We start from the raw sequence: 144,179 nt of genomic DNA on the forward strand, positions 1-144,179 counted from the left end.
TTATCGTTCGTGTTTGATCGCTAGGTGGTATTACACGGGCAGATAATTGCTCATTTTCAGTCGTTATAGCGAGTTTTTAAACGATAATTGCTTTTGTGTAATAGGGTCCTTTGGGTGGAATTGCACTAGGTGTTGATTTAATTTTTTTTTGGGCAAAAAAAAAGAATAAAAATGCTCATGACATATTTTTTGTTCAAAAATACTCTACCGGATGTTATCTGAGAATCAATGTTTTTTTTTTATTTTATTATTTTGGTGTTTTTGTGCTCCTTGGCAGTTTTGCAAAATTGCAGCATGTAGTGATGTCAGTTTTTTCCTGGCATAATCCCTGATGTTTTATTGCCTGTGTTTTTTCTTTTTTTTTTAGAACAAGTCATGTGATTCTTTAACTTGTGTTTTTATGATTTCTATTAAAGAAATTGTGGGGCATTTTGACTAGTGTGAGGCCAGCCTTCCGGTCCTATTACACCAACAGATTATCTGACAGATTTTTGCAGCCAAAGCCAGGAATGAATTTGAAAAGGGGAGAAATCTCAGTCTTTCCTTTATGACCTGATCTCTGTTCATAGTCTGTTCCTGGCTTTGGCTTCAATGATCTGTCAGCTATCTGCTGGTGTAACTGTGTCAGGACCAGTTTTATAAAGAATTATTAGTTATTGATCGGGGATCAATGGTCCCCAGCAGCCGCAATCCACAGAAGACCGACCATAGCTGTCAATCAGATGAAGCAACCCGCAGGCAGCACGAGGTCTCTGCACGGAGCTCTATTGACATGGTGACGTCACTAGCCCCGCCCCCTGAGTAGTAGAAGAGCCGCGCGCTCCGCCTCTCCGCTCAGTCGGGTTGCCGGGGACGGGATGGCCACGGTCAGGGAGAAAGCGCTGGCTCTGAACCTATGTACGGCTTACAGCCCGGCACAGAGACCGCCAGGTACGGGGAGAGCCCGGGGATGGAGACCCTGTGTGTGGTGGGGGAATGTCTGTGCCAGGAGACGCCCTATAACTCTTGTATATTGGGCAGCCCAGCAGTTGTATATGATATTAGGTGGCAGTATATATTGCATGGCTTTCTGTGTGCCTGAGCCATTCTACCCATGTTTCCCTATATACACAATGAGAACAGATGGCACCTTTATATACTATTGGTGGCTTTCTACTATTTAGCTGACTTGGCCAATGATAACACCAGGAAAAGTTAGTATCTCTTCCTAATCTCCTTTTCTTTGTAGTATATGACTACCACCTGCAGCTACCTTCCATTTTCTTATATAAGTCTTATTGCAGTGTAGAGACTGAGGACTATGATGTATATGAGATCTATTGCACATGGCTAGTGGCCTCCAGACTGTGAAACTACAAGTCCCAGAATGCCCTGACAGTGCTCTGTATAGCACAGCTCCCAATAGACTGACTCTATGGGTAATAATAGTTGTCTTGCATTGGATACATGGTTTTAGTCTGTGTATCTGCAGCAATGCACACAGTAGTGTCACCCACTGCTTCCACAGCTGCGGAGTGGTTTGTGCTTTTGGGGAATGGATGTCTCCTAGTGTCAGTATACTAAGTTACCTATGGCGGTGAGCTGGCCCTGTGTGCTATCCCAGCTTTAGGTATGTGTATGTATACTGTATATGTGTATGTGATGCCTCAGCGGCTGGAATGTGACTGGGGCAGCTGCAGAGTTTGCTTTATAACTGCTAGTGCTCATTTCCTCTGTGCTGCCTTCCTGCCTATAGGAGAAGTGCACTTCTGTATTTAAACAGTAAATTCCTTGGATCCGTCTGTGTAAACCTTCCTGAACCAGGAATTGTCTTTCCATATGGCACAAATAGCGGCCTGTCATTCATCAGATGTATCCTGTGTCTTTTCTGGCCAGTTCTGAGCAACGTGCTACAACTCTAGTAATCTGCAATTCGGTAATCCACAAATTCTAATAATTCAACACCAAGACTAGGCTCTAGTTCCCTTAAATTTTAAACAAGACCACACAAACTTAATCCGCTATACAAATAGTAGTTCATTTGAATTATCTTTTTCCCTAGGACAGTTCACCAATTAGTTCACCAATATTTTTGTTTTATTTTAAATCAGCTGGTGCCAGAGATTAATTTACTTAGATAAAGAAAAAAAAATGTCTTCCAGTACTTATCAGCTGCTGTATGTCCTGCAGGAAGGGGTATTTTCTCCAGTCTAGAGAACAGTAAATTTGCTGCTTCTCTGGACAGTTCCTGACAAGGATAGAGGTGGCAGCAGAGAGCATGGTGTCAGACTGCATAAAGGAGTTATCCAGCGCTACAGAAACATGGCCACTTTTCCCCCTACTGTTGTCTCCAGTTCAGGTGCAGTTTGCAATTAAGCTCCATTTACTTCAATGGAACTGAGTTTCAAAACCCCACCCAAACTGGAGACAACAGTAGGGGGAAAGTGGCCATGTTCTTGTAGAGCTGGATAACCCCTTTAAACCTTAAAGTCGACATGAGCGTAACTCAAGCATGCTTGCCTCTGATCATTCGGCATTTGTATACCGGTGCCTATGGCGATATTGGTGTTTTCTCAGATTCCCTAGGACAGCATCCATCTTTAGTTACTGATATTCAAATACTGAACGATTAGAGTAGTTTTTTTTTAGTTGTTTTTTTTTTAGGTTTTGTCAGTCTAGTTTGTTGGGCATTGTTAGGTAACCTTTTGATTATCATTGGCTTCCAGGATGTGGATAAGATAGCAGACAATACTGTAGCAATCTGAGGAATGTACCAATAGTTTAATTGCTAAGTGACTGCCCGTTGTGTTACGGGGCTGTATATCGATAAAAGGACTTGGGCAAACCTTAGGTATTTATTGCATAATCTGAATGTGACCTTGCCGCGTGTGGAAGTCCAGCGTTCCAGAGTCCGTCACTTTTTATTATGATTTACCTGCTGTTTACTGTTCTCTTTAGTTCAGACATCCCACTCTGTATTGTGATCTCTGGAGTGTGGATAGAAAATTTAAAAGACTCATTACTGAAAAATTCTGGTTATATCTTATCAGTGCTATGGGGAGGATTCTGATACCGCAAACTTGTTCCTATCTAGGCACACAGCAGACTAGGATACATTTTTACTGTATTTCTAGTCTTTTGCCATTGCTGTATATAGCCAGATGTTCCATATTAGTGACTGGGATAAATATACTATGGAATAGTATGGCCTGTATAGTAGTTGTATGACTTGGGTTGTACAGGATGAGAAATAAGACTTCGCTATACCTCTTCGGGTTGCATATTTATTATTTATATATGTTTATTATTATTCCCTTGATTCCAGTTTTAGTTGCCGGTAACTACTCATTGACTTTTTTTTTTTTTTTTTAAGAAAGCAGCTGTCTTTTTAAGCCTGAACAACTGCAATCCGTTACTGTCAAACTGTGATGAGCTGACTCTGCAATTTAGTATTTTTCTTATGATAAAAGTAACATTTTCAAAAAATTGCTAAATCTTACTGAAACTTAACCAATGACCCCAAGGTTATTCTATGGAGTACTGTTGAAGTTGGGACAGGATTGATGTTATCAAGATTTGCTAACGTCATGTCCCTGTAGCCTTTGCCTAATACTTTGTTACATCCCTCTGATCATCAGTGAGCTCTGGTCATTGACCTTTCACTTTGTTTAGTTGACCCCACTGAATTTCCTGGCATTAGACAATATTATGTGCGTGCGTATGCTGTAAGAGGTCTTCAAATTTGTCCAGGGTCCTACAGGATAGGATTTTTTTCTTCTTTGTTTCTCTTGATGAGCCAGATCTCTAATATACTTATCTTCCCCATGCTGTAAAATAACATCCATATTGCATGTTCATGGAGGGGTCTGTCTGAGCAGGAGAAATCACTTTCCTCACTTCAGATAAGTTCCATGCATTGTCCTCTCTTGCTACTTTCTTACAACTAGTTCATATAATACATCAGTAGCTGTAAAATTAGCATATAATGGGAAGGTGGCCAATGTAAATCTGCCTGTAGTAATGGTAAGGTGTACCCTTTTCTTATCCACATGAATAATCTTAGAAAGGATCTGTCTGCGCTTAAGACAGGTCTGTTTAATGCTAAATACATGAAGATTCTGGTGCTTCTTTTCTTGGAACTGTGTTGTGCCGTTCCTCCTGGAAATCTATCAGCACAGTCTGAATAATGTGTCGGACATACCCATAACAAGCTTTTATGGGACTTGTACGTTTCCAGGAGGAATAACAGGAATGGTGCAACAAAAGTGAAACAAAATTCAGGAGTGAAGTCCATTTTAAGGGTACATTCACATACAGTTTGTAAATCTGCAATCACTTAGCTGGCACCTAAATAGGCACTGTTTCAGCCAACTCTACCTAGATCAGTAGTACAAGAAACTTTGTAATATATCTTATGAGACCAAAATGCTCCCTTCCTCTGTAATCTTCCCTCCACCCACCACCCCTTTCCTACTGCTAAACAGTCAGCCACTTTTAAAATCTGTTTGGAAATTTATTGATTTCAGCTTGTAATTTGCTAGCTACAAGTCTATGGAGGGAGGGGGGAGGTTGCAGAAAGAGTAAGATGGCTAAAGGGCAACTTACAGAGTGGAACACTGATAAAAAATGGCATATGCAAGATTAATAATGTGACATGTATTCATACACGCAGGAAAGCTTATCCTGGAGTCACCTCAAATGATGGGTATACTTTTAATTTGCTGCAGATGTTACACAACAAAAGATGCAGAATGTGTGAATGTACCCCCAAAGCGGTATTCTTATCTCTGACCTTTTATAAGTGGTAGGAGCCCAAGCCCTGGGGCCTCAGTAGAGTCAAGATGGCTCCATTTGAGGGAATAGGGCCAGGTGCCAGAAGAACAGCAAAGAAGCCGCCGCAGCACTGATTCCTTCATAATTCGATTACCCCTATGTCGTGTTTATACCCAGCTGCAATATGGCAGCATTTTTGAACCAATGGTGAAATCGAAGCTCTGTTCCATAGAGCTGTAGAGGATCTGCGTCCTGTGACCATTATACAGACTATAAAATGTAGCTGAATCATGGCTGTATGAATCAAAGTACATCTTCGTGATGTGTCCAGAAGTTGTAGACCGTTAGTTTACAACACTCTGTTGCCTCACGCACTATCCAGTGTATTCACCACTAATAACCCTCTAATATATACCTTGGGGTATTCTCATGTTAAGTAATGAAACAGTTGGGTCCACTGGGACAATGCATGTTTACACTGTTACAGCCCTGGCTGTATGAGTGCACATTTGTCTGTTTTTTATGATTACAGAGGGAGTAAGTGTGGCTGATTGTATAAAGTTTTGACATGTTGCCCAGGACATTTCAAACACTTAGATCGCACCAGGTCCCAGTCATGAGACCCGCTTGTGATTTGAGTTAGTGATACGGTCATCCCTGTTTACGTAGGTGCTGTTCTTGACACCAGTTAGTGTCTGCTGCACGCTGCCAAATTACATTTATCAATGGTGTCCTTCATTTATGTGTGAAATGCTTTTATTCAATGGTGGACAGTGTCACCAAGGCAGGCTTCTCGGCCTCTCCCCTACTCGGTCTGGTGCTGTAATGCAGGTTGTGCCCCCCCCCCCAATTGCTGCAAGGAGAGTCTTGTATCCCCTGACTACCTCCCAAGAATGAGCATTGTTGCCCATAAAAGAAGAAATGGCCACCTTTGATAGGTAATTTGGCAAAGGCAGCAGACTCTCTAACTCATGTAAGCAGGGTGACAGTATCCCTTTAGAGCTAATTAAAGTGGGTGGTAGCACAGACCACACCTCTGCTTGCCACCCAATCTGACTGGTTACAGGAGTCTGCTCCCATAGAATTACTATAGCTATAGATCTCCTGCATTGAGATTGGGAGAGTAGCACCAGACCCAGTGCTTCTCCCAGCTCGCTTTGCGTACTCAAACCCTGACCCACCAAGACCTTTGACATGTCTGTCATTTAAAAAAAAAAAAAAACTTAAAATTAACACAACTTCACCCCATGCCTTGCAAAGTGATGCTCTCCCTGCCATGTACATGAGTGTTGCTGTCTGTGGAAGAAAGCCCCCCCCCCCCCCCCCCCCCCCCCTCATGTGTAATTTTCTGCAACCTTTCTGCAGTAGATCTTGTGATGGTCCCAGCACTTCTGTGTATTGTTTTCCCCAGTCTGTGTATTAGTAATACCATGTAATTGCTCTGACATTTACTGCTGTTCTCTGCAGAACAGGGAACAAGACTGTTATATCTACTAGTAAAAATGTCATCGGGTAATATATAGATGTGCCTTTTAGGATTGGAGAGGTAAAGCTGGTAATATTCCATGTAATGCCAGGCTAGTGGAAAAGTTATGTCCCATTATGGAGAACATGTAGGGTATGTGCACACTACGGAATCCCAGCGGATCACCCACCGCAGATTCTGCAGTTCGTGGATGCTGGATGCCTGCAACTCCACTGGTCCCATAGGCTTCATTCTATTTGCCAGATTCCACCGTCCACCAAAGAATGAGCAGGGTCATTCTTCAGACGGACAGCGGAATCTGGCAAACCATAGAATGAAGCCTATGGAACCAGCAGAGATGCGCATGTCCGCAAGTTGCAGAATCTGTGGTGGGTGATCCACTGGGATTCCGTAGTGTGCACATACCCTTACTGTATTTACTCCATAGATGTGATATTGTATATAGTATGGGCATGTCTACCACAAACTGCATAGGCTATACATACTTGGATTGCTGGATTGTTTAATTATAGTGACCACTGATACACATCAATCAGCCATAACATAAGACTGAGGCAAAAGGCAGAGAGCCGGAAAGAGAATCACTCAGCTTAGTGCTTCTCCTGGCTGTATTTAAAGTGAATGTAACAATTTTTTTTTTTTTCTTGGAAGTGCTGTGGAGTTCTCATGCTCGGCACCAATTCTCTTGCCGTGCACCAGCTGTGCTGGTGTGTGTGGGGAAAAAAAAAACTGTGCCAAGCGGGAAAACCAGGCAGCGTTTCAAAAAAAGTACCACGCTGGCCTGATGGTACTTTCCCTTTAAGTCAATGGGGGTCTGAATACACAGACCTGGGCTGATCAAAACTTTTAACAAATCTGATATTGGGATCTGGTTAATTTGGAGGCCAAGTCAACACATTAAATTCCTTAGACCATTCCTGAACATGTTTTGCAGTGAAGGGGTGTGGTGGTCTTGATCTGTACAATAGTAAGCTAGATGCTATGTATGACAGTAACATACACAGGAATGCTAGGGCCCAAAATTTCCCATTAGAACATTGCTTGGAGGCTCCCATACTACACCCTAGTGCCACCCTTTCTCCTTGGGAGTAGCTCTCACACCCAACCATCTGCATGAAGGAAATGTGATTTATGGCGCCAGCCACTCTTCTTCCTTTGCCCCATGGGTCCTATTCTAATACTTATCAGCCTGAATGGGTCATAATGGGCATTTAAGTGTTTTGTTTTTTTTTACACAATTTCAAACATCACATAGAATTTAACTATGGCCATGTAAGGTCTTATTCACACGTTCTGTAAAATTGGTTGCAGATCTGCGACCACAGACAATTTTAGGGCCCATAAAATCCTATGTGGGCATTCACACCATCCGTGCCATGATCCTTGCCGCAAAAAAAAAAATAGAACAGGTCATGGTGCGGATGGTGGCACAGATGCCTAACCCTGCTCCTCTCTCCTGCTGCTGTCTCCCCGCTCCCGGCTCTCATCTCTTGCTCCCAACCCAGCAGACAGATGCAATGAACAGACGTTCAGTGTTTTTCACGGAGCAGACAAAAGCTCGCTCCTTGAAAAACACTTGACATGTGAAAGAGTCCTAAGTCGTGTAAATAATGGTTACTGGAAAAATTGTTACTTCTCTGGCTTCAGTCCGCTAAATTTTGTGTCTTTTTTAATTGGGATTTCTCTTCTCCCTTTAGGTCCAAACTTGAGCAACAAACCCTTCAGGGCGACATACATCTGGAGCAGCATCATCAATGCTCTACATACACAGGTGGAAGTGAAGAAGAGGAGGCACCACCTGAAGTCTCATCCGGATTGCTTTATCGGCTCAGATGCTGTGGACGTTATATTTGCCCATCTGGTGCAGCATAAGTACTTTGGGGATGCAGAAATCTCCCGCACCAAAGTGGTGCGAGTGTGTCAGGCTCTTATGGACTGTAAAGTGTTTGAGTCGGTGCTAGGTACTTGTGTGTTTGGGAAGGAGAAGAAGCGCTCTGTGTTTGAAGACAGCAGCTGCAGCCTGTACAGATTTCTCAATGTGCCCAGTCATCCTGCCGGACTAATTGAGAAGGGCAATGGGCACTGTACCCCACAGAGATATACAGGAAGGTAAGGACAGGACAATTATGGTGTACAATATTTGCATCACAATAATGGCTGAAAGGTCTCTGGCTTTTATTGGGGTGCGCTGAGAAATTATTGGAGTAAGAAGAATTTCCGGCAATCATTGATGCGGTTAGATTATTCCACATGTCCAATGATACAGAAACTATAAGGATGCATTTCATCACCTTTATTAACTTTGGCCAAATGCAAGCTATAGTTTCTGTACCACTTGGACATGATATATACCACCTAACTGCATCGGCGAGTTCCGGGATTTCTTACTACTATTGGCCTCTGCTCTGCCACGTGCACCATGGCCAGAGGACGGTTGTCGCTTACAGGTTTAGAAAATGCCACAAAAATTGTGGCTATCTTGACACCTCCTCAGTAGCAGCCAAAATCTTACAAAGATCTTCACAAAACACAATCTGCATAAGTACAGTGGTCCTTGATGGCCATTACTTAAAAACGCATCTTCTGCTCCGGATTAGGTGGAGACTTGGCACCTGCTTGTTGCTATTGGTTTGCATTTTCCTCATGGCCCTCAGCCAAAGGCAAGCATGGAGGATTTATATTGAGACTGGATTTGTGGTTATGGACATGTTCATATGTGGCGTGTTGCCATGTGTTTCTGGTGTAGACATGCTGTGCGAAATCCACAGGAAATTACAGTAGAGTGACACAGATCTGCCCATCTACTTTTGACCATTGCAACCAATCAGAGCTCAGCTTGCATATCTTAACAAGTTCTGTAGCTTGGTTGCTATGGGTAAGATCAGGTATACAGATCGATACTCTATTCATATGTAGCAGGAAACAAGCACGCTGTAGATCTCCAAGTTCCCCCAACATACAGAGATTGCGGAAAGGTCACGTAACTTAGTGACTTCATCTGGCACCTGCTGATTGTACTCCGTATTTGTATCAGTATGGAAAGCGTGTGTGTGTGTGTGTGTGTGTCCTCCTAACGTTTCTTAGAGGTGACTTTTCTTATCAGTCCCAGGTATTTTACAAATAAGAAATGCAAACCTAAACCATAAACTTCATGCAGTTCTGCAGCGACCAAATGGAGTCATTTGAATCTGACCCATGACTGATTCAGAGATTTGGCACTACTTTACAACCTTTTACTTAGTAGGGTTATTAGGGCACTAACTTGTCACCTGCCCTTTGGTGATAACCAGTCATTACCTCTGTTTCGATGGAGTTGAGGTTAAGCATGTGCACTGCCATTCTATATTTACTGAGACTGAGGACAGACTGGAACTTAAAGAGTTCATACCAGGTCTATGTCCTTTTAGTTTAGCCTTTTTTTAACTTATTTTTTATGTTTTCATGACCTGTTTGTCTAGTTGATGGTCTTGCTCTATCTCAGTTCAGCATTGTGTGTGTTATCCAGTTTGAGCAGTTTTACTGGTTATTTTCTGCAGCCCTGAGGTTTGTTGGTGTTTAGCTGCAAACTAGATAATTCTAGGTAGGTATCTACATATCTTAGTGACTGACATCTTCCATAACTTGGACAATGGTCAACAGTTCAGGCTTACAGAGAATAACAATTTGTAGTGAAGACCTGTGTTACTAGGAGACAATAAACAAGAACGTTCATGGAAACATCAAGAAATGTACCATTATTGGTAGGAAAAAAATGTTGTGTTTTGCAGTGCTAATATGCAGGCATTCAGGGCTATTCAAATACAATGGATCTGTGTGTAATAGTCTGTCAGGTTTCAGTTGGAACCCCCCCCCCCCTTCCCAAATGGACATTTACTCTGATTTCAAGTATGTGCTATTAATGTGTAGCGTATGGACAGCTTGCATTATACACTAATATAGGTACTGCTGACAGTTGCACATGCCGTAGCTGTCTCCCGTAACCTGTTTGGTTGACTGGTCATTACTTTTATTGGGGAGTAGTAAGCACATGGGTTTCTTGTTAGCCATGTAATATACTGTACATGATCAAGAGTAAATGGGCATCACGTTCATACAGGTTTTAAGAGCTCCTTCTATAACCTAAGGCACTCATGTTGAGTCTGTCCACCCCACCCCCATTCATTTTGCTGATCTTAAGGTTTTTTTTCTCCTCCTGGGAATTTTCAACTATGCCTGTAGGAGTTCACACATTCAGATGGTGTGATTTATTACTTCGAAGGACCTGTGTTCCCAGCTACACTGTTCTTCCAGATGCTCCAAAAACATACTTACCAACTTGACTGATAGCTCTGTACAGTACTGTGAAAAATGTTGGCTCTGTATAAGTTATTGATGCTAGATTCTGAAGATGTGAGCTTAATGAAGATATTGGCCCCATCCATGAATCTCTTCTGAATCTAATCATGTTGCCTTCAAGTAGGAACCCTGTAGTTGGTGTGACAAAGTTCCAACCATGGAACATAGATGTTATAAAGCCAGAACAAGTGTTGCTCCCCTAGTTGGCCCCACTCTTAGCTGGGTGATAAAAACTTGTGCAGGACTCTTTCCAGATGGAATCCATTGTTGGTAAAGCATAGTGAGCAGCTGGTCCAAAGATCATGGGAAAAGGCATCTAGGTGGGAACAAACATCAGACCCCGCTATCCTGACTGGTAAAACTGGCACTCTAATAACCAGTTGTTTTTATCTGCTTTAGGATGCCCAGCTGGCTACCGTTGTATATAAACTAGCCTTTCACTTCTGGGAATGCTGGGAAAGCAAAGTGACCTTTTCTCTGGATTCCCATCAGTCGTACAGTATTGTGCTCCCTGCAGTAGACTGCCTCCATCCTGTACCTGTACTATGTAAGCATAGTGTGACCTTGTGGCATTGTTTGCGCAATAACCTGTAATTTATCATTGGCAGGCATGAACAGGCCGGCTTCCAGTCCTCTCACCTCCAGTCACAGAACCTAGAAGAACTTTGGGATAACCTCAGTTTGACTCCTGCTGACCCAGCACAGATGAATCTCCCAATGGACCTACCTCCCGAAGGTGAGTGTGTGAGTTCTGCAGACATAACTAAATGTGCCTAATCCTATGTGAATGTAGGAGACTTGGGCAGCTCACTGGGTGGTACAGCTGTCAACATAGCCTTATGGATCCAGAGGACTCTTGTCCATAGGCCTTATTATATATTAAGCAGTTTGCCTTTATAATATTATAATATGTACAGTTGCTTTCCCCCTATAATATTTAGACACACCGGATCATCTGCAGGTTCTTTGTAAGTGATGGTTGTGGATCATATTGGTCGACCTCCATTAATCTAGACTTTTATCACAAATAGTATGCTTGTGGGATCTGTTTATGGCAAAGTGACTGTCCATAAATCTGCAAACTGAGCACTTGCTAGGTTTTACCTCTCCACAAATCAAGAGAAAAAATGTAGCCAAAATTTAAACTAATGCAGCCTTCCAGTTGGATACAGTGACTGCCTATGAATAATCTATTATATTGGTGTTTATAGAGTTGATGATCAGATTGTCGCTCAAGGGTTAATACTGTACCCATTTAATAAAGAATTTAAAGATCCTTAAATATTTTCCCCAAGGCAAGTCTGCTGCCAGGCTGGTAACAAACACTTCTATTGAAAGACACAGTTTAAAGCATTGTTCACATTGTCACATTCATTATAAAGTATAATGACAACCTAAATGGCGGATGAATGGGTTCTTATATGTAATCTCATTTCATTTACTGATGGACGGTTTTTGGCTTTACGATTGTGAAAGGAAATCTCTGTAACAATGGCGTTAATTGTAGTCTGCACATTGGTTGTAGATGGACACTGGTACATTTTTAGATAGAAATGAAGATCCAATGTTCCGGACTGTCCTGTTCTTTCGTCTGGTTTGCCATCTTTAATTATGATTTGCATAGTTTTCATGGAATGCCAATGACATTTGAGTGTTCATAGTAGTTCACACAACTCTGGGACATTTGGAAAGTTCTAGGAAATCAGAAAAATAATTGTGTCCAGATATTGGTCAGTCTCTTACCAGCAGGGCTGTCTATTCTCATTGCAGAAAATATTTTAGCTGCCCTACTGGAAACATGTCATGCTCCCCCGGTTTCTTGTTGCGGCATATGTAGCCCCCCCACCCCCCTGACTGCAGCAGCTGCCTCTTAAGAAACAAACTCATCTCTGTAGTGATTGGCTGTGCAGGCTATCATTGTCTAAGAAGGAAAGCACACCTGGCCAGTGATAGACTGAGCGGGCTGTCACTCCTGAGATGAGCTTGTTTTCTAAGCGTCAGCGGGGGACACCTGAGATGCAACAACAGGACACCAGGGGAGTGTGGCAAGGTAAGCATAACATGTTCTCCAGCAGGGCAGCATTATATAAAAAAAAAATCCGAAGTTATATAGCAACATATTCTGCAGCACTTAACAATTTCCTTACATTTTTGAAGGAGACCACAGTACCCCGAGAAAACTAGTCTTTTTAGTTTGTTTCGGTCTTGACTGAACCCTAGTATAGCTGTATTGATGAACCTAGTTCAACCTAGTCCTAGTCCTCTAATGGGACATAAGGTTATCTTAATGAGGTGCAAAAGCCATAAGATCAGCAGGTGGGACAAAATAGATGGTGTATGGCCACTATCAATTTCAATACAGATTATGGGGGAGATTTATCAGACATAGTGTAAAGTGAAACTGGCTCAGTTGCCCCTAGCAACCAATAAGATTCCACTTTTCATTCTTCAGACTCTTTAGAAAATGAAAGGTGGAATTTGGTTGCTAGGGGCAACTGAGCCAGTTTCACTTTACAGTGTCACCCCCTTTGTGCATTCTGACATCTCTACACAGGTGTAAAGGGTAAATTTAGTGGTTTTCATACCTTATTTTATATCATAAGTCATGGTGCTTGTTCAAGTAAAGTGATCTTTTTATCAACGGCAGATTGTGTTAAGTGGGCGGGGCCTCACTGCATTAGCGCCACTTAGCCATGCCCACAACGCCACCACCCCCTTGACTCCCATTGGTGGCCAGCCTGTTCCAATGGCCGACGAGGGGGCGGGGGGCAACGGTGATGTTGTGGGCGGGGATAAGTGGCACTAATGTCGTGAGGCCCTGCCCACTTAACACAATCTGCCGTTGATAAAAGATCACTTTTTACTTTAACAAGCACCATGACGTATGAGATAAAATAGGGTATGAAAACCGCTAAATTTACCCTTTACACCTGTGTAGAGAAGTCAGAATGCACAAAGGGGGTGACAGTGTCACTTTAAATCTATATCTCCTTCAGATCATGAAGATGATGTCTGAGTGGTGTTCTGCAGTCAAATGGGAGGGAATACAAAGAGCATATGGTGACCTGTAGATTGTACCATTGAGGATTTAATTGTGCTACGGGTTTACGTTTTTTTTTTTTTTTTTTTTTTTCTTCCATTCCCACCCCTTTTAGTTCTTGGTGAAATCTGGCAAGAACAGACGATTCGTCGACTTCTTCAGCTCGTAGAGCTGCCTGTGTTGGATTCTCTTTTGGAAAATGCCCCTGCAGTACTTAAGCCACAGTCCACAAAGAGCGAGGAGCTGATAATCACCACCCAGTACCTGGACCGGGAGATTCTCAAGGCGTTTAGTGACTCTCAGTAAGTGAAATGATGTGTGTTATGTCATGGCAGTATAGAAAACTAGTTTTCCCAGTGGTATTAATGCATTTAATTTCCATACACTTACTTCCATACACTTTATTTCAGCCAATATGTGTACATAAGGCTGTGTTTGTTTTTTTTAATATTTGATTTTTCTTATAGGGCAGATGAATGGGTTTCTGCTGCGGTGGATTGCTTGGAGTTTCTCCCTGACAATATAGTAGTAGAACTGAGCAGAAATCTTCCTGAGCATCAGGACAAAGATGAATCGTGGAAACTACTTCTGTTTGAGACTTTAAGCAAGTACTACAGCCAGAATCGGGTGCCCTTGGTTACAAACCCCTTTTTCGACATCCATACGGGTATTGCTGAACTGTTAGGTAAGGCTTTTCCTTTTTCTGTACAACACAATGTAAAGCGCAAAGCTACAGCTTCCAAATATCTCCAACCTGTTCCTTTTAGCAAAAACTAGAATGGCCAATTCAGTATGAGTTGGTCTGCTAGAAGCTTCTTGGCCCCAATGCACATGTATTATGCAATGAAGTGGTCTGTGGGTGATGCCAGGAACTTGGTTCCACCACTGCGCACCTATATTATACCCAGGCATCCCCCATTAGTTTGTCTGTACAGTTAGTTTATTTTTGATTCTCCTAACTACCTTGGAAATGGTGTTACTTCAGTTTCGAGACAGTTGGTAACTTAAGGTGAATCACTAACAATTAAACAATTTGTGAACAAGTATATCACGTGTTGTGAAGGTGATGCAGCATGTAAGGAGTTGTTACAAAGGCCAACCTGTTTGCATAAGCTGTAGACGATAAGACCAAATGCACTATGGCAGGGAACAGTTCTGCAGTGGTGGCCTTTTCATTATATTATGTCTACCTCTGTTCTAAAGTGAACTTTTAGGCTATGTTTGGGATTTTTTTCCCGCCAGCCTAAAAGACAGTTCTTATCCAGAAATCTGACATGTTCTCCCTCCTTCCAATCTGGATATTTATTTTTCATTTATTCATAGGATTATTGGTCTAAAGAAAAATCTATTAGACTGACTCTTAAGTCTGCCTTTATTCATATTCAATTTGGTGTCCCTTTCATAGTTATAACTAGAGATGAGCATTTACAGTAATAATGACTCTAATCGCTTTATCTCAGAAGTCTGCTTATCAGCCTGCTGCCTTGTTAACTTGCTAGGAAGAGCTGGATCCAGTCCTGAGAAATTGGGAGAAGTTTCCCAGGACTGCATGCAGCTTTTCCCAGCACCTGGGGAGGAGCTGCAATAATGGTTTTTGGTGCTAATGTAAGAAAAAAAAAAAATCATTCAGTTCTGCAGCCCTTCATAACATTACATGCTACATAATCTCCTTCATATCATCATTTTTGGGGCGTTGGAAACCTGTGAGAACTTGTGTTTTGCACTTGGTCCCAGTGCTACACTGCATCAATGCCATCTAAACCAGTGCTGCCCATTGGCTGCCTTCACTGCCCAGTCTGCAGGTTGGGCACCAATGGATCAGTAGGCCTTTAGTTATAAATCTGAACTGGACTTAAGCATTGTATAGAATAGCAAGTATGAGCTTGTGATCACTGACTTGACATTTGTAGGTTTTCTGTCAGTCTTGTCTGTTGGGACACCTGCTATACATGATGAGGCCTGTTGGGAGTTCCTGCATTTTTATTATGCTTTGTACAGTGTAGTCACTGCTGCTGATGGACTTCTCTTGTGTATTGTGCATGGACCAGCCCATTGTGGTGATAAAACACTGATATATTGATATGTTTATTACTTAGTGAATGGGAAGACAGAAGCGGCATTAGAAGCCACCCAATTGTGTTTGAAGCTTTTAGATTCCCAAAACCGTGAAGAATTCCGTCGGCTTCTATATTTCATGGCAGTTGCTGCAGAACCTTCAGAGTTCAGACTCCATGAAGAGGTAAACCTGGGAGGAAGGGAAATTCTGCTTATTATAAATGAAAAAAATCCCACTTAATGCTGCAATGTGCCCCAGCTGTGCACCCGCCTCTAGTAGTTACTGTTATTTAACAAGATTACATTTCCTAATATCATAGACTTTTTCTGATTATACAGCCCCATGCATATAAAATTAAACTGGTTCTCAGATTTCAAAAACCCATTTTCATATACCCTGGTAATGAATACTGAGTTACTAAAGGGGGTCCTTTGTTTGGGATTCTAATTAGGGACCTGCCGAGATTCGGGTTCGTATGAACCTGAACTCTCGGCAATGATTCCTGTGGTCTTCCTCCTCCGTGGAGAGGGTGGATACAGCCGGAGGACTGCCTGGAAAACTGGGAAAGAGCCTATGGCTATGGCTGTATCCCAGTTTTCCAGGTGGTCCTCCGGCTGTATCCACCCTCTCCACGGAGCAGGCAGACAGCGGGAATCATTGCTGAGAGTTCAGGTTCGTACGAACCCGAACCTCGGCAGGTTCGGGTTCGTACGAACCCGAACCTCGGCAGGTTCGGACCATCCCTTATTCTAATCTAATGGTAAGGAGAGCAGATGAAGTGGGCTTCTCTAAGAGAACGGTTGTCCAGGCCTGCTTTGCAATGTTAACAAGCACCATGTAATGCTTGAAGTCTGCTATAATAAAACATTACTATAGTGTAGCCAGGCCATAGATGGTACTGTAATTCTCATGCTGATAACTGTTACCCAGATGACAGGGCCTCTCAGTCAGTCTCCTATAACATGGCTGTGAGCATGGGCATTGGCCGCACCAAGTCACCAGTCATTTACAGGCAAAACTGAAAATTTGTGTATGTTTGAAAAAATGGTAATTGTCATGTGCACAGGGCTGCACTATTACCTTGCAATGCTTCCAGAGTTAAAACAGAACGCTCCATGCGTTTAACTGACGGCTGAACATTCACCTGTCAGTTATCTCTCCTGCCCGCTGCCTGTTCTCCCCATACATGGGAACAGCCTGTTTTCTATGGGGAGGGGTATGCTGCAATGAGAGAGTAACAAAGCACTGTGCTGTGATTCTTCCATCACGCCCAACCCCTGTCACTGACATCTGTCCGTGATTCTTTGAGAGAGCCCCATACACCTTGGATTGACATCCGAATCTGCCATGAGCAACCGGTTCAGCCATCTAATGTCTAAGGATGCCTTTACACAGATTTATCTGACAGATTTTAGATTTTTAAAACTAAAGCCAGGAACAGGCTGTGAACAGAACAGGTCATGAATAAGAGACTGAGATTTCTCCTCTCAAATAAGTTCCTGGCTTCAAAAATCTGTGTAAAGGCACCCTAAGATGTATGGTGACCATAATTGGCTGTTTGGGTTCTACACAAATTACAGCTGAGTGTTTCGATAATACCCTTCCCCCTTGTAGAGGGAACTGCATATTTTATTAAGCCGATTACAGCCAATGTATCGGTACTGTCTTAGTTACACAGCATAAAGTTAAATGGAAAGCTAGAAGATGTGCTAAACTTCAGTGCTGTAAACCAGGTGATTTGATGTACCCTGATTACCGTACATATCAGTGGGACTTTTTTGCTTTCCCACCTCAGTGGTGTTGGTGGTCTGGTCTCTCTACAGGCCCTAATTAGACATCCTGGACTTGTATAATATGGGCACAGAAAAACTATATAATTGGCCTACTTTCCTGTGCCCATATTACAGCGCCCAATTGTAGGTTTATTGACAGAATTATAGGTCCCTACAATGCTGTCCTATGAGCTGCAGTCAGACCCTAGGACTGGTGACCCTAGCAGAAAAGCAGCCATATCATGCTAGTCTGAAACAGCCTGACACAATGCAGTCCCCTACCATGCTTCCTCTATTGGCAGATGTTTCAGCAACCGGCTTGTTATACATTGTCTGTCTATGCAGGAGGTTTGGCGCTCTGTATTCGTCAGCACATAGTTTTAAACTTTTATTTATATGAAATTTCAAGTTAAAGAATGCTTAGATCTGCCAGATATTTGGGAAAGCGTGTTTACCTCTGGTTAGGTAACACTTTATTAGTCACCGCATCATCTATTAACCGTATTTATGGAATGTGAAAAATTGCAGTGACAGGCCGTCTGAAGCGTCACATAGCAGACTTGCTCTATCACTGAAATATGTAAGTGCTGAGTGTCAGCCCCGGAGGGCGGTGATGATGACTGTAACGATTCTGTTTGTATTTGAATCCTAGAGTGATAACAGAATGACTGTTAAAAGGAAGTTCTCTAAAGCCGTTGTAAATAACAAAAACTTGTCCAAAGGGAAAAGTGATCTCCTGGTGCTCTTCCTCCTAGACCACCATAAGGACGTGTTCAAGGTATTTAGAGATACATGTCATGAGTTTGTTCCGGAAAATGTTAACAATTCTCTGGTGGTAAAGAAATGTTTTCCTTCTGCCATTGTCGTGGGAAGGGTTCCTTGCCATTAGTTTAGGGAGGAAGATTTACTCTATTGCAAGTTACAGAAAGGTATAAAGTCTTTTTAAGCCTTGTTCACACAACTGTATTTGGGGTTCATATAACATGAATGCTATATATTATGATGGGAATACATATGGAGGCATGCAGCACTTAAAGGGGATGTCCAGCGACATCAAAGTTTTATATAGATTTGTAATTTACTTCTATTTAAAAATCTCAAGTCTTCCCATACTATTAGCTACTATATTTATCCTGCGGGAAGTGTTTACACTCAGAAACAGTGCTCTCTGCTGCCACGTCTGTCCAGGTCAGGAGCTGTCCAGAGCAGCAGCAAATCACCATAGAAAACTTCTCCTGCTCAGGACAGTTTCTATCTCGGCCAGCGATGTCGCCAGAGATGTCAGCAGAGAGCACTGTGTCTGAATGTAAATTAAAACACAGCTAATAAGTATGGGAAGCCTTGAGATTTTTAAATGGAAGTAAATTACAAATCTATATAACTTTCTGACACCAGTTGATTTGGAAGAAAATTTTTTTGCTGGAATTTTTTTTTTTTCTTTCCTCGCTGGACATCCCTTTTAAACATTTATACTGCAGTATAGGTCACTATTGCTTGGGGAGGGTCTGGAATAAAATGTAAGTGTCAATTACTTCCTATACCTAAGGTCTGCACTAAAAAAAAAAGTCCTTCAATACTTAACAGCTGCTGTATGTCCTGTGGGAGTGCTGTATTCTTCCCAGTCTGGAGAGCACGAGAGGTTTTCTACGGGGATTTGCTACTGCTCTTGAGAATTCCTGCCAAGGACCGAAGTGGCAGCAGATCACTGTCAGACTGGAAATAAAACATCACTTCCTGCAGGACATACAGCAGCTAAGTACTGGAAGACTGGTGTGTGTTTTTTTTTTTTTTTTTTTTTTTTTTTTTTTTTGAAGTAAATGACAAATCCTTGTTTCAGACACCAGTTGATTTGAAAGAAAATAATTTTAGCTGGAGTACCGCTTTAATAGAAGTAGAAATATATCTGCTGTTCCCATTGTTCTGCCATGTTTAATTTGGAAGCTTTTAAATGTACATCTTTACAGTATCCAATCATTGTTTCCCCCATCTAAAGATTCCTGGGACCTTGCACAAGATGGTCAGTGAAAAACTTGCTGCCATACAACAAGGAAAAGACCCTGACAAAGACACAGGTAAATTACATTGATAAATGAACAAGGGCCCTTGTAGGGTGCTCAGTTTACTGCTGCGCTGCACCTGGACTTGACACTATAGGGAATCCAGGTGTACAGGGGTAACATGCAAGTGCTACCTATGACCTCCAACATTACTTGTAAGAACACTCTTATAAGGAAAGCTCTATTCTGTTAAATAGTATGAGGAAGCAAAGATTGCAATCCTGGATCATGTTTAGGTTTTCCAAGGAAAAACGGGATGGGAGAGTAGCAGATAACGGGGGTCCGACATCACTTGACGATCTCTGTATCGGGCCCCTGGCTTCTGTGTAATAGAGCCGCAAGTATGGAACGTGACATCCACTTTTCCCCTATCCTGTGGATGGGGGGGAAAAGGTGTTTGTTTTGTTTGTTTTTTTGTTTTTTTTTTGGGGGGGGGGGGGGGTTCCTGGAATACCACTTTAAGTTTTGAATCCTGAAATGGTAGTATAAAGTGTAATATTAGCAGCCTAAATGGCTCATCCACTTTTAGGCTGTCTTCCCTCATCGTATTTTTCTGTTCATTATTTTGAGGCCAAATAGACATTTTATAACTCGTCATCCCCTGTTTAAGAGAATTCCATGGACAACCCCTCTAAAGGTGTGCCTTGAGGGTAAGCAAATAGCCAATTGTGTCCTAATAAAGCACCCTGCAAACATCTGCACACCTAGCCTTGAGAATTTTGTTTCCTCCGCCTCCCCCATAGGTGAAATGAAGCATTACATAGTTCCCATGTTACATTAAAGCGTAACTGTCATTTCAGGGTCATTTTTCTGAAAACATTAAATATCAGTAGTACAAGCGATTAAGAAACTCTGTAATAGGTTTTACGTACTAAAGTTTCCTTCTGTAGTAAAAAAGCAATCTCCCAGCCTCCCCCCTCACATCAAATGAAGCAGCAGGATTTCTGTCTCCATTATGTGGCTATGGAGAGGGGAGGGGCTGTTAGGAGTGACTGAGCACGGAGGATTTCTGCAAAGCACAACACCCTGCAATCTTCTCTCAGTAAGTTCATAGATAAGCACTGACCTTTCTGACACCTGAATTTAGCGTTTTAGGTGCCCAGAGAGTCTACAAACAGCTGACCTTCATGTCACCTCTTCCTGCTCCCTCAGCCCCTCCCCCCTACATAGGCTTACAATGGAGAGAGCAGAACCAGTCTTCACTGGCTTCTCTGTAATGAAGACGTGTTTGCCTGATAATGCACAGATAAGAAGTCAGGGGGGGGAGGCTGGGAGATTGCTTCTTGAGTACAGAAGGAGGCTTTTTTTGGCTGATGAAACCTATAACAGAGTTTCTTAAAAACACTTATACTACTGATTTCTGCAATAAAAAAAACATGACAATTACGCTTTAAGGTTAAACACTTTTAAAAAAATGTCTTTACCCAGCAGTAAGTACCCATTCAGCTAGTCAGTAACTGCAGAGGTGTCTCGTCTCAGTCACTGACCAGCCAAGTGGGCATTTCTGAGCAAGGTTGTAAACTCTGGACCGGTAGCTACAGGAAAACCCAGCAGGGTCTGTAAGTGGTGATGTCACTCTGCAGGGGCATGGGGATGGGTAAGTATAACTTATGTACTTTCCATAAGAAAGAGCTAGTTTCTCCTTTTTTTAAAATAAATTCTATAAAATTTGTATAGAACCTACTAGAATAACCTATTCCAGACTGCTATAAGAATTCCTGCATCTATGTGTGTTAATAGAATTCTCCTTTTTATTACTCAGGTTACACTTTCTGCCAGAGAGTGGATAAAAGTGAGTTTGACAGAACTGCACAAAAGACGACCCGGACGGAGCTCTGGACGTTACTTAAGACTATTTATGAGAACACTAAACTTTCCCCAAAAGAGAAAAAAAGATTGTTGGGTCAGTTCTACAAAAGTCACCCGGATATTTTCATCCAGTTCTTTGGTGACAGAGTAAGCACCGTGTATATGTAAAAAAAAAAAATGCAATCTTGTAAATAGCAAATATGATGTAAATGTGAAGTGTTAATATTGTATATGTTTCTAACTGTCTATTTTCTATGTTAATAAAAAGGTCTACTTTTCCCTATGTGTTTGGGTGCTGTGATTTGGCTTAGGTGCAATATTAAAGCGACTCTGTACCCACAATCTGCCCTCCCCAAACCGCTTGTACCCTTGGATAGCTGCTTTTAATTCAAGATCTGTCCTGGGGTCCGTTTGGCAGGTGATGCAGTTATTGTCCTAAAAAAACAACTTTTAAACTTGCAGCTCTGTGCCCAACAGGCGTGGCCTAGAGTGTCTGTGCATTAGGTTGGCACACCCTCTCTGCCCCTCCTCCCCGCCCTCTTCATAATTAGGAATGCTCCAGGCAGATTTTCTACTACTAATCACCTGTGTCAGCACTGCACATGGGCTGGATCGTTAAGGCACCTGTGCAGTGTTCAGACAAGTGAGTAATAGAATACCTGCTTGCAGCATTCCTAATGATGAAGAGGGTGGGGAGAAGGAACAAAGGTTGTGCCAGCCTAATGCAGTGTCACTCTAGACCACGCCAGTTTGACACAGGGCTGCAAGTTTAAGGGTGCCTTCACACATACCGACTTGCAGCAGAAATCTCGCAAGTTTTGCAGCGAGATCCTCTACAAGCTAAGGTCCTGGCAGGTCCCTGTGACTTCATACAGGGGCCTTCAGGGTCTTTCAGACTGCTGCGAGTATGTAATGCAGCCGCCCCTTAACCCCTTTATCGGCTCCTGCACTGTCTGTATACAATACCTGTTTCCTTGCTGCATGGGGTCCCGGCTTCCTGCTCTGCCGCCCAGCCAAACAGCGGGAGAGCAGGAAGCCGGGTCCCTCGTGCAGTAGTGTGTGTGTGTATATACAGACGGTGCCGATGAAGTGGTTTAAGGGGGCAGCTGCATTACATACCGAAAGACCGCTGCGAGTATGTAGTCAAAGGGGCCTGCCGGGACCTTAGCTCGTAGCGGATCTCGCTGCAAAACACGCAGCAAGATTTCCGCTGCGGGCTGGTATGTGTGAAGGCACCCTAAAACATTTTTTCAGGACAATAACTGCATCACCTGCCAAACGGACCCCAGGACAGATCTTGGATTTAAAGCCACTATACGAAGGTACAAGCATTTTGGGGGGGGGGGGCAGATTGTGGGTACAGAGTCTCTTTAAAGGAAAAGCAACTAATAAAGCTCCTTTATGTAGGATATGCCGTTTATGGATCTTATGGCTCTGACTCACTCTGACTGTGCTTTTGAGATGAGCTATCCATTATCTGCCACTAAACCTAAACATTGTGTATTCACTTGGAGATAAAGATCTAAATAGTCTGGTTGCTATATTTCCATGTTACTGATGTGGATTGCAGAAGGTATTAAAGGAGAACTCCTTCTTTCATCCTCCCCAGCCTGAAGTAGCATGCTCTCACCTCCCCTGCTCCAGCGCTGATGTCTGTATCCCGTAGCTCCGCTTCCAGATGCTTCTGGGTCTTAGTGGGGACCAGGGACGTGACGTGTCGGGCCAATTAGCCAGTCAGTGGTCATAGCAGAGTCCCACCTCTGCCCCTTACATCTATGTGACATGTACTGCTTGACTAAACACTGTACAGACCATGTCCACCCCTTCATGGCAGTGGTTATTTCAGCAGAATAATACTCCCTGATACATTGCAAATTTATGTTCAGGAATGGTTTCTTACAGGAAAAGACCAATACAAGGAAGGACTCACCTCGCAACTTACACAATCTCTAACATCTTGGTGCCAGATGCCACAGGGCATGTTCAGAGAACTGGTTGAGTCCATGATGCTCAGGGCTCTTTTGGTGGCACCAGGGGGAAAACATACTAGCAGGTGGCTAATGTTATGACTTATATTTATATATTCATCAGTACTTGAGGCCAGAAGCTGTGATCAGTGATATAATTCTACAGGCATGTCCTAACATAGAATGAAGAAAATGTATAATTTCTGTTTACTGTTTGAAGTGTATTCAATTCTTGGATCAAACCCTCCCAGTTATTTAATGCCTCTAGATTCAATGCAAATCCCAGGAGGTATTAGAGAAGGGAGTTGTAAATTTGTTCATCCCTCAGGCTTCACTTTAAACGGTACAAACTGGTTCTCTGCTCCCCAGCTCAACGGCTTCACAGGGAAACCCAAGATATGTATAGTGGACATACTCCTTATTGCCAATATCCATATATACGCAATTATATTCTAGCCTCACTTTGTATTGAATACTAGGACAGCCGTAGTGGTACACTGTGCCCTAGTATGCATCTCATTTTATAAGGTATAATCACTGCTGGAATTATGTAACTCTGCAAACCTAGAATTGGAAGCAAGAGTCCTCAGCCACAACGCCTTTCCCTGCTTGCTATGTCCATTCTCTCCCTCCTTGATGGACAGCTCAGAATGACGGTGCATGTGTGTCCTGAAATCATCTGCTAGCAGCCTGTTGTCTGTAAAATCTCTCAGCTTGAGCAGAACAAATTACACCAAGTGAGGTGAAGTTAAAGGGAAACTCTCATGAAATAATATATGAAAAAAAAAAAAAATTCTCTTCAAATTAACTGGTGGCAGAAAGTTGCTCTCTGCTGCCACTTATGTCCATGACAGGAACTCTCCAGAGCAGTAGCAGATCCCCATAGAAAACCTTTGCTGCTTTGGACAGTCCCTGTCATGAACAGAGGTGGCAGCAGAGAGCTGTCACACAGCAGACACTGTGAGGCTGGAAAGAATACACATCTTCCTGTAGGGCAAACGGCAGCTGATGACTACTGGAAGACTTGAGATTTTTAAACAGAAGTAAATTACATATCATTTGAAGAAAAAAAAAATCCTCTATCAGTACCTTTTTAACCGAGTGCTTTGTGCACAGGAGATAGTTTGCAGGTACATAGCTCATATTGCACACTAAGCCCAAGCCCCTCTGTCCCACGAGCCCCATAGCAGCTGCGTGGTCTGCCATTGTGGTACCTACGCTATTCCTTCATTTTAATCTCCGTTCATAAAGCTCTTATCTTTTGTTTGCCCATAGTGCTGCAGTGTAATCTCCCTCTCATCTTTAGTTTCTTAGCAGTAGCAGCTTCTCAGCTTCTGCTCACATATTACTTTGAAAACCCAGTGCCTCAGTAACACCTTCTCCCTTCACATGCCATCTAGTACAGTACCGTGTTAGGGTTCATTCACGCTTTCTGTGAACAGTCCATATATATAGACTTCGGAACTCAGGTCATCATTGTTCTTGATATTCATTGAGTTGCGAAGTAGGTTCTGTAGCACATTGTCCATATATACAGACCTGAAAGTGGGAATGAACCCTAAACCATAAGCTCAGCACGCTGCCAGCCTGTTCAGTCAAGTATACTTTATCCAGCACTAATTCCGGTATAGCAGAAAGCAGTATGTGCTGTGATTGGCCAGATAAGGGAAAGGAAGTCCTGGTATGTGTACTGCTCATGAGCAGCCCAGTCTTAATTGCACAGAATAATACTGCTTTTACACAGAACGTGCAAATTTGCACGATAACGATCGAATTCAAACGATAATCATACGTGTAAACACAGCAAACGATCGAACGACGAGTGAGAAATCGTTCATTTTGATCTTTGAACATGTTATTAAATCGTCGTTCGTAAAAAATTCGCAGATCGTTCCATGTAAACAGTCGTTCACCGATGTGCGAGATAGATCCCAAAATCATCGCGAAACGAATTTTCCGTACGATATATCGTTCCGTCTAAACGCTGATCGTTATAAAAAAAAAAACGTTACTTCGAAATCGTTAATTGACGATCGGGCGAATGATCTTTCCGTGTAAACGCAGCATAAGAAATAGCTACGAAGGGGTTCAATGGATGGATTGAGTACTTGGTTAGATCTAGTTGCCTCCAACAAATGTTCCTTCTATGACCTCTCCATGTAGCAGGAGATCATACACAACCAGAGCCTTGGATGGAATGCTGCCACACAACACAATGACCTTTCATCTTCCTAAACAAAGGTGTCTATGGAATGTATGATGACGTGTACAGTAAAGCAGGGGTTGGTGTGTGCTTAAGGTGGAGAAGCTCATCCTCAATATGGGTATTGAAGAAGCAATCATTATATAAAATACAGGGGCGTAACTAGAAATGGCTGGGCCCCATAGCAAACTTTTGATTGGGGCCCTCACGCCCTCAATCGACCACTACGCCATCAACACACTCAGCTGTACACAGGTTCTGTACACCATATAAATTACAGTACAGTTATATTAAGTGACTCACAGGGGACGTCTTCTCTGATCAGAGTTGTTTCCTTTCCCTTTTCTTCTTCATCCTTCCTGGGCCATTAGAACTTCTCCGAGCCACGAATCCACAGAATCTGTCAGAGAAACATATTAGGCTCTTCACTCTAGCACCAAAACCAAAAAAAGTAAAGAAGAGGGGGAAACAAACCCACCCCACTAACCAGCCATGCAGGACCAAAAATCACAAAGTTTGTATAATCATATATCTTTATTTGTATGTATGAAAAGTATGTTACAAAGCAAAATTTAAAATATTTTTTACATAATAAAGGAACTGACACATGAACAGATCCCCAGAACAATGGTGGTGGTAAATAATATAGAGCAATATATGAACAAAATACAGAGATAATAAATTAATTTACACAGACGGAGCACTGGGCATTGGGCATGTAATAAACTGCATTTAAAGCATAGTGCTTGATAAAGTGCATACAAAATACTACCCATATGTCCTTAATGCAACGACCACCATACCACTCACCTCTTCACTCTAGCACCATCCTCATCTCTATACACACTGCACATCTGTATTGGCCCCTTTACACCCTTGTATAGTGGATAGCCCTGACACTATGTGATCCCCTTATAGTATATGCCCCTCTGTGTATTCCCCTTTACTGATGCCACCCTTGTTGGCCCCTTATAAATTACCCCCCGTGTTGTCCATCCCCCTTATAGATGCCCTCTCATTTAGTCCTGTTATAAATGCCCCCTTATGGTGTCCCCCTATAGATGGCCCCCTGTATTATCCCCCTATATATACCTCCCTGTATAATCCACCATAGATTGGCCCCCCTATATTATCCCCCATAGATGGCCCCCTGTATATCCCCCATAGATTGCCCCCCCTGTATATCCCCCATAGATTGCCCCCCTGTATATCCCCCATAGATGTCCCCCCTGTATATCCCCTATAGATGGCCCTCTGTATATTCCCAATAGATGCTTCCCCTTTATATCCCCCATAGATGGCCTGTATTATCCCCAATAGATGTCCCCCCTGTATATCCCCCATAGATGTCCCCCCTGTATATCCCCCATAGATGGTCCCCTGTATATGCCCCATAGATGTCCCCCCTGTATTATCCCCCATAGATGGCCCCCTGTATATCCCCCATAGATGTCCCCCCTGTATATCCCCCATAGATGGCCCCATCCTGTATTATACCCCATAGATGGTCCCCTGTATATCCCCCATAGATGCCCCCCCTGTATATCCCCCATTGATGTCCCCCCTGTATATCCCCCATTGATGTCCCCCCTGTATATCCCCCATTGATGTCCCCCTGTATATCCCCCATAGATGTCCCCCCTGTATATCCCCCATAAATGGCCCCATCCTGTATTATCCCCCATAGATGGTCCCCTGTATATCCCCCATAGATGGCCCCCCTGTATATCCCTCATAGATGTCCCCCCCTGTATATCCCCCATAGATGGCTCCACCCTGTATTATCCCCCTTTGCAAAGCAGATAGAAAATAAAAAAAACACAACTCACCTAACTCCCCCGTCGGCTGTCTTCTCCTCTTCTCCAGGGGGGCGTCCTGGGGATTCCCGGGCAGCACAGGTGTCGGGCTCAGAGTGGCTCAGTGTCCGCCGGGGCAAGTACTTCTGGCGCAGGGTGCATCTCTAACAAGCGCTCCTGTGCCGGAAGTACAGGCTGGGAGCGGACGCTGAGCTCACTGGTACCTGTGCTGCCGGGACGGCAATACGGTGGCAAGGGGGGCAGCATCCCCGACAGCACAGGTACCAGTGAGCTCAGCGTCCGCCCATAGCCTGTACACAGGAGCGCTTGTTAGTGCTTGAAGTCCCTGCGCCGGAAGTACTTGCGTCGGCCCCCGGCAGACGCCAAGCCACTCCGAGCCTGTCACCTGTGATGCCCGGGAATCCCCGGGACACCCCTGGACCCCAAACAGCTGTAGCACCCGGGAGGCCTGCTCGGCCGCCTGGTGCTACAGGTTATGTGAGCTCCGGGGGCCCGCGCCACGGGCCCCCGATACGGCGGGGCCCCGTAGTGGCCGCTACGGCTGCTACGGCGGTAGTTCCGCCACTGATAAAATACCATTGTAAGAAAGTAATTCTGTAGGTCTGCATATATGCTCGGTCAAGTCCAGCTCATATCATGAGGCAAGAGGAATAGCTTCCATGCAGTGAAGTGTTTGGCAATGAACTCTAAAAAAATTTTTAGCATTAGTTTGTTATTCCACTTCATACCCCATCTTCACTTAAAGCAAAAAAAACTGTTTTTACAGAAAATGTGCTTATATTCTGAAAAAAAAGCAACCCAGTGTGTGACATCACATTGTGCCAAATCAGTTACTCAGTTAAACAAGTAAATCTAATGAGGATTTGTCTGGTCTGCCCCCTGGTGTTGGCTGTTTGGAATAACAGAAACTATCTCTAGTCTCTTCTCTTTCTAGATCCATTAGAAACATGTATCACTTCTCAATACATGGTAAAACTTACTAGTTATATTAGACTTTAGAGCAGCTACCAGTTTTGTAAAGGCAACCATAGACATTTAGGCATATCCGCTGGAGGAACAGAATTTTAAAACCATTCTGAAACAGACTTCAAGCAGTGCTTCCTGTGTAGTTGTGAACAGACCCTTACAAGAGATAGGGCCTGGAGACCATTACTATATACAGTAGGTTCATAGGATTAACTCCATTTTGAGGGTCACAATAAAGGTGTAGTTATAAGACTGTGATGTAAGGTACAGTAAAACTGGTTTTAGATTCATGGTGTTAGTGAGTGGACTGGACTTTTAGCCCAATGAACCTGCTAATATGCAGCAGAGGATCTTTACCTGATGAAATGACAGCTGGTAACCAATCCTCTCTTCTCTCCTGCAGTCTGGATATAGCCCCTATGCTAATGAGGGGCTTAGGAGCACTTGGGGTGTCACCCTAGGCCCAGAGCACCAGCTAGGTCCGCCCCCTCCTGTGCTGATTACTATGCATTTATAATTACGCATAGTGGGTGGCCCGGAGCAACCCCCTCCCGTGCTGCCCGGGAGGTGGCGGACTGGGCAGGCCTAGCCGGTGCTCGGGGCTTAAGCCCCTATTACACGGGGTGATTAGAGGAGAAAACGTTCCCCGCTCACTGCCACCGTCATTACACGCAGCGGCAGCGAGTGCAGGGGAGACCGCGGGGAGCTGCCCGGGTGATTGCTAGATCGTCTGGGCCGCCCATAGGGGATATCGGTGGTCTGCTGCCACCGCTCCTGTTCCACATAACGACGGCAGCAGATCGTTGCTGTATGAGTTGAAAGACTCATGACTGCAACCATCAGCCGACATCGTTCATGTCGGCTGATCGTTGCCTTCTATTGCACAGAACGTTTATGGGCCGATAATCGTTCCGTGTAATAGGGCCTTTAGGGTTATGTCCAAAGTGCTCCTAATCCCTTTATTAGCATAGTAGCAATTAGGGGCTACCCACAGGCTGCGCGGGAGAAGAGGGAATTCGTTACCAGCTGTCGAGTAAAGATCTTCTGCAGGATATCAGCAAGTTCATTGGGCTGAACCTGCTGATCGGCCCGCTTTAAGCTTTTGTGGGAATGGAAGCTGGTGCTTAATCTGAGCTTTGAGGAAAGGGGGGGGGGCGGAATTAATTTACCCACCCTAATCTTATCTCCCTAACCCTTATCTCCCTAACCTGATTATCTACTCACTCATATTAAGCAGGGCACTAAGACGGGCATTATTGTGGCACGTGTGTGCGGAAAAGGTGATAGAACATGTGGACTAAGTTCTATTTATGAACCTGTATTAGATGGTGAATATTTTTTAGATGCAATTTTTTCGAATCTGCCTGTTTGGCTATTCACCCCAAATTTTCCATAATCCGAAATTTGCACCCAGTTTATCATTTGCACAATTTTTTAAAATTGCACACACAGGTGCAGGCCTACATCTGGTCAGTACTAGGTAAATATTGTTGCACATTTTTTCTTCGCACGTTTGAGACTCAATAGTAAATGTCCCCCTTTGTCTTGCCCCAGGTGAGGGGGGTTATTGGTACTGATGCTGGATTGTTCGCACTTGCATAAACAGCCCTGGAAAAATACACCTCACAATCATCATAGAATGTGCATGTGTGCAGGGTTTTCGTGCTGATTCTGATGCGGCTCCTGAATTGCTCCAAGCTGGAATACCTGTTCTCAGTGCAATGCTGAGGGACACAAGTGCTGTACACCATAGACTCGCCTATCTAATGTCATGAAAAATTGGGCTTAAAGGGGTAGTGCGGCGCTAAGAAATTATTCACAAAATAACACACATTACAAAGTTATACAACTTTGTAATGTATGTTATGTCTGTGAATGGCCCCCTTCCCCGTGTCCCCCCACCCCCACCCGTGTACCCGGAAGTGTGGTGCGATATACATACCTGATCCGTGTCGCGCATGTCCGCCATCTTGTGCCAAACGTCATCTTCAAACGGCCGAATAGCTGCCGCCGTTCCTGATGGCGGCCCCCCTCTGCCGTGTCAAAACTGTGCTCAGCCGCGATTGGCTGAGCACAGTTATGCTCAGCCAATCGCGGCTGAGCATCTGATGACGCTGCAGAAGGCGGCCGGCACTAGGGAAGGTCGGAGTGGTTCGGCCATCCGTTCGAAGATGACGTTTGGCACAAGATGGCGGACATGCGCGACACGGATCAAGTAATGTATAATGCACCAACACTTCCGGGTACACGTGCGGGGGTGGTGGGACACGGAAAGGGGGCGATTCACAGACATAACATACATTACAAGGTTGTACAACTTTGTAATGTGTGTTATTCTGTGAATAATTTCTTAGCGCTGCACTACCCCTTTAAGAGAAGTCTGGTGAACATTTTTATTAAAGTATTGTATTGCCCCCCAAAAGTTATACAAATCCCCAATATACACTTATTACGGGAAATACATATAAAGTGCTTTTTTTCCCTGCACTTACTACTGCATCAAGGCTTTACTTCCTGGATAACATGGTGATGTCACAACCCGACTCCCAGAGCTGTGCAGGCTGTGGCTGCTAGGGAGGATGATGGCAGGGGGACATTGAGGGACACAGGGCACTGGAGGGACACTGAGCATCCCTCTGCCATCATCCTCTCCAGCAGCCACAGCCCGCACAGCACTGGGAGTCGGGTCGTGACATCACCATGTTATCCAGGAAGAGAAGTCTTGATGCAGTAGTAAGTGCAGGGAAAAAAGCACTTTATAAGCATTTCCCATAATAAGTGTATATTGGGGATTTGTATAACTTTTGGGGGGCAATACAATACTTTAATAAAAAATTTTTGCCAGACTTCTCCTTTAACCCCTAGACGACCCTGGACGTAGGGTTACGTCATGGAAGTCTGTCCCCAGACGACCCATGACGTAACCTTACGTCCTGGGTGTTTTTCCCGCTATGAAGCAGGTGGGGGCCGGCTGCAATCAGCAGCCGGGACCTCACCGGTAATGACACGCTGCAGCGATCGCGCTGCCGCGTGTCATTAACCCCTTAAACGCCGCGCGACCGTGGCGTTTAAGTGTAAGTGACCGGGGGAGTCCCCTGTCACTTACCGATCGGGACCCCCGCAGTGTGACTGCGGGGGTCCCGATCGTTGAAACGGACTGCCGGAGGTCTCTCACCTGCCTCCGTGCGGTCCGATCGGCGATCTGCTACACTGAGCCTGCACAGGCAGGCTCAATGAGCAGATCGCCGATAACACTGATCAATGCTATGCCTATGGCATAGCATTCATCAGTGTAAAAATCAAAGTACTGGATGTAAAAGTCCCCCAAAGGGACTTCCAAAGTGTAAAAAAAAAAAAAAAAAAAAAAAAAAGTTCAAAACACCAACACACTACCCCAAAACCCCTCCCCCAATAAAAGTCTAAATCACCCCCCTTTCCCATTATATAAATAAAACATATAAAAATAAATAAATAGATAAACATATAATATACCGTAGCGTGCGTAATTGTCCGATCTATTAAAATATAATAAGCGTTATTGCGAACGGTAAACGGCGTACACGAAAAGAGGGGAAAAAGTGCGCGGATTACCGATTTTATGTTACATTATATATTAAAAAAAAACAATAAAAAGTGATCAAAAGGTCCGATATTCACAAATATGGTATTAATAAAAACTAGAGATCATGGCGGAAAAAATGACACCCCATACAGCCCCATAGGTGAAAAAATAAAACCGTTATAAGCGTCACAATAGGCCCATTTTATTAATATTTAATTGCCAAAGAAAAGGATTTCATAAAAAAAATACATATATAACATTAGAGAATCTGTGTAACCTGCATATGGTTGTGTTCGGACTGACCTATAGAATAATAGTATCATGTTGCTTTTACCATATAGTGCATTACGTAGACACAGGAACCCCCCAAACGTTACCATATTGCATTCTTATTTACGATTTCACCTATTTATATCTTCATAAATAATATATTTGGAATTCCATCATACATGTTATGGTAAAATGAATGACGCCATTACACAGTACAACTATTCCTGTAACAAATAAGCCCTTACATGGCTTGTAGATAGAAAACTGAGAGTGCTAGAGCTCTTAGAAGGGAAGGAGGGAAAAACGGAAACACTAAGATCAAAATTTGCGCGGTCCACTGGGTCATTTTGGGCCTGGTCCTCAAAGGGTTAAAGTGACTGTACCACCAGACCCAGGCTGAAGCACTGGAGGCGGGCCGACCCACCCTTAGTGGGAGGAAACCCCTCCCCTCTGTGATAGGGTTCCATTGATTCTAATGGAGTCATGTCATGGAGGGGCTGTTGTTTCTTCCCACTGGGGGTGGGTCAGCCCGACACCAGTGCTTCTGCCTGGGCCTGGTGGTACAGTCACTTTAAGCCCAATTTTTCATGACATTAGATAGGCGGTGTTCACACCAAGGCTATGGTGTACAGCTCTTGTGTGCCTCAGCATTGCACTGAGAACAGGTGTTTCAGCTTGCAGCACTTCTCCTTTAACTACTTAGGGAAAGCTGAGCATGGACACAATTGCAGACAGAAGCTACAGCCATGTAAGTCAATGAAGTTGATGGGGCGCAGTTTCTGACCATAGGTGGACAGTTCTGGCCATGCTTCGTTTGCAGAAAAACGATTTGCTTTATGGTAGTGTGTTAGGTCTTTTAATGTGAATAGGAAAACCAGCTGTAAAGAATACAGCCAGCTGCAGTTTAGCACACTGCCTGCCCTATATAATGACACACGGGTGGGCACACACATCTGTCATTTATAGGCAGGAAGGCCAGCTCCACAGCCACGCCTAAATCAGCCTCCTTCTCCGTAAGCCACGCCCACTAGTATTTTCTAGTCCAAATACACTCGTCCCCTGAAACTACATTTCCCAGCAGCCCCGGGAGCTGTTTCCGTAAACAGCGTCTGCGGCTGAATGGGCTGCTCCCTAACGGCTGTGACTTGCAGCATCTGCTGTCCTCAGTGCAGGCCCTCAGCGCTAGGATGAGGAGCCGGCCGCAGCTGTGAGGGGACGTGTGCTCCGGCCGGGCACTCCTCACTGCAGGTAAGCCGCAGCTCACGGCTATTATGTGTCCCGGTGCTGCCCCCATATCCTGCACACAGGTTGTCACCCAGCTTTCCCAGGATGCTGAATGCCCCATCCTCCCCTGCCTGCTGTATGAATGGCACAATCTATTATAGTGGACAGATCCCATTTAGGTTGTATTCACACTTAGCAGATTTCTTTCTGAAGTTTCTGTAGCAGAGAATCAGTTCCATTTATGTTAATGGGGTGTTGTTAGTGGGGCACACATGGACTTCCATTCAGATGAATAGGAGAGCTGCTAAAAACTCTGCAGGTGTGAATGTATCCTTGTGCTGCGTTTACACTGAACGATAATTCGCCCGATCGTACGATTAACGATTTCGAAGTAAATATTTTTTTATAACGTTTAGATGAAACGATACATCGTACGGAAAATTCGTTTTGCGATCGCTTAAGCCTATCTCGCACATAGGTAAAATCGGTGAATGACTGTTTACACGGAACGATCCGCAATTTTTTTTACGAACGACGATTTAAGAACATGTTCAAAGATCAAAATGAACAATTTCTCGCTCGTCGTTAAATCGTTCACTGCATTTACACGTACGATTATCGTTTGAATTTGAACGTTATCGTGCAAATTCGAACGATAATCGTTCCGTGTAATCGCAGCATAACCCCATGAGACCATCTAGAAGTGATGGCTGCTTGACGCCCCTGTGATGTTCACCACCATGTCACTAGACGTTCGGACAACATTAGAGATGAGTAAAGGCTGGGTCCACACTACGTTTTTCCTATCCGTTTAACGTGTACGTTTTATGGATAAAACGGATGCAGTTGTGTGCCATCCGTTTGGATCCTTTTTCCATTGACTTCCATTATAAAAAAACAAAACCGATTGAAACGGATGCGTTTCTTTTAACGTATACAAAAATAGGGTTGACTACGTTTTTCTGTTCGCTAAAAGTAACCAAATAAAAACGGATAGGAAAAATGTAGTGTGAACCCAGCCTTATTTTGGATTCATTTGTGCCCCTACAAAGTATGTACATGAGCAGGAAGCCCTTCTGTAGACAGGTGTCCCTGCACCTAGTGGTGACCATACATACACATCCTGTGTACAGGAACAGGGGTAAAAAAAAAAAAAATGCAAAAAGTTTGGATTCTGACAAATTGACATTTTTAGTGAAATAGAATCCAAATCTTGCTGAATTTATATGCTTGTCTGTTATCCGAGCTGTAACACTGAAGCAGTGAAGATCCAAGAATGGAGAAGGGTTACAACAATTTTATTCAGGAATTGTTTGGCCTGTAAATATGGATGAATTCATAATCATAATGATGATGGAAACTCTGAAACTGTATAAATCTTTGGCTACTATACTGATACAGCATGTTATTACAGTAGCCAGATGATATAAACAGTGCTGTAGCTCCAGGCATCATAATGAATGATGCTGCTGGGCGCTCCGCATTCCGTTCCGCAGCAAAGTCCGTATACTCCACGGACCCTTTTATGCGGCTGTATTTTTGCGTCAGTTAATGGCAGGGTTAAAAGACAGTGACAGGAGCTTCACTTACTGTCAGATCGGCCATTCATGTATAGAGTCTGCCACAGGCAGGCTCTATGCAATGATTGCAGACAACACTGATCAATGCTATGGCGTAACGATGATCAGTGTATATAATGTAAAAGTCCCCTAGGGGGACATAAAAAGTGTAAAATAAAAAAATTTAAGTTTTAAAAAGCATGCCACAGCCCCTCCTTCAATAAAAGTTTAAATCACCCCTTTTCCATTTTATAAATGCACATATTATATACCATAGCTGTGTAACTGTCCAATCTAATAAAATAAACCAATATTAACACAAGGGTTGCTATTTAATTACATTTTATTTATTTTTTAATTTATAAAAAGTGATCAATTTATCCGATCTACACAAATCGTGCTAATAAAAATTAAAGATCATGGCGTAAAAGGTGACGCCACATGCAGCCCGGTAGGTGAACAAATATAAGCGTAATAGGAGTCGCAATGGGGCAATTTTAATCATACTTATTTGCAAAAAAATAAATATATATATATATATATATATATATATATATTTAATTATAAATAACTCCACTTTAAAAAAAAAAAAAAAGCACTCAAAGAATTTCCAACAGGGTTTAGGAACTTAGTTAACCCTTGTTTACCCAGTCACTACAGTGCAGCGGAGATTCAAGCAGTTTCCCCGCTGCCTGTATGATTTTCATACATCATGCTGATCAGGGAAACCATCCAGGACAGGCATTCACCGTCCGCAGGTCTGCAGAATTTACAGAGGTATGAATTCAGCCTGAGGCTGCGTTCACACTACGTATATTTCAGTCAGTATTGTGGTCCTCATATTGCAACCAAAACCAGGAGTGGATTCAAAACACAGAAAGGATCTGTTCACACAATGTTGAAATTGAGTGGATGTCCGCTATATAACAGTAAATAACGGCCATTATTTCAATATAACAACCGTTGTTTTAAAATAACAGCAAATATTTGCCATTAAATGGCGGCCATCCACTCAATTTCAACATTGTGTGAACAGAGCCTTTCTGTGTTTTGAATCCACTCCTGGTTTTGGTTGCAATATGAGGACCACAATACTGACTGAAATATACGTAGTGTGAACCCAGCCTTAATCTGTATTTTTTTTCTGTAACATAGCAGGTACTATCAGAAAAATTCAACATAATATTTGTTACCCCAAACATGCAGTTTTTAAAATATCCCATGTGTGACCCTGGTGTGCTCTTTGCCTCATACACAGCCCTTGAAATACAGGGCCACCCTTTGGATGGTGGGGTCTTCTTTTAATTAGGGTGTTTTTCAGGTACCAAAATGGGGTTTCAAAGGAATTCAGGTGCCAAAAAATTAGAAACACCACCAACAGACCCCATTTTGTAAGCTATACCCCTCAAGGAATTTATCTGGGGGGGGGGGGGTCGTGAGCTTTTGACACCCCATCGTTGTTTCATAGATATTTTTATAGTTTAGACTTAAAAATGAAAAATTACATTTTTTTTTTCAGGTGTTGAACCCCTTAACCCATTTTGATATCCGTGGATGTAGAGAGGGCTCATGACATGAGGGGCCCCTGGCTGCTGTCAGCAACCAGGTACTGCAGCTATTAGCCCGAGGGACCCTCTTTTGTGATGTTCTAGGTGATTGGGGTGCAGTAGATATGCCCATTGTAGGTGCTGGGAGCTTTCCCAGTGCATTCAAATAATGTGGACATAGTCTTATTGGTGTTTTCTTAAGCCTCTTATGCAGGGCCGGCGTTAGGGGGGGGCAGACAGGGCAAATGCCTAGGGCCCCCATGCCCTGGGGGCCCCCTACGGCAGTTACAGTATGTGTCAGTGGCAGGAGTGCACAGACCGCGTCCTGCAGGCTCTGGCAGTGATCCCTGGCTACAGCTGATGGCTGATATCAGGGGTCACATAGAGGCTGCAGGACCCGCTCTGCTCCGGAGTGTGCTTCCTCCCCTCCCCCTCCCTCCAGCTTCACTGCACCTTGTGACCTCCTCTGTGTCACATGGTGTAATATTACAGCAGTCGGGACATGGAGGAGAGGGCTGCAGGCTGCAGTGTGAGGATCCCAGCCTGCTGCTGCTGCATGGACATTAGAGGATGCACCACTACTCCCAGCATGCTGCTAGTGGTAGTAAGTATACTGTATATGTAGTGTGTAGTGAGGGATGAATGTAGTGTGTGTTACATGTCTGTGTACTGTATGGTTTGGATTTGTATGTGTTTTCATGGATGTGTTAGTGTGTGTGTATATATATATATATATATATATATATATATATATATATATATATATATATATATATATATATATATATATATATATATATATATATATATATATTGTATAGTGTGTGTGTATTAGCACTGCTGACTCCCCTGTCCAGCAGAAGTGTAGAAGTGAATAGACTGTATATAGGAGCTGCAGCCATTGTCCGGCCTCATCCGTCCTATGTAATTGCTGCAGGTGACCGGTGATTGGCTGCAGCTCCTATGTATAGTGTATGGTGATGTCACTAAGGCAATACGGTGTGTTTTATTGAGAAAAAAATAAGGTGGTATTCAGTCCTTAGGTGGTGGTCACTGTATGGGGGTAATATTAGTCTGTATATAGTGTATATAGAGTCATTACTGCCATAGACTGACCACCACATAATATAGTTCTGTATATAATGCATACATAGAGTCATTATGTGGCGGTCAATCTATGGCGGTAATATTGGTCTGTATATAGAATGTATAGTGTCATTATGTGGTGGTCAGTCTATGGGGTAATATTGGTCTGTATATAGAGTCGTTATGCAGTGGTCAGTCTATGGCAGTAATATTGGTCTGTATATAGAATGTATAGTGTCATTATGTGGTGGTCAGTCTATGGTGGTAATATTGGTCTGTATATAGAATGTATAGTGTCATTATGTGGTGGTCAGTCTATGGTGGTAATATTGGTCTGTATATAGAGTCGTTATGCAGTGGTCAGTCTATGGTGGTAATATTGGTCTGTATAGTGTATATAGAGTCATTATGTGGCGGTCAGTCTATGGTGGTAATATTGGTCTGTATAGTGTATATAGAGTCATTATGCAGTGATCAGTCTATGGGGGTAATATTGGTCTGTATATAGTGTTTATATACAGTCATTACTGCCATAGAGTGACTGCCACATAATGACTCTATATACAGACCAATATTACCACCATAGACTGATCACTGCATAATGACTCTACAGTATATACAGACCAATATTAGCACCACACCATAACCGCCACATAATGACACTATACATTCTATATACAGACCAATATTACTGCCATAGACTGACCACCACATAATGACTCTATGTATGCATTATATACAGAACTATATTATGTGGTGGTCAGTCTATGGCAGTAATATTGGTCTGTATATAGAATGTATAGTGTCATTATGTGGCGGTTATGGTGTGGTGCTAATATTGGTCTGTATATAAAGTCATTATGTGGCGGTCAGTCTATGGTGGTAATATTGGTCTGTATATAGTGTATATAGAGTCATTATGTGGCGGTCAGTCTATGGTGGTAATATTGGTCTGTATATAGAGTCATTATGTGGCGGTCAGTCTATGGTGGTAATATTGGTCTGTATATAGTGTATATAGAGTCATTATGTGGTGGTCAGTCTATGGTGGTAATATTGGTCTGTATATAGAGTCTTTATGTGGCATCATGGTATGGTTCTAATATTGGTCTGTATATAGAGTCATTACGCTGTGGTCACTCTATGGTAGTAATATTGGCCTGTATATAGTGTGTTTTCTTCAATAACAGTTTGGAGGTAATATTTGGTCCTGATATAGTGATTTTTTTTAATTTATTTTTTAAAACAATTCATATAAATAGTTCTTGTGTTTACAACACTAGCGGCAGTCCTGGCATGTACAGTAGTGGCAGTCCTGGCATGTACAGTAGCGGCAGTCCTGGCATGTACAGTAGCGGCAGTCCCGGCATGTACAGTAGCGGCAGTCCTGGCATGTACAGTAGCGGCAGTCCCGGCATGTACAGTAGCGGCAGTCCCGGCATGTAGCGGCAGTCCTGGCATGTACACTAGCGGCAGTCCTGGCATGTACACTAGCGGCAGTCCCGGCATGTACACTAGCGGCAGTCCTGGCATGTAACCTTCTGAACTGACTCAATGTGAATAAGGGCCCTAATACAAGGAGCGAAAATTGTTCGAATCCGGACGATATCGCTCTGTCTAATAAAGACAACAATCATCAACTGATCGTTTTCTTTTGGCAAGTTTAAAAATCATTGGCTGATGTGCATATAAAATAATAAAGCTGTTGCTTACCTGATCATGTTCCTGGTGTCCTCAGGCTTTGTCTGTTTGTTACGGCCAGTGATTGCCTGAGCGGCCTGTCACCTCAGAGAGGGGACTAGAAGTGAGAGCTGCAGCTGCGGTGACTGGAGGATCCCACAGACAAGGCCTGAGGACACCAGGGAACAAGATCAGGTAGTATATATATATCTTAATTATTTACTATATACAGCAAGGGCTGCACAGACATCACTAATGATAGATTATATATATACAGCCTTTGCTGCACAATAATTCAGTAGCTGCTGGCTGAACAATCCTTCAGCTGACAATTCTCTCTCCCATCCGGCCCCGTCCTCCCCATACACAGGAATGTTCGGCACAGATGAGTGTTCCTGTGTCCTCTATAAGAGGGATAAGCTATAGCCAGACAGATCTGATGGCGGCTTATCTCTCTGACAACAAAGAGGTTGGGTGTTGATTTTCCATCACGTCCGACCCCCTATGTCCACTGATGTCATCTGTCAGACTGTCCAGAGAGCCCCATACACCTTACACTGATGGCCGAACCCACCACGAGCAGCAGTTACCACCAACAAAAGTGTAAAATGTATGGGGACCTTAAATTGTTGCTACAATATTTCAGCATATGGGGCCCCACCTTCAACTTTGCCCAGGGCCACATTTAGTCTAAAACCGGCCCTGCTCTTATGCACCCTCTCAGGCGCTAGGCATGACTGCTACCCTTGTACCCCCAGAGTGTCTGGAAGCCATACAGGGTGAGCTTCAGTCCACTGAGAATGTTCAGCATCATACAAGGATCTGTACTGAGGGTGGCTTCTTCCAGTGATCCTGGCCGCCATTCTCTAGGATGAAGCAGTAAGATGCTGCCCATCACTCAGAACTATGTATTGCAAGCATGGTGTTCCTGAGACGTCTTCTCAGCGTAATAGTCAGATAGTTATGTTGTAGAAATTGTATACCTTCAGATTAAACCAAGATGAGTCTTGTGTATATATAACAGGTATAAATCTGCCTCCCTCCCGTGCTGTGTCATACATACAATAGACATCAGTTCTGTTACAGCAGGTTACCATCATCCTCCAGAACAAACATAATAGGAGCTTCATGATGTCCCCTGATGTTTATCTAGAACATTCTGGGAATTGTCCAGCCATTGCACGGCTTGCTGATAATGTCACTCTATAATGGCCGCACTGCTGCTGGGTGAGCTAAGAGGAGAAGTGAACAGGCCGCCTGTTATTTAGCTACAGGACGAGGTGTGTGCTGTCTGTACAGGTAATGTATGTATGAATGATGGCAGCAGGATCACACGTGGCATGCCCTGCCTCTATATAATTATACATATCCTGTACATAGGAGTATGAACATGTATTTGTAGTATGCAGCTGGATCTGCTTTAGTGCAGGGTCCACAAGTGCTGAGGGGTAAAATATTTAGCATAAATCTACAAGAGACATTGATATGGTATGATATGATATTGATAAGTGATTAAAAATCCACACCACAGATCTGTTTCAGTGTGGATCAGACATGTAAATTTTGACCAATTTTATGTTCTATTCAGCTGTGTATTTTACCCAGGTAAAATCTAAATAATTTCCACCATGTGATATTCTTCAGGTTGACAGTCAGGCAAACATTGCTTCATCGTCTTTACCCTCTGAGCATGCATGTGTGTGACTTTTTTTAAGAGGAAAGTAAAAAAAACAAACAAACAACAACCCGCGGAATTCTGTTGCCTGTACACGGGCACGGCGGTGCGCCTTTCCGCGGGCTCCATAGACACCATTCTATGGACCAGCTGAATCCGCGTTCCGCCGAAAGAATTGACACATCAATTCTTTCGGTGGAATGCGGAATCAGCCAGCCCATAGAAGGTTGTCTATTGAGCCAGCGGAAAGGCGCACGGACGTGCCCGTGTACAGGCAACGGAATTCCGCTGAATTTATCCGCAAGAATTCCTCAGTGTGAACCCACCCTTATGGATAGAATGCTCAGCCTGCTTGCACAGCTGCTCTATTCATACTCTATAGAGCCACTAAGCATTTCTGAGTTCAGCACTTGGACGCATTCAGCAACTCCCTAGAGAGTGAATGGAGCGCAGCCGTGCTAAACCTCCCATTCAGGGAGGGGTTAATGCAGTCGGACCCTCAGCCATCCGCCTGTTATTTCTTATACTATGGATAGGGGCGACCTACAAAAAGCACACAATGATCACAGCTCACCTAAAGCTAAGCAGAATGTCCCGGAATGGTGCATGGGTATCAGATCAGAGCTGAAGAAGCAAGTTCTGCTATGTTGTATACATACAGTATATGGCTGCATTCACACTACGTATATTTCAGTCAGTATATGTATATTTCAGTCAGTATATTTCAGTCAGTATTGCAACCAAAACTTGGTTGCAATACTGACTGAAATATACGTAGTGTGAACGCAGCCTCAGGCTGGGTTCACACTATGTATATTTGAGGCTGTATTTATTATGTGAACAGAGCCTTTCTGTGTTTTCAATCCACTCCTTGTTTTGGTTGCTATACAGCCTCAAACATACAGCCTCAAATATACGTAGTGTGAACATAGCCTTAGTCTGTTTCATAGGTAGCTGTAATGGGAGGAGGTGTTAGAGGAGAGTGATTATGTAATGAGTCACGTCAATCCCTGCTGTGTTCTGTCTCCCTCCATCTGTCTGGGGCCTAAACTGAGCAATTACAGAAAGGTAATGGTACAGCATCATGCCTGCGCTGGACATGTTAATAAGTCACTAGCCCCATTTATCAGAGCCGTCTTGTTTTGGTTGTCCGTAACAACCTATCACAGTGCAGCTTTCATTTGCCCCCAGCAGTTTATAAAAAGAAAGCTAAGCTCTGATTGGCTCCTCTGAGGTAAGTTTTTTTTTTTTTTTTTTTTTTTTATTGATTACCCTAATGCTGCGTTTACACGGAACAATTATTGTGTGAATTTGCACGATAACGATCGAATTCGAACGATAATCGTACGTGTAAACGCAGCGAACGATCAAACGAGGAGCGAGAAATCGTTCATTTTAATCTAACAACATGTTCTCAAATCGTCGTTCGCAAGAAATTCGCAGAAATTCGTTCCGTGTAAACAGTCGCCGATTTAACCAATGTGTGAGATAGGCTTAAGCGATCGCAAATTTTCCGTACAATATATCGTACCGTCTAAACGCTGATTGTTATGAAAAAAAAATTTGTTACTCCGACATCGTTAATCGTACGATCGGGCCAATTATTGTTTAGTGTAAACACAGCATTATATTATAATAGAATCTCTTCAATATATTGACTGTTTATTGATTAAATTAGGATGGAAAGCAAGGATCCTATCTGATCTAGTGCAAGGCAAACGCCTACAGATGCCAATAACAAGTCAGATTTACACCTTTCAGATTTCAGTGGCCCTTTTAGAAAATAAAAGCGGCAATCTGATTGGTTGTCATTGGCAACTGCTTTACCATTCCTTTCCTAAATCTCCCCCTTCTTGATAAATTTGCACCCAAAGTCATATAAGTAAATGACTAAAAAAAAGTGTTTTTTTCCAGTCATTAGCATCCCTGTCTGCAAACTCGTGTTAACAGTGTGGATGAAGTATTGGCGTGCCAAGTGTTCACATTGCTAGAGCCGTCGGCTGTAGCAATGTCAACACTTGGCACACCAATACTATACAGTAACTTATATCACATTCAACTGTTTCTAAATGTTTGTTTCATATGTGTTACATGTTATTCAGAATAAAAAATCATTATTTTTGGGGTGTGTAAACATTTGTCTGCATTTCAATGATTTCTTATGGGAAAATTTGCTTTGGTATAAGAGTGGATTTGGATTACAAGCACGGACCCAGAACGAATTATGCTCATAATCCATGGCACCACTGTACTTGGGTCATCACACCTGCTTTTCAGGCTGCACTGTATATGAAACACTGTGAGGTAGGTGGGATGGCTACTACATATTAGACACTGCTATTTAAATCATGGGTTGGGTGCTATTCATAGTATGTGAATTATTTCTGACAGTTACTGCATAATGACATCTCCTGTTGCATACTGACCAAGAAGTAAGCACTTGAGCGCCAGGATATCTCAGTGTAACACCACCATACACCTCTTTCTAGATACAACATCTAGTTCAACATTTCCTTTCCTTACCCACCAGGCATTGCATGTCATTTTAGATTTTCAATCTCTGACATGTGCAGACATTATTATGCAACACCCACTTTCCCCAATAAACCCACCCCAAAAACTACATAGGTGGGGAAACGTGTTGGAAGTTAAGGGTGACCGTTGTCAGACGCTATATTGCAAGACTACAAGGTCTCGACATGATTCAGACCGGGCCCTGGATTCTGTGTTGAATAGAATAGAGCCGTGGGTATGGCACATAACTTGCGGCTCTATTCATTCCTATGGAGCCACTGGAAAGAGCAGAGTAAGCCAGAAGAATGTTGTACTTAGCTCTCTCCGGCACCTCTATAGGAATGAATAGAGCCGCGCGTCACATGCTGTACCCACGGCGCTATTCATAACACAGAAACTGGGGCCCAATACGGAGGTTGGACCCCCCACGATCTCTTACTTTTCCCCTATCCTGTCGATAGGTTAAAAGTTGATTTTGCCTGGACAACCTCTTTAAACTTCTATTACTGGCACTTCCATTAATATTATTTGTAGTAGCTTGGTATGTCAGAATGTCTTCCCACTGTTCACTGTTTTGACCTGTACAGACTGTACAACGCCAGTTATACGGAAGCTGTGAAGGGTCACGTGTAGGAATGCTGTGGCAGCATGCTGCAGTTTAACATTTGGTTTCATCTACTGCCAAAGTGAGACAATGTGGTTCTTATGATGACTTGGCATATGGCTACCCCCGAGCATCTGTCCTGTTGCCACACATACTAAACTTTAAAGTGCACGTTGGTTATTGTGCTCAATAGGACAGAATGCAGCATGCTTCCTCTAGTCATGGCTGCAGACTTCTACTGTGGGGGATATTGAGCAACAGCCCCAATAAAGATATTTAAAATAAAAAGTGTCTAATCTTCTGATATTCCCATCAATCTCTACAATTTTTAGCCATCAGTGGACACAAACCTGCACCAATCAATGCTAGCCATTTAAGTACATTGTGTGGCCATTTAAATACATTGCTATCGGCTGTACATTCCCGCACACAGGGAGATCTGCGACTGAGAAACAACGATTTATAGGGCTGCAGCTTTGTGCATCTTTATTGTGAACGTATTTTGCATTCATATTGTGTATGTGTTGGAGTGTTGGAGTTGATATTCTCGCTTGCCTTTGCTTGGAACCACAGGATAATGCCTTTAGAACCCGATAAATCGCAGCCTGGAGATGAATCACCAGATGAACCCAGCAGAGCCGGCCGCAGTAACACTACAGATGTCTCTGAGGAAACGGTGCGGAAGAGAATCCGACAGAATACCCCAAGCCCACACAGAGGGAACACCCCACAGGGTGAGGGCTACTGTTCTTTTAACTAGGGTGGTCTGTACAGCCAGTGTATATTAAAAAGGATTTATGTACCCTTTCTTTGTACTAAATGCCTGTATCCCCTATAAAAACATGGAGCATGGAAACATATGAAAACCTTTTTAAGTGCAGTACTATTTGTTTTGCCAGTGGGGACTGTCCCTTCATAGTCTGCCCCCCCCCCCCCCAATGTGTGATAAGCGCCACACTAAGTAATTAGAGCATTAATAATACCAAACTGTAAATTTACTCATACATTTCCTGGAGGAATAACAGAGGAACATCACAACACGTCTCTATAATTGTTACTTGTTTTACAATTGTTTCTTGTAATAGGGAAATATTTATTAAAAATACCTTTAGGGTACAAACCCACTTGGCGGGTCTGCAGCGAGTCTCCATGCTGCCTATTTTCAGCGAGACTCGCTGCAGATCCCGGCCCTATGCTTTAAATGGCAGACAAACACGCAGCAGGGATGTACATCCCTGCTGCGAGTTTGTCTGCAGCCCTCCCCATTAACCCCCCGGCCGCCGGAGCTGATACTTCACCTGATCCCGGCTCCGGCGGTTCCCGATGTCTTCAGCAAGACGGAGCGGGGACCAGGTGAAGTATATGCTTCAGCCAGCCGGCCGCCCGATCGCAGCCCCGGCCGCCCGATCGGGCGGCCGGGGCTGCGGGGGGGCGATCGGGCTGCGATGGGGCGATCGGGCGGCCGGGGCTGCGGGGGGGCGTGCGATCGGTGCTGCGGGGGGGGGGGGGGGGGGGGGGGGGGCGATCGGGCGGCCGGGGCTGCGATCGGGCGGCCGGGGCTGCGGGGGGGCGTGCGATCGGTGCTGCGGGGGGGGGGGGGGCGGCCGGGGCTGCGGGGGGGCGATCGGGCGGCCGGGGCTGCGGGCGGCTGGCTGGAGCATATACTTCACCTGGTCCCCGCTCCGGCTTGCTGAAGACATCGGGAACCGCCGGAGCCGGGATCAGGTGAAGTATCAGCTCCGGCGGCCGGGGGGTTAATGGGGAGGGCTGCAGACAAACTCGCAGCAGGGATGTACATCCCTGCTGCGTGTTTGTCTGCCATTAAAAGCATAGGGCCGGGATCTGCAGCGAGTCTCACTGCAAAAACGCAGCATGGAGACTCGCTGCAGACCCGCCAAGTGGGTTTGTAACCTAACACAGAGATTTATCTGACAGATTTTTAAAGCCAAAGTCAGGAAGAGAATATAAACAGAGAAGAGGTCATAAAGGAAATACTGAGATTTCTTCCCTTCTCAATTCGTTCCTGGCTTTGGCTATCTGTTAGATAAATCTCTCTGTGTAAAGGTACCCTAATGCCAATAATTTACCTGATTAGGTTCTGCATGTATATGGGTTTGTTTTTTTTAACAGCTTCATTGGTGGTCCAGTGTTGCGATTGGCACCCCCACAATGTAAGGGTACATGCACACTACGTAATTTCAGCAGAGACTTCAAGGGGATTCCACTGGGCAGCTTCCCCTTGAAGTTCCGCCTGTTCCATAGACTCAATGATATTTGCCGGCGGATTCCGCCGTCCGCCCAAAGAAATGGCATGTCAAATAATCTGTATCTACTTACAGTATGTACAGAAAAATTAATGATATTTACTTGGAAAATATTACTGTGTAATGTGTCACTTTGATATATTTCATTTACTTCTAGAAAATAACATCATAAGTTATGAATAAAACTATTGATTTTCTCACTCTGATGCACTACATCTAGTTAGCCTGCAGGGGTCACTACTATTTCTTTGTTCCTGGTTTTAAATTGCCTATTATTAATTAATTGACTATTATTACATTTTATTTCTGAGTGAGAGAAGTGGCATTGCATATTTTCATCTAGACACGTAACCTGAAAGTTATACTGAACCTACGTCATTGAAAATCTCCTTATTAAACGTCTTATTGTTCTGTATGCCAAGCAGTAGAATGTCAGCCAGGTAGATTGACTTCCTTGTATGTCTTGCAGCCAGTCCGCCTCGTTTTGTGTCAGTGGAAGAACTCATGGATGCAGCTAAAGGGGTCACCAACATGGCTTTGGCCCATGAGATTGTGGTCAATGGAGGTTTTCAGATCAAACCTATGGAGTTGCCTCAGGGAAGGTATGGATATATGCAATGTCATCAAATTACTGGGAGGAGGTTGTATGCATACAATAACAAGATGAAAAACGTGAATACCACATCTATTCACAGGTTCATTGTGGTATTTGCAGCTACAATACCAGACACAACCCATGGACAACTGTGTAGAGATGAGCAAACCTCGAGCGTGCTCGAGTCCATCCGAACCCGATCGTTCAGCATTTGATTAGCGGTGGCTGCTGAAGTTGGATAAAGCCCTAAGGCTAGGTGGAAAACATGGATATAGTCATTGGCTGTATCCATGTTTTCCAGACAACCTTAGAGCTTTATCCAAGTTCAGCAGCCGACGCTAATCAAATGCCAAACGATCGGGTTCAGATTGACTCGAGCATGCTTGAGCTTCGCTCATCTCTGCAACTGTGTTTTCTAGTTGTGAAACAAAGCAACCATGGTTTTCTAATCCTGGACAGTCACTTTAAAGGGAAGACGATAATAATTTGGCGATAACTCCCTATTGTGCAGGAGACGCCGAGGATGAAGGTATGTCTCTTACTCTTATCCTTGTCGCCATTCCTGTGCAGGTAGTCGTTTGCTCCATGGTCCAGTAAGACAGAAGCACTGCTCCACCCCCATATTGACGATCCGGCCCAACCCAGCCAGCCCGCTCAATTGATGATTATTAGACAGGGGCAGGACAGCTTGGGGTGGATAGGAGCACTGCCCCGCCCTCATAGTGTGGAACAGTGCCCCTAACAGTTTTACTGAACCATGACTGACTACACTGCAACAGCACAGAGGACAAAGGTAAGAGACATACTTTCCTCATCGGTGTCTCCTGCACAATAGGGGGTTGTCAGCAGGTTATATTCATCTAACCTGCTGATAGTTCCGCTTTAAGGGAAACAAAGCATAAATATGCATGTATCTGTGCTGCCATCTTCCAGATGCCTAGCACACAAGCATCACATACATATAATATAATATATACATGATAAGCTGGCTTCCAGTTATTCTGGAAGAGGTGGGATGGCGGCTGGAAAGCAGGACGGGACCTGACAGTGTCACAGACCCCCCTTCTGTGACATTGTCAGCCTGAAACGAAGAACATTTTTTCGGAAGATGCCGGATGACACAGCATTGCTTAAGGTCTGTATACGATGCTTGTGTTATAAGCATCTAGAAACTGGTAGCATGGATATATGCATATTCGTGCTGTCAGGTTTCCCTTTAAGGCATACCGCCTCAACCGTACTGAGACAGGCACTGACTGCACAATGGTGCCTGTAAATCGTGCGGCCATTGGCCACTATATAAGGGTGTCCACTTTACCAGGCACTTGTGACTTCACCCTTTATGTTATGTTCACACATAGTAAAATACGGCCATAAAGGAGATGTTAAAATCTGCTGTATTTGCAATATAAGAAAATAGTCGTCTGTGCGTTCATTGTAAAAAAAAACCACTGTAAGGCCTTGTTCCCACTTTGTAAGTCACGGAACGGCCGGAGTGTATACTATGTGCATACACTCCGGGCGGGATTCACTCGTATACAGCACTACATAAGTACAGTAGTAGTCACGACCGTTGTTGCAAATCGGCAACAATGGCCGCGATTACTTAGGTACTTACGTAGTGTGAACTTAGCCTAATGTAGCACATTAGTAGAGAAAAAAACTGACATTTCCCCTTATTTTACCTCTGTATTTTACATTTACCTTACTGTGTACTCACCTAGCTAAAAACTAGATAACATTTCTCCATTCCTTATAATAGAGTTCCGTGCAGACTTGCTTGCAGTAAAATTATAGGTACATTTTCCACCATACAGACACATTATATAGTGATGCAAATACAAGTTTTGTCTTTGTCAAGCCATAGACTTACACTTGAGTTGCCACCCAGCATTTCCAGGCTCCTGAAAACCTTATTGGTGGTTACTATTTTTTTTTAGAGAGGATTTTTAATAACCTGGGCATTGTTCTATAATTTGGAAGGAAATGCTCACTACATGACAAACTGGCAAGTTTCCTTGTCCTTAACTACTGCAACTCTTAGCAGCACGTCTGCATCTTTCCTTTTATTACATTGGGATTGGCTGGATAAGGCAGCACATTCAAGGTAGCGATTGTCACCTTTATCCAGTACATGTCCCTTTTCAAATCCCCGGAACAACAACCTTTGCTGTCAGCAAGCCAATGGCCGGATTCACTTGGACAAGGAGGACAAATCTATAGCTGTAAATAGTTCTGGTGCTGTGCTAGCGCCAGGCAAAAGGATACAGTGCTGCAGCCTAAATGGCATTGTCTGTTAGTAACCAAGATGCCTTTGTTGTTATCCGAACAAGGACATGTGCTTCTAAAAGAGAGTAAGTTTATGCAACAGTTGGATGCTAAGGCTAGCTTCACACCGCTTTTTCAGCATCCGTTTAACGCATCCGTTTTTTGCAAAAAACGCATGAAAAACGGATTGCAAAAAACGGATTCATTTGTGTGCATCCGTTTTTCCATTGACTTCCATTATTAAAAAAAGATCCGTTTTTTTTTTTTGACGGACCAAAACGGACAAAAAAACGTTGCTGACCCTATTTTTCTGGACGTTAAAAAAAACGGATCCGTTAAACGGATGCTGAAAACGCAGTGTAAACCTAGCCTAACTGGGAGCTGATGGGTGCATTGTGGCCCCTCTTGCCATAACTATTCCTCCTTGCATTTGGACCATCTGATCGGCGTTCTGGTCCAGTTGCAGGAACCTCCAATGATGAGCTGATTATCAGAGACCTTTATATTGCCATGCAACTGGGGGGGGGGGGGTTATGATATTATATGCCTGATATCCATATGTAACACATGGCTGGGCCGCTCTTGTCTATAGAAGGTCCTGAGCAGGGGATCCCTTCAGTGATGCACTCATGAACTGTCTGTATATTTATTGTTTAAACATTAAAAAGAAAATCCTTTTTTTTTTTATTGCAGCCTAGAAAGAACTGTTCGGGACATTGTACATAAAGCATTCTGGGATTGTCTAGAGACCCAGTTAAGTGAAGACCCGCCAGTTTATGATCATGCCATAATATTACTGGGAGAAATTAAAGAGGTAATAGTAATGTTACACATGATGGGTCCTCCACTATAGTGTGCAGCAAATAGGATCCCTGATGATGATCTGCCCTGTACGCCAAGCGTTTAGGATTTATAGTGTAGTTGCACCTTTGCAGGCCTTATACTGGTTGCTATGGAACAAAGAAATCTTTGATCTGCTGTTCTCACTTTAGAAGGGGTGTTCCTACCGTAGAACAGGGGAGCATAAGTAATTCATGCTCTCTGAAACTTGTGTGTTTGTCCAACAGCACAGGGCAGGCTATATAATGATGGTCTTATGAAAGCCTTCATCACACTACACTCTGCTGTAAGTACCAGACCGATTTGATGGTAGCTTGACTTCTATGTAATCGTCTCCGTCCCCTCCCATTCATTCATTCACCATATATGAAATCTTGCATGCATATGTTCAGACATAGCTTAGGTTGGGAGATGTGATCTGTCTCTTTACTGCCCACTTTACACTGACTGACTGCTCCAGATTAATTACATTATTAAGAATGTAATTTATGTCTTATAGGCTCTCTTGTCTTTCCTTCTGCCTGGTCATACACGCCTGAAGAATCAGATCATTGAGGTTTTGGACTTGGAACTCATCAAGCAAGAAGCACAGAATGGAGCCCTGGACATCCCGAAACTAGCTAACTTTACTATAGGAATGATGGGGACCTTGTGTGCACCAGCTCGAGATGAAGAGGTCAGGAAGCTGCGGGATATTAAGGAGCCAGTACCCTTGTTCAGGTAAATTTTTACATTTTAATAGATACCTTTTATATAAAATTTGTGTTGAATATATATTACTACAAAATCTGTAGATCTGTAGTGCCTGCTGATCATGCCACCTACAATGATACCTGTAAAAGCAATAAACTTCTACATGCATGAATAAAACACATGAAAAGGGGTCATCAACAGGAAGCAGCCCCCAATATCGACCATATAGGGGGGCATTCAGTGCCAATGAATCAGAAAGATACCTGTAGGGTATGGGGGGGGGGGGGGGGACAATACAGCAGAACTTCCAGAAAAGGTCAACATCTGGGTAACTTTTTTTTTTTTAGGCATAAGATTGCTCCCTTTTCACCCATCAGTCATAAAGGTCATTCCCTATGACCCAGCGTTACACATCTTCCTTGTTGCTAAGAAATAATTTTCAACAAGAGTAAAGTAAAGATCCTGGAAAAGAGTAATAACCTAGTGCTGAATGATGAGCATCCATCCCGGTGCTGGCCATACATCAGAGGCTTTATTGCTTGGCATCCTTGTATTCAGAATCAACACTCCTTTTTTCCCGATCTTGGTACTTTCTTGGATAGACTGCTTCACGGCTTGTACTCTGAGACAGGATTGTTTCAGTGGATGAATGCAGACAATCTTTCTTTCAATTTTGTGTTCTTTTGGGTTGGGTAAAGTGCCTTTTGCCAAGTTTGCAAGTACTATACGTGTATGCTTAATTCTCTGTGGGAGCCACCCCTAATTTTCAGGGATTTTAAAGCGACCCTGTACCCAAAGTCTGACCCCCCCCCAAGCCACTTGTACCTTCGGATAGCTGCTTTTAATCCAAAATCTGTCCTGGGGTCCGTTCGGCAGGTGATACGGTTATTGTCCTGAAAAACAGCTTTTAAACTTGCAGCTCCGAGCCCAACGGACAGGGCTTAGAATATCTGTGCCCTAACTTTGCACCACCCCTCCGTCCCTCCTCTTCATCATTAGGAATGTCACTGGAACATTTTCTCCTGTCTGAACATTGCACAGGTGCCTTAACGATCCGGCCCATGTGCCGTGCTAACACAGCTGATTAATAGGAGACAATTTGCCTGGAGCATTCCTAATGATGAGGAGGGGAGGGACAGAGAGGTTGTGCCAGCCTAATGCATAGATATTCTAAGCCCCAGCCTTTGGGCACGGGGCTGCAAGTTTAAAAGTAGTTTTTTAGGAAAATAACTGCATCACCTGCCAAACGGACCCCAGGACAGATCTTGGATTAAAAGCAGCTATCCGAAGGTACAAGCGGTTTGGGGGGGGGGGGGGTCAGATTGTGGGTACAGAGTTGCTTTAAAAAAAATATTCTATGTCATGAAGTGATCTATGTGGGTCCGATCTCTAGGACCTCCACCAATCGTGAGAATGAGATGGAAGTAGTGCTGCTGTAGCACTGTGTAGATAAAACTTAACTTGTAATAAGTGTTAGCATAAGATTAAATGAAATTAAATCAACAAATGTCTGTACAGCCATACAGCTGTGGCTGTATTATTTATAGAGCTATAGGAGATGGGCATGTGGGTAGAAGAATCTGAACCCTATTTGATCCCTGCCTGTAAGTCTAAGGATCGCCTGGTATGGGTGTCCCCTTAGCCAGACGGGGCTGACCCTACATATCCTATGTGTATAGCATGGATAACACTTGTACGACTTAGGATACGTAGGGTCTGTATCGGGCTGTGTAATAAGGCCCTTACAATATACTGTAGAGAGAAGGGTGTTTCTTTTTACTTTAGACTGGTATGGTGGGACCTGCTTTAGATGCCTGCTCAATTCTGTGCAGGTTTTACAAGTCAATGCCTCCCATTTAGTTTTGACACTGATGTCAGACATCTTGTATACAGAAGTCAGTGCTCTACCTTCATTCTGGCATTGCAGCTGAGTGTGATTGAGCCTGGATTTATTGTAGACCTGCTATAATGGAGACTCATATGTATACATTCAGACATGCTTTACTCTCAGGACAAAACACCCATAAATCACTGTAGATTAAAGGATTTTTTCTGTTTAATGTCAAATCTTTGGCGTGGAAATCCAAAACAGCGGCCAAAGCTGGAGAACAGTCCTAACAGGATCAGAGGAAAGCACAATGAAGGAGTGCACTGACCGGCACAAGTTTTTCTTTTAGTTTTTTTTTTTGTTTTTTTTTAGCAATTCAGACATTTTATGTAAAAAGAAAACGTGTAGTCTGGAAGCAGAGGCTGATTTGTAGGAGTTTGCTATAAATGTAATCCATAGGTTTCTTTATTCTGGGGTTCAGATCTTTTGCCAAGAGAACTGGACAGATTACCTTTAGCATATAGGAATATATCTTTATATAGCTTTGAAAAATAAAAGTGAAGGCCCATATTAGTAGTGGTCAGAGCGGTTAGAAAAGTGATTTCCATTAGTATCACTAAGAGCAGCTGTACTTCCCTTACCCCATACAGGAGTTGGTGAAGGCATAGCGCTGCTCTGTGGTGGGGCTGGTGAAAGCATAGCGCTGCTCTGTGGTGGGGCTGGTGAAAGCATAACACTCTCTGTGGTGGGGCTGGTGAAAGCATAGCGCTGCTCTGTGGTGGGGCTGGTGAAAGCATAGCGCTGCTCTGTGGTGGGGCTGGTGAAAGCATAGCGCTGCTCTGTGGTGGGGCTGGTGAAAGCATAACACTCTCTGTTGGGGCTGGTGAAAGTATAGCGCTGCTCTGTGGTGGGGCTGGTGAAAGCATAACACTCTCTGTGGTGAGGCTGGTGAAAGCATAGCGCTCGCTGGTGGGGCTGGTACCACAATTATCCCCATTATTGGGTATTAACCGTCGCATTCTCATTCCACAGAGCAATCTTCATGGTCTTGGATCTGATGAAACTAGATATGGCCAACTTTGCCATCAGCAGCATTCGTCCTCATTTAATGCAGCAGTCTGTGGAGTATGAAAGAAAGAAATTCCAAGACTTCTTTGAAAACCAACCAAGTATGGCATTCTTCCCATGTGATGTATTCTGTCTACTAGCAGATTAGTCATTTTCTTATGTACTGTATTCATGTAAGTGATACCCAAAAACACAAAACTCAATAAAAAGTTTTTAGAGGAGTTTCACAGACGAAAACCCTGTCTCACTTGTCCACGTTCCCACTATTGCAGGTCACCTCTATAGAAGCAAATGCAGCAGCTGGCCTATTGTACACCAAAGTTGTCTACATAATACAAAATCATCTAAATGGTCTCCAAGAAATACTATATGTCCAACTTGCCACAACCTTCCTCAGAGATCATCGGAGGTCTCTGAAGCCTGGCCTATTTACCCCCCCCCCCCCCAAGAAAAAAAAATGCTTGTTCCTGCTTTTAATCCAAGATCTGTCCTGGAGTCCATTTGGCAGGTGATGTAGTTATTGTCCTTAAAATCTACTTTTAAACTTGCAAACCTGTGTCGAATTGGCCTGGCCTGGAGTGTCTGTGCCCTAGGCTTGCACCGCACCTCTGTCCCTCCTCCCCGCCCTCTTTATTCATAGGAATGCCCCAGGCAGGATTTCTCCTATTCACCACCTGTCTGAACACTGCACAGGTGCTTTATCGATCCAGCACATGTGCAGTGTTCAGACAAGTGATAAATAGGAGAACCTGTCTGGGGCATTCCTATTAATAAAGAGGGCGGGGAGGAGGGACAGAGGTGCGGTGCAAGCCTAGGGCACAGTCACGCCAGGCCAATTTGAAACAGGGCTGAAAGTTTAAAAGTAGGGTTTTTTTAGGACAATAACTGCATCACCTGCCGAACGGACCCCAGGACAGATCTTGGATTTAAAAGCAGCTATCCAAAGGTACAAGCGATTTGGGGAGGGCAGATTGTGGGTACAGAGTTGCTTTAATTTACAAAAGAGATTGCAAGCAGTCATTGATGCAGCAGTGTCAGATGTGTAACTAGTAGGAATAGCGTTATTAGGACAAGGCTGCAACCAACATATCTTTTTTTCAGTGCCTACATATCTAGGGTATTCTTTCTTTTAACAGAAATGTTATGTATTGTCTTTTGTTTTATTTCATTGTCCTATCCAGACTCTTTAGAATTGGTCACAAACTGGCTTCAGGAATCGGCTGATGATCTTCTGGCCAAGGACTCTGCAGCAGCTTCTTCTGGTTCTCTGTGTCCCATCTCTGTATTGAATCATGCCTACATAAAACTTCTCACATGGGACCATGAGCAGCAGCTTTTCCCAGAGGTATAAATCATTGATCTACTAGCCCTGTGCATGAGACAGCTGCAAATAGCAGCTAACTTGGCTGTTCCAGTATCTCCCATACCCATTAAATGGGGTGTTCCAATATGATATGCCTTCTTTCTATGATCAATGGGAATCTGTGGAATCTTGACTAGTTTCCTCTTATGCAGGGAAGACACTTGAATGGGCTGCACCACCTCCTTGTTCTCAGAATCTGCAAAATGCCATCAAATAGAAATATTAATTTAATGGAGAGTGACTGCATAAATTGGTGTAGCAGGATCCTCTATTCTTGAGAATAATAGGAGTTGCAGCAGATAGATGACCATTGATCAGATATGTCCCTTAAGGGTTCCTAGGTTTGTATTCCAACAGGATGACGTATCATCTATTACAATATAATTATGCATGTGTAACAGATCCCCTTTATTATTGGCATTGGTGCGGGTACCTGTCATTGGAATTCTACTGTTTAGACATTTTATGAATATGGGGGGAATACTAATTTAATTCTAAGGGCCCAGCAAAAGCGCAGATCTCCTAGATTAGTACTTGTTTTCTAAGCCTATTATTTGGCTCGGTAATTGTGACGGAATGGCTGCATGAATGTGGGATCGTTTGTGTAGCCCCTTTCTTCTATCATTCCCTATACATCCCTATTACACCAAAAAGATGTGTAGCCAATAAGAATTTCTTGACAGGGGAAAACCATGTGATCTACTGACATACAAATGATTGCTCCTTCGTCACTGATTTCCGGGCCTATAACACATGGGGCAATAATGGGCATGTTTGGTTGTTAATAGTTCCTTATAATAGGACCCTAAGCAGTAAGATTTTGTTTTTTACAGTATTATTGATGTTTCATTACTGGCTTTTTTTTTTTTTTTTTTTTGCCTTCTCCAGACAGTGGTGATGGACCAGATCCGTTTTCAGGAGATGAAGCTGGAAGTGACGCAGCTCACAATACTGGGAACTTTGCTCCTGATAATACAGAATTCAGCTTCTCCCGGCATCACCAGTCATACTGCCTTCATGGAGAGAATGAAGAGTCTTATTAAAGTCTTGTTGGAGGGAGTGGGAACTCCGTAAGTAAAATCATGTCATAAGCAAATTACAAAACACTTTGTTTCAGCACATTTATTGACAGTGTATGTCTTATAAATTTTCTCCTTTTGCCTTCCATTTGTAACACAATAGTTGAGGAACTTAGACCTAGACAGTAAATGGAAATAAACTTGTATATGGCAAGCTATCAAATTTAGAAGGGTATCTTCTCTGATCATCCACTTTTTTTCCTTTTCCTTTCCAACTCCCAGCCATGAATTCTCTCTCCACAATCTGCCAGAGAAACATTTTTAGGTTCCTTCCTCCAGCCCCTCTGTGCCTCTATATAGTTTTAAGACCCACTGTGGCTTCACATAATAGTTAGGTATGCTCTGAGCCCCTATATAGTAGTAAGGTCCCCATAGTATAGGCCCCTCTGTGCAGCCCCAAATAGTATAGGTCCCTTCGGTTTAGCCCTCACGTAGTATAGGCCCCTCTGTGCAGCCTCTATATATAGTAAAGGCTCCTTGTACTGAATCCTTATGTAATATAGTATACTATGCAGCCCCCCCATATAGTGTAGGTACACTATGAAGCCCCTCACCCCCCCCCCCCATATAGTACAGGTTCCCTCTGTGCAGTCCCCCCAATATAGTATAGGCCCCATCTGTTCAACCTCCCAATATTGTATAGGCCTTTCCTGTCCCTCATACACTACACGCTCCTCTGTGGAGTCTGCTCCCCGATTAGTATAGGCCTTTTCTGTGCAATGACAATCATTTAAAATAAAAAATAAACAGTTCTACACACCTGTGACAAAATGCTCCCACGCAACTCTTCTTCTTTAATCTGGCTGCAGGGATGGGTTCCCTGGGGAAGTGCAATGATGTCATATCATCATGCCAGCCAATACACAGGGTTCATGTTTATGCTTCTCATAGGCTACAGGACTGTATCTGTGTCTAGAGGAGGATGCAGATACAGTGAGCTTTACCAGTTGCCGCCCAGAGATCCTGGGCTGAGGTCCTGGGTGCATCCTCTGTGGCTGTGCCCCTGTATATAAGAAATAATACAACTTATTACTGTCTGATATTCTTATTTGTTTTATACGTAGCTGTTTGCGTATATGAGATCATTTATAATTATTTTTATTACACCAAATACAATGTAAGACTATCCATTAGTTAATAATTGAGTTCCCCGTTTGCCCTTCTCTCCATTTCCTGTCATTTAGTTCAGTCAATACAGAGGAGGCCCTGGCCACAGTCAGTGAGAAGGTTTGTGTAGAACTGAGCAGCTACCTGAGTCAGCATGGAGCTACACCCTTCTCCACGGAGAGAGAGGAATCTCTTAAAGGACAGATCCGGACAGCATCGTCACCATCCAACCAGATTTTCCGATTAATAGGTAACTGTGTGTTTGTTTTTATTGTTGATCTCCAAGAAGGAGTAACCTTATTTATCATGGTATAATGCTTTCTGTCCTGACACACTTCCTATAGCAAGGAGGACAAATCTAAAGCTATATTTATTCAAGTTATTTACCTATGCAAAACTATGTTGAATGTTTAGGGATGTTCTGGACAAAAGAGAGAGGTTTAATGCTATTACAAAACACTGGCTGCTTTATTTCCACAAACAACATCGCCATTCTTGTCCATGGGCATTACGCCATGCCTAGTGTAGGGGTCGGCCTGTCTCCTGGTGCCGGTATTTAGAAGAAAAACAACTTATCAATGTGTTGGGACGGGGAGTCAAACTGGCGTGGCGTAGAGCAACAGTGCCCTAGGCCTGCGGCGCCTCCCTTCATTTTTAGAACGTCCCTGGGCTGGATGGAGGTAGGGAGAGAGGCGCCACAGGCCTAGGGCACTGATGCTCTAGACCTCGCCAGTTTGACTGCCTGCCCCGCCGCATTGATAAGTAATTTTTCTTCTAAATACCAGCATCGGGAGACAGGCCGACCCCGGAGCTGGGCACGGTGTTAGGAGATCTACAACGCGGTGCTGGCGGTTTGGGGGCGGCAAAGAGCTGGTAAAGAGTTGCTTTAAAGCTTTTATTGAGCAGTCAAGCATCCAGATGATGTTCCAGCTCACTATGAGCCTTTGTCATATATACTGGTATACTTGACAGTGGCTCATAGCAAGCTAAAATGTCTTATGTGTGCTTTACTGCTTATTAAAAGCTTGAAGATTTCATCACTTGAATGCTTTGACTTTCCATATACCTGTATTGACACCAAGCCTTGGGATTTTGGGTTCACCAGCGTGCATTCATAACTCTGCTGTTAAAGGGATCCATTGGTGCTGTTGAACTGTAAAATTTCACTGGAAGTAAAAGTAGAGAGACAAAGTCAAAAGTTTTGTTCAGTCTAGGTCAAGCCTGTACGGATCATGAGAACGAGTCGGGAAGTCCGCACTCAGTGTGGTCCTCCCCTCTCTCTGGTCAAATGATGAGTGAGACTTGTAATGAAAGTCTATGAGCCTGACTCTTCACTGACAGAGCGGGGAGCAGATCGTACGTCAGTGCAGTCCTCTCCCCGCTCGTTCTCACGATCAGTACAGGTCTTAACACTCAGACCCAGACCAATCAAAACTTTTGACATGTCTCCCTGACATGTCAAAAGTTTATAATGCCAGTGACACTCTAAGGCAGGGATGGGGACCCTGTTACATTTTCCACCATCATGCCTGGACAGCCAAAGCCAAACCTTGGCTGTCCAGACATGATGGTAATTGTAGTTTTGAGAGAATAGGTCTGAGCTGTACTACCAGGCACAGCCTGTAGACAAGAGCGATGCTGTTTCTGGGGGGGAAAAAAGCAGTTCTTTCTCAAGTTCATGTAAGGCAGATATGGTATCTGCTACATTTTATATTAGCAGCATAACATGCTGCAGATTTATTTCAGGTTTTTCCCCATTAACTTCAATAGGAAAGCTAAAATATGCAATAAGTCAATGGATTTTAAACTCATGGGGGAAGGGTCTGGCATAAATGTGCAAAAAAGTGTTAATTTTTGCACAACTTGGCTGGTTTGCACAAAAATGTGTTGCTTTTTGGGGATCTGCTCCCTGTTCGACTAATAATAAAGCATTGTGGGAATGCACGTGGCCTATGCCTGGATAGGGAAGGAGGTGAATAGAGAAAGAAAAATGTTTAACATAAAAACTTGATTGAAACCAAATTTATTCTTAATTGCCCACAGACTCGCGGATACAGGCATTTCTATTAAGCTACCTGGCTGCAGCTAACCAGAGGTCCGTTCCTGTACTTCCCGGTGGGCTAAGCCCAATCCAAAAAGAGTTGGAAGAGATTGCTGTGAAGTTTGCGCGTCTGGTCAACTACAACAAAATGGTGTTTAGTCCATACTATGACTCAATCCTGAGCAAGATACTAAACAAACAGGTGCAACCCTGACTGTGCAATCCTTCTATCGATTAGGATGACCAGGCAGGAAATGCCTTCTCCTCTGCTCTCCATTAAATTGCTTTTAATGTACAGGACGCAGTGTTCTCTCAATGACTGCTGGCACATTGATGTCTCCCACAAGACCCTCGGGAATTGCACAAAGCAAAAGCTGATCTGTGTGTATCGCGCCCCACCCCCAGTGTAAATATCAAAGGATTGGCAGCCATGTCTAGAACACTGTATATGAAGACTTTAGTGACCTGAGGCGATTGGTGTGTACATAGACACAGATATTGACATTTTGATATATGGCAGCATGTGTTGTCTTCAGATCATATGCAGATTTCTCCTATATGCCACTTGTCCTCATAGTATCTACATAAAAGAAGTATTTATTCATTTTAAAGGGTCTATTAAATATAGGCCCCCTTTTTAAATATTTAGCTGAAGAATTGATAATCCTTAAAGGGGTTGTGTCAAAGAAGGTAACATAAGTGAACTTCTTACATAAATGTAAAGAACACTTGCTGTTTTTAGTAAAATAGCTTACATCACTGTACCATATTTCTTCCCTATGCATCTGATCACTTCCTGGTTTCCTCTCTGCACTATGACCCTGCTGTTGTCATACACCACTGCAGACACCTTCCCACAACACCCTTTGCTTGCATGTGCAGTGAAAACCAACTGCCTGTACTAATGGGACAGATCACATGACTGATTTAATGGAGCATGAGGGGCCCAATCTAGTGGATCTCTAATGGGCCAGAACCAAGGGCAACTGGTTATCAAAAAAGCAGTAGTAACAAGGGAGGATTAGTAAGTCTATCTCTGTGAAATGATACCGTTTAAGAAATGCTTGTACTTTAGAAATTTTGTTTCATTTAACATAATGCATCAGTATAGACCTAGTTTTCTGCATGACACAACCCCTTAAATGTAAGGGCTGTGTTCTTTCAGTAGTTCCATTCGACTTGGCAGAAAGGCTAATGCATTGCTCTCTGTCTGTACAGCAGACACAACAATGAAACCTGATCAAACCCTTTTTTTAAAGAGTAACTGTCATTTAAATGTCACTTTGCAGAAATCAATAAGTACCAATAGTACAAGTGATTTTAAGAAACTCTGTAATAGGTTTTATTAAGCAAAAGTTCCTTTTGTACTCAAAAAGCTGTTTTTGCCTAATAAAACCTATTACAGACTTTGTTAAAATCACATGTACTATAGTTTGTCATTGGATGGACCCAGCACTGCCCTCATGTTTACTGTTATAACATATGTTAGCAGTGTAAACAGAGTCTCACTTGTATGGAAGATTTACAAAAGAGAAAAAGTAGAAACGTGTTAATAGAAAAATATTAGATTTCTGGAGATATACATTTCAGGGTATTTGTAGAAATGCCAATTTGATTATATGTGAACATTCGAGATAAGCGCATACGATTCGATTGAATATGCACTGTTTTTGTTGCACTGAGGATGATGGCTAGCGAGATGGAAGGATTCATTCAGTGCGCAGTCTGCCGCATGTACGCACAACTGGAGCAGGTGTTCCAGGGTGAGTACCGCTGTGACAGATGTGAGCATGTTGCCCATCTAGAAGCTCGAGTTAGAGATCTGGAGAAGCATATTGCAACACTGAGGGAACTTGGCCACCTTGAGAGGGAACTTCGGCTCACTGAGCAGGAAATTAGTGGGTTAGAGATGGAGGTTGGTGATATAGATCAGGAGGCCCAAGTAAGTAGCTGGGTTAATGTAGTTAGAGGGACCAGTAAGGGATCCAAGAAAAGGAAGGCCACTTCTCCTACTATATGCCCAAGCAAAATTGCCAAGTTAGGTGATGATGCAAGGGCATCCGTGTCAGAAATGGCAGCTCTTGTGGAACCTGTTCTCCCTAACAGCCGGGGGAACAGTCCAACTAGTAGTGGGCGGGATGGTATTGTAGGTAGGCCTAGACAGCTAGTGGTTGTAGGGGATTCTATAATCGGGAAGACGGATAGAATAATTTGTCGCCAAGACTGCCTCAACCGAATGGTTTGCTGTCTCCCTGGTGCCAGGGTTCGGCATGTGGTGGAAAGGGTGGATAAATTACTTAGGAGGGCTGGGGATGACCCAGCTGTCGTGGTCCATGTGGGAACCAATGACAGGATACAAGGTAGGTGGAGATCTATTAAAAATAATTTTAGAGAACTAGGTGCTAAGTTGAAGGGAAGGACCTCCAAGGTGGTATTCTCTAGAATACTGCCTGTGCCATGCGCATCGCAGGAAAGACAGCGGGAGCTTAGGGAGTTAAATGCATGGCTCAAGTCGTGGTGTAGAGGAGAAGGGTTTGGGTTTTTAGAGCACTGGGCTGACTTTTCATTGGGGTACAATCTGTTTTCTGCAGATAATTTGCACCTTAATGGAAGGCGGTCCGCTGTGCTGGGGGAGAGAATCCTAGAAGGGGTGGAGGGGTTTTTAAACTAGGGATGTGGAGGGAGGACAATGTAGTATGTAATGTAGTGGCAGATAGGTTAGAGAGGGGACAGAACAATGAGGAGGTCCTGTGGGGGGAGGATAAGAGCAGTGCATAGGGAGATCCATATGTTGCGGATGAACAGTGAGGATGATTGCAGCCACAGCACAGTAATAAATCCTACTTCTTGTAATGTAGCGGTTAAACTCGATGGTAATATAAAGTGTATGGTTACTAATGCCAGAAGTCTAGCCAGCAAGATGGGGGAGCTAGAGGCCTTGGTTCTTGAGGAGTCCATTGATGTGGTTGGTGTGACTGAGACATGGCTGGACTCCTCACATGACTGGGCTGTCAATATTCAGGGATTTATGTTGTTCAGAAGGGACCGGGTGGGCAGAAGGGGAGGAGGAGTATGTCTGTATGTCAGAAATGATATTAAAGTGATGATGTGGAAGCATTGTGGGTAGAACCAACAGAAGGAGGTAAAGAGTGAAAAAATTATTCTTGGTGTAATCTATAGACCCCCCAACATTACTGAGGAGGTAGATGGCCAGTTGAATAGACAAATAGAGCGGGCTGCCCGGGAGGGAACAGTAGTGATAATGGGGGACCTCAACTACCCAGATATAGGGTCACGGTTCAGCTAAAACCACAAAGGGGAGGGAATTTCTTAATCTCCTGCAGGATAGTTTTCTGGGCCAGTTTGTGGAGGAGCCAACTAGAAGTGATGCCTTGTTGGATCTGGTTATTTCTAACAACACTGAGCTGGTTGGGGATGTCACTGTCCATGAACACCTGGGTAATAGTGACCACAATATAGTGACTTTTAGCTTAAAGTGTAGAAAAGAAAAACATGTTGGTAGGGCAAAAACTCTTAATTTTAAAAGGGCCAATTTTCCTGGGTTAAGGGCAGAACTTCAGGGCATAGACTGGGAGCAGCTGCTGGCACATACGGATACAGCTAATAAATGGGAAATCTTCAAATCCACATTAAATAACTGTACTGCCAAATATATTCCTATGGGTAACAAATATAAACGGTTAAAATCCAATCCCACATGGCTTACAACCGAGGTTAGAAGGGCTATAAATGAGAAAAAAGGGGCATTCAAAAAATATAAATCAGAGGGGTCAGCTGTAGCATTTAAACATTACAAAGAAGTCAACAAAACCTGTAAAAATGTAATAAAAGCAGCAAAAATTCACAATGAAAGGCAGATAGCTATAGAAAGAAAAAGAAACCCCCAAAAATTCTTCAAATATATTAATGCAAAAAAAAACAAGGTCAGAGCATGTAGGACCCCTAAATAATGGTGAAGGGGAATTAATAACTGGGGATCAGGAGAAAGCTGAGTTACTTAATGGGTTCTTCAGTTCTGTATATACAAAAGAGGATGGAGCTGTGGTGGGTGGGGCCAGTACTGAGGTGGGTGGGGCCAGTGCTGCTAACACATGTAATGTACTGAACTGGTTTACTATAGATATGGTCCAAGATAAATTAAACAAACTCAATGTAACCAAAGCTCCAGGGCCTGATGGATTGCACCCCAGAGTTCTTAGGGAACTCAGTTCTGTAATTTTTCTACCCTTGTATGAAATATTCCGTGATTCTTTGCTTACTGGTATTGTGCCGAGGGACTGGCGTAAGGCAAATGTAATGCCGATCTTCAAAAAGGGCTCTCGAACTTCCCCAGGTAACTATAGACCCGTAAGCTTAACGTCCATTGTGGGGAAACTATTTGAGGGGCTTATAAGGGACTACATCCAGGAATATGTAGTGGCTAATAGTATTATAAGTGATAACCAGCATGGTTTTACTAAGGACAGAAGCTGTCAAACCAACCTAATATGTTTCTATGAAGAGGTAAGTAGAAGCCTGGATGGCGGCGCAGCTGTGGATATCGTGTACCTGGATTTTGCAAAAGCGTTTGACACAGTTCCTCATGGACGTCTGATGGGTAAGTTAAAGTCTATCGGTTTGGAAAATTTATTGTGTAACTGGATTGAAAACTGGCTTAATAATCGTACCCAGAGAGTGGTGGTCAATGATTCCTACTCCGAATGGTCCCCGGTAATAAGTGGTGTACCCCAAGGGTCAGTACTGGGCCCTCTTCTGTTTAACTTGTTTATTAATGATATTGAGAATGGAATTAACAGCAATGTTTCTATCTTTGCAGATGACACCAAGCTTTGTAGTACAGTACAGTCTATGGAGGATGTGCAGATGTTACAGGATGACTTAGACACACTGAGTGTTTGGGCATCCACTTGGCAAATGAGGTTCAATGTGGATAAATGTAAAGTTATGCACCTGGGTACTAATAACCCACATGCATCATATGTCCTGGGGGGAGTTACTCTGGGAGAGTCACTGATAGAGAAGGATCTGGGTGAACTTGTAGATAATAGACTACAGAACAGCACACAATGTCAGTCAGCTGCTTCTAAGGCCAGCAGGATATTGTCATGCACTAAAACAGGCATGGACTCACGGGACAGGGATATAATATTACCGCTTTATAAAGCTTTGGTGCGGCCCCATCTGGAGTATGCCGTCCAGTTTTGGAACCCGATTCATAAAAAGGATGTTCTAGAGCTGGAGAGGGTACAAAGACGGGCAACTAAACTAATAAGGGGAATGGAGCATCTTAGTTATGAGGAGAGATTAGGGGAGTTACATTTGTTTAGTCTGGAGAAGAGACGTTTAAGGGGAGATATGATTAACTTATTTGAATATATAAATGGCCCCTACAAGAGATATGGGGAAAAGATGTTCCAGGTAAAACTCCCTCAAAGGACAAGAGGGCATTGCCTCCGCCTGGAGAAAAAAAGGTTCAATCTCCGGAGGCGACAAGCCTTCTTTACCATGAGAACTGTGAATCTGTGGAACAGTCTACCACAGGATCTGGTCACAGCAAAAACAGTAGAGAGCGTCAAAACAGGGCTAGACAAGTTCTTAGAGCAAAATAATATAAATGCATATGTATAGAACCTATCACCCCTCCCCCTTCCCTGTATCCATCCCCTCCTTGGTTGAACTTGATGGACATGTGTCTTTTTTCAACTGTATTAACTATGTAACTATGTATTCGATTGCGGTATTCGAAAGATTCGAATACAATCGAGTATTGTGCCGAATATGCGGCAAACATTCAAAAGTCCTCCTATCGCAGTTGGAGCTTTTTTAATCCAATCACCATGCAGGGAGGCCGTGAGGGACCCTTGGAGTACGCACGCAGCGCGAAAATGGCGTATACCCTCATTGGATAGCTGAACCACATGACCTTGAATCTCAAATACTTGGCTCCCGCCTCTTGACTGCAGATGCGCTTTCAACCTAGCCAGGGAGAGTTCTTCGAGCAGGGAGAGAGAGGTTTTAATAACGTTTTGGTTAGGCAGGCTTACTACTGAACCCAAAAGTCCTTTTCAGGGCTAATATCTAGCAAAAAAGTCATCTCTGCATTCAAAGCACTTCTCAGTGCTAAGAAATAGATCGCAGCAGCTGTATTCATTCCAGTACACTGTGTGTACAAGTGACTTATAGTGTCCCTGGTTTAGCCCTCTAAGGGCACGTAAACGTTATACCTATTGTTCCAGTTACCCAGTAAAAGGCACGTGATACCTATTGTGCCAGTTGCCCAGTAAAAGGCATGTGATACCCAGTGTGCCAGTTGCCCAGTAAAAGGCACGTTATACCCAGTGTGCCAATATCTGCTCCGCTGCGGCCTAGCGCTCGTATAGCATAATGCATCACACGCGCAAATCACATGACGCTCTACGGACGTACATTGTAATCATGTATGTGACGATGTTTACGTTCGTAAAGCGTTTGCAAATATTTTTCATTCGCAACTTCGGAGAGTGGCATTATACTGCGATTTTGGGGGGTTTGGTGCAACCAGGCATGCTCCCCCTGTTGACACAGTGTCATTCCGAAGGTGTTTGCATCGTTTAGGGAGGTCTCATAGGAGACTTGGTGACCTCCAAGTGGTCGAATTTGGATTTCCAAGTGGCGAGAATTTTTTTCCCATAGACTATAATGGGATCGAGTATTCGTTCAAATAGTCGAATATCTGTGCCTACTCGATTCAAATTCTCGAAAGTCGACTATTTCACTACTCATTCACTATTCTAGTGATCATCTTAAATAAGAATTTTATAATCTACTAGCATAATTTATTTATAAAGTAACTGGCATCTTCTACCTGCCCCGAAACTTCAGACATTGTTTTGTTTTTTTTTAAAGTATATCTATGATGATATATATATATTTATATATATATATATATATAAATTAATTATTTCTTCCCCCCCACCCTTCTTCCATGTAATCCTGCACAATTGCAAAAACAATCCGTCTATTATAAAACTGTCATTATGGGGGATGCAGCTGCAGTTTCTTACTGTGTTTCATTGAAGCAAAGTGCAGACGTTTGATTGGCTGGGAGTGTGTTTTTCATGTCACATCAAGAGGAACATGCTCACTTAGGGCCCTTGCACACTGAGGAAATCACGCGGATAACATGCCGTGGATTCTGTTGCTCGCTATCCCCTGCGCTCCCGCTTGACGCTCCGCTGGTCCCATAGGCTCCATTCTATGGTCCGGCGGATTCCGTTGTCCGCCCCGACATGTCACTTCTTTGGGCAGACGGTGGAATCTTCCCGACCATAGAATGGAGTTTGTGGGATGGGCAGAAAGTCTAACGGGAATGCGCACGGAATCTGCGTCAGGTTATCAGTGTGCAAGGGTCTTTAGAGAGTATGGAGAGATCTGGAAATGACATTGCAGATATGAAAGGAGACCAACGAATAACACTTCTGCACTTTATCTGTAACACTAAAGAGGGATTGGGATTTTTTAATAACAGTTAATGCTTTATATACATAAATAATTTATTTAAGTTGCCGACAGATCTGACTGTTTCACATCTATAATTTTAATGGTGTCTTATGAAATTCTAAGAAAAGAGACATTCATTGCTGTGAAGTGACTGACTGTTTTATAATAGGAGACATTGGTTTTTATAAGGAGCATCAAGTCTTATGTGTATATTTTTACATCACTGTACTCTGGAGATCCGTAATCATGCTGGTCAGAGATCAGGGGAGTTGTTTATGCACTTCCTCAAAGTCTTATTATGGGTGGCCAGCCTACGTATTTACACTACATTAATGTAATAAGAATACAATATATTGGTCATCTGTAGTGAGGATGCTATATAAGCATTCACCTATGGATACGTTAGACGGAATATGTGATGAAGTGCACATGTTCAGGGAACATAACTACACCAGTAAGGGTAATGCATAGCTATTTTGCTTATCTGTTCCTCTTGGCACATCTGGTGGTGACTTATCTCTCCTGAGAACAAAAGTATCCGGCATGTTACAGTCTAATTACCTGATCATCCTGATATCTGCTGTTGGGCTAAAGTCGTCTGGTTCCATTAAAATCAGTGGGATCTGCTCAGATTATTCTATTTATTAGTGATGATAAGATGCAATATCAGATAGAGTTGTAGTCTGCAATGGTCAACATAGCCTTAAAATTTCCCGTGGCAGCGGGGCCTTCATCTTACCTGTAAAGCCCCTATTCCACGGCTCGACTGACAGGAGTAAACGAGCACTATTAGCGCCCGTTTGCTGCTTGTTCCCCGCTCGCTTCTGCCGCCATTCCGCGTGGCAGCAGCGAGCGGTTGAGTCTGGGGTGGGGGGCCGCGGGGAGGTGCAGGGGGGCTGCCTGGGTGATCGCTAGATCTTCCAGACAGCTCATAGCATACAGCAGCGGTCTGCTGCCGCCTCTCCTGTTCCACGGCTGTACCAGTCGTTTGTCTTTCAACATGTTTGAAAGACAAACAACGCAATGATCAGCCGACATGAACGATGTCGGCTGATGGTTGCCTTCTATTCCACGGGCCGATAATCGTTCAGTGGAATAGGGCCTTCATTCTTCATTCCAGAGCTGAGGACCGCTGCACTTTTCTCATACAGGCCTTTTATTGATATTCGAACAGCAGTATACTGAGTTACCTCCCTGGTCTCCTGAGCGATGTCTCCTCCTACTGTCCTTAAATTATTATTATTATTGTTGACCGAATGAATGATGTTTTACAGAATGTTCTGTCTTTGTTTTTGGATTTTCGGCTTCTCAGTGATGTGATTATGATTCCATAATCAGTTCCATTGTCTCTTGATGTTGCTTATCTCTTGCTCTTAAACTCTAATGAGTTGAGTCTTTTCAGAATACACCCCATATCAGATAAAGCTACAGTCTGGTCATTTGTGCAAAATTTAACACAATTTGGTCTTTTTCCACGCAAGGGTCACTTACACGGCCCGACATGAGGCCGATTATTGGTAGAAGGAATGTTTCTGACAATCTTCTGGCCAATAATCGGTTTGTGTAAAAGGCCAAAGAACAATGAGGGAGATTTATCAAACATGGTGTAAAGTAAAACTGTCTCAGTTGCCCCTAGTAGAGATGGTCCGAACCGGGTTTTTGTGGCTCCCATATTGCAGTGGCTGACTGCTTTCTTACATAATGATTGATAGATTAACTGGTTAAAGCGACTCTGTACCCACAATCTGACCCCCTCAAACTGCTTGCACCGTCAGATAGCTGCTTTAAATCCAAGATCTGTCCTCTGGTCCGTTCGGCAGGTGATGCAGTTATTGTCCTAAAAAACAACTTTTAAACTTGCAGCCCTGTGTCAAATTGGCGTGGCCTAGAGTGTGTGTGATCAAACATTGCACCACACCCCTCTGCCAGTCCTCATCATTAGGAATGCCATGGGCAGGATTTTTTCTAGTAATCAACTGTGTGAACACTGCAAATGAGCTGGATAGTTAAAGGGAACCAATCACTTAAAAAACGCATGTAAAGCTATGGGAATGTGCTGTAGCAGCACCCAGCACACTTCCCAAACATGCTTTTATACCCCCCGTCCCTGCAATGTACAAGCCAAAAACGTACTTTATAAACTCGGCGCCCTGTATGTAAATTACCCCCAAGTAGTCCTCTGGACGGGGAGCTGCGGGCAAGTAGTCACAGTCCCTGGGCGTTCTGCAGTGCTAATCACGACCCTCTGGGCGTGATTAGCCTGCATAATTGTGGCGGCGTCATCAGAGGCGCGCTGTCTCTAACGTTAGCACGCCTACGTTCTTGCTGTGCCGCTCATGCGCAGTACAGCGGGTCCGGTCTGCGCCGTACTGCGCACGTGCAGAAAACCTCAAACTCATTGCTGGAGATCCGGCAATGAGTTCGAGGCTATTTTGCACCTGCGCAGTACGGCGCAGACCAGACCCGCTGTACTGCGCATGAGCGGCACAGCAAGAACATAGGCGTGCTGACGTTAGAGACAGCACACCTCCGATGAGGCCGCCACAATTGTGCAGGCTAATCACGCCCACAGGGGCGTGATTAGCACTGCAGAACGCCCAGGGACCGTGACTACTTGCCCGCAGCTCCCCGCCCAGAGGACTACTTGGGGGTAATTTACATACAGAGCGCCGAGTTTATAAAGTACGTTTTTGGCTTGTACATTGCAGGGCAATGCATGTTTGGGGAAGTGTGCTGGGTGCTGCTACAGCACATTCCCATAGCTTTACATGCGTTTTTTTAAGTGATTGGTTCCCTTTAACCCCTTAACGACATCGGGTGTACGTATACGCCCCCGCAGGGTGGGCTTTAACGGAGACGGGCGTATACGTACGCCCGATGTTTCCCCGATAGCTGTGTGTTCACACACAGCGGTCGGGGAAGATGGCCTGCTATAATGTATAGCAGGCCATCTCTGCTCGTCGGCACGGGGGGTGATTAACCCCTCCCATGCCGACGATCGCTGCTATATGCTGATCAATACAGATCAGCATATAGCAGCTGAAAACCGCTTTCCGGGTCATCGGTGACCCGGTGGCCCGGAAAGCAATGGCGATTGGTGCTGTCCGAGATAGCACCAATCGCCATTAGTGTCCCCAACCAAGATGGCGCCGATGCCACCCCCACGATTGCCGTGATAGGCCGGCCAGTACCGGCCGGCCCATCACGGCGATCATACTGTAAAAAACAGTGTTGCCGAGTTCTGCACCCCTCAGCTAGGTAGCTGAGAGGTGCAGAACAGGTGTGTGTGGTGCAGGTGTACCATACTCACCTGATCTGGCCGTCCAGAGCGAAGATCTTCGTTCCGCGCCGTCCTCGCGTTTTCTTCGCGTCGCTTCCGGGTTCGTTCGTCCAGCGTCGGAAATCTTCGGAAACACTCGGGTCTTCGTGTTCGGCGGGCCTCGGTAATCTCCGGCAATCTTCTCTCTACTGCCCCCTAGCGGCTGATCAGTGAATATCATTCACTGATCAGTTGCTTTGGGTTAAAAAGATTTTTTTTTTTTCCCAATTATTATTTTTTTACTTTTTTTGCACCCTAACGCCGCTGAGTACTGATCAGCATCGCACGTAAGTGCGCCACTGATCAGCAACTCCTCCTTTTTGGCGTAGGAGCGGTTTTTTCCCCCCTATATCCTACCGCCACTGTCTGCTGATAAGTGTGGCATTTATCAGCAGCTCCTTTCTTGGCGTAGGGATATTATTTTCTTACTGTCAAAAAAACTTAAAAAACACTACATTACACTACACTACATGAAATAAAGTTTTACAATAAACATTTACATACCCCATATACTAGTCCCCGTATAAAGATGGCCCCCAGGGTGTTTTCGGCGTCGGACGCATATGCTATTATTGCCTCCAACACCGAAACAGCCAGTGAGAATGAATGGGGGGATTCTTCTTTCCTCCATTCATCCTCATCATCATCATCATCATCATCCAGTGACGTGTCTGGGGGTAACGTAGCGTACGCTGCCCCCCAGACACGTCTTTTCCGCCAGTACAGTCCCAATAAGAGATCACGGTATGGCGTGAAATTCTACAAACTCTGTGACAGTACCTCAGGGTACTCTTACAGATTTAGGGTACGTGCACACTGCGGAATGGCGAAGAATAACCCTTTGTGCATTGCGCAGCTGGCACCCGCCGGCAGACTGATGCAGGCGTGCGTCTCCGCCCGTGTCATAGACTCCATCCTATGCACGGGCGGATTCCGTTGTCCGTCCAAAGAATGAACACGTTTATTCTTTTGGACAGAGGGTGGAATCCGCCCGTGCATAGAATGGAGTGTGACACGAGCGGAGACGCACGCCTGCATCAGTCCGCCGGCGGGTGCCAGCTGCGGAATGCACAAAGGGTTATCCTTCGCCATTCCACAGTGTGCACGTACCATTACAGTGTATGAAGGAAGGGACACCCGAGTGCAGCCCCAGATGCCCCCAGATGAACCCATTGCCCCCCTCCCGTCCTCAGAGTTAGTGGGGAGATCGTAAGTGAACTGATCTTCCTACTGCTGGATAAGGGTTACCGCCTGTAAGGGGATAACTTTTATACCAGCACCCCCTCTTCTGGTCCCTCGCTGCCCGAGCTACTGTAGCTTGCGGCACAATCCGAAAATATCAGAAGTAGTAATAAAGCCCTAATATTTAGCAGCCATGGAGCGGACCTAGCGCTTCTGGATATGAAGGACCCCGTATCGCACCAGGGCAACATTTTCCAGGTGACGTCCCCCACACTGGAAAACAGGAGACCCCAGAAGAAGTGCAGAGTGTGGGGTAACAGTGTGACACCTGTCCTGATCCCCCCGGCCTCTGCATACTGGATCGCTCCAAGGCGTACCACACGTCATTGGAGTTCTACATTATCTAAATTCTGACCCTTATTCCTATTTCAGGGGTCACATTGATCCAGGGATTATTCTGATCGCCATTATGGAGTCGGGAAGGAATTTTTCCCCTGTGATGAGGCTACTGTCGTGTGCCTCACGAGGGTTTTTTGCCTTCCTCTGGATCAACACAGGTTGAATTTGATGGACACCTGTCATTTCCAACCTTATAAACTAATTGGCCTAATACCCCCAAATAAATTAGAATTGTCCCTTTTCCCCAGCTAAGTAGGTATGGCCGCCATTCCCATTAGAGACTTGCCATGATGCAATTACAGAGCCTCTGTGCTGCCGGGACAGAAGAAAACGCCCACAAGTGACCCCATTCTGGAAACTACACCCCATAAGGAATCTAACAAGGGGGGCAGTGGGGATATGGCCCCCTGGTGACAGGCACATTTGTGGCGTGAAAATAAAAATAAATTATTTTTTATTTTCACGGCACATGTTCCACATATGTGCCCATCACCAATGGGGTCCATATCCTCACTGCACCCCTTGTTGGATTCCATAATGGGGTCACTTGTGGGGGGTTTCTACTGTCCTGGCAGCACAGGAGCTTTGTAAATGCGACATGGCCTCCATCCTCCATTCCAGCCTCTAAATGGCGCTCTGTCCCTTTGGTGGCTTGCCCTGTGCCAATATGGCACATTATGTCCACATGTGGGGTATTTTCGTACTTAGGGGAAACTACCCTACACGTTTTGTGTTCACTTTCTTTTTTAACCCCTTGTGGAAAAGGAAAAAATCAAGGCTAGACCAACATTTAGTGTAAAAAATGTTTAATTTTTACACTAAATCATTGATCTTGTCTTGATTTTTTCATTTTCACAAGGGGTTAAAAGATAAAAAAAAAACACTAAATCTGTAGTGCAATTTCCCCTGAGTACGGAAATACCCCACATGTGGACATAAAGCGCCATGTGGGTGCAGGGTAAGCCTCCAAAGGGAAGGAGCGCCATTTGATTTTTGGAGGCTGGATTTGGATGGAATGGATTTCGAGGGGCCATGTTGCATTTAAAAGGCCCCTGTGTTGCCAAGACAGTTGAACCTCCCCACAATTGACCCCATTATGGAAACTACACCCCTCAGGGAATGTAACAAGGGGTGTAGTGAGCATATGGACCCCACTGGTGATTGGCACAAATGTGGAACAATATGGCGTGAAAATTAAATATTACATTTTTTACACTATAATGTTGGTTTAGCCTTAAATTTTTCATTTTCACAAGGGGTTAAAAGAGAAAAAAACACACAAAATGTGTAGAGCAATTCCCCCTGAGTCCGTAAATACCCCACATGTGGACATAAAGCGCCATGTGGGTGCAGGGCAAGCCTCCGAAGGTAAGGAGCGCCATTTGGATTTTGGAGGCTGGATTTGGCCAGAATGGATGATGAACGCCATGTCGCATTTACAGAGCTCTGGTGCTGCCAAAACACTGGAAACCCCCACAAGTGACCCAATTCTGGAAACTACACCCCTCAAGGAATCTATCAAGGGGTGCAGTGAGGATATGGACACCTTGATGACGGCCACATTTGTGCCGAGAAAGTGAAAAAATGAAAATTTTCCCTTTCACGTCACATTGTTCCACATTTGTGCCCGTCACCAGTGGGGTCCATATGCTCACTGCACCCCTTGTTAGATTCCTTGAGGGGTGTAGTTTCCAAAATTGGGTCACTTGTGGGGGGTTTCCAGTGTTTTGGCAGCACGAGGGCTCTGTAAATGCGACATGACCCTTGAAATCCATTCCAGTAAAATCCAGCTTGCAAAGGCCAATTGGCGCTCCTTCCCTTTGGAGGCTCGTCCTGCGCCCGCTTGGCACTTTATGTCCACATGTGGGGTATTTCTGTACTCGGGAGAAACTGCGCTACACGGTTGGTGTTTTTTTTTTTTTTCTTTTATCCCCTTGTAAAAATGAAAAATGAAGGCTAGAACATTTTAGTGTAAAAAATAGAATTTTTCCTTTTTTACACCACATTGTTCTGAAAATCTGTGAAGCACCTGTGGGGTCCAGATGCTCACCGCACCCCTTGTTACATTCCTTGAGGGGTGTAGTTTTCTAAATGGTGTCCCTTTAGGGGTCTTTTTCAGGTTTTGGCACCCCAGAGCCTCTGCCAACCTGAAGTGGTACGGTCAAAAATAACCAAATATAACGGAGGCGTTGAAATTCACTGGGCGCTCCTTTATATCTGAGGCTTGTGGTTGCGTCAAATAGCGCAATAGGGCCACATATGGGGTATTTCTATAAACTGCAGAAACGGGGCAATCAATATTGGGGTGAATTTCTCTGCTAATAGGTTTATCATTATGAAAGATATTGGATTACAATAAAATCTCTGCACAGAAAATAAAAATTTTCAAATTTCTTACACACTTAGCTTTTATTTCTGTGACTCCCCTAAAGGGTTAAAACACTTTCTGGGTGTGCTTTTGCAGAGTGTGGGGGGTGCAGTTTCTGAAATGGGGTGCTTTGTGGGGCTTTCTAACATACAGGCCCCTCAAATACACTTTAAACCTGAACAGGTCCCTGAAAATATCTGATTTTGAAATTTTACAGAAAATTTGGAAAATTGCTGCTAATGTTAAGCTTTCTATATTCTAAAAAAATGAAATATAGTTTAATAAATGCCGCCACCATAAAGTAGACATGTTGCTAATGCTATTTAATATATAATTTATGTGGCATAACCATTTTCTGGATAAGCAGGAAGGTTTCAAAGTTGGAAAAATGCATTTTTTCACAATTTTTCACGTTATTTTGGTGTTTTTCATAAAGATTCGTTATGAGTATCGACTCCATTTTACCAGAAATGTGAAGTACAATATGTCACGAGAAAACAATCTCAGAATCAGCCAGATAGGTAAAAGCATCCCGAAGTTATTAATGACTAAAGTGACACAGGTCATATTCATAAAATTTGTCTCTGTCCTTAAGGGGTTAAGGCACCTGTGTAGTTCACACAAGTGATGAATAGGAAAAACACTGCACAGGGCATTACTAATGATAAAGAGGGTGGGGAGGAAGGATGAAGAGGTGGTGCAAGGCTTTAGCACACACAGTAGGCCACGCCAGTGTGACACAGGGCTGCAAGTTTAAAAGTTGTTCTTTAGCACAATAACTGCATCACCTGCTGAACGGACCCCAGGACAGATATTTGATTAAAAGCAGCTATCTAAAGGTACAGCGCAGCGCAGATTGTGGGTTCAGAGTCACTTTAACTATTGGAGTGAGTCATTTTTATAAATACACTACATTATTGCTCTTATTTATATTCTTTAGGCTGGGTTCACACTAACGTTTTTCTTACTTGCTAACAGATCCATCCATATTAATTGAATAGATAAGCAAAAAAACTGATTAGCAGACTGGTTGCAAAATGTTCACTTTTTTCATTATCCGTTTGCATTTTGGCTTTAAAAAACTGACTTTTGTCCATCAGTCATCATACATTTGCATAGCAGTTTATTTCTTTTTCCTTTGGTTTCTCACTTCTACACACGCTCCGTGACAAAACTGATGAAAACTTTTAGCTTGTAAACAGAAATACCTTCTGTTTAGATCCGTCCTCATTGACTATAGTGCAGAAAAACGGAAGTGTACTTTCCAGTTGTGTTCCATTTTTTTCAAATGGAGGAAAAAAAGAAATTTTTTTTCCCGTTCCCAAAAGCAGAACACATGCAAACGGAGCACAATACAAATACATAGAAATGAATGGGGTGCTGGACGGATACATCAGATTCCGTTTGTTATTTAAAAATGAAACAGCTAAACGGAACTGTGGCGGAGAGAAAAACGTCAGTGTGAACCCAGCCTTTTCCTGCTATTCTGCACTTACAACTTATATTTTCAGCTCAAGAGTGCAACTCTGGAGTAGAACATAACACACCTTTTGAAATACATCCAGTGTTCAAAGGTGGACATATAATATCCAGACACAACTTTAAAAAAAAAAAAGAAAAAGGGATAACTGTTCAAGAAAAGAAAATGAGTAAACCAGCATCAGGGTGATGCACATCCAGTGTAAAGGCAGGATTAAAGTGCTCACCACACTTGGAACTGTCATGGCAGCATCTGGAGATTTAGCGGAAGGGGGGCCTTTCTGATGTCACACCTAGCTTGTTCATTAGGCAGGATTCCTGACAGTCAGCAGCCAGAAAGAGATAGAGACTTGCAGGGGCTGCCTTGTGGATTTTCATCAGGAAACCTTTTCCTCTTGAGCTCATGTCTTTTGCAGTTCACAAGAGCCACTCGACCGATTCCAATTGAACTTTTAAGCATTTATCAACACTGCTGACTTTTTCTCCACCTGTATTTGCCCCCCAAACTTTTAGAGTTCTCCTGAAGCTGCCCCAAGGCCCCCTGGCGCACCGGTCAATCACAGGTAACCTATTTCCCATGATTCTCGCTCACTGTTTTGCTCTGCTGCAGACTGTAAATCTGAAAAGCCAGTTTTAGATAGCTCTGTGCCTACAGGGCACGGGGAGGACTGTGGCAGAACAGGAAGTAGAGAAGGCAACAGCATAGTGCAAGTCTGAAATTATTTTTTTAATGTTCGGTTGGACTTGTCTTTAAAACGGGACACATGTCTAAACACCTATACTGCTAATCTACCTAATCCAAAAAATCTTGGGCAAGAAATTTTTAGGCTTTTTTTTTTTTTTTTTTGTAATAGGGCAAGGGGGAGGCACTTTTACACCTTGGGGCAAGTCTCAGTGTCTAACCAGACCACACATGTAAAACTGCATGCTGAGTTTTGGATCTGATCACAATAACCATATATGATCCCAAAGGGGCTCTCAGGTACTGCTCCTAATCCCCATTCACATAATGGAGTCTGGAAAAACACTGACAGCAGTAAACTGAGAATTATTTTACATTGCATAAAGTTTAATGATCAGCCCCAGTCAGATATTTCTGGAAACTTGTGGGCCTCACCTTGCCCCATTTTCTCGCTGTACAACCATATAAACGTCACATCACTATTAGGTGTTCTTGTTTAATCCATTGAAGGCTATCACCACCACGCTTACTATCGCACAATCTGTGTGAGGAATGTGTGGTATGTGACCACCTCCCCATTTATCTTTATTGGAAGCAATCAAATGCTAACCATCACACGTGTAATGTAATAGTTCAACACATTTCTGATATTTTTCTACCATTGTAGTCAGTGAAAAAGGGAAGATAACACGGGAAATAGCTGTAAAGTGAAAAAGCTGTATTTTCAGCTTCTTTGCAGAAAAGGTAGATTATTTATTTTAGCATAACTATGAAAGGGGGGGCACCCCAGGCAGTTATCTTTTATAGCTATAATAATGAGCTCACAATATTGAGATCAAGCTATTAGAAAGTGCAGCGATGCTTGAGGATCTGCCCTTCCTATAGGCTCCATTCTATTTAGACAGATTTTGCCATCCACCCAAAAAATAATTGACATGTCAATTCTTTGGACGGACAACGGAATCCGCCGGACCATAGAATGATGCCTATGTGATGGCCAGTTGTTCAAGTTGGAGTGCACATTGAATCCGCTTGAACTTATCCGCCCTATTTCTGTAGTGTGCAAGGGCCCTTATAAAGGACAGTCCACAGATGAATGGCTGTGCCTGGCTCTGGTTTTGTAGGGGCTAAGGCTCTCAGCCACTGTCTCTTCATTCTGCAATAACTTTGGATCTGTCCTAAGGGCCCTTGCACACTGAGCAATAGGTGAGGAATTGAAGAGGAATCCATTTCTGCTTGAAATTCCTCCCGTAAAATATGAACAGGACAACGTCCTATTGTGTTTAATGGGATTTCCGCTCTGTTGTTTACACTGCAGAATTTCAGAGCAGAATTTTCTGCTGCAGATTCATTTTCCGTCCATAGGCCCCCGTTCACACACAGCAAAAACGGCAGAATGTCGCAGCGGAGCTCTCCGCTGCAGAATCCCGCTGTGTTCAGTGTCCTGGTTTGAGTGAATTAGAGGGGGTGCTCCTCCACTACCGCCGCTCTCCGCTCGAAGAAGTAATTTCTTTGAGCGGAGAGGGGAAGAAGCGGACCCGTGCGCCCCCTCTCATTCACTCAAAGCAGGACACTGAGCACAGCACGGAATTCCGCCGTTTTTGCTCAGTGTGAACAGGGCCAAAGAAGTGACATGTCATTTCTTTGTGCAAATTCCACTATAGAATCTTCAATTCCTCGTCTATTGCTAAGTGTGCATGAACCCTAGGAGTGTTTTGGAAGACATTTCCCATGGTGAGTCCCTACCACATACTGATACAAAGACCAGCATAAGTACAATACTTTAAACCAACTAAATGGAACAAGGTTGGTTTATTCTTTTATTATGCAAATCAATTTTGAATGGAAAAAAAAAAAATTAAAAAACAAGTGATCACATCCCAAAAAGACTGAAGATAGTCATCACTTTCCACTGTAGAACAACGCGACCTCACATGTAGAACTTAGTATTTATTGTATGAAAAAAGGAGGACCATGTACAAAACAGACCATTCTGTTAACAGCAGATGGAGTAGATTTTGCACTTTAAGCGTTTAATATTTTTGTTGCTGTTGTAGGGTTTTTCCCTTAGGTCTTTTGCAGTGCAATGTGAACAATACTAGCACTGAATTTAATAAATTGTGCAATTTACAGAGGGTACAAATGGAGAAGTGTTTTATGATGGTGGTACATAGCTTTCCATCTTACAGTGTTTTTTAAAATAGCAGCGGAATCATAAAAAAAGGCAAAAGGCTGCAGCGCCCCCTGGTGTACAAGAATGGAAATCCATTTAGCTGCAAATAAAAAAAAAAATCTACAGTGTCTGGTATTGTATTAATAGTAAAATGAATGATATCAGAGTTCCTCCTGATGACACTGGCACCAGCTGTTAAGTAGACATTAAAAAAATGAGATCACAATTATAAACTTTCCAGTTTTCTTTAAAATAAACCTTTGGAGCCCCCTGTGAGTCTCCCAATTTGTACATAAAAACACAGATAAAGAACCCAAGGAGTATGTACATTTCTCGACTCCTTCCAAAAGAACGTGCCAGATTTTCCTTTTTTTTTTTTCTTTTTCATACGGCCACTGATGCAATCTTACTTTTAAGATGCTTGTAACAAGATAAAGTTATCTTTAAAGCAGGAGGGTTGAGGCAGAAAGAATACAATGGTAAAAGTCTGTTTGTCTTGTGTTTTTGACACCTGTTCACCGAATCCTTTTCTGCTGCCGAGCTCTGTAAATGTCATGGACGGGGGGCACCACAGCTCCCTTTTCTTCATCATCGTCAGAATCTTCGTTTGGTCTTTTAACAGATTTATTTATTAGCGTGTTTGCTTCAACTGGGCCATTACCTTCCATTAAGAGTTCTGCCTGGCCTCCAGTTATCACTCGGACAGCCTCTTCAACAGCTACACAGGAAGATAAAGTGGGATTAGTGCTATTGGTACTATTTTTTATTTATTTAATTTTTTTTTTTTGGGGGGGGGGGGGGCTGGGCTTTATACTGTATGATTGTAGAAAACACAACATTCCTACTTTACATAGAGGAATTGTACAGGATAAGGAAGGTGAGCAGCAATAACAGAAACAAAAAAGCAGTCATAGATTTATATTCCTGTACAACCCCTCTTTATATGCCACAGCTCTATGCAAATCCAAGCATTGTACAGGTAAATGACTAATTTCAGTGGGGTCACAGCAGTGGTAATATATTTTGGCAGCCAGGTTCTCCTATTTACACCTCTGTGGATGGGGCACAGTGAGTAAAAAATTATATATATTTTTTTATTTCCCCCATGGCTTTAGGACAATACCCCACTTCATGGGCACTGTCATGAATGCTAAGGGTAAGTGTATGGTTGCTGTAGCTGTCCCCAAAGATTTCAAACGTCCAGCCACCTACTACAATATGTGATGTGAGGGCATGATAGCGGTTATAATTTTGAAGCGGGTAGTGGAACAATTTTGCTTTATTAAAAAAATATAACAAATATATACTTACTGTCTGGAATCTTACAGCGGCGGAAGATTTCCATAAGTTCATCCACTTGCACAAAGGGGCCCTGTAAAGATGAACACACTCTTAGTATGCCAAAAAAAGAAATCAGTAGTGGTCATATATGTAAATAAGTGTGCGTCTAGCCAAGAACTTAAAATAGCTGGGTAACATCTTCTTTGGAAGCTTTAATGACAGCCATATATTTTGTCACAAAGTTTGCCCCAAAAAATGATATAAAAAAAGGCTGAATGGAATTTTAACAGCAGAAAATTTTTTATATCAATTATATATATTTGTAATTTTGTTACATTAATAGTACCAGACTTGGAAAATTACGATCAGGGTGGGCATTCCATGTTGGTTCCAATTCAAACGGATTTTGAATGGAAGAGATACAAAGCCGAGGTTCACCTACCTGGTAGCAAAGTGGTGGAGGCAGTAGCTTCATTAATAGCACAGCAGCAGGAGGCACTGGGAACACCCCTCCAGGTACTGGATGAAGTCCGGGAGCTAGAAAAAACACAGCATTTGTTTGTCATGGGGAAACTGCATCTTTTTACCTTAAAAGGGTACCCCAACAAAAATTATTTTTTTAATCAACTGGTGCCAGAAAGTTTTACAGATTTATAAATTACTTCTATTTAACAATCTCAAGTCTTCCAGTACTTATCAGCCACTGTATGTCCTGCAGGAAGTGGTGTATTCTTTCTAGTCTAAGGATACGTGCACACTTTGGAAAATCGAGGACAAAACCCGCCCGTGCATAGAATGGAGTCTATGACACAGGAAACAGATTCCGCGACTGATTTTCTGTCTATTTTCCAAAGTGTGCACCCTGACACAGTGCTCTCTGCTGACATCTCTGTCCGTGAAAGAAACTATGCAGAGCTGTAGCAAATCCCCATAAAAAAACCTCTCCTACTCTGGACAGTTCATATCATAAACAGAGGTGGCAGCTGTGAGCACTGTGTCAGACTAGAAAGAACACACCGCTTCCTGCAGGTCATGCAGCAGCTGATAAGTACTGGAAGGCTTGGCAATTTTAAATAGAAGTCATTTACAAATCTGTATAACTTTCTGGCACCAGTTGATTTGAAAGTAGTAATTTTTTGCCGAAGCACCCCTTTAGGCTATGTTCACACATGGTGTTTAATTAGTGCTATTATAACTGGAACTGAGCAATTTGTGGTTTAATAGGGCAACTTTTGCCATGATTTTGACAAAATAATGCCAAAAATTGTGCTATTTTACAGTGATAAGTAAAGTCAGGCAGTAAAGAGTGCTGCTGCATATTAACAATGGACTTACGGGCAAGGTGTCTAGGCTGGAATGGGATCATTTGGCTGGTGTCTGGTTTGGGGTACTCAGGTTTTCTGTCAACTTCATCCTTAAGAGATGGCGCTATAGAAGGAGCTACCACAGGGTCTGGGATCATTGATGCTAATTTAGCACGGGAAACATCCTAAAATAATAATAAAACAAGTTACATTTATAAGGTGCCAGAGGGAAAAGAAAGGTATATATGTATAAAAAAAAAATAAAAAAAAAAAAAGAGAGAGAGATGAAGGTTAGAAGGATACAGACAATAGGAATATCAGCCATACACATTACAAGAATGTAAGCTGAACTAGTCGATTGAGGCAGCACCTCCCGACTCTCCTCTAATGACAGACATCAGGGAACAAAAGGATCAGGCAGTTGAATTATTACATGTCTGATCATTTTGTTTACAGGGGAATAAGCTGACAGCACAGGTGACTTGGCATTCTCCACAATCAGAACACACACATGCATGGCAAAATCAAGCATGCAGGTGTAAGGGAAGTCTGGGAAAGACAACTGCAGAATGACCAAGTGTATGGCCAACAGCGATCTGAAGCTGTAAATAATGAGGGAGTGACTAATAAAATGGAGGTTTACAAAAAGAAAAGGGTAAGAGGAAATGAACGTCTAAGGAACCTAAAAGACATACTTTATATCCTAAAGCTTTAAGTTCACTAGTAGAGCAGGGGTAGAGGTCCATAAACTTGTACCGATCCACCAGCAGTGCCGTCTCTTTCCCCTCATACTCTTCTTTGAAGGCAGTGTATCTCCGCTTTTCAACTTTCAGAATACTTGCTAAATCACCAATGTTACTTTCAAATGCAAGAAACCTGGCCCAGATTTCACTAAGAACAAGCAAGGATGGGAAGAGAAACAAAGACATTGTGTAAGACACACCACATAGACACTACAATAATTATATATATTATATATATTATATATATATATATATATATATATATATATATATATATATATCCTGATCTAGTTGTGTTTCAAACTGTTACAGGGAGTTCTCCAGTATGGAAATTTAGGGTGTCCACTGAGTATGTGCTTTACATTTACATACGTACAGAACCAACAGCTTGACCAGACTCTCAAATCAGCTAAATGTGGACTAGTTTAGTCACCTATATAGGGACAAATGGAACAAGTACATTTCTATCCTGTGTTCACAATGATTAGTAGGATCAATATACAAAAGGGGTTCCCTGATTTCAATAAAACTAACATTTTATACACTGCGTGATTCCATCAAGTGTTAACATATATTCAGGTCTCCCAAAAGGAATAGAATACCACTAGGATATACCATTAATTTATGAATGGCAAAGGTCTGTTATCCGGGATGTCTACTGAAGAGAGGAGGCCACGGCACTCCACACTACCCAGCTGTAAAAGGAACTGTGCAGAAAGAGCCTACACTATCAGGATAGGTGGGGTCACTGATCATGAACTGATGGCACATCCCTGTGATATGCCATCACTTTATAGGAAATACTGCTTCAATATCAAGTAATGTTTCATAAATTCATCCCCATCAGTAACAGTATACATACCCGGACTTCTCTGGGGGCAGGCTTCCGGACGTTAAAACCCGTTCAAATAATACTCTAGTGTTGTTGTCCTCTGTAAGAGCAAATAAGCACAAAATGAAACGCAATGCCATAGTTTGGATAAGGCTATGTCCACACAGGTCTTACATTTTCCTACAGTTTTTTTACTTGTATACTAGCAAATTAAATTTGTGAAAGTTCCAATGCTTGCTGTAGTATTCTTAGGGCCCTACTACACAGAAAGATAATCGGGAGAAAAATCGCTATATCATTTGAATTTAAGTGACAACCTTTCTGTGTGTATGCAGGCAACGATGAAGCAACTAATGAGAATTTGTTTGTATGTTGTTGATCACATCTTTTGAGCTTACCATAAGATCGTCATTAATCGTTTGCAAATCTTTCAATGTATTTACACTTCGTTCGTTATTTTGATCGTATATTAGAGTATAGGAACAGCCAGAATTATGATCATAATTAAGACTATAAGGAATGATTACTGTTTGATGTATTATGGTGAACGATTTTAAGTCGTTTCCAAAAGCGCTTGTTTGCAATAGTTTACAGTAATTCGGAAAAAATGAAAAATTGCTTAGTCTAACAGGACCCTAGGACCCTTATTCATAGCACACAGGTTTTTGTAATATTTATGTGGAGTTTTTGCCCCCTTGGAACACAGAGTAACCACAGCAGGGCAGACACACAATGCCACAACATGATTTTATACATCATGGGGAGAGATTCTTAATAAACTCCTTAAAGTAATCCTTCTTCATGAGTACGCATAAAGGTATTGTGGGGGTCTATAGTATGTACAGGACTTACCATTGAGGTGAGATAAATAATCTATATAAGCAAGAACATATTCTGGAATGTCTCCATACTTCTTCAAACCTAACTCAAAAATTTTGAAGGCCACTGATGTGTCCTAGAGAGAAAAAAACAAAACAAAATTAAAGTGTATACATTACTAATACCACTACATCAAATTTCCAATTCCCAAGCTTATGGGGGACTTGGGACTGTGATACACATGGGGGGTTGCAGGCTTTTATTGGTTCCTCATAAGGGTAACCCCTCTGCATTAGTTCCCAAGTTCGGAGCACACGCCCTATATACAGACGGGATGCAGCAGAATGGATTATCAGAACTCCTGCCATCGTGTTTCGGAGCTCCCACAATCATAATGATACATGATGCTGGGAGCTCCGATACTCTGTTCCGCTGCACACCATCTGTATATACAGCATGTGCATGTTACGTAGGAATAAGGCCTTAGACATACCTTAATAACGGGCTATCTAAAGCAGGTCATCTATTTATGTATATTAATCTCATATTAAACCATAGTAATTACTCAAACATAGTGAAAGGCTAGGGCTACACAGCAACTAACAGTTTAGTGACATCAGATTACAATGCTGTACTGCTACATCTCAAATTATAATGAATTGAGGTTGCCAAGACATGACAGTCAGCAGTGCGACATTGTAATCTTATGTTGTGCGGCCACAAGACGCCCCGTAGTCCAAGTCTATGTCCTTTTTGATCCTCACCTTGCTACAATAATACTCCATTAAGGCAGCTGTGACATATACATGGTGTCGGGTACGAACATCTTCTCTGGCTTTCTTGAAGATCATTCTTCCTGCTTTAATGCCTTCTGCCCTTCTAGCAAATTTCATGTACTGAATATATACCTGGAACAAAAAGAACAGGATACAGACAGAGTATAATATTAATTATAAATACCCTGACTTTACCTAATAAACAACATATTTTTTTTACTGCTATAGTCTCTTGCAATTTTCCTGTCGGTTTCAAATTAATCTACAGAAAAATACAAAATAACTCCACAAATGAAAAGCTTTTTAAAACTTTTCTGAATTGTTTTTTACATTGTTACATTTACACAATGATTATCATTTATCATGATGAAGCATGGGTCAGTGAACTTACCAGCGTAGGGTCAATGTCTTCTATTGCAAGGAGTCTATTATATATACTGTGCGTCTTTTCATACTTCATGCGACTCTACAATGAGAACATTTATATTAGTTTTGTATTATTACATTTCTTTTGTTTAAAACCTTCAGTAGTAGTGTTTCGAATGTGTCCATTGATTTATGAAACAATTGGGCAGTTTTCTACCGTACTTGTGGGTGGAAACTGGGAACTTTTCAAAGTTCAATGTAAATAGGAGGTACAGTATACCTCAATGTCAGGACATATATATCTCCAACAGATATAACTATACACTGGTCCGTATTTACCACTAGGCACCCGTGGTCCAGTGCCTAGGGCAGCAACTTTCAGGGGGGCAGCACCAGGGAGCAGGGGAAGGAAACTTTTTGTTTTTATTTTTTTTAGTGTCCCAACTCCTGTTCAAACTTTGCAGTAAATCTGGTGTCTTTTCGAGAAAATTTTCTGGTGTCCCTCGAGAAAATCATGATGCTAATTGGTGAGTGAAGATGGGGAGTCTTTAGGTTCAGTGCCTAGGGCAGCAGCAGCTGATAATACGGCCATGACTATACAGTGGAATCTCTTACTCATAGACTCCCATGTTAGGAATACATAGAGTGACACACACAATTTTTTATGTTACACTAAACATAAACATTAAACATGCACTGCAAGCAGTGTGACTCCAAGATAGGGGATTAATGGTGCTTTTACACAGAGATTTATCGAACTAATTTTTTAATCTAAAACCTGGAATGGATTTGAAAAGAGAAGAAATCTCAGTCTTTCCTTTATGACCTGTTTTCTGTTTATAGTCTGTTCCTACCTTTGGCTTTAATAATCTCCCAGAAAAAACTGTCTGTGTAATTGCACCATAACTTTCTGTCATACATTGTAACCAAATCTGTGTCAAACACCAACCTCTTCGTAATCGGCATAGGCAAAATAGAGCAGCATATTTTTTTTCAGCAGGGTACTAATAGCACGTTCATAAATATTGGCAGCTTCATCACTAAATAGTTTTGCATTGTTCATATCCTGGAATGACAAGATGAAAAATGAGAGCAAATACATAATACTATCCTATAGGAGCCCAATAAGAGAGTAAACAGACTTATCAATTACACTAAAGCTAGTTACAGAAAAGTAAGTGTGAAACCGTCAATGAGGAAAACATTGGGGAAGGTTTATCAACATATTAATGTCAATTTTGTGATTAGAAGTAGCTAAAGCTGCTGAATCGCAGCAAGAGTCGCTAGTTTACTAAATTTTGTCAGTCTGAGCTTAAAAAAAATGGCAACTTTATTCCAGACACAGTACCACGCCTGTCCTCAGTTTAGTTGTGGTTTTGCAGCTCAATTACATTAAAGTGAATGGAGCTAAATTGTAATACCACAAACAACCTGAGGACAGGGGTGGTGCTGTTTTGTAGGAAAGTAGCTGTGCCTTTTCTAATCCAGGATAACCCAAGGCAGCATTCACAGCATGATTATGCCTTCAGAGACACAGCTACATCGCCACCCTGTCAAAATTGGGTGCTTATATATCGGTGCACAGACCCCATTAACTCTTGTGACTATATTCAGGTAATTTCCCACAAGTATAAGAGTATAAGACTCAAAAGTGTCTAAGCAAGAAGTGTCAAAAGAGTCTAAGCAAAAACTTACATACACTATGTTTGGACCACAGAAGTAAATGGAGTCTGCGTCTGTCAGACACTCGAAGCCAAAATAGCAGAAAAACTTCTGTTTCCAGCCTACACCCTTGTCTACTGTGTAGTGGTGGCATGACATTGAACGGGAGCTGAAGTAAACACAGTCGATGGCATAAGGCTTCCAGAGTGATGCTGCAGCTCCCAAGAACTGCTGGTTTGTGTGGGTGGCGGTTGTCATTAAACTGCCGTTCAGACATTAAAGGGAAACTGACAGCAGATATGCATATATCTGTGCTGCTAGTTTCCCACTGCCGATAACACGAGCAAGGCATATTTATCTTCCGCACTACTCTATATACAGCCTGTTCCTAAAAAACAAATCTTTATCCCAGGGCTAATTGTGTCACAGAGGTGTGTGACTGCCCCGAACAGCCTCTGCCCGCCCTGCTCTCTGGCCAATGCAGTACCTTCAGGCCACTACCCTGCCTCCTCCAGAACAATTGACAGCGGGAGGAGAAGGGAGCTGAAGATACAGCATCGGCCGGAGAATGGGGGCGGCAGAGGCTGTTAGGGCAGGCGCAGACAGTGTCAGACAGACTCAGTGACACTTTTAACCCGGATATAAAGATCTTTCTTAGGAACCGGCTAGATCACACAGCAACATGGAATGTATGTACGCACTGCTCGTGTGATCGCCAATGGTAAACTGGAAGCATGGGTGTGTGCATATCTGCTTTCAGTTTCCCTTTTCATAACCTCATTTAAATAGCCCAACAATATTATAAAACCAGAAAACTCCTTTAAAGTCATACTGTCTGTATGGCAGGACAGAAGGTACAACACAGCTGATACATCCCACCTTCATGATACTGTCCACTGGGGGGGAAGGGGGATGGGGGGGTGACAGTATCACTTTAATAACTAAGCGAAGCTTCTCTAAGCTTCTGCCTCAAAGACGTAGCACAAGGGGGAGCACAGTGCCAGTATTTATATTGGTTATACCAACTGGACTTACCCCTTTCTCAGCGAGCAACTTGCTGGACTGCTCCAGGTACTGGGCAGCTTCATACCAGATGTCCGGATGATGTCCCAGAACCAGGAGACACTGTTCATAAGCAAACATGACTGAAAGAGAATACATTGATTTTTATTGGGGTGGGAGTACATAATACAGTATTACTGATCACTATGAATATCTGTGATTAATTCCACAAGAATATTTTCCAGCTGGTCTATTTTAGTCCAAATATTGCTTATAATATAAAAATTCTGGAATATTCTTCTTAGAACCCTACATTGTGCTTTTTCTCTGCTATTACTCCTAAAATGTATGAATAACGGGGTGTTAGGAGTTGTTTGTGTCATCATTCAGTGTCACTCTCCATGTCCTTGATAATACATAAAGACAGTATAGGGACACATATCTCTGACGGTAAATCCTAGCAGTCAATTTACACATAACAGAACACTACATAGTGTCCCAGATTTGCTAACTGTCTAATTCTTGGACAGTGCAAACATAGAACAGACAGTCTAAAAGTATGCCAGCTTTATCACTATGTCTTATGCTGTTTGAAGGGGTATTCAGAGTTTAAATTTTTTAAATTTAAAAATGTGCTCTGCCTCGGGAAAGACATAGAAAAACAACATATTTTTACCTTCCTCCCTCCCCCCCACTGGCGCTGTTCTCCTGGAGCTGATCTCACTGAACAGAACCTGCTCTGTTTGGGGCCAGGGCGTATACTGCTTGTTCAACCAATCAGCAGCCACAGCGGTCTCCTGGCTCAACTGCTGATTGGCTGAGTGGACAGTGCAGGCGCTGACACTAAACTCAAGAAATGATATGCAACTATACTGGCTCTGGAACGACAGTGGCAGAAGGAGTAAAGGTCACATTGATTTTTATTGGGGTAGGAGTACATAATACAGTATTACTGATCACTATGAATATCTGTGATTAATTCCACAAGAATATTTGTAAGATTTCCCATAGGCCAAGTACTTTTTTTTTTTTTTTTTTTATTCTAACTCAGAACACTGCTTTAATAAATCTGAGGCATTTTTAGACTGTCTTGTCAAAGTTCAGACCAACTATTATTTGGCTTACTTTACTAAATGTTATCTCTAAATGTCTGTATAACAGTAATACAGGAACCATAATACTGCACCTCTTTTTGTTATAAGGGTCTGGTCTTCAGTTCGAAGTGGATTACTCTTTTCCCACTGAATATATTTCTTCCACATCTCCACCTGTTGAGCTTCCTGTGGGGTGTTCTGAGGGGGCACGGAGGGGGCATTACGATCCAATCCTTTCATCACAGTTTCATACTCCTTAAAACACAGGAAGTGAAAACAAAGGAAATGAAAATAATGCACTTATGAAGTCTAACTACAGTTTCTGAAAACGGGTTGTGACATTTCAAAGTGACAGAAGTTTAGATCAGGGGAGGCCCACATGCTGAGACCCACTGAGCACTATCACCCTGTAATTTAAATTGTCTGGTATTATATACCCCACCCATTTACTTGAATTATAAAATGCAACACCAGACAAAGACTACTCAAGGCTGGTGCTATTCTGGGTTAAATAAACAAAAACACAGTCTTAGCTCAAAAACCAGTAGTATGCCAAAATAATTTGCCTGGTTCTTACCTTTGCAACCCTCCTGGCATTCATGTAATCTCTACTCCGATCTTCTATCATTTTCTTTGCTAGGTGAACATTAATACCCTGTAGATAAGACAAGAGTGGGTTACATAGTGGAAACCTCTTGAATGCCACTTGGGATAATGCCGGATCCCTGCTGCACACATTACCTCCTCATACTTGTTGTAATCTCTCCAGAGCTGCTCAATGTTAATCATGGGATTGACACAACCTCTCTGGTAAACCCTGCGGACGGCTGTGATTCTTTGATTTTCTGCGTAGGATCCCACAGCTTCCCTAATTGTGAACAAATCGAACAGACATCACTGTGTAGTCACGCGTATCATTCAGTATGACCTGAGACTTGATCTTACGGAGCGGCTAATCCTTCGCTGCATGTGGATGCCCAAGTCAGTACAAAAGGATGACAAAACCCAGATTTATATTGAGAATTCAATATACTGTATATTCCATTAGTAAGAACTGAGAATGCGTTTTCACCATACAGCATTTCTTCCTGTTATTTTATTGTTTTACAGAAAATGTTTTTGTTATCTCCATCCATTAAAACTTGAAGTGTAATGCAAGTAAGATCATCCGTTTATGTTACACTTGCTTTGTACGTGCAGGTCTCTTTCATGTTGCACTTTAGAATTCGTGAATCTCATGTCTATGCTGCTGCCAGACTTCTCTGCTTATTATCTATTATTGCAGATATTAGCACAGGAAGTGGAAGTTCACTTTAAACTGGTCACAAAAAGTAGAATAATAGTGACTGGAATCCTTGGTGTGGTTGACTTGTGCACATTTTCAGTAATTGCCCCATTAGCATTAGTGCATTAAAGCCCGACTGATTTATATGGGAAACCTGCCAGCACAATTTGGAGATATGGAAATCAAGTTAAAAGGGGTATTCTGTCATTTTACAAACAATATATATATATTTCTGAGACCATACAAAAATAGGTTATATGTATATGTTTACCTACCCTGGTCCCCCTACAGCTCTCAGTCCTCTGCCTGCTTCAGAAAATAGAGCAGCCACTCAGCCAATCACTGGCCTAAGTGGTGTCACATGTTGAACAGGGTGGGTAGGCCCAGCTCTTGTCTCAAAAGCAGGCAGAGGAAGACCAGAAGGATACCAGTTGCTCCAGGGGAGTGTGGGTAGGTAGGTATAAGATTTTATTTTATTATTCTAAGGCCTCAGTAATATATATATAATATATATTTTTCACATGCCAGACTACTCCTTTTTTAACCAAAAGGTGAACTTACCTATAAGCAAAACATACTCGCTTCCAATTAATAGCTCCAAACCTAAATGCTCAGATAAATTAATAGATCCGCTCCGAAGTTAAAGGAAGGCAAACCATGTATGCCATGTCCGGATCATCGCAGATCAAAACCCTGTATGATTGTTTCCTAATGTTATCAAAAATGCTTCTTTTGTTCTGCTATGAAATGTACATATGTAAGGAACATATTATTAAGCACTAAGGGGTGAAGTTATTACAAATGCTAATATGGACACACGCTAAAAGGCTATACATGTCAGACCCTCGATTAGTCAGCTGCCAGGAATTTGATCTATTTTGGAGCAGCTGGTGGGGTATATGTCAATAAAGCATTGCCAGTTACAGTTTTAGAAATGACAGAATAGACTTACACTCCTTTCAAAAAATTGATGTAATCCACCCATATCTGTGAAGGAAACAAAATAGAGTTAGCCTGACCGTAATGAAGCTGCACACAGCGGTGTCTCTAGATTATGAAGAGCAATTACCTGGTAGGACATAATTTCCATGCCAATTTTATCAAGCGCAAAGTCATATGCCTGAGCCATTTTTTCCCTGAAAAAGACAAATAGCTTTTTAGTTGCTTTAATTTGGCAATAAGGTTTTAATAGCGCACAAGTCAACAAGTCCTGAATGATTTTACTTTAAAGCTACAATAAGGAAAGGTTGAAAAGGGGTACTGCAGTGTACAACATTGTAATGTGTGTTATTTAAGTGAATGCCCCCTTCCCCATGTTAAACCCCCCCCCCCGAGCGTGGACCCGAAGTGTGATACAATATACTCACTGAATCACTGTCGACCCCGGCCGCCATCTTGGGACGTTCACATCATCTTCAGGAGTCCGACCTGACTGCTCCAGCCCTCCATCACGGCGGCCACCCTCCAGCGCATCATCAGCTGCTCAGCCGCGATTGGCTGAGTATAACAGAAGCCCCAGGCGTCTTCTGTTATGCTTAGCCAATCGCAGCTGATGACGCGCTGGAGGGGGGCCGCCGTGATGGAGGGCTGGAGCAGTCAGGCCGGCCTCCTGAAGATGATGTGATCATCCCAAGATGGCGGCAGAGATCGAGAGTGATTCCGTAAGTATACTGTATCACACTTCCACATCCACGGGGCCATTCACTTAAATAACACACATTACAATGTTGTATAACTTTGTAATGTGTGTCATTTAGTAATAAAAGGTTTTACACCGCACTACCCCTTTAATCTTCAAATGGGTTATCTTCAAATGTGGGACATGTCAATTCTTTAAGCAGGGAGCGTCGGGAGCAGAGGCACGCGAGCCCTTCCACAGAGACACTGTTACACTGAGGCAGGTGGGATTCCGTTGAAGAGAGACCCTCCGTGGAATTCCGCCGCTTTGTGTGAACATATCCTTACTCAGAGGTAGCACAGCGCCATAGTACAATGTAGGTGTGAATAAGCATTAAAACTAGTGGGAATGTCCTGGAAAAACCTCCTGATATGCAGAAGAATGGGCTTTGTGCTGAGCCACTCCCTCTGCCCTCCAGATGCCATACAGAATAGACAAATATGTAGCTGGTGGGAAGAGAGTATTGGTGCTCATGAATATCCAGGACTACTGAGCACATGCACATCATGGAGAGGACTACTTATTGTCCATATTATTCAGGAACATATCTCTGCATAAACAGCACAGAACAATGTAAGTAATACATCATTCTGTTCAGCTTCTCTTTCACTAGCTTACGCTACCCTTATATAAGGCAGCAGAAACCTACTCACAGAAATTCTTTAAAAGAGGACCATTAAGCTTTAGAGGCTATATACATTAAGTTAAAAAAATTTGGGGGCCTGTTTATAACCTGTTTAGAATGCGCTGGCAGCCATAGGGTTGTACAGCTAGAGTAAACCAAAGTTTCTATAAACCAGACATAAAAGGGCAATGATGATTCTCTTGATACCTACTTGTAACTTGGAAGCTTCCCTTTTGTCTCCCGTACATATGACACGTAACATTTCCACAGATCTATATGTAGGACTTTCATGAGACATCTCTGAAACAACTGCAGGTAGAAAGTAGTATACTCATTGAATTTCACATTTGCATTAAAATACCCTAAAGCCATCAAACACCAAAGTGAACCCTAATGGTTACTGAATGTTTATGAGTTTCAAGTAATTTTCTGGGGGAAAATTGGGGGAATCAATCACTCAAAAATGCCTGTAATGCTAAGGAAACGTGCTGCTACATCACCCAACACACTTCTAGAACATATTCATGTAGCCCGCTTCCATGCCCGGTATAACCAGCAAACTTACTTTTATTAAGCATCTTCCGTACGGCAAGTAGTTACGGTCACCTGGCGTGTCAGCGCTGTAATCGCACCCAGATGAGCGTGATTCAATTTGAGCGTGATTCAAAGCACTGTAATCTCCATGACATCACAGAGTGGCAGGCAGCAGAGGCCCTCTTTTCGGTGACGTCATGTAGGTGATGTAGCAGCATGTTTCCTTAATGTGTTTCCCTTTAAAGCCAAGTAGGTACGGAATCTATTTCTTTCTGTAAGTTAGAAATATAGTGAGCATAAGCCAGTCATAAGATTAAAGGGGGTTTCCAGGCAAAACAGAATGACCAGCTTTCCACAGAACAGGTCAGCAGTCACTGATCAGCTGTTCAGTACCCACACAACACAGTGAATGAGGCCAGAAGCAGTTGGCTCTGTTCACGGTGTAGTGACCAGACCTGGGTACTGCAGTACAGCTGCTGTATGGGAGGTGACCTGCAGTTATGCATTGCCACTGCAACAGAGTTAACAGGGCAAACTACTTTCTGCCCCTTTCACTGTGTAGTGTCGGTACTGAACAGCTGATGGGCAGGGGTGTCGGAACCCCGCAGATCAGTGACTGATTACCTATGCTGTGGATAACTAATCTCCCCCTTTAAACCCTACCTGCTTATTAGGTCTCTGACCCAACAAGGTATGGACTCCAGAAAAGATTATCCAACCAAAGTAATGGCATATCCTCCAGACAGGCTATTATTAGATCTGGATACCTTGAGACCAAGTCAATACCTTTGACTCATGATTCACTTTGTCATGTTCCTCAAACCATTCCTGAACAATTTCTGCAGGGTGACTGGAAACATACCACTAGGGAATGCCACTGCCATGGGGAGCTGGTTGGTATAATGTTTTGATAGGTGGAACGTTTAAAGTGACTGTACCACCAGGCCCAGGCTGATGCACTGGAGGCGGGCTGACCCACCCCCAGTGGGAAGAAACTCCAGCCCCTCCATGATGTGACTCCATTAGAATCAATGGAACCCTATCATAGAGGGGCTAGGGTTTCCTCCCACTAAGGGTGGGACGGCCCGCCTCAAGTGCTTCAGCCTGGGCCTGGTGGTACAGTCACTTTAACTAAAACATCCATATGGATGCCAAGACCCAAAGTTTCCCAGCAGGTCATTGCCCAGAGCATGACATTGCTGGGTTGTCTTTTTCATATAGTGTATTCTGGCATGACTTTCTCAAGCAAGGTGGACAAGAGTCTGCATGGGTACTCTGACCAGTTTACAACTGCACAGTGAGCTGTGATGCCATAATTCTTCTGACACATTTCTAAGTACCTTTCCCACACTTAATGCTACAGGAACTTTTTTGTTGGGACCAGACAGGCTAACCTTCTTTCCTATATGCATCAGAGACCAATGAGCATCTACAATAAATCATGTAACTAGGACCTTCTCTGGATTACTTTCAGTAGGAACTAACCACTGAAAACTGGGAACACCCCAGAAGACCTGCCATTTTGGAGATGCTCAGACCTAGAAACCTATCACAATTTGGTCACGGTCACTTAGAGCCTTATGCTTGGCCTATTTTTTCATGCTTTCAACACATCAACTTTACAACCTGACAGTTTGTATGGTGCCTAATACACTGTTCACAAAAGGTTAGTTGATACTTAAGGGTGAAATTTATGGAAAACTTAAAAAGTTCAGTGATATTATATCTTGAACATAGGGCATGTAAGTAGAAGCATGCTATATGATTTCCTCATCTTAAATTATTTATTGAAACAAAAGCCAACAACAGTAGAGGGGGGGGGGGGGGGTATATTCCAACAAAAATATCAATGTCTCAATAACTTGTCATGTGGCCTTAAGCATCAATTACAGCTTGACAACAACTTCCCATGCTGTTCCCAAGTCACTTATTGTCTGCTGAGACATGGCATTCCATCATTCTTTAAGGGCGGCCCTCAGGTCATTGAGGTTTTGGGGTACAGAGTTATGATCCTCTATGCGGTGGCTCAGCTGATCCTATAGGTTTTCTATAGGATTCAGTTCTGGAGATGGCAACTCCATTTGAGGTTCCCCAGTCTTTAGCAGCCATTCACTAATGATGTAATATCAATGAGCTGGAGCACTGTCGTCCATGAAGATGAAACTAGGCCTGTGTTGTTCAGTAAGAGGCATAAAGAGTAGAGATGAGTGAACTGGGTTCGGTTCGAGTCCATCCGAACCCGAACGTTCGGTATTTGATTAGCGGGGGCTGCTGAACTTGGATAAAGCTCTAAGGTTGTTTGGAAAACATGGATACAGCCAATGACTATATCCATGTTTTCCACATAGCCTTATGGCTTTATCCAAGTTCAGCAGCCACCGCTAATCAAATGCCGAAGGTTCGGGTTCGGATGGACTCGAGCATGCTCGAGGTTCGCTCATCTCTAATAATGAGTGGATTAATGATGTTATTCAGGCAGTATGGGCCTATCACTGTACCATTTACAAAGTGTAGAGCAGTTCTGTATTGACTAGACACACCTGTCCGCACTGTAACACCATCACCAAAGGCAAAAGTGGCTAATGCATAGCGGTCTCCATCTATGCTGGACGAGAGACCAGTAGGCCTTAGTGCTGTTCACTAATGAAAGCCAATTCATGCTGAGCATGATGGCCACTAAAGGCGTTGGGGACATCAGGGAGAGTGCTATGCATCAGCCACTGCAGCTGCTACTAGAAGAATGGGACGCCATGCCTCAGCAGACAATAAGTTGGCTTGTGAACAGCATGAGACGTTATCATCAAGGTGTAATTAATGCTCAAAGGCAAATGACAAGTTATTTAGACAGTGACTTTTTTGTTGGGAGTATACGCACTACTGTTGTTGGCTTTTGTTTCAATACATTGAGATAAGTAAATCATCATTGCATACTTCTACTTTCATGACATAATAGCCCTGTGGTGTGAACTTTTTATGTTTTTCATAAATTTCACCTGCAAGTCAAATACCCCTATCTTTTTTGTGAGTAGTGTATATCCTACCTCTTTTGGAGATAAAGGTACTTACTTTACCTGTCAGTGGTATAAATGTTATGGCTGATTGGGGTACATGTATAAACAATACAGGCAGCATTCTATTTACACAGTCAAGACACATTATTATGGCCACTTCCTACTTTCAATGCCAGTGGCGTGTAGCTCAGTAAGGTTTTTTGAGATGACATATCACCCAATACTGTCATTGGCAAATGGGGCGACTTATCAGTTGCAAAAAGGGATGTGTTAGCTTATCTGCTTTGTCAAATAGATGGATGTTGGCATGTCAGCTGAGAGACATCAGAGAACAAACACTCTGTAACCACTGCTCAATGAACATAAGCTGGTGGTGGCAGAATTTTGGTCTATGCCTGTGAAAAGTCATCGCAACAAATTTAAAGGAGAAGTCTGGCCAAAAATTTTATTAAAGTATTCTATTGCACCCCAAAAGTTATACAAATCACCAATATACATTTATTACAGGAAATGCACATAAAGTGTTTTTTTCCCTGCACTTACTACTGCATCAAGGCTTCACTTCCTGGATAAAATGGTGATGTCACAACCCGACTCCCAGAGCTGTGCGGGCTGTGGCTGCTGGAGAGGATGATGGCAGGGGGACACTGAGGGACACAGGGCACTGGAGGGACACTGAGCATCCCCCTGCCATCATCCTCTCCAGCAGCCACAGCCCGCACAGCTCTGGGAGTCGGGTCGTGACATCACCATTTTATCCAGGAAGTGAAGCCTTGATGCAGTAGTAAGTGCAGGGAAAAAAGCACTTTATAAGAATTTTCCTAATAAGTGAATATTGGTAATTTGTATAACTTTTGGGGGGGAATAAAATGCTTTAATAAAAATTTTCGCTGGACTTCTCCTTTAAGTATAAATTCTTTCTTGCAAAGACATGGTGATTGTCTTTACAGGGACAGATTGGTTCTTCAAGCTAGGCAATATGTCATGTCACACGGCTAGAAGAGTCTGACTTTGGTTAAAAGAACATGACCACGACTTCCATGTACTACTCTTCCCCTAACTTCCCAGACTTGAATCCATTTAAGAATCTATGGTACCACCTCAATCGTCTTGTTCACTCTATGGATAACTCCCCACCCTCCAGTAGCTGTGGGATGCTCTGCACTCAGCATGGCTCCAGATACCTGTAACAACCTACCAGGACCTTATTTAATCACCCCCAGTTCTTCTAGTTGCTACATACAGCAGATACTCTGGTTATTAGTTGGTGGTCATAATGATGTCACTTAACTGTGGATAAGGTTAACACAACCTGCCTGGAAACAGACCAAACTCACCTTCTCTACTTTGTCGTAATTTTTAGCTTTAACCTGCAGGCATATGAAAAACAAAATTGTTAAAATTGTGAAACAGCATGTTTTGTATTTAGCACCTCTCTCTTCTAACCCATCCGATAGAGACAATGCTGCTGCTAAATTAAAAGGGTAGTTGCAAAGTTAACACTATTACCTCGAGCTGGTTTCACAACTTGTTCAATTATTTCGAATTGGACATGCATGTCAGGTGTCGAATGGTTGCGTCAGCAACTGTACTCCCATGGCATGCAGCAGCATCTCTCCATTCCCAATGTCAAATAGGGCAGAAGAGAGGTACTGCACAACCCCTTTACATAAAATCTCTTATAATTACCATAGTGACTTAAAGTGAATCTGTCACTAGGTTATTCTCAAACTCGGTGATCCACAAAGGTTATGTAGCGTGAAGCTGTCCCTGCGTCATGTATCAATATGATGCTGGGAATGCTGAAAGTATAAATCTTTGCAGGACTTTACTTATACACTGCGCAGTTTCACGCAAGAGAATAGGGCCTTAAATAGCTGTTTGGACAAGGAGACACATGGTATTATTCATATATCCAGCTGAGCTTCCAAAATGTAGAAGAATTCTATTTCCTTTTTGTGCAAAATACAACAGTTTCACCAAACCAATGAGCTGCTGCAATGTGTCCTCTCTCCCCTCCCATCCCTGACTCTGCTTGGGGCTCAGCTTCCAGCTGACTATTAATCAAGCAGTCAGGGAGGGGATGGGGAGTTATGGTCATTTTACACGGAGCGATAATTCGCCCAATCAAGCAATTAACTGCTTGATGCAATTAATGTCAAAGTAATGTGTTTTTTATAACGATCAGCGTTTAGATGGAGCAATATATCGTTTAAAAGAATAGTTATTGTGATCGTTTTAAGATCGATTAAGCCCATCTTACAATAGGGTGAATCAGTAAAAAACTGTTTAGACGAAGCGATCTGCTAACTTCCGTCGAACGATCAACGACGGTTTAACAGCATGTTAAAAGATCACAATGAATGATTTATAGCTCGTCGGTGGATCGTTGGCAGTGTTTACACAAGACGATTATCGCTCAAATGTGATAGTTGTAAAAATTTGAACGATAATCGTTCCTTCTCCCCCCCGCCACATTAAGAGGTGTTTGTTTGCAGCACTTCTGGGGCTTTAATTAAACTGTGTAGAGGAGAGGAAATAAAGTGCATTTTTATTCTCTGCAAGCAGATTGATATATGAAAGGTCCCATGTGTTTCCTTGCCCTAACAGCTATCTAAGTGTCAGCAGTTTAGAAAGTGAACTGCAGCTGACAGATTCACTTAAAAAGAGTAAATCATTAATGACCCAATCATAGAATTTTCCAAATTCCACCCACCTAAACTACATTATAATCAGTATTTACTAGCCTGACAAGTGTTACTGCACTGTTAAGTGTTGACTTGTGTGCTTTCTCCTATGTCCCCTAAAGTTGCCCACATTACAACATCTCCAGCTTCTAATCTTAGCGATTTCAAAAAAGAGAAACTATTTTGGAGATGTGTTTGTTCTTGCATGGCTCCCAGATGAACAGGTTAAGCAATAATGTAATATGGTGGGCTACTATTCATACTGTGCCATTATAGTACAGCACATTACATTGCAATATGGGCAGCAGGAGAGGAAGAATCCAGGAGGAACATTAAAAAAAAACCTAACACTAAAAAAAAAAAGAAAAAAAAAGAAAAGAAAATCTAGAAAGGTAATCACAGAAATAAAACATGGAGTGCAAAGACTTAATGGTTGCCAATGTCACATTGCCCAGGTATGTTCTGCATGTGTGAAAGACTGAAATATCTTGCATGAATCAGGAAACACAAAATGATTATTATTATGATTATTTCCTACAAAGAGCAATCAACAATAGAAAACAGATATGTAAAAAATCATCAATGTAAAAGCGATCATTTGCAGAGCATTCCTTCTCCTGTCCCAGGTGTGGTGAGCTGGATTGCCTTTGTTTTATCACCAAACATGACCCTTATAAAAGTATAAAGGACATTTTAACAAATGGGGGATGTTTACTCCCTTTCTTTTGTTTCAAATTTCAATGATAATCATTTTGTGTAAATGGAGGTAACAATCGTTCAATGGGTGTTGACACCAAAATCATTGTTCACTGTAATTCCACATCATTCTTTTATTTGCTGGGATCAGATGGAGTAAGGGTCCATTTACCCAGAAAGATTATCTTACAGATCATCTGACAAAGATTTGAAGCCGAAGCCAGGAGTGGATTTAAAAATCTCAGTCTTTAGTTTATGACCTAAACTCTGTTTATAGTCTGTTTCTGGCTTTGGCAGATAATCTGTCAGATAATTTTTCTGTGTAAATGGACCCTAAAGGATCATAGCAGCGATTGTAACGAACGGCGTTGTTTTCTGTAATATGGAGAACGATTTCAGGTTAATGATAGCCTTGTTTGTGATTGTTTATTAATTGCTAAAAATCGTGATGTCTAATAGGAACCCCCTTATAGATCTCTATTTACAGGGAGTAGATATAAGTCCCTTATGCTGGGTTTACACGGAACGATCATGCGAATTTGCACAATAACGATCGAATTCGAACAATAATCGTACGTGTAAACGCAGCGAACGATTGAACGACGAGCGAGAAATCGTTCATTTTGATCTTTTAACAGGTTCTTAAATCATCGTTCATAAAAAATTCGCCGATCGTTCCGTATAAACAGTCGTCGCGCAATAGTCTGGCAGCCCGGACCCCCGCAGCCCCCTGTGCCGGCTTGATCGCCACCCACGCCGCTCCGATCGCCCCCGCCGTGACCACACTTTACCTGCTCCGCGTACCAGGTCTTCCACATCCCCGACTCCCCTCTTCAGTGCACTGATTGGCTGAAGAGGGGAGCTGGGAATTTCAAACAGCTCCTCTTCAGCACTGATTGGCTGAAGAGAAGCCGTTTGAAATTCCCGACTCCCCTCTTCAGCCAATCAATGCAAGGCAGCACTGATTGGCTGAAGAGGAGCCGTTTGAAATTCCCGGCTACCCTCTTCAGCCAATCAGTGCACTGAAGAGCGGAGTCGGGGATGTGGAAGACCTGCTACGCGGAGCAGGTAAAGTATGGTCATGGCCGAGGCGGCGTTGGCGATCGGAGCGGCGGGTGGCGATCGGAGCGGCGCAGGGGGCTGCGGTTGACCGTGGGGCCGGGCTGCGGATGAGCGGGGGACCGGGCTGCGTACGATATATCGTACCGTCTAAACACTGATCGTTATTTAAAAAAAATCGTTACTTCGAAATCGTTAATCGTACGATCGGGCCAATAATTGCCTCATGTAAACTTAGCATTATGGTTCGTTTTCACAGAGAGATTTATCCGACAGATTTTGGGAGCCAAAGCCAGGAACAGACTATAAACAGGTAGCAAGTCAAAAGGAAAGACTGAGATTTCTTCTCTTTTCAAAATCAGTCTTGGCTTTGGCTTCCAAAATCTGTCAGATAAATCTCTCTGTGTAAACGCACTATTACACACACTGATTAATGCCATTATATCCTTTCCCAGCTACCTCCTCTTTCATTTGTCTGCAAATGCTGCAGCTAACCTGACCATTACTGCCACTGTGCCATGTATATAAGGCCAGAAAGGAAGCATCTGAAGCCACGTGTTATATAATGTGCAGACAAGGATTCCCTGCTGACAGCTCCTTTTAACAATTTGCTTATTAGCTGACATTTGAAATCATTTTGCAAAAGGTCGGGACCATGAGTCACAGCACAAGATAAGTTCAGTTATTTTAACCACTTGTCTAATCCCAAAGTAATAATACATCAAATAAAGATTTATCCACTTGTCCCTGTGTCTAAAATGGCCTGGAACCAGGATACTGTTCTTGTGTGACATTAAGCATACGGAAAGGAGTTATGAGGGATGTTATGTCTCTGGTACTAAACAGTTGAGTCAATGGCCTTTGGGATTGTATGTTGCCAAGCAGCTGATATCAATACCATCTCCGTGCAATGTCCAGAAAAATATCAAATTTTTAAAAAAAAATCACTGAAATATATGGAACATGGACTAGGACCACAAGATAAGCCTGCAAAACTGAAAGCAGGGAGAACATGCAGAAGGTGCAAATGGTCCTTTTCCTGACTCCTATAATTCCTTTAGCTCACTTAGTAGCAGGCAGGTGGCAGCAATGCACCTGGAAAGCTGTGGTGGGCAACCTTCAAGAAGCAGATATACTTTAGGTAGCATTTTAAGTTACTTAAATAGATTCAAATCTATCTATCTATATATATAACCTTTTTGCTTGGATTTTCTCACCTTTTTGTTCTGTTTTGTGCATGAATATGGGGGCAGCTATATTAGCAAGTGACGTGCAGTAGATTTGTTGCAGAGGAAGTTCTGCTCATCTGAATGGGGTTATTATTGCAGATACCACATGGATTTCTGCAAGATTAATTCATCCATACTTTATGCTGTTAATGACTGAAAAAGGGGAAAATATGCACATGCCAAACGAAACTAATATAATTTTTTCTACTTTTTTAAAGGAATTTAAAGTCATTTTGAAAGTGAACAGTTAATTTAATTCTTCCAGTATCATATTACTGCTCTGTCCAATATGGAGGTTTTTTGAAGGTGTGACGTTGGCCTTACATTTTCTATACCTGTTGAGATTACCGTATGAGCAAATGGGGGAGCAGTGAGCTGCAGTCAATACTATGTAATCCTATGCATTATGTTATAGTGTATAAGTGGCAAATCACACTAAATCCTTGTCCACAATGTTATATAAATATAATCTTTGTGGGACAGGATTTAGTGAATCAGCTCAGGCTAAATGTGACAGTTTCCCTTTCATTTTTCATTTTCAAAATTTCAAAAATATACATTGATGAGTTATCCTCAGGGCAGGTTAATCTGCAATAAGTAAACTTTTTACAGAATATACAGACCAGATACTATTTTTGACCAAGTGCACTGGCTTGTCTTTACAAACAGTACAGCTCAGCTAACCCTTCATTGTGCTGGAATAGAGGTGGGCAGAGGTCCCAGTGGTGTTCCTCTAAAGACAGACCCATCAATGTATATTCAGAAACTTCTTTCAAACAATTAGAAAACACATTTTCACACACATTTTTATAAAATTCTCAGCTTTGGCTTTCCAGGTATTATGGGAATTGTAGCTTTGTAACAGCTGGAGGACTTCAGGTTCCCCATTCCTGATTTAAATAGACACTGTAAAAATGTATATTCACTTGGTTCAAATGAAAGTTAGCCAAAACCGCCATTTTCAGCAAGACTAGACAAGTGTCCAATGTATATAGGGACCAACCTGCCCCTCCTTGACGGCAGTTGTCTGGTTACAGAAGAATCGGCATATGCAATCCTTTGTTCTTGCAGGAAAACAGCCATTGCCAGTGGTGTCTGACAATAGCACATTCCACTCTGTGCTCGAAGTAGTAGTATGACACTTCTTTGAGCAGAGAGCAATAGCAGTGGAGGAGCGTGCGCTCTCCCATAGACAGGCTATGGCACACTGAGGCAGGCGGAAAGCTCCACCACGGAATTCGGCCTGATTTACTCAATATAAACATTCCCTTACCAATTAAAACATTTGTAAACGTCTGCCAAGTCTAACGTGCTTGTGTATTGGGAGGAATGGCTGTGGGCTGAAAAATCACTTCACCAAGAGCTACTATAAAAGGTCCCTATTCCCCTTAGACAGTTGTACACGACACTTGCGGCATGTTAGACTTTCAGTATAAGGGCCCTATTACACCAACAGATTATCTGACAGATTTTTGTAAGCCAAAGCCAGGATTGGATTTGATGAGGAGAAATCTCAGTCTTTCCTTTATGACCTGTTCTCTGTTTATAGTTAATTCCTGGCTTTGTCTCAAAAAAATCTCTCAGATAATCTGTTGGTGTAATAGGGCCCTAAGGTGTCTGGGGGCTCTCCTGACTATCCACTAACAGATGGATATAGAGGTCGATGGAGATAGAGGTTAGGCGTGACAGAAAATCACTGCCCAACCACTTTGCTCTCTGCCTGCAACTTAGCCCTACCTTCATAGGAATGCTCGGCTGTGCTAAAGTTCCTGTGTATGAATGTGAAGGAGGGGTGCGACAAATGAACAAATGCTTTGTGTTTTTTTAATAATCTAAACTAGTATACCTTTAAATAAAAAGATTACGCATTTTACCTAACTTCCACACAGCCTTTACACTCCAGAGTCAACATACCTGTATGTTTGCATGTCACTGAATTTTTGAATAAAGCTGGGTTCACACTGCATTTCGCTGTCTGTTTAATGGGGGGGGGGGGGGATGAAAAAACGGATGCATTTGTGTGTATACATTTTGATGTGTTTCTCCATTATCTTCCATTATGAAAAAAAGGGATCAAAAACAATGTTTTAGTGCACGCAAAAAAAAGGATGCGTTTTGATTTTTTTTTTAATATGAAAAGTCATGGAAAAATGGATGCACACAATCATTTTTTTTCATCTGCTTTTTCCATTAAACGAATTTGTTAATTGGACAGCAAAAACGCTGTGGGAACCCAGCCTAATGCCCCTATTCCACGAGTCGTTTGGAGGAGCAAACGAGCGCTATTAGCGCTCGTTTGCTCCTCGTTCCCCGCTCGCTGCCGCCGCTATTCAACACGGCGTCAGCGAGCGGGTGAGTGCGGGAGGGGCGGTGGGGAGCTGCTGGGGGGGCTGCCCGGAGGATCGCTGATTGTCCGGGCAGCCCATAGGATACAGCAGCGCCTGCTGCCAATGCTCCTATTCAACGGAGCGACGGCAGCAGATCGCTGCTATATCAGTCGCTTGTTTTTCAACATGTTGAAAAACAAGCGACTGCAACGATCAGCCGACATGAACGATGTCGGCTGATCATTGCACTCTATTCCACGGGACGAATTGCTCCTCTAAACGACCCGTGGAATAGGGCCTTTACTTTAATTCTCAGGGTCATTATTAGCATATTAGCAGTTTATTTAATACGGTAAAGAGTTGTTTTGGCGCACAATCCACCCTGGCCCATTCCTTCAAATGAATACTAGTTAGAAGCGGTGAATTGGTGCATTGAGGGTCATAGCCCCACCTCCAAGGTGCCAAAATGCCTAATTAGGATGAAGGCAAGAACCTTATCTTCAATCTTTGTGCCCCATGCACTATAGGGACATATCATCAGGTTATAATCCTCCATTTAAAAGTAGGTTTGCCAGGATGAAAGCCCCCTATACCAATGTACTAAAATTACTGTAGAAAACAGATTAGAAAAAATATGTTTCATTATCGGTAAAATTGATACATTCCCTTTAACACTTTATATTATGTAAAGGATATTTTAAGTGTTGGTTGGTTGTTATAGGGAAAAAGCAGTTTTTCTTATCTTCTATTAGTATGTAAAGGCCCTATTCCACGGGTCGTTTAGAGGAGCAATATCGTTCGTATTTGGCCAATATCGGCCGCTACGAACGATATTCGTCCCGTGGAATAGAGTGCAACGATCAGCCGACAAGGTTCATGTCGGCTGATCGTTGCAGTCGCTTTTCAACATGTTGAAAAACAAGCGACTGATATAGCAGCGATCTGCTGCCGTCGCTCCGTTGAATAGGAGCATTGGCAGCAGACGCTGCTATATCCTATGGGCTACCCGGACGATGAGCGATCCCCCGGGCAGCCCCCCCGCCGCTACCCGCCGCCCCCTCCCGCTTGCTGCAGCCGCGTTGAATAGCGGCGGCAGCGAGCGGGGAACGAGGAGCAAACGAGCGCTAATAGCGCTCGTTTGCTCCTCCAAACGACTCGTGGAATAGGGGCATAAGGAAGGTCATTGTGCAGAGTGGGGAAAGGCTATGATTGGCTTGATCCCATCTTATAATGATACCAACTTTTACTGTAATCCTGTTTACGATCAGAGGGACATCAACTTATTTTGAGGTCTACTGCCCAAAATAAAAGGGCCAAAATTTTGGATTAATTTGTTGTTATAGGTAGTAAAATGAAATAACCACAAAAAAACATAAAAGGTTGATTTAAACAATAGATCATTTTCAGATGACCCATGCACACTCAGCTGTGTTCTTATTGGGGAGAAAGGATAATGTATCTGCTCTGAAAACAAAATGGATGAGGCTTTTGTTTAAATATATTTGTCATCAGAGTAAGTTGAAAAACTACAATTTCCATCATGATGGGAATGGTAGCTGTGAAACAGCTGGAGGACCACAGTTTGACAGCAAAGCATTAAATGGTAGGCGGTTTGGCCAACATTAAAATCTTCCTACTATTTACTGCAATTCAGAAAAGATAAAGAAAAGTTAGAAATACTAAAAGGGAGGGGGAGTAATACACCAGATGATGCTTGGGAGAGAATGCCTGGTGGGCAACTCACACAGCATGTAGATAGGAAGGAAAGTGGACACAAGGCAGTGTGTGCAGGGGAGAACCCCATGGACAGTATATAAAAAGACAGCAGAACTCACAGTGACCTGTAGATGCCGCGTAAGAGAAACTAAGTCAAGGTTGAAGGTATCCGTAGCCTTTGATGTACTGTGTACGGTTAAGCTTTGCCTACACAAACACATCTGCTACTATTTAAAGGGGCTTTCCAGTTTCAAAATGATGGCAGGCCACTAGGATACTTGGCGCATGGCTCCCAAAACATTATATGGGAGGACAGCGTCCCCTTGAGTAAGTTGGGCAGAAACATGTTGTAGACTCTGTAGACTTATTGCTCTACAGATGGCTTATGAGAAAAAATAAACAAGCATTGTGCCAGTCAAGGTTGCTGTAATACTGTACAACATTAAAACCCAGATTTATCCAACGGTTTAGACATGCCTGTGATTTGATGCCTGAACATTTGCAAGCATATTGTGCCCACAGCTTGTTGTGGTTTCCCTCCTTGACTTAGGGTGGGGAGAGAATTGCTGCAGCCCCCTCCCCCCAACAATTTAGCACCCTAACCTGCAATAAATCCAATCAAAATCATTTGTTGTGGACATAACTGTGTAAAATTTGCAGAATTTCTTGGTGAAGGCATCTAGAGCTTTTATGGTTTAAATTTTGTCATTTTTTTTCTTTAATAATATATGTTATACTGAAGTCTATGGAAAAACGGCCATTAGTAAACGTTTTACCAAGTAGGGCGGATTTCCAATAGGCAGTAAATAAAATAGCATTTTCTTTACTTTTGCCATATTAGGGTTAAAACAGGCAAATACAAATGGCAGTCAGACACTTCTGAACCTTAGAAGGTGTGCTCAATCGACCCCCCACCCCAGCAGAGATTATCCCTTTATGGTGGCCACACACCTTTCATAAATGTCAGGTATTTATCCGGTCTTCCCCATTTTCTCTGGGGAGAGGAATAGTAAGCTGGAGGCTAATCTCTGAGAATAAAGGGGTCAGGCAAAGAGTGTCCAAGATGTGGCGAAGGGGGGGCTGGAATGGGGCACATGTGGTTCTGTGATTCTTTGAGGGATTACTGGAGTTTGGTGCATGAATATATTGCAGAGAAGGTGGGATCAAGTTTTGAGCTTGAACATTGGGAATACTGTGGAACAACTCAAAAATAAAAGCAAAAAAAGAAAATCATACATAGGATGGCCCCATACACAGACAAAGTATATGGGGACCTTTACAGGCAATGCTCATTGGAAAAAGTTATGTAAATAAGCTGTCCTTTAGAAGAAAAAGTGTATTGATACTACCCTGTAAGTCAATGTCCAATCCATTGAAGGATTTTAATCAAGCTAGACTCTCCCCAAAAGGAGAAGACAATGATTTGTAGACAGGTGTATTTGCGACCATCGCTTGCTGTGTAGAGGCTGCCCCATACAGAGACCGTGCCAGGCAGCCTCAACCCCAGGAACTGTATATAAGAATATATGGTACACAGGAAAGGGGGCGTGTGCCAGTACTTGACCAGGGGATAGTCCTGGCATTCCTAAAACAAAACAAACAGTGGCAGCAGAGGGGGACATGTCGCCCCTTACTGCTGCCAGTCAATGGAAGTGTATATGTAAATGAAAAAAAACAACACTTTAAAAAAAAAAAAAAAAAAAGTTATATTTTAAATATAACATAACTTTATTAAGGCAATGTATTTTTAGTCTCCGGTAAACCCCCTTTATAAAGAAAAACAGCAATTTTTTTATTGCAATGCAATTAACTGCAATGTTACAAGGCAAAAGAAATTTAAAAATAAAATTTTAGGATTAAAAAATAAATATACATTTGACTAAACAAACGTACTAAAAATATAAAATGATTTTAGAAGAGGAGATAAGAAAGTAAGAAGAGGCTATGGGTGCAGAATTTTTATTTTAAATTCTGTAAAATCACCCATTACACGAAGAAACACCACAATCAGACTCTCACTTGTGAATGGTCTGACACTGTATCCATACACAGGTGTCACCTTTCATTGTATTTCTTGTTATAATAATGAAATGGCTGCTAGGAAGTTTTATACAGAACAAGAAACATCAGCTTATTAGGTGTAGTGGCCAAAATGAACACTGAAATCCATAGTGCAGCGGAATATAAAACAAAAATAAAATGAATTCTTTAAAATGTTTAACAATCACTGATTTAAACAACAGGCCCAGCTTTATCAATATGAGACAAAAACCTGATATGCTCATAGAAACCAACCACAGCTCAGCTTTGCTTTCTGGAATTGCCCTGGTAATTTGAAATGTAAGCTTCAATTGGTTACTATGGGTAAATAATGGTCTCAGACTGATAAAGGGAATATGACCCAATAGCCTAGATTTTATATCTCAGCCCTATCTCGAATCGAAATGTATGGTCTCAATAAGTTTGGAGCGATTATCAGCTGAAAGGACAATATGTGTAACAAGTCTGTCAGCTTATAGTTATATTTAATCCACCTTAACGTTGCTTGTGATAACACATCTCCGCATGCAAATGGGAGGGAATATACAGCTAACAAGCCAAAAGGGCACCACAATCGATTCATCGATGACTCGTGCAACCCTCCCCCACTTTCTTACTGTATACTCTAATAGGCTCATCAACTGGAAATTGTAATAATACTTTTACTCTAAAGGGGTTGCATCAGAAACAACACCTTTCAGAATGAGACAGCTCCAGGCAAACAATTGATCTTGCATGTGGGAAGCTGCAGCCAGAAAATCACTTGATGTGCAGGGATACTTGCAGGGGAAATAGAGTCTTCTGATGAACTCAAGACATCCTTGTATTACAGGGATGGCTAGTCATCAGAGAGGAGCGAACCTCCAGCATGTTCGAGTTCATCCAAAGCCGAACATTCGGCATTTGATTAGCGGTGGCTGCTGAAGTTGGATAAAGCCCTAAGGCTATGTGGAAATCATGGACACAGTCATTGGCTGTATCCATGTTTTCCAGACAACATTAGGGCTTTATCCAAGTTCAGCAGCCACAGCTAATCAAATGCCGAACGTTCGGGTTCGGATGGACTCGAGAATGCATGAGGTTCACTCATCTCTACTAGTCATCTGTGTGGCATCCAATGCATACTATTCTTTCAATCTTCATATACCTTAACCCCCTAGCTGCACCAGGTACTTATAATACGTCCTTGTAGCAGGTTAGTTTCAGCACGAGGACCTTCTATAACTGACCTGCTTCAGATGCTCACTGCTTACACAGTGACCGGGAGCTGCAACTAAACTGTCAGCTGATAGCTGACAGTCTAGTGTAACTGCCACTGGACCCCCAGAGGGGATCCAGCATCGACAATTGCCGGCATTGGTGGATTGGTAACGGTAATTGATGTGGGAAAAATTTTTCACCTACTTTGCAGTTAATTCCTGTGAAATGCCCAAAGGGTTAAAAGTATGAGTGTAGCTTCACACGTACCGGATTTCACGCTGCCAAGTGCACTGATTGGCTGATGGGAAGCGAGGGCAGCCGGAAGCCTCACACACAGCCGCAGCGCCGAGCAGTTAATGTAAGCTCCGGGCCGGGGGCTGTGGGATGTTAAAGGGGCCGGGTCACATACTGGCAGCGGAATGAAAATTCTGCTGCGGGTATGTGACCCATTCACTTCACACTATCAGGATCAACAGCGGATTTCTCTGCAAACTCGCAGCGTGAAATCCGCTGCGAATCCAGTATGTGTGAAGCTACCTTAAATGTTAAAATTTTAAAATGGGGTATATTATGGGGGTATACATGATAGTATACAGGCCTCTAAAATATACTCCAAAACTGAACTGGTGCCTAAAAAATTTCTCAGTTTGAAATTTTCAGGAAAAATCTGAAAATTGCTAACAAACATTTATGGCCTCTACTAACATCCTAAAAAAGTAAGTACATGTTCACCAAATACTGTTAATATAAAATAGACATGTTCTAGATATGAATTAATAAATAACTTATGTAGTATTACTATTTTCCTTTTTGGCAGACATTTTGGAGTTTTTCACAAAAAATTCTAAAGCTATAAACCCAAATTTACCACTAACAAAGTAGAATATGTCACAAAAAAACACTATTTTGGAATCACAGGGATTGGTAAAAGCATTCCAAAGTTATTGATGCTTAAAGTCATATTTGAAAAATTTGGCCGTGTCAAACGCCAAAACTGGCTGTGTCCCCTAAGGGTTAATGGTCTTTGTTAGACAAGCTCTTTAATGTAATACTTGACTATGCCACATACACTACTATTGAAAATTTTGAGACCTTATACGTACGGCCCTTTTACATGGGCTGATTAGAAAAAAAGCATTGCTGGAAACACACATTCTGTCGATAATCAACCCGTTTAAAAACTTCAGCGATCAGCCGAGGAACAGGAAAAGGCCCATTCTTCGGCTGATGGCATCTTTTTGAACAGCACTATAAATCATTGTTTAGCAGCAGCACATCTCCCTATGTAAACAGATGTGCGGCTGATAGCAATTGCCACACGAACGACACCTGGATCATTCATGTGGCCTAGACGCTCAGTTAATTCTGCTATGTAAAGGCACAGCAAGCGATCGCTAATCTTGCTGATAAGAACTTGTTCGAGGGCAAGGACAGCTGAAGATTGCACGGTCTAAAAGGACCCATAGTTATTAAGTTTGCAACTTAATAAATAGTAATGCTACAAACAAACATATCTGCTAGAAAAAGAATGCCGCAAAGAATCCTGAAAAGCATATCAGTCATTTAACTAAAGGGCCAAGGCTTGTAATTGCTATCAATTTGCATTGTTAATGTGCACAAATTTGACCCCACGTTTTCTGATCCATCCTTCACAACTAAATTTGGCTTGACAGGTACCTTTTCCTACCAGCAGAATACCAGCTGTTCTGACTACATAAGTCTTGCATAATTTAAAACAGTGTTTTGTTATTGTCCTCTTGTATCATGAAATTAGCTTCATTCATGCGCTATCCACATAATAAGACATTCTCTTGCAAAATGAAACTAGCCTTCCTTTATTAGATTTGTGTACAAATTTCCCTCATTATCCACACTAAATGACCGCAGGCTATCACATTGCTTCCTCCATACCTGATGTCTTTTCATTTGTACTGAGCCTCACAAATGTTTAGATTTGAACGTCCATAATTCTTTTTCTTCTCCATAATTTTCTATTTAATGTGCATGTTATTTTGCCGATTGTGAACTTCCAATTATTGGCCAGCCTCACATAAGGTATTTTCTTTAATATTTTGCTCAGTGGGCAAGCATCAGACCTTTGGGACATTTTGTATCCAAAGTATTGCATGGAATAGCCTTATTTCCCCCAGAAAACAAATATTGGAAGAAAGACGTTTGATGATAATCAAATTCTGATGCTCCAGATAGAATGGGCAATCAAATTTAACTAAGTTACACAATTAGCCATTGGAACATGTGTGATGGTTGCTGATAACAGGGCTTTATATGCCCATGGAAATAGTCCATTGACAAAAAAAAAAAAAAATCTACCTATAGTTAACTAAAACACTTCCAAATGTTTATGTGTTTATACTGCATTAGGGTACGTTCACACTACGGAATCATGCATCTGCTTATGCACGGGTGGATTCCGCCGTCCACCCAAAGAATGAACCTGAAATGCGCGCGGCCGCCAGAGTCCGCAAGCTGCGAGCTGCGGAATTCGTGACAGGTTATCAGTCAGAATTCCGCAGTGTGCATATACCCTTAGAAGTAAAAAAAAAAAAAAAAAAACAACACAATTTCAAGCAGTAGAATATGGCAGCATTCCAGCCATAATGTCTCAATCTAGGCCACTCTGTCTTTTCACCAATTTAGAAGTGGATATTGTCTTGTACTTCTGATCATTGTCTTGCTACACAACCTAACAGTTCTTGAGTTTCAGACACTGGTCACTGGCCCTTTTACTTCAGGGTTTTCTGGTTGATAACAGAATTCATGTTTTTTTTCTACATTGAAAAGAGGTGGAATTTATATACGAGTGAAGTTGGACTATTGATATAATGTTCCTGTGTTTCCAATACTGTATTATCTTTATTCTAGACGTAACAGGACCCTTGTTTCCTAAATATTAAACGTATTGTCGTAAGTCCCTTGCTTAGCTCCTTGTATACAGGCCAGGTAGATTGTATTGGTCTATTTGAATTTATAGCCTTCCAGAACTTCATGCTTTGTATACCCTGCTAAGCGTTAATCACTGCAGAGTTGTGACGCCCAGCTCCACACTGTGCTAACACACCTATCCACTATAAAATGCTAACTAAATCAGTTCACCGATGTACCATTTAATACACTACAAAATGTAAAAAAACACACTTTAAAAAATACACCGAAACAACTGAAATTACTCAATCCAGCACAGGAAAGATAACATTAAAAAGGAGAGAGCATAGTGGGGTTGGTCCTGATTTGCATCAAACCATTTCAACAGTCCTACTGGTCTGTCCATTATCAGAATAAATGGCTTCAATTATATTGCACCCAATCACTTTAGAGGTATCATCTGCAATAATACATCTTAATGTGAACATCCACATTTTAGAATCATGTTATTTTTAGCTGAAACATTTGATCATCCTTTTTACAGCTAGTGCAAGTTTTCTGATACAGTGCTCTAAGATGTCAGTGAAAGTCACGAAATAAAACTTATACAGTACAATATTTAAAATAATAAAATATGCAGTAAACATCAAATGTGTATACAAGTAATCTGGAGCACAGCTCCAACCACCATTGTAAATATAAATAAAATAATGGATTTTCTCCACTCTGGCCCTCTAATGAACTGAGAATATTTTAAAGGGTAAATGTGAACAAGAGATTTACCTGTGAAAGATGAGTGCCAGAGAATTAGAAAGATAAGCTTACTGAACTTTGTATGAACTTGTTTTACTGAAATTTCTGGAATATGCTGCATATCCATAATAATTTGCAATACACACACACACACACACACACACACACTACAGTAGAAATTGATATGTTAAGGATCAAAAAAATCCACACTGGGCAATTTCCATGCAAAAAGTTTTAGTGCCTCACCCACATGTATTGCACTATACTTTAAATCCACATAGAATCTGCAGTTTGTGATGTATATTCTGTACTGTATCATTACAGTATATTACTTTATTGCAGGTGTTCTCACAGAGAAATGTTATAAAAACAAACTGTGTATTATGTGTGACGGCACATTGGCCAGTTGATTTTACAGTTTATTTCTACCCGAAGATGATAGCCCTTATAGTGTCTGGCACCAATACTTTCTCCCCATTGATAAATACATTAACCCCTAGACAACCAAGGATGTACCTGTATGCCTTGGATGCCTGTCCCCAGACAACCCTGGGCGTACAGGTACCTCCTGTGTTATGAAGTGCACTTCACAGCAGGTGGGGACTGGATGCAATCAGTAGCCGGGCCCTCACCGTTAACCCTTAGGCGACCCTGGACGTACCCGTACTATTAGCGGGCATGGTCCGATCGCCACGCCCGCTAATTAGATAATCGGATGCAGCTGTCAAAGATGACAGCTGCATCCGGTTACCTGATGCAGCCGTTCCCTGATGCAGCCGTTCCCTTGAGGAACAAAGCGAATGGCGTAAAAAAAATTCCCTCCAAATAAAGTGTTTTTTTTTTTCAATTTCACCACACATTGAATTTTTTTCTGGTTTCACAGTGTACTTTATGAAAAAAAAAAAATCAGCCTGTCATTGCAAAGTACAATTAGTGGCACAAAAAATAAGGGCTCATGTGGGTCTCTAGGTGAAAAAATGCAAGTGCTATGGCCTTTTAAGCACAAGGAGGAAAAAACGAAAAGCAAAAATTGAAAACGGCCCGGTCCTCTAAGGGTTAAAGGTAAAGTTTTGAGAAAATTTTTATTAAAGTATTTTATTGCCCCCCAAAATACACTTATTACAGGAAATGCTTATAAAGTGCTTTTTTCCCTGCACTTACTACTGCATCAAGGCTTCACTTCCTGGATAAAATGGTGATGTCACGACCCGACTTCCAGAGCTGTGCGGACTGTGGCTGCTGGAGAGGATGATGGCAGAGGGATGCTCAGTGTCCCCCTGCCCCTAGATCTGTACCCGTTTACAGTACAAATCAGTCCCCCCCTTCGGGCCTGTGTTATAGGCCCCCTATCCCATAATAAAAAAAACTAGTACCTGGTTGTGTAATATGCCCAGAAAACGTGCGCCAATCTAGCAGATCTGCACCCGTTTACAGTATTCAGCGGTCCCCCATCGGCCAGTGTGATAGGCCCCTTAGGCTGTCCTATTATCGGTAGGATTTGATAATCTCACACTACCAGACCTAACTATAGCCCAACCCATTCTAACAGTACATACAACAAAAATAGCCAAAAAATGGAAAAACACAGATTCCTAATATACAAGGAATACTATTCTCTATACATTACATTTGTGTAATGGAACACTTGGTGGCATGTAAACTGAATAATAGTTCTAAATTTAAAAGGAACTGGGCTAAAAGGTTTATATTTTCTTATATTTGACTATATTCAAATATGCGAAAAAGGGGTCCGTGGAGCCTCAGTTACGAGTCTCAGAACACGGGAATAGCCAGATATCCCTCTCTCAAGAGAAGGAAGCCCATTGCCAAGGGGTGCCTCCTAGTGGGGAGAGCACCAAACCACCCTGATACGTAGTCCCTCAGGTCCTCACTCTGTTGCGAGCTTTGGGACCTAAATAGGGAAACACCAGGGTGGCCCCTGTAAGTCAAAGTCTAACTCTGTGGCGAGTATAATGACATAAGACAAGGGTTACCAAGGCTAGGCATCCATCCACAGACTGCAGTTTCGGGGTATTTGCCCCTCGTCAGTGTGGAGCAGGATTCTGGCTACTGGGGCAATGATAAATAGACCAACAAAACACAACAATCACTGAACTCAGGGAGAACAGTGAAAAATTTTTCACTGTTCTCCCTGAGTTCAGTGATTGTTGTGTTTTGTTGGTCTTTGACTATATTCACACATTATCAGTATTTTGAAAACACAGAAATGCTATGCTCACACTGTTGAAATTTAGTGAATGGCCATCATTTAACCCCTTAACGACATCGGGCGTAAATTTACGCCCTGATGCCGGTAAGGACGTTCAGAGCACGCTCTGAACCGCGGCGGTCCCGGGTGCCGTGTGTAGCCCGGGACCATAGGTATTAGCGGGCACGGTCCGATCGCCGTGCCCGCTAATACAGTAATCAGATGCAGCTGTCAAACATGACAGCTAAATCCGATTACCTGGTGTCTAGTGGCGGAGATCGCTCCCCCGGGATGTTATCCCGGAGGAGCGATCTCCGTTTCTGAAGCCGGCCGGGGACCGTTCCAAGATGGCGCCGTCCCCGACTCGGCACTCGTTTACCTCCGGCTGCAGCAGCCGAAAGCAAACGAGTGCCGATCTCATGGATCTCTGCAGCATATCTATGCTGCAGAGATCTCTATGAGAGATCAAAGCACTTATACTAGAAGTCCCCCAGGGGGGCTTCTAGTATAAGTGTAAAAGTAAAAAAAAAAGTGTCATTATTAGTAAAAAGCCCCCTCCCCTAATAAAAGTCTGAATCACCCACCTTTTCCCAGGTTATAAATAAAAGTAAATAAATAAACAAACATGTTTGCTACCGCGTGCGTAATCGCCCAAACTATTAATCACATTCCTGATCTCGCACGGTAAATGGCGTCAGCGCAAAAAAATCCCAAAGTGCAAAATTGCGCATTTTTGGTCGCATCAAATCCAGAAAAATTGTAATAAAAAGCGATCAAAAAGTCATATATGCGCAATCAAGGTACCGATAGAAAGAACACATCATGCCGCAAAAAATGACACCTCACACAGCCCCATAGACCAAAGGATAAAAGCGCTATAAGCCTGGGAACGGAGCGGTTTTAAGTGACGTATATTTGTTGACAATGGTTTAAATTTTTTACAGGCCATCAGATACAATCTAAGTTATACATGTTACATATCGTTTTAATCGTAACGACTTGAGGAACATATATAACAAGTCAGTTTTACCCCAGGGCGAATGGTTAAAAACACATTTCCCCCAAATAAACCAAATGCTTTTTTTTTTTCCATTTCACCACACTTTGAATTTTTTTCTGGTTTCGCAGTGTACTTTATGCAAAAATTCAGCCTGTCATTGCAAAGTACAATTAGTGACGCAAAAAATAAGGGCTCATGTGGGTTTCTAAGTGGAAAAATGCAAGTGCTATGGCCTTTTAAGCACAAGGAGGAAAAAACTAAAACGCAAAAATCAAAATTGGCTCTGTCCTTAAGGGGTTAATGGCAAATAATGGCTGTTATTTTAAAACAACGGCCGTGGATTTGATATAACGACCATTATAGGAAGGCCCTCCACTAAATTTTAACAGTGTGTGAACATAGGCTTTGTGTTTTCAATCCACTCCTGTTTTTTGTTGCAAAAATGCTTTTAGAAAAACAGCAATTATAAAATACTAGCATTTATTAATGAATGTCTTATTTCTCTTGAAATTAATTTATATACTATAGGGACTAAGTATTTGTTAAATGTTATATTTTTGTTATATACCACAAGATACTTATAATGGAATTTTAACCAGCTGTGAACAAAAAAAAAAACAGTAGTACATCTATGTTACAGTATGTAATTGTATTTAAAATTAAAAGGAGAAGTCCAGCTATTTCTAAAAGCCTGCAGACTGCAGGGGGAGGGCAGAAATTGATTACATGTAGGAACTTGCGTCTCCCTGTGCCCGAAGTGAGTGGATCAGGACCCCAGCCAGAAATCATTTTCCCGTGTTGTGAGGACATCATGACTTGGTGGCTGTCCCAACCGATGGACCTGTTGCTCGGCCAATCAATGACTGGTGGAGCCTGGCGGGGGTCCTGTGGCCGCTCCCACTGCTCACCGCAGGCACAGGGAGAGGTAAGTTGTTACTTGTAACCCCCCCCCCACACACACACACACTTTGCAGGCTGATGGCTTTTAGAAATCTTCTAAGACTTCTTTAATAAAAATATTTGAAAAGTAAGTCTACCATTGCAAAGCACAATTGGTGTTGCAAAAGAAATAGGAGCTCACAAGGATTAGTGGGTGAAAAATGTGATCGCTATGGCCTTTTAAACACAAGGGAATAACTGTAAAAATGACAATTGGCTCCGCCCTTAAAGTGGTAGGGACCCTACTATCTGTTTTTACAGATTATAGCCAGGTACTAAAACATTTTTAGTACATTTTAAAGGGGGCTGCCATCTAGCATGAGCTGTCTTTAAAGGGGTTGGCCACTTTATAGTAAAACTGTTCCATGCACAGTATTAATAACTGTAGTCACAGCACTTACTGACAGCAGCTATCACATTCCCGCTCCTCCAGACTGTGCTGCCTTGCTTTATGGAGAGTCTGTCCATAATGGCTGACATGGAGGAGAATGAGACCTTGTCCTGCCCCCCAGTGTCCACCACTGAGCCTGTATATGTCTATGGAAGACACAGAGGGTGGGGGATGGTCACATGCACCTCCAAGCTCTGCTATCCTATGGACAGAATCACCACAGAGCAGGACTGCACAGCCTGGAGGAGAGTCTGATTTTAGCTCTATGAGGTAAACAGGGAGCTGCTGTCAGTAAGAGCAGTGACTACACTTACAGTAATACTGTACACTGAACTTTTACTATTAAGTGGTCAACCCCTTTAGTAAGCTGCTTTACAGCTGGCCTCATGCACATAAGCTCTATGAACATCCCCAGCCCCATTCTTCGTATGGGACACATGTGAAAATGCTCAGTGGGCAGAAGAGCAGGCAGAGTTGTGAAAAATCATAAGCCATGCATGGCTCCAGCTAATTAAAGGGGTACTCTGGTGTCTGTACATAGAAAATAGAGGTGTTATTGTTATCTAACCACCCTCTCCAGATGTCCTCCTGTCGTGTATCGGAGTCCCCCACTGATCACAGACAATCCTGTCTCCACAGCGACAGCCATATCAATCACTAGCCAGTAATTATCTGTCATTGCAGACAGGTTCAGAAGTGTTAACAGGAGTCAGTGGGGGACCTAGAGACTAGCAGGAGAGATGGAGGTAAGGCATGGCGTGCATCGGAGTAAAGAAGGCAGGGTGCGCGGCCATGCGCTCTGCTCCCTCCCCTTTCCCCTGTCGCTGTCACAAGATTGTGACAGCAGCAGGGGACAGAGGAGAGGTGGCAGGCATAGGGACATCAGCTTATGGGATCATAAGCTGATGTTTAAAAACGACCTGGGCATTGAGGAATCAATGACCCTTGGTCGCGAAAGGGTTAACAAAAACATGATTCAAAGAGGCGATTTTTTTTTTTATTTAACATGATGGCTAAATAAACAATCCTTGAATTAAAAGTCTTCTCATAGACAAACAGTACATATTGGCTGCCACAGTTGTTCAAACTGCTTATACATGATCAATGACATCGGGCAAAGGACAATCTTTTAGGAAAATACAGATAATGTTCTGAGAACTTCTTTTCAGACTATAACAGTCTAATTGGTTGGCTGAAATAACCACTTGCTGAGCCGACAAATGGTTTGGATTGAAATCATCCACTTTAATCACATTTATTCTAAGGAGAATTGGCAACTTTAGCAGTTAAGCCAAAAATTGTTATTAAAGGGAACCTGTCACCCGGGACGCAGGCACAGAGCCTGCCTGACCACCCGGTGCAGCCCCGGATACTTTCCTGCAAGTCCCGCCCCTGGAACTGGTCCCGGGACCCTCGTCCCAGGTTCCCTTAAAGCCAGCTAGTAATTATATAGGCTGTGTATTTGTCATAACATTAATCAAGTTAAAGGGAACCTGTCACCCCCCGTGCCGGGGTTACAGGCTCCCGATCCCCGCTAGAGCCCCCTATACTTACCTGATCGTGCCGGGTTCCGCTTCTTGATCCGGTCCGGTGACAGATTCCTGCGCCCGAAATGCGCGCTCCTGAGATGAGTCCAACGCTCAGAGAATGAATAGAGCGGACTCACCATTCATTCTCTATGGGCATCGGACTCATCTCAGGAGCGCGCGAGCTTCGGGCGCTGAAATCTCAGTCATTGGACCGGATCAAGAAGCAGGACCCAGTGCGATCAGGTAAGTATAGGGGGCTATAGCGGGGGGTCGGGAGTCTGTCACCCAGGCATTGGGGGGGGGGGGGGGGGAGGGGATGACAGGTCCTCTTTAAAGCAATAGTTTTTAAAATCAGATTATATGTATTAAAAAAAAAAAGGTATTACAAATGTGCCATTTTTAATAAAATAAACTTACATCCCTGTACTGCTTTTCTCTCCATTGGTTTAAATCACTTCCGGGTTTCCTCTGTTGTCAAGAGAGACAAGAGCATTTATAGCTCCCACACCGCCCCAGGAGACAAAAAAAAAAAAAGAAGTCTGTATGCTATTAAAAATATCAAAGCAAAACAAACACTAATAAATTTGGTGTTGCTGCATGCTAACACAAAATGTTATTGACTGTGCATGGTAAATGGTGCAAAAAAAAAAAAATAATAATAATAATATGCAAAGCCAACACTGCTGTTATTTGATCAAACTGTACACCAAGAATAAATTAAATTAAAAACATTATTTAAAAAGTTGATCATTTATTTTAAAGTTTAAAAAAAATAATAAAAAAAAAAAAAATTGGGTGTCACCAAAATCATACTGACCTGAGGAGTAAAGAGAACAGTCACCATTAAAAGCAAAGGTGGTTGTTTGCACAGTGCATCTTATATTAAAATAAGTCATTAATTATGGCTCTTAGAATTTATCACATTGTGGTCTGGGTGGAGGATTTGCTATTTTTCACCATACTGATCCATGCCTCTAAGAGAAGGTAAAAAATTTAAATTGCAAAAAAAAATTGACGTGGAGTTGGGATAATAAGAAGTGGGGATCTGAGAGCAGCACCACCACAATTTACTAGAAATCCCACAGTATAAATGTAACGTGTCCATCTTCTAGATGGTGATAGTGGCAGTGTATAAGATTGCCAAAGAGCAGATGTCTCACCAATTTTTGTTGAATGCTACCTAGGGAAATCCAGGCTGATAATGGCACTGACAATTCAGACAGGGTGTGTAAAATTGCCTCAAATTGAACATTTAAGTTAAAAACATGCAATGCTGCATATGCGTGGCCACAGATGAACTAGCTTTTACTAAGCCTAATGCAAAAAAATATACAAACTACTCGGGATCAAAAACTTACCTCACTGCTGGTGTTCCTAACGTATTATATAAAAGTAAAAGGTTTTAAAGTCAACCAAACTTGCAATATGAAAAAATACCTTCACCCACTCTTGCTGCTCCATAATAATTCAGCATATAGTCACAGACGTCAAATTTTTGAAATCCGTTCTTTGAAAGATTGAGGGACGTGTTTTTTTTTTTAGAACAGGCAATAACAAATGTCTCTGCAAGTTATATTGTTTCCACAGTACAGCATAGCTTTCTGCCGAGTCCTCCCTAATGTCGTGCAGAAGTAATGTTTAAATTGGTCCAGGTTTCTTTTGGTCTCCTTACGACAGAAAATGTCCAGAAGAGTGTTCCTACAAGGTAATGATGCTTCTTTCGTAATTCCAAAGCAACATCTTTCCAGCTAAATCTCAAGTTGACCAGGTCCTTACACAATTTTCCATGCATTGCCAACATTTAGCATTTTATTCTTCCTTCAAATTCTTCTGGAAATTCTCAGGGTGTGTTTCACAGGTTCTGCAGATCTTACCAAACGTAAATAGTCAACATAAGTACTTTAGCTGAATGGATTTTATCCACCTAAAATGTCAGCCTCCTGAAACTCTACATAACTGCTGTTTTCTAAGCATTTTTATGTAGATGTTCACCAGTCTTCATGAAGCTGGCCTTCAAAGTAATCAAAGCTGTAAGCTTCCCTACGTTAAGAATACAGTGATGCAGCATTCGAGAGAGGGGAGTAAAAATCACTATTTTCCTAAATGGCAAGGTGGAAAAAGGTTTAACATTATGCATAACTGCACAGATTAAGCTTTATCCAAACTTAGAAATTACAATTAAAATATTAGATGCATATAAAACATCTCCGCGAAATGTAATACAGAAAGTGGGCGTAAATAGAATTTAAATATTAAGACAAACTATGCAACACTTTGGACTGCTTCAGCGGATCAAAAAAAGCATGCAAGCAAGCTAAAAAGTCATAATTACCTATCATTTTGAGTACATAGCTCCTGTACAGATCTAGGAGTCACAATAGTCACAGACTATAAACAAATATGTAAATCCTGTTCTATGTAATATCTTTCATCTGTTCCCAACCCCTTGCTAACCTACTAAACGTATAACAGGATCAGTTTTGCAAAGGCGATAGTTGACAAAAAATAAATAAATGACAAATACAAAGTAAAGATTTAGCAAGGGTTTCATACAGCACATTTTGTGGTAGCTTTTTTATTCAGTTTTGAGAGCCAAAGGCAAAAGTGGATTAAAAAGGAATGGTAAATATAAAAGGATGGATGTACACTTTTTCCTGATGGATCCACTTCAGGCTTTTGCTTAAAGAGGTGCTCCAGTATCTGAAAATAGTATTTGAAATAAACCATCACCCTAACATGTAAAACTTTTTAATATTGTGTTATCACTGACAGTACTGGCTTCAGTTGCTTTTCTGTGCTCTATCAGTGACAAGAAACAGAAAACGGAACGACTACAAAATTCATACTGACCCCAGCTGCTCTTGATCGCCCGCCAACCCCTGGTAGTGTCCAGCTCTTTAACCCTTTTTGTGCTGCAACATAATTAAGCTCTATATGACTTACATGATGCTACATAGAAAGTGTATAAGAGCAATCCCGCCAGTGTCACAAATTGGTTGCGCGGGAAATAAATCAGCTGGATATGTGACATTGCAACTGAAGCAGCTGCAAGAAACTGGCGTCTATCAAAAAGAGACCTGGGAGTGGCGATACAGAGCACAAGGATAAGTAAGTATACTTTTATTATGTTCTGGCACCCCCCTGCCTGTAATTTTTTCTTCTTCTTTAAAACCAAAAAGAGACATAAATGTTATGTTCTGGGTTTAAACCTTTCTGTGCTGCAGCATGTAAGTGACGCAGAGCTTATTTTGTGTCACTTACACGCCACAGCACAAAGAAAGTTAACAGCAGGAGACTGCATTTATGCATAGCCCTGTGGTCCTCTACACAGGGATCCCTCACATTTTATTTTTTTTACTTCACAAAAGCGAATATATTCAAATATATTATAATTAAAACCCTGAGCCCCCAAAGGGCGAATTAATTTGATCAATCACCCAGCCATAGAGAATCATCTGGTGCAACCAAAACTGGAAGGTTCAGCCAGCATTCATCCAATGCATACAGTTAACTTCAGCTACAATTTTTTTTTTTTTTTTTAATAATGCCTTTGTTACAAAATGAGGGAACCTAAAAAGGTGACTAGCACTTTCACAATTTGCCAGTTTAGGGTAAGTCGCTGCATAATAGAAAGTTAAGAAACTGAAGAATCTGTTTGCTGTCAGTGTATGGATATCACCTAATACGCAGCAGAGTTAGCTGCAAATAAATTCATGGAACAAATCTCCTGATAGATTAGTCTATGATGTTCTGATTCTCTAACTGCAAACAGGATTGCTGGCAACTGTGAGAAACAGGATATTAAGAAACTGCAGATATTTTATTACAGTGATTAGGTTTTGTTCACAGAAACTTAGAAAACCACTTAATGGTACTTTCACACTTACCGGATCCGCAGCAGATTTCAATTAACTGAACACCGCATCAAATCTGCTGCAGATCTGCTGCGGATCCTGTAGGTGTGAACGCACCCTAAAACAGAAAATACTACACTCTCTCTGTTCACTTTAGGGCTGCTCTTCAGAGCTGTAACTACTGACAAGCGTTTTTTGCTTGGAGGTTGAATTTCTGAGCTTGTAGTAACCACCAGCTGTCTATGCAGTAGTGAGAAAGGTTGTTTGCTCTCACAACTTTAGTAGAGCACATGACTCCACTTGTCAGGCAAGCGGACATAGACATACCGTAGGTGAGGATACAAACTAATAAATCATCTACAAACTTAGCTTTGAGGGGGTTGCAAGTATTTTTGTAGTTTGGATACACACTTATGGGTACCGCATGTTCCGGAGTTGTGTGTATATGTAACGATGATCACACGCTTACTAATAGTAGCCTAGTGCTTAGGATTACTTTTCTCCTTGACAAGTAAATGGAAGAACACTGCTGGATGACAGGTCATAGGGGCAGTTTATTATAGCCAACCACAGGAATGAATGTAAAAAGAAAGGAGTGAACCACTTAATACTTCATATTTCTGGATCCACTCCTGGCTTAGGCTTATAAAAGGAGGAACAGGCAACCAATTTTTAGCAGAAGTATAATTTTTGTCAGCAATATCTAGCAGTAGCCAATTCCCCGCTCTCTATTGATTAGATAAAAAAGCTCAAAGAAGCATGAGCGTGTAGGGGGTCAGGAGAACTAGTGATCGCATTCATCTATGGTTTATGGTGTTCCTAATAATTCTAGCGCCAGGTTAAAACAAAACTTCCAAAACAAATAACTAAATTGCATTAATACCAGTATCACAATATAGTTCCTGGATGAATAGCACCTACACAGGATTTCACAGCATGTCAGTCATAGCTGGAGCGGCAGGAAGGGTAGTCCAATGGAGCAGGGCGATACAACGCAACTGCTACGTCTGATACTTAGCACAACCAAACCAAATAAGTTCTTGTCATTTTGGACACACAGCCTAACAAATTTGGGTCAACATTACTGTCAGCCTCCTGCTATAGTCTACTGTGTTTACAAAATTGTGCGACACTATGGTCACTGATACTGAGCTAGTCCACCAGAGTTGCTACTATCAAATTTCTAGCATTTTGCCTACTAGATTTGTTACAGAGCAAGATAGCTGAATGATAAAGCCTGGCTTGCAGACAAGGGTAAGTCATCCAAAATGTCCTAATGTCTGAGTTAGGCATTTGCACTTCAGGCAAACCATTTCCATTAGTAACTTACACACTAAAGAGACTCTGTACCCACAACTGCTTTTAATCCAACATCGGTCCTGGGGTCTATTCAGCAGGTGATAGTTATTGTTCTAAAAAAACAACTTTTAAACTTGCAGCCCTCTGTCAAATTGGCGTGGCCTAGACTACGGATGCCCTAGCATTGCACCGCCCCTCCTCCTCACCCTCTTCATCATTAGGAAAGCCCCTAGAACAATTTCTCCCATTAATCACTTGTCTGAACACTGGACATGTGCTGGATCGTTAAGGCATATGTGTAGTGTTCAGACAGAAATAAATCCTGCCTGGGGGCATTCCTAAAGATGAGGAGGGTGGGGAGGAGGGACAGAGGGGTGTGGCAATGCTAGGGCATGGGTACTCTAGTCCATGTCAATCTGACAACGCTTCAAGTTTGAAAGTTGTTTTTTAAAGGACAATAACTGCATCACTTGCTGAATGGACCCCAGGACAGATCTAGGATTAAAAGCAGCTGAAGGTACAAGCAGTTGAGAGGGGTCAGATTGTGGGTACAGAGTCGCTTTAAACTGCAAATGCCCAGTTCTCTAAATTGTATATTCAAGCATACTTTTGTTTTTTTAATTCCCCAACAGAAATTTCTCAGCCTAACCTATCAGTCCCCAGTGCATCATTGTCTGCAACTAAACTGTTCACTTGGGTAATACATACTGGGAACCATTTAATATCCACTAAGCAGTAAGACTGTGTTGCATTACCTATTCCAGGATCCAAAGGCAGCATGCTTCATGCAACTAAAATATGGAATTCGGAATGCAGACTGGTTTCAAGTAAGGTACTTTTTGGCTATATAAATAAATTTCATAAAATTTCCTTGTGTTGATGTCATTTGTAATTTGGAATCAATGAATCTGATGACTGCTATTACATCTCCTCACTATGCAGATGTCTTCTTGGAGCTTGTGTGGTCTACCGCTTTGTGGCCAAGCAGTAGTTGTATCTCCTTTACATAACAGCACTTCTTCAACCAAGACAACAATTTACAAACTGACTTACTGAGTGCACCAAACTATGACCATGGTTAAAGTCACTAAATCCTGTAATACAGCTTCATTTACAGCCCATGTTCTTCTAAAAAGACTCTGTGGCTGTACTTATTACACCCAACAGCAAAGACTACTGAAATTACCAAAACCACTTTAAAGTAGTAGAAGCATAAGGCACTAAGTTTCTTACCTTGATCCTCGGCACTGTATTCCTGAGCTTTGTAATTTAACCCATATGCTAATTAGGTTGTTTGGTGCACTTGGGGCCAGGACTACCGCCCTCAGTGCACAGCTCCTTCTAATGAATATCCATCTGGCACTCTGTGTGCTGGAGTGATGTCACTGCAGAGCACCCTAATATTCATAAGATGGGGTGGTAGTCCCACCCCCAGTCCACCAAAAACCTCATTAGCATATGCATTATACTACAAAGTTCACCAAAACGGTGCTGTGGATCAATGTAAGAAACTTACCCTCATCCTCAGCCCCCCATGCACTATAAGGGTATAAACCCACACACCGTATATGCAGCAGATATGCAACAAATACGCAGCAGATTTGTTGGTACAGATTTGATGCTGTGTTCAGTTATTTAGATCTAATCTGCTGCGAGTTTGCTGCGTATCGCAGCAGTAAATACGCTGCATATACGGTGTGTGGGTTTATACCCTAAGGACATAACAGCAGGTTAAGTGGTTCTTTTCCCTTTCATACTTGAATGTTCAAGACTTATGAAATAAAACTATTCAGCTAATGCTACAGTAAAGGTAGACTAAAGGCAGCAGGATGTGTTTATTTATATTTATATTTTTTATAACAATTCACCAGCAGAAATAAGTGTTGTCAGAGTTAACACTTTAATATGCAAGACAAGATTTTATTCAATTGGAGATAGAAGACAGCAACTAAATACAAAGACAAGGAATCACAATACGAAAACATTTAGTTGTAGTATGAATAGCTGTCAAAATTGCTTAAAAACTTGACAAGCAAAGTTTTAAAAAAGCAAAACACATTCAGTGTACATCTCTAGCATAGTAATGTATTCAATTTATACATTCATTTGGAATAAGATCTCTCTTTGACATTGACTGTTTACAGTCCATTAGCAGCGCTATATTGGCATCTACTAATAGATACTGGGGAAGCATTATCAAGCATCCTCATAGCAAAATTCAATTTGTTGCCCATATCAACCATTCACAGCTCAGTTTTAATCTTACCAGAGCAATATGAGAAATGAAAGCTTAGCTGTGACTGTTTGCTTTGGGAAAAAAAAAGAGAACCTTACTATAAGACTGCCTGATAACTCCCAATTCTTCTATTTCTATAGTCATTGTCACTGGTGTAAAAGTAGTCCAAAAATTCTGTGCAAATTTAGCAAGGGTTTGCCAGAAAATCTGCACAAGCTTTGAGAATTCTTAAAATGCAATAGATTTATCAAAGCGTATCTGGCAAGCTCAAATTAAGCCCAACTATTAGTTGGTTTACTTTAAACCAGACTCGCGTGCCAAATTTTGGCACACAGGTGTGTGTGTGTGTTTAGGCGAAGTCCCTATGTTGAAGACATACCCCTTCTACCAGGGCCTAACGCCTCCAGAAGTACAAACAATGTTTTACAGTACACATACTGAAAATGTTTTGTCTGTGTAAGGCATCATCAGGATAAATACTTTGGAGAGCAACTTGTGCAATAACTATCTGCTCTAGCATGTAAGAGGCCAAAGAGTGGGACACATTCATGTAACGCATCCACACGCCTTCCTAATCGCTTTACAAAAATTACACCAACAAACCATTGGAGGCTTATTATTGTTTATGCAGCTAATATATCATAAAGTACTGAGATTATTAATCTGAATAAACCAATGGATATGGCTATTCCCCATGAGGTCTTGTTGGCTGAAAAGCCAGAAGCACACACGTACATAATCAGAGGATCTGAAATGTATAGGTACGCCATTAACTGCCATGAGCAAAACCCTTTTTGTTAGAATACCCCAATAGTTTAATGGAATTATAACTGAGGACTACAATTACTTTTGTAGAAGTATGACACGGGTATATAAAATATTTACTGAGTGTAAAGCAAACTTATCAGTCACAAACAGACAGTACATAAGCTTGCATTCTCTCAGTGGAAACTTGCACTAAAGAAAGTCTTTAAAGAAAGAAAAACAAGACCCCCACCACCACCTACAGTAATCAAGTAAAAGGGTAGCACACAGATTTCACATCCTTCATTTTTATGTGTCCTAGCACTTGCATTCCCCTACTGTATGTCTGCAAACAGGAATGCAAGTGAGTAGGAAGATAACAGATTCAGAAACCAAATCTTTTACCTCATTTACTGATTACTTTTGTTTTAAAGAAGAAGGCCGGCGAAAATTTTTATTAAAGTATTGTGTTGCCCCACAAAAGTTATACAAATCCCCAATATACATTACAGGAAATGCACATAAAGTGCTTTTTTCCCTGCACTTACTACTGCATCAAGGCTTCACTTCCTGGATAAAATGGTGATGTCACTTCCTGGATAAAATGGTGATGTCACGACCCAACTCCTAGAGCTGTGCAGGCTGTGGCTGCTGGAGAGGATGATGGTAGGGGGACACTGAGGGACACAGGGCACTGGAGGACACTGAGCATCCCTCTGCCAACATCCTCTTCAGCAGCCACAGCCTGCACAGCTCTGGGAGTCGGGTCGTGGCATCACCATTTTATCCAGGAAGTGCAGCCTTGATGCAGTAGTAAGTGCATGGAAAAAAAGCACTTTATAAGCATTTCCCGTAATAAGTGTATATTAGGGATTTGTATAACTTTAATAATACTTTTAATAAAAATATTCGCCAGACTTCTCCTTTAAGGGAGGGGAGCTGGGATTCCCTTCATCCATTTCCTCCTTTGTTGAAACTGATGGACATGTGCCTTTTTTCAACCGTACTAAATATGTAACTATGAGACAAAAGAGAGTCTATAAAGAATAGAAACGTTAGAACTATAATTTACTTCAGTATGACCATGAATACAGACCCAACATATAGGTATAGGTTGAACTTTATGGACTCTTGTCTTTTTTTCAACCTTACTAAACTCTGTAACATGAAAGTATGAATGATCATCGCTTTTATGTATGTATCTAAATATTTAGGAGAAACATTCACGGATTCTAACATATTAATACAGCCTGCAATGAAGGACTGAATATAATGAGGCACTACAGTGGCAACCAAAATGTAAATAGATTTTAATGGTTGACATCTTGTTTGGTTATTAACTGTATGGTACCCAACATGTCATTTGCAAATGTGTTTTGATATGCAAAAATTAACTTGGCAAGTGATATTAACAAATGCACAGTTGTCTTACTGAATGCTGCAAAAAGAATACTGGGTTATTATGACATATCATGCAATATATTTGATCACATTAAAATGAATGTATAGTACATGCTAGATCACCCACAGGAAACATTAAAGTTACATTTTATTATAATTGTAAGGCTAAGGATTTGCAAATACCATTCAAATTATTTTGCCATTGTCACTGGATAGAACATGAGGTAAGATCTAAATAAATGACACAGGAGGCAATAAATTGACACGACAAATAAATAAAAGTCTAAAGCACTCCATACCATTAAAATGTTTTAATGTTGTTGCAGTATCACTGTGCAACAATCATCAGTGCAGTAACACTTTAGAAAGCTCAGTTATCATTTACCCCTAGTTTACAAGGTTAAATAAAATATATATCTCTAATTCTAAAATAGTAGCCCTCACTAAGTTGTCCCCACCTTTGATGTAATCTGCCATGTGTAATACTTAAGAAATACCCATAAAAGAAAAAGAAAAATGTTAAAATATTAACCTCTGCTTCAATGTAAAGTTTCCAGAATCTGCCAGAACTTGGGAACTGGGCCACAAGCCGTTCATATGTCTTCCGTGCTTTGTCTATAGGCTGATTCTAGAATTTGAATAAACAGCATTTACAACATTACGAATGTATAGAGAAAATATGATATGCATAAGACCAATATTAGGGCCTGAGAGAGAACGTAATGTAATCCTATGTCACTAAACCTGTGCCTCGCGAATGAGAATGCTCCAAGCGTCGAGATCATATGGGTTGTCTTCCAACTTCTTCTCCGCTTTCTTCACCTTCTCTGGTACATATTCGGCAGCCTTTATAAAGCAAACAAGAAAAAAAAGGAAAAAGAAAAGGAAAAAAAAAAAAAGAAAAGAAAAATTATACACTTTTTAGGGCTTAAAATATTCATCATTAACAAAAAAGATATATTAAGGGTGCGTTCACACCTACAGGATTTGATGCTGTGTTCAGTTATTTAAATGAATTCTGCTGCAGAAAATCAGCTGCAGATCCTGTAGGTGTGAACTCACCATAAGGGTATATTCACACGGACGGGCTCGCAGCGAGATTCTCGCTGCGAGCCCGGCAGGTCCTGGCAGTTCCCATACACTACATACTTGCTGCAGTCTAAACGACCGCAGCGAGTATGTAATTATACCGCCCTTAACCCCTTCTGCTCCCCCGCTGTAAGCATACTTTACCTGTCCTTGCTGCACGCGTCCGGCGTCCTGCTCTCCCGCCCGGCCAATCAGTGGCTGCGGCTGGGCAACACACTGATTGGCCGGACAGGAGAGCAGGACGCCGGACCCGTGCAGCAAGGACAGGTAAAGTATGCTTACAGCGGGGGAGCAGAAGGGGTTAAGGGCGGTATAATTACATACTCGTTGCGGTCGTTTAGACCGCAGCAAGTATGTAGTGTATGGGAACTGCCAGGACCTGCCGGGCTCGCAGCGAGATTCCCGTCCGTGTGAATATACCCTAAAGGGGTTATCGAGCACTACAAAAACATGGCCACTATCTTCCACAGCCAACAAAACTGTTTTCTCTAGTTCAGGTGTGGTTTGCAATTAAGCTCCATTCACTTCAATGAAACTTAGGGCCCTTTTACACAGAAAGATTATCTGCCAAAGATTTGAAGCCAAAACCAGGAACAGACTATAAACAGAGATCAGGTCATACATGAAAGCCTGAGATTTCTCTTTTCAAATCCAGTCCTGGCTTTGGCTTCAAATCTTTGGCAGATAATCTGTCAGAATCTTTCTGTGTAAAAGAATCTATACTAAAGCTGTATTATATCCGGAGCCCATCAGATGGCTCGATAATTGGTAAACTAGGGCTGCAAGAACAGCAGATTTCTCAGGTAAAAAAACAAGTGATTAATCGACTAGCAAGCGTTAATCTTGGTAACTGGCTGATCGCTGACTCTATTATAGGGTCTTAAAAGGGGTACTTTGGTCACAAAATTTCTCTTTCAAATTATTTTTCTTTTAAATCAACAGCAGCTGATAAGTACTTAACCCTTTGAGGACCAGGCCTAAAATGACCCAGTGGACCGCGCAAATTTTTATCTTAGTGTTTTCGTTTTTCCCTCCTCCCCTTCTAAGAGCTCTAGCACTCTCAGTTTTCTATCTACAGGCCATGTAAGTGCTTGTTTTTTACAGGAATAGTTGTACTTTGTAATGGCGTCTTTCATTTTACCATAACATGTATGATGGAATTCCAAATATTTTATGAAGATATAAATTGGTGAAATCGTAAAAAAGAATGCAATATGGTAACGTTTGGGGGGTTCCTGTGTCTACGTAATGCACTATATGGTAAAAGCGACATTATACAATTACTCTATAGGTCAGTCCGAACACAACCATATGCAGGTTACACAGATTCTCTAATGTTATATAATTTTTTTTTTATGAAATCCTTTTTTTTGGCAATTAAATATTAATAAAATGGGCCTATTGTGACGCTTATAACGGTTTTATTTTCTCACCTACGGGGCTGTATGGGGTGTCATTTTTTCCGCCATGATCTCTAGTTTTTATTAATACCATATTTGTGAAGATCGGACGTTTTGATCACTTATTATTAATTTTTTTTTATATATAATGTAACATAAAATCGGTAATCCGCACACTTTTTTCCCTCTTTTCGTGTACGCCGTTTACCGTTTGCAATGACGCTTGTTATATTTTAATAGATCGGACAATTACGCACGCTACGGTATATTATATGTTTATTTGTTTATTTATTTTTATATGTTTTATTTATATAATGGGAAAGGGGGGAGATTTCAACTTTTATTGGGGGAGGGGTTTTGGGGTAGTGTAATAGTGTTTTTAACTTTTCTTTTTTTACACATTTGAAGTCCCTTTGGGGGACTTTTACATACATTAGTTTGATTTCTACACTGATGATTGCTATGCCATAGGCACAGCATTGATCAGTGTTATCGGCGATCTGCTCATTGAGCCTGCCTGTGCAGGCTCAGTGTAGCAGATCGCCGATCACACTGCGGGGGTCCCGATCGGTAAGTGACAGGGGACTCCCCCTGTCACTTACACTTAAACGCCGCGGTCGCGGCGTTTAAGGAGTTAATGACACGCGGCAGCGCGATCGCTGCAGCGTGTCATTACCGGTGAGGTCCCGGCTGCTGATTGCAGCCGGCCCCCACCTGCTATGAAGCGCGCTCCGCTCCGGAGCACGCTTCATAGCGGGAGAAACACCCAGGGCGTACAGTTACGCCCTTAGTCCAGGCGATTTTAAGAAACTTTGTAATTGGGTTTATTAGCCAAATCTGCCATTATCTGCATGTAAAAAGCCTTTTCCCAGGTCCCCCCCTCCTTCCTCTTTTTCATCCACTCTGAAAAATCTGAAAATTGTGACTTGTTGCAGGAGTCGTACCCTGTCTGCTCTAGGGAGAGGGGAGGGGGGAGGAGGAAGGAGGGAGTTAGCCGGCAGCAGAAAGCAGATAACAGAGGATTACAGGCACAGAGCTGGGTGACAGCTGTAATCAGAGCTCAGACAGGTCACTGGTGACTGTCACAGGAGATATCCCGTGAGGGATTTGTAGATTAACTCTTTGTTGTCCTGTTTTGGTCTTTTCTTTAGCTCTCTCCATAGGAGAACAATGAAGACAGGGGGGGGGGGGAGAGCTTCAAACTGCTTTTTCATGATAAAAATGCATTTTTCGGATAATAAACCCAATTACAAAGTTTCTTAAAATCGCCTGGACTATTGATTTCTGCAAAAAAAAAATTCACGACAGTGACACTTTAATGTCAAGCCTGCAAACCAATGCAGAACACAGAGACTGGCTCTCATTTTAGACCATACAATACAGTTCTTAGGATCCACACCCTGAACCCCTGCTGGTATCAGCGGTTTAAGGGAGCTGTTGTGCTCCACTGTAGGCCATAGCTCATTTCATTGTTAACTAGCACAGCTTTTTCTATTAGTATTGTGTGTATGGTATTAAAGCTCAGTTCCGCTGACTTCAAGAGGACAAACCTACAGTGAATAGTATAAACAAGCACAGCAACTACCAAATATATGCAAACATATACAAACTAGGATTATTTCTACTACAGATATTTATGCAAGTCAAGTTTTATCAGTAGGCATCAGAGATCCTTTGCATACCCCAGGAGAAATTTCTACCAAGCAAATGCTCCTCAACATCACAATAAAATGAGCTTAAAGGGGTTATCCAGCACTACAAAAACATGGCCACTTTTTCCCCTCTCTTGTCTCCAGATTGGATGGGGTTCAAACTCAGTTCCATTAAAATAAATCGAGCTTAAAGGGGTAGTCCACCCAAAAAATTTTTCTTTCAAATCAACTGGTGCCATAAAGTGCCAGAGATTTGTAATTCACTTCTATTAAAAAATCTTAAGTCTTCCAGTACTTATTAGCTGCTGTATGTCCAGCAGGAAGTAGTGTTTTCTTTCCTGTCTGACCCAGTGCTCTCTGTTGCCTCCTCTGTCCATGTCAGGAACTGTCCAAAGCAGGAGCAAATCCCCATAGAAAACCCCTCCTGCTCTCCAGACTGGAAATAATACAACTTCCTGTTGGGCATACAGCAGCTGATAAGTACTGGAAGGCTTGAGATTTTTTAATAGAAGTAAATTACAAATCTCTGTCTTTTCATGGCAGCAGTTGATTTGAAAAAAAAATTTTTTGGGTGGACTACCCCTTTAATTGCAAATCACACCTGAACTGGAGACAAGAGAGGGGGAAAAGTGGCCATGTTTTTGTAACGCTGGATAACCCCTTTAAAGGAGTTGGTTATGCAGCGCTACAAAAACATGGCCACTTTCTTCCAGAGACAGCCCCACTCGTCTCCAGATTGGGCAGGGTTTTGCTGCTCAGTTCAATTGAAGTGAATGGAGCTTAATTGCAAACTGCACCTGACCTGGAGACAAGAGTAAAGTTGTCTCTGAAAGATAGTGGCCATGTTTTTGTAGCGCTGGATAACCATTTAACCAAAAGGAGGGCTACAACAGGTGCAGGTCACAGAATATGCGATAAACATCAGAGCTGGCAAATTAATTCTGCTGTGATAATACTGATAGGTAAATTAAAGGGGTTGTCTGGTGCTTAAAAATTTAAGTTACTAACTTTACTTATGTCACCTTGGCAAATTGGGACAGCACCAACACAGAAGTAGAGGTGCCGGGAGCAAGGTCAGTATTAAAAGGACAACCCTTTTAACATTATAGTAAAAATGTACCTTTTTATTTACATATACAAAGCAGGAAACAGAGACTTTCTCCTCAAGGTTTCCATTAACCAGTAGAATTTATTTGCAAACATACTTTTCATGCCTGGCAGCAGTAAGGGGAACATGGCCCCTCTGACCCCCCCAAACCACTTGTACCTTCGGATAGCTGCTTTTAATCCAAGATCTGTCCTCTGGTCCGTTCGGCAGGTGATGCAGTTATTTTCCTAAAAAACAACTTTTAAATTTGCAGCCCGAGTATCTGTGCCCTAACTTTGCACCACCCCTCCTCATCATTAGGAATGCTCCAGGCAGATTGCCTCCTATTCCCCACCTGTTTCAGCCAGGCACATGGGCTGGATCATTAAGGACCTGTGCAATGTTCAGCATGGAGAAAATGTTTCAGGGCATGCCTAATGATAAAGAGGGTGGGGAGAAGGGGTGGTGCAAAGTTAGGGCACAGATACTCCCGTTTGGCATGGGCTGCAAGTTTAAAAGTTGTTTTTTAGGACAATAACTGCATCACCTGCCTAACAGACCCCAGGACAGATATTGGATTAAAAGCAGCTATCCAAAGGTACAAGTGGTTTGGGGAGGTCAGTTTGTGGGTAGAGTCGCTTTAAAGTGACTGTACCACCAGGCTCAGGCTGAAGCACTGAAGTCAGGCCAACCGACCCTTAGTGGGAGGAAACCCTAGCCCCTCTATGATAGGGTTCCATTGATTCTAATGGAGTTACGTCATGGAGGGGCTGGGGTTTCTTCCCACTGGGGGTGGGTCGGCCCGCCTCCAGTGCTTCAGCCTGGGCCTGGTGGTCCAGTCAGTTCAAGCAATCACCGATCCCTCTGCAGAAGCTGCCAGACACTGCCATAGTGTTGGGCAGCCCCTCTATACAGTACATGAAGTAACAAATTCTGCTCTGCATAGCGCTGAACAAAGCATGGGGATCAGGAATTGCAGGGATTATAGTCTAGTGTATAGTATAGTGGCAGAAGAGAGTCGTCCCTTACTGCTACCGTACACCGGAAGAATGTTTCCAAATAAAAAAAAAAATCTACACTTATTACAAAGTAATATAAACTTTATTAAACCAAAAAAAAAAGTCAGTCTCCGGAGTACACCTTTAACCCTTTAAGGACATGGCCCATTTTCGTTTTTACGTTTTCGGTTTTTCCTCCTTGTGTTTAAAAGGTCATAGCACTTGCATTTTTCCACCTAGAAACCCACATGACCCCTTATTTTTTGCGTCACTAATTGTACTTTGCAATTACAGGCTGAATTTTTGCATAAAGTACACTGCGAAACCAGAAAAAAATTCAAAGTGTGGTGAAATTGAAAAAAAAAACGCATTCGCCATTCGCCCTGGGGTAAAACTGACTTGTTATGCATGTTCCTCAAGTCGTTACGATTAAAACGATATATAACATGTATAACTTATATTGTATCTGATGGCCTGTAAAAAATTCAAACCGTTGTTAACCAATATACGTTCCTTAAAATCGCTCCATTCCCAGGCTTATAGCGCTTTTATCCTTTGTTCTATGGGGCTGTGCGAGGTGTCATTTTTTGCGCCATGATGTGATCTTTCTATCGGTACCTTGATTGCGCATATACGACTTTTTGATCGCTTTATATTACATTTTTTCTGGATTTGATGCGACCAAAAATGCGCAATTTTGCACTTTGGGATTTTTTTGCGCTGACGCCGTTTACCGTACGAGATCAGGAATGTGATTAATTAATAGTTCGGGCGATTACGCACGCGGCGATAGCAAACATGTTTATTTATTTATTTGTTTACTTTTATTTAAAACCTGGGAAAAGGGGGGTGATTCAGACTTTTATTAGGGGAGGGGGCTTTTTACTATTAACAACACTTTTTTTTTTTTTTTTTTTTACACATATACTAGAAGCCCCCCTGGGGGACTTCTAGTATATACACTTGGATCTCTCATTGGATCTCTGCAGCATAGATATGCGGCGCCATCTTGGACGCGTCCCCGGCCGGCATCAGTAACGGAGATCGCTCCTCCGGGACAAGGTCCCGGAGGAGCGATCTCCCCCACTAGACCACAGGGAAACGTTGCCTCCGGTAATCGGAGGCAGCTGTCAACTTTGACAGCTGCCTCCGATTAGCTAATTAGCGGGCACGGCGATCAGACCGTGCCCGCTAATAGCAGCGGTCCCGGGCTACTCGCGGCACCCGGGATCGCGGCCCCGCTTTGAAGTGCAAGTGAGGACATATGACGTACGCATACGTCCTATGTCCTTAAGAGGTTAACCAATATAGTTCAATACAAAATATGAAAGAAAGACTAACAACATTTAACAGTTTGATGCACTGAAGACAGAAGGAGGGCGGAACAAATAAAAACTGTGAAAAATAAATGGCTAAAAGTTAATGTGTATTATGGGGGAGATTAGTGTGTATACTGGGGGAGAGCACACAGGGGGGCTATATACTACTGGAGGAGTCACCCCCTTAGTACCTAATTTCAAAGGGCTGGTGAGAAAAAATGCCAGTTTTGCCACTAATAAGCATCAATTCTGTATGTAAATAGTTCAACAAAGTTTGTGAAAACAAAAACACGTTTAGGGTGCGTTCACACCTACAGGATCTGCAGCAGATTTGATGCTGTGTTCAGTTATTTAAATGAAATCTGCTGCAGAAAATCAGCTGCAGATCCTGTAGGTGTGAACGCACCATTAGGCTACAAACCCACTTGCTGGATCTGCAGCGAGTCCCCTCGATGTGTATTTGCAGCGAGACTCGCTGCAGATCCCGGCCCTATACTTTCAATGGCAGACAAACACGCAGCAGGGATGTACATCGATCAATCGATGTAGGCAATCGGGGCTGCAGGGGGGCGATCAGGCGGCCGGGGCTGCGGGAGGTGTTAAATGGGCTGCGGGCGGCGGCTGGAGAAAACACTTCACCTGGTCCCCGCTCCGGCTTGCTGAAGACACCAGGAACCGCCGAAGCAACCCGGAGCCGGGATCAGGCAAAGTATCAGCTCCGGTGGCCGGGGGGTTAACAGGGCGGGCTGCGGACAAACTTGTCTGCCATTGAAAGTATAGGGCCGGGATCTGCAGCGAGTCTCGCTGCAAATTCGCAGCGAAGGGACTCGCTGCAGATCCGGCAAGTGGGTTTGTAGCCTTACTACTGATGTTCAGCTCAGACCTTCACCTGACAACAGACCCCGTTAAGTGGACCTTCACTAAAAGTTGTTGAGTACCCCTGGCCTACATGATGACTGACCCATGAAAAATGTGCTGATTAACCTAAAGGTGTTTATTAGGACAAAAAAAAACAACAACTTTCTTTCAAACAGTACCACTCCTGTCCTCAGCTAGTTTTCAGTATTACAATCCAGCACCATTCACTTCAACAGCTGCAAAACCAAACTGTGGAGAACAGTGGTGCCGTATTTTTATTTTTTTTAACTAAATCCAGGCTTACGAAGACATGGTAACTTCCTTGCAGAAATAGTACCACTCGTCCTCAGTTTGGGTGTGGTTTTGCAGCTCAGTTCTATGAAAGTAAATGGAGAACTGTAATGCCACACACAGGGGTGGTGCCGTTTTTGCAAGAAAGTAGCTGTGTTCTGTTTTCTAATCCCGGATAACCCGTCAAAATTTAGTAGACTGGCACCCAAAGCTTTTTAAAACATTTTTCAAAAACACAGCTCAGTTATCGAACAGGCTAGGTGGTATTACAGACTGCTGATCAGTCCCATTAGCCTAATGGCACAATATTTTTGCCTGCCCTTTTTACCTATACTGCTCTTTTATAGGGCAGAGTACTCGGATGACAGATCAGCTTGAAAGCATAAAAAGATTACGTATAAAAGTCTAATCACTTGTGGCATCACCTATAATTGTTGATAGTACCCACACTTACATAAGTTAAGTTCTTTTAGTAGACAACTGTGATTATGTGGCTGTCAAGGAGAAAACTTACAGACAACAATGAAGATGGGCCCCAAGGAAAAGTCCACCTAACCCTTACCAACAACTTTTCATAAATCAATAGCCATAAAGAATTCTGTGCGCATCACCAATGGTAACATAGCCACTTATAAGCAAAACTATGGGTAATTACTAAAAAAAGGGTCTACTGAAGTTCTTGTGCCCAATCCCATCTGTAAAGGTGACAGTAGGTATACCAGAATACATCAAGTAAAAGTTCTTTCAGCAATCAGCACATCTAATGTTCATATGATTATTAAACATAGCATAGGCTTTTTGCATTAACAGGTCGGTGCGGGCACAAGGATGCTGGTGACACGGTCCTTTTTTTAAACCACCGCCAGATTCCCGCGCAAAGCCCCGGTCAGGCATGAAGCACTGGGGAGGGTCCCGCCGATCCTCACTGTTATCTCCCCTCCTGTCTGTGACGTGGCTCCACAGAGGGGATCGGAGATCATCACACTGGGTGCCGGCGGGCCCACCTTTAGCGCTTCATTCCCAGAGGTTGCAGGGATTCAAAAAAAGAAAAAAAAAAGGGACCACGGAGGCCTGTTAATGTAAAAAGCCCATAGAGTAGTGATATATTCCCTTTAGGTGAATGTACCATTAGGTACATAGCTTCTCGTTTTATACCATAACTTAATGACAGTGGCGCAGTCCTTTTTTTGAACCTAAGCCTGGTTCCCGAGCATGGCGCATGTCTTTTTGGGAGCACTGTCCCACCCTGGAGCACTGGGGGCAGGCCCGCTGGCCCCTAGCGTGACAATTACCCCTTTCCTCTGAGATGTGGCTCCATTAGAATCAATAGAGCCGCGTCACACAAGGGAGAGGCCTTCTTCACACTGGGGGCCGGCGGCCTGCCATACACAAACACCACAAATCTGGGCAGGCAGGTTAAATCACATGTTAAAAACTAAACATGATGCTGTATCTCCAGGCAGCAGTGAATATTACACTCCTGATTATACAGTAGCTACCTGTGCGGGCTTTTAATTCGCATCCTGCATCTGAAGCAGAAACAAGCTAATGGTAACTGTAAAGTCATGTGATCTCTGGAGAAAGCACTTTATGATTGTCCTTTTATTTCAATAGATCAAGAAAATAGCTCATAATATACATCAGAGGCGCCTTTATAGGATTTTAAAGGGAAAAATCAATCAATGGCCTAACCACAGGATAGGCTATAATTTCATTGACTGGTCAGCAGGGTGCTGAGATCTGGAAGCCTTGGTTCTGTACAATGTGCTAGGTTACTGCAGCACTGCTTCCATTTAATTTACCGTAATTCTGTGACACCACTACACAAGTTATGGCTAAGAGATGTTTTGTTTCCTGCATAACATACATATGGGTACAAAGGCTCCCCTAAACCGCTGATCATCCAGGATGCCAGTTGTAATCACCCCAACAGCCTGCTGTGAATGGCTTATCCAGTGGATAGACCAGCATTGAATTTACCCTAGAGAACAAAAGGGGTTTCTTTCAATTATTGTCCTACTATAATAAAAGGTGCCACACCGCCAGCTTCATTTACTACTGCTGCAATGACATACCCAAAATGCCACATCATCTCTGCAGCCAATCAGTAGCTCCATTGGTAGATCACCAAGCCCAATGACCAGCTGCAGCACAGATGTGACTATACAGTTATATCATTGCTGTTACTCCATGAACAAATTCAGCTCGAGTATAAGGCCACATTCACACTACAGAATCTGCGCCAAATCCTGCCTTCAATGTGTGTGAATGGGAGGGCTCCACAGTTCTCTGACCCTCTCCGCTTATGTCAATTCTTTAAGCGAAGTGCAGGGAGCGGAGGTACACAAGACCGCCTATTCAAACACATTGAAGGCAGGATTCTGCGCAGATTCTGTAGTGTGAACGGGGCCTTAAACAGGTAAGAACATTATATATAAATATATATATATTTTTATAACGAAATAGGCAGGAAAAAAATTTTCAAATTGTCTAATGGGCTATGCAATGCCTTTAACTTATCCTAAGGGCCTTACTACATGGAAAAATTGTGCAATAAACCATTATATTGTTTGAATTTAAGTAAAAAATCTTTCTGTGTGTATGTAGGCAAAGATCACACCATTGACAAAAATTCGTGTGTTGTTGATCACATATTTTGAGCTGACCATAAAATCATAGCTAATTGTTCAAAAATCTTTCGGTGTATGTACACATCTTTTGTTATTACGATGGTTTGTATACTAGAGTGTATGAACGATCATAAGTATACCTGCACTTGCAATCTTAACTAACGACTATCGCTCCGTGTATTATGGGGAATGATTTTAGGTTGTTCGCAAAAGCGCTCGTTTTTAATCGTTTTGCATTAATCAGAGAAAACAGAAAACTGCTTAGTCTAATAGGACCCTAACCTAGGACCCTTTAACACCCAATAAAGAAAATGTGCAGAATTTACTGCTTTTTGGAGACACGCCTTAGTCCTGGCATAACGTAGTAATCCACAACTTATATATACTAGACAGGACACACCAGAGTACAAGATGTGCCCAAAAGAGGACAGAGTGAGGGCAACCATTACAAGGATATACAAGGTGCAATGTTACAAAAATAAATTCTTTGGGCCCCTTTATACATTTCAAGAATACGGTCCGTGCACAGATGATGTGAAAACAAATGGATTTACAAACCTAATGGAACCATGTGTCATTATGATGCCGGGCACCACAAGTGTTTAAAGAACTCCGGCAAAATGTATTTAAACTGTATTAAATAATTGTATTGCCCCTCAAAAGTTATACAAATCCACAAAGTGTTTTTTTCCCTGCACTTACTACTGCATCAAGGCTTCACTTCCTGGATAACATGGTGATGTCACGACCCGACTCTCAGAGCTGTGGGGGCTGTGGCTGCTGGAGAGGATGATGGCAGGGGGACATTGAGGGTCACAGGGCACTGGAGGGACACTGAGCATCCCTCTGCCATCATCCTCTCCAGCAGCCACAGCCCGCACAGCTCTGGGAGTCGGGTCGTGACATCACCATGTTATCCAGGAAGTGAAGCCTTGATACAGTAGTAAGTGGAGGGAAAAGCACTTTATGTGCATTTCCCGTAATCTGTGTATGTTGGGGATCTGTATAACTTTTGGGGGGCAATATAATACTTTAATTAAAAATTTTCACTGGACTTTAAGTCTGTAGTAGTGATGAGTGAATAGTGAGAGATTCGAATATTCGATATTCGTACGAACATCCTGCGAATATTCGATCCCATTAAAGTCTATGGGAACAAGTATTCGATTAGTGAAAAACATCTATTTGACCATTTGGAGGGTAAAACCAGAAGCTGGGGGAATTGAACGCTTATCGAATATTCGTGGGATATTCGTACGAATATCGAATATTTCACTATTCGATCGAACAGTATTCGCTTATCACTAGTCTGTAGGGTTGTTAAACATAATGGAATACAGTGGCCAATTCTGTGCTGCAGTCTAAGCTGAATACATTAGCAGTGTGCATGCTGCTATACCATCTACTCCACCTGGGGGGAGGGGGGGGTGATCCCCACTGAGCAGATGCTTGCTGTCACCTAGGCAATAAGGCCTTATTATTGAAAGTGCCCCTTTAACTGTAGGCTGCTGGGCCCCACTTATGTGGCACAAAGGCCCTCACAGCCCACCAGAGACTGGAGGCCATGGCCAGCAGCCGGTCACGTGTCTCTCCTCACGTGACCGCAGGCCTCCTAGCAGTAGCAGCCTATACACTGTAGTATCTACCCCGGGGTGGCCGGACCCAGCTTGTCCAGGAACGACAGCAGTTCGTTTCTATAGGAACCGTAAAGGCGTTTCCTTACTCACAGACTATAAAGGGATATATAGTATACAGCAATAACCTATCCAACTGAGGCGCCCTAGCAGCCGGGCAGAGCGGCGCGCACAGACACGACCGTGTCCCTGCCTAGCCTAACCCCTATGAGCTTACAATTACCACAACACACCGACCGGCCGCAGCCCTGAGGCCTCACACCGCCACCTAGCTCACCGCCCCCTGCCGCCACCTTCACTCACTTGCTCGGAAGGGCCTTCCCCGCTTGACATCATTTCTCCGCCGAACACCGTATGCGTGCACGTCCCTTACACTACCGAGCACACCGGGCTCCGTCCTTCCCTCAGAGCCCGACCTCCCTTACAAGACAGCAAAATGGCGACCGGAGCAGGAGAAAAAAACCGCTGTGCAACGCTCGTCAGCGGAGTGACCTTTTTCCACAGCGCCACCGCGAGGTTCCGGGGGATATTGCAGCTGTGGAGGACTGATGCTGTCTTGTAGCCCAGGATTTAGCTTTGCTGCAATCATTTCAGCATTATTGTTTATTCTCTTATTTAGAGGGGTAATCTGTGGCTGTACGGCTGCTGAAACTAAGGGACTTATTCCACGGGACAATTATCGTTCGCATAATCGTTAACGATAAACGATCCAAACGACCGCTATTGCGAAAGACCTGAAATCGTTCACCCATTTACATGGAACGATAATCGTTAATATGATCGTTCTTGCAGTCGTCTTGTTGTCGCTATTGCGTTCGTCACTACTGCAAACGACCGAACGACATCTTATTCAATGCGAACAATTTGCGAAAGAGCAACGATAAAAATTGGTCTAGGTCTTATTAAACGATCAATGATTTCTCATTCGGTCGTTAATCGTTAACTGCTATTCAACCGAACGATTATCGTTTAGATTCGAACGACTGAACGATAATGGTCCCGTGGAATAGGGCCCTAAAGCCTTCAGCTGTCAGTGCATACTGAGAGTTGTAGTTTTGCCACAGGTTGAGGGAATCACTGTTTATAGGAAGGAAACTCTTCGGCAGCCATAGGCATCACATACTCCCTGGTTGCAGAATGCCCCTATATCAGCATATAGTGACATCATACCACAAATACACAATATGGCCATACTAAGGGGGGTAATGGAGGCATAACGTTTGTCATGGGAGCTCTGTAGCTATTATGCAGAAATACTTGGAGGTGTGGGACATTGTGGCTGTCATAATGCAGTGCCCCACTGGGATCCCTGTGGCTCCTATGGTAGGGTGTTGTCCAACTAGTGCCTTGTTGTACATATTCTTGTTTTGTACTGTTTGTGCCATGTTTCTTACTGTAACTTCACTAGTATCAGGTATGGTTGAGATTTTGCTCAAGCAGGCAGATATTTATCAATGATGTGCGCCTGGCGTACACCAGGAGAGGGTGCAGATTCTTGCCTTCTCCTCGGTGTACGCCACCCTCACTCACCTGATGGGCATGGGCAGGCAGGGCGCACAGCAAGGTGGGGAGGAGTCCTCCTCCTGAGCATGTCCTGGTGTATGTGTACGCCAGTCTTGATAAATCTCCCCCTCATACTTTACTTTTCTCTATCCCCTGCTACCACTCTCATGGACCCTGGTCCCACTGGGCAGCACTTTTGGGCTTGGCACAAGGAATTGTCAGTCAGCTGATCAATGGCTGCAGCTTTATCCTACTCTGATTGGGTGAGCGGGCAATTACCCATATCAACCTCAGAAGTGCTGCTTAGAGGTTTTTTCTTTTAACGCTTACCTGTGCAGAAGTTTACATGAAAATTACTCCCCAGAACACTTCAAGATGCATGTATACATAGGTATAGCTAGGAATCTTCTAGAGCAATGCTTCCCAACCTTATCCACCTTGGGGCACCTCAAAGGAAAAAATTTTGCTAGGGGCACCCCTACTAAATAATGATCTACACATTATAAAAACCGCCATTTAGTGACTCACAGGTGACGTCTTCTTTTATCCGAGACGTTACTTTTCCTTTTCCTCTCCTTTCGGTCCAGATCACCGTGACAATTTCTTTCAGCTACAGTTCATCTCTTCAGAACCTGCCAGACAGACATCTTAGGCTCTGTACATTTCTAGCACTTTTGTCCCTTTCTCCCTCCTATAGCCTCCCAAACTGCTGTGTACCCCCACACAATAATAATGCCCCCATGTGCCCCTTATACTAATAATGCCCCATGCTGTGCCGCCTACTTAGTAATAATCCCCCCTAATGTGCCCTCTAAATACTAATAATGCCCCTGCTGTGCCATCAATATCGTAATAATGCCCATGCTGTGCCTCTTATACTAATAATGCCCCATGCTGTGCCCCCACATAGTAATAATGCCAACTGTTGTGCCCTCCATCCATATAGTAATAATATACCCCCTAGTGTGCCTGTCCTCATAATAATGTCCCCCATGCTTTTCCCCTCAGTCTAAATGCCCCCTCCCTGCTCTGCCTCTAGTAATAATGTCCCCCATGCTGTCTCCCTCAGTATAAATGCCCACTGCCTATCTGCCCCTGGTAATAATGTTCCCCATGCTGTGCCCCCACCTGCTGTGCACCAAAAAAAAAAGCATCATACTCACCTAATCCGAGCTGTGTGGCTGCAGTGAACAGCTCTCCTCCCTCTTCAGGCTCCATCTTGTGAGCTGCAGGGACGGAACCTCCGGCAGGCGTGATGACGTCACATCATCACACCTGCTGGAGAGGTCACATCCCAGCGTCCCATGGGCTGCCGACATAAAATGACGGCGGGCTATGGGATCGAATGTAGAAGCAGGACGCTGACAGGTCATGCTCCTACATTCTGCTCAATTGAATGTTCCGACCGCTCACTGTGTGAGCGGGCGGAACATCAAACTGATCGGTATACTTCTAGAGATATTAAAGTAACAGTGTCACAATTCCCACCATGATCTTGCAGAACCCCTGGCAGGTCCTCCTGGCACCCCAGTGTGCCGCGGCACCCTGGTTGGGAAAGCTGTTCTAGAGGGAAGAGAGGAGACTGCCTTGAGCCACCAAAAGGAAAAGGAAGTTCCTAGTTGTAGTCTTGTGTGGAGTTAAAGGGTTTGTCCAGCGGGAAAAAAAATGTCAAAACAACTGGTGTCAGAAAGTTATATAGATTTGTAATTTACTCTGCTTTAAAAATCTCAAGTATTCCCATACTTATAAGCTGCTGCATGTCCTGCAGGAAATGTTGTTTTATTTACATTTAGACACAGTGTGCTCTCTGCTGCCACCTCTGTCCAAGATAAGAACTGTCCTGAGCAGGAGAGGTTTTCTATGGGGATTTGCTGCTGCTCTGGACAGTTCCTGACATGGACAGAGGTGTCAGCAGAGAGCACTGTTTCTGAAGTAAATAAAACAACATTTCCTGCAGGACATGCAGCAACTTATAAGTATGGGAAGAGTTTTTAAAGAGAACTAAATTACAAATCTATATAACTTTCTGACATCAGTTAATTTGAAAGAATTTTTATTTCACTGGACAACTCCTTTAAGAGAAAGCTTCAGTCCTCTCTCCCTGTGAGAGCGAGCCATCCTTTAGGCAATCCTGATCCTGCACTGGGCTCAGCAATGTTCAGAAGCCCCTTGGAGAATAAATGGAGTGCTGAAGAGAAACAGCTTTCATTGTCCACATGGTGGTGAAAAATCCACATACTTTTTAATAACAGCGTCACAGATGTTTCAGCAAAAAGTAACAGGCC

At 42.7% G+C, this 144,179-nt stretch overlaps 3 protein-coding genes across 3 annotated transcripts; 2 read left to right on the plus strand and 1 right to left on the minus strand.

The window, feature by feature from the left end:
* Window positions 1-850: 850 nt before the first annotated feature.
* On the plus strand, window positions 851-21,590 carry DEPDC7 (DEP domain containing 7). Its single transcript, XM_069965789.1, has 9 exons — window positions 851-930; window positions 7,936-8,347; window positions 11,182-11,309; window positions 13,729-13,915; window positions 14,081-14,298; window positions 15,710-15,852; window positions 18,094-18,219; window positions 19,435-19,513; window positions 21,261-21,590. The coding sequence occupies exons 1-9, from the start codon at window positions 858-860 to the stop codon at window positions 21,473-21,475; spliced, it is 1,581 nt and encodes a 526-aa protein (XP_069821890.1). The 5' UTR covers window positions 851-857; the 3' UTR covers window positions 21,476-21,590.
* A 22,935-nt stretch (window positions 21,591-44,525) lies between these two features.
* On the plus strand, window positions 44,526-59,422 carry TCP11L1 (t-complex 11 like 1). The gene is made up of 9 exons (XM_069968397.1): window positions 44,526-44,715; window positions 46,715-46,847; window positions 49,802-49,922; window positions 50,448-50,668; window positions 53,502-53,638; window positions 54,719-54,882; window positions 55,789-55,970; window positions 57,164-57,336; window positions 59,130-59,422. Exons 1-9 carry the CDS (start codon window positions 44,559-44,561, stop codon window positions 59,339-59,341), a joined length of 1,500 nt encoding a protein of 499 aa, XP_069824498.1. The 5' UTR covers window positions 44,526-44,558; the 3' UTR covers window positions 59,342-59,422.
* Window positions 59,423-78,667: 19,245 nt separating this feature from the next.
* Window positions 78,668-140,852, minus strand: CSTF3 (cleavage stimulation factor subunit 3). Its single transcript, XM_069965790.1, has 21 exons — window positions 140,695-140,852; window positions 128,178-128,279; window positions 127,966-128,061; window positions 96,579-96,611; window positions 91,908-92,005; window positions 90,463-90,529; window positions 90,346-90,380; window positions 88,850-88,976; window positions 88,686-88,763; window positions 88,201-88,363; window positions 87,048-87,157; window positions 85,300-85,416; window positions 84,376-84,450; window positions 83,973-84,116; window positions 83,242-83,344; window positions 82,420-82,489; window positions 81,510-81,705; window positions 80,846-80,999; window positions 79,953-80,047; window positions 79,541-79,601; window positions 78,668-78,947 (listed from the first exon to the last, which is right to left on the minus strand). Exons 1-21 carry the CDS (start codon window positions 140,725-140,727, stop codon window positions 78,745-78,747), a joined length of 2,160 nt encoding a protein of 719 aa, XP_069821891.1. The 5' UTR covers window positions 140,728-140,852; the 3' UTR covers window positions 78,668-78,744.
* Between the last annotated feature and the right edge of the window lie 3,327 nt (window positions 140,853-144,179).

Source organism: Dendropsophus ebraccatus, chromosome 4 (genome assembly GCF_027789765.1).
Source record: "Dendropsophus ebraccatus isolate aDenEbr1 chromosome 4, aDenEbr1.pat, whole genome shotgun sequence".
Taxonomy (NCBI): Eukaryota; Metazoa; Chordata; class Amphibia; order Anura; family Hylidae; genus Dendropsophus; species Dendropsophus ebraccatus.

Bases quoted from the DNA above. Each gene is read 5' to 3' on its own strand.
- DEPDC7 (XM_069965789.1), top strand. From the start codon at position 858: ATGGCCACGGTCAGGGAGAAAGCGCTGGCTCTGAACCTATGTACGGCT. The intron at 931-7,935 runs GTACGGGGAGAG...TTCTCCCTTTAG, and splicing joins CCCGGCACAGAGACCGCCAG to GTCCAAACTTGAGCAACAAA. The intron at 19,514-21,260 runs GTAAATTACATT...TTTATTACTCAG, and splicing joins AGACCCTGACAAAGACACAG to GTTACACTTTCTGCCAGAGA.
- TCP11L1 (XM_069968397.1), top strand. From the start codon at position 44,559: ATGCCTTTAGAACCCGATAAATCGCAGCCTGGAGATGAATCACCAGAT. The intron at 46,848-49,801 runs GTATGGATATAT...TTTTTATTGCAG, and splicing joins ATGGAGTTGCCTCAGGGAAG to CCTAGAAAGAACTGTTCGGG. The intron at 53,639-54,718 runs GTATGGCATTCT...TGTCCTATCCAG, and splicing joins CTTCTTTGAAAACCAACCAA to ACTCTTTAGAATTGGTCACA.
- CSTF3 (XM_069965790.1), bottom strand. From the start codon at position 140,727: ATGATGTCAAGCGGGGAAGGCCCTTCCGAGCAA. The intron at 82,490-83,241 runs GTAAGTCCTGTA...TTGCTCTTACAG, and splicing joins TTATTTATCTCACCTCAATG to AGGACAACAACACTAGAGTA. The intron at 78,948-79,540 runs GTAAGTATATAT...CTTCCTGTGTAG, and splicing joins CCGCTGTAAGATTCCAGACA to CTGTTGAAGAGGCTGTCCGA.